Genomic DNA, 144,179 nt, shown 5'->3' with positions numbered 1-144,179 from the left:
TCTAAATATTAACCCACATGGAGGCATTTTAGCAGAAAATAAAAGCCTGGAAAGGATGACGTTTGGCCAGCCTAAATTCTTAGTCCTGCCTGAACACCTTGCAATATATGTAAGTATTTTCCAATACAAGACAGCTTCACATTTCACATCTGATGTGTAACAGTGATAGTAATAGCCCAGCTTTCAAACCCTGATAACCAGGGATGCATTCTTCTCCAGAGGACCAATGTATTTGGAGTACAGATGGTTATAAACATATATTTTACTAGCTGGATACCTGTGCTTCACTATGAAACTACGTGATCGGTCTTGATAAATCAACACTTACAGCTTGAAAATTAATGAGTAGTTACGATTGGCCTCTCCTCTCCCTTCTCTCCCTCAGGCTTGCCCCACAGAACCCTATCCTACCCTATCCTATCCCGCTTTTCTCCCTCAAGCTTGCCCCACAGAAGCCTCCTCTATCCTACCCCTGGTTGCTGCTGTGAAAGTAAAACTGAAAGTGAAACTCCTCTCCTCTGTTTATGTTTTGCATTTGGAACAGATTTCTTTTCAGGTGGGGGGGGGAGTAGAACTCCTTAGCATCAGAGCATGTTAATCATAACATAGGAAATTTAATGCTCTGATGGTCATTTCGAAAAATCCTTTCTTAGTGAGCACCTAGAAGCCAAGAGGAACATACATGGCAAATTTCAAATTTGTAGGCTTTACGGTTCTGGAGATTTCATGATTACGGCATGAGTAGTTTTTGCTTTTATATATATAGATGTACACAACTTATGCCATTGGACACCTGCAAAGGTCAGCAGCTATTTTGAAATAATAAGCTTCTAGTCCTCATGCTGATAAGGAATTTTTTAAAGTCTGATATTCTGAAAGCTAGTTTAACCAAACAAATGCCTGAAAATGTAACTGAGTGCAGCTTATGAATTTTTAACTAATTTTCTCATTTTAACAGGGGCTAAAGATGAAGGTTATTTAGCATCTTTCCATTAGGATTGTTAAGACAGCATAAGGTCCTGCCTCTTCAGTTTTCTTTTGGACTAAAAGAAATTCAGTGCTGTCAGGAAAAACGCTTGCTTGGTTTTAGTCTGGGTTTAAAGATGCTCTTGATTTGCAACACTTGAGAATTCTTTATCTAAAATATGAACATATGGAACAGATTACCTTATTCTAAATTCAATCCAATCTGACTACTTACCTGGCAAATTACTCTGGCTGTACTATGTGTAATAATCTCCCACCTGAGTTTTATTTTTTATTTTTTTTACTATTTTATTTGTGTTTAATTGGTTTTGTAGTATGTTTTTAATAGTAGTTTTTTTATCTGCCCAGAATCACTTTGTGTGAGGTAAGTGCCCATATAAATGTGACACAAAAATGAAAGTAAATAAATAAACAATATATTGAAAGGAAAGATGAAATTTAGTTTACTTCTGATATGATAGTTTTCTATAAGTGAAGAATTGTATTTTTGTATTGATGAGCATTGTAAACCATGACCCACTTGTATTTTGAAATAATTCAGAACTATTCAAAGGTGAACTTCCTACCCAATAGAAAATTGTAGAATTGACTAATAAGGCAAGGAAAAAACCATTACTAACAAATAAACAAATGTTTTTTTCAGATCCTGACCTTAACAGCTAATTGTAAAGCTACTATCAGAATTGGTAGGAAATGTTAAGAATGTTAGGTGCAACATGACGTTCATATAAGACAGAAAGAACTGGCTCACATTGCTAACGTAACTAGAGAAAAACACAATCTCTGCAATTCTTATGTAAACTACGGTAATAGTGTAGTGCATAGCTAATGAGTGCATTGATGATGTCACTTAGTCAGGTAATGAAATGTCTGCACACAAACAACTGTTCAGGGAGCATCAAGGACTCCACAGTTCAACCCTGAACTACGCATATTCTCTTCTATTGTAAATTAAGAGATACAATAAAATCACAATTTATCTGGAATATTTCTAATGCAAATTTTTTTGAGACAAATGAAATGTGCCCAAATAAAGACTGCACACAATCAAATGTACAGATGTGCAATTCCCATTCACCTTAATACCAATAATCTGGCAGTAACTTTATAGTAAGTAGAAAGCGAGAGCTTAATTAGCAGTTGATTTCCAAATCACACTGAACTTGTAGTTCGACTCTCATTACTGATCTTGCACAAATACATCTTAAAATACATATTTCATATATTTTGATTGGGAGCCTCCCAGTTGGTTGAAAGATGGGCGGTTATATACACGCTTTAAGATGAGCTTAAAATCTTAGGAGTAGCAAAAAAAAAGACAAGAAAGCCATTGAGAGACCATGACAATATCTTTGAAATAATTTCAGCTGAATTTCCAAAACTATTTAGTTGATATATAAAGCTCGCATAACAATATTTAAATGTGCATTTCTGCACAGAAGCAAGTTCCATATTCCTCTGTGCTTTATTATGTTTTAAGATTTTTTTAGTTCATTTTTGTGAGAGAAAATACAGTTCCTTTATTTGTAACCTATATATTTATAATCATGGGGGAATGCCTCTTGATTCTGCTGAGTTACTGGACTTCAGGTTTCTTTGCAATGGCAAGACCTCTCATCCTCTATGCCAAATTAAATCTGGAGCAAACAGGCTCAAACCTATTCCCTGATCTGCCTCATTGTACAAACTCAAAGTAGTCCAAATTTTCCCTCTCCTCTTTTCTACAGCATTTTTAATTGAGGTTTCCAAACCCAAGCTGTGAAAATGCTATAGACAACTTGTACTGATTCATATATGTATGAAACTGGCAACTGTCTAATTAAGCTGGAACAAAGCAAGACTAATCTCTAAAGTAAAATATGGAATTAAATAAAATCTCTGAAGTAAAATATAAAGTTAAATAATTTTGCCAAGAATAGCTTCAATACTTTTAAATAAAAATGTTCAAATAGATGTAATAAGTTTTTTTAGCAAAATTCCATACCAGTTTGTATGCATTCTTTTATCACCGATCAAACAGGAGCCCCAGTACTTTAAAGCTATCAATGAAGTAATTACACAGAAATTTACTTATTTATCAAATGTCCTATAAAGCTATCATATACTGAGTTTCATCTGGAAAATCATGGATATATTGCTGTAATGAGGTAATATGACATCTAAGTAGCTGCATTTTGAAAAGATATTGAAGGAGAATGCCCATCCATAAAAATATAGGAAAATAACTTCTAGCTAATTTGAATACCCACATTTCTAGGTTCTAATCACATTCACTCTAGAAGTTTATCAGGATTTCTGTCAATTATTTTGACTGGTCCTGAGAATTGGGGAGTGGTGATGGATTTAAGAGGAGCAAATGTGACTTTCTGCAGGAAATAGAAAAAAAAGAGGATTCACGTATTTTTGACCAATGACCCTAACATGAAATGTGTAAAAATGTTAGGGCCAGTAAAAAAGCAAGCCATTTGTAAGAACTTTGAAAGCCATACCATGATTACTAAGAACCAATATGGCTTTGTAAAAAATAAATCAGGTAATGCAAACGTTGTTTCCTTTTTTGGTTTAGTAATTATTGTAGTGGACAAGGCGAATACTGTGGACATAATCAATCTTGATTTCAGCAAAGCTTCTGACAAAGTTCTAAAGGCGTTCTCACTAATAAGTGCAGTTAAGTGAAGTAGGAATTAGTGAGATTCCGCAGGGATAAATTTTTGGGGCGGTATTATTCAACATTTATATTAGTTACTTGACTGATGGCACTGATGGACTGTTTGCCAATTTATGAATGACATAACATTAGAAAGTCTAGAATACTCAGGATGACAAAACAACATTGTAGCCTAATCTGGGCAGGCTAGAAGACTAGGCAGAGAGGAACAAGATGTTTCTTAAGAGGGAAATATGTCAGGTATTACATTTGGGGGTGAAAAAATTAGCAACTTATGTACATTCATGGCTTGAAAAGCCTACTTCTAAGACAGACTTTGATGAAGTTATTGACAAGCTAAATGTGACCTAATAGTGTCAGACAGCTGCTAGAAGGGCTAATGCAGGGAATTGGGAAGCATCAAAAGAACCACTGGAAATCATCATTTCTTTCCAGTTGGGATTGGTGAGACCACAGCTGGCATACAACTTCAGGTATCCCACTTACAGAATATTGACATGTGGGAAATGGTTCAAAAGAACGCCGAAAAAGATGACACAGATACTTCAGGATCTGGTCTCTGATGGCCAATTGAAGGACCTTGAATGTTCATTAAAATGCCAAAGGAGAAATGTTCGCTGTGTTAAAGTACATAAAAGGAAGGTCCAGGAAAGGTATCATGAACTGTTTTCTATGGCAACAGAAACAAGAAACAGAAATAACAGGTATGACTTGCAGCTACATAGATTTGATTTAAATATAAGGGAAAACTTCCTGACAGTTAAGATCTATACAACTATGGAATACTCTACTAAAGGGTTCATCTCTGGAAATGTTTAAGAAGAAGCCAGCACCTCTTATGAATGAGTTAAACAGTTTTTCTGTATGTTGCAGAAGGCTGGACTAGACTATTCTTATGGTCCCTTTAAACTCTATAATCCTATAAATTCTATGATATTGAAATAATCTCAATCAATGCATAGTTTCACTTCTGGCTTTAATCTATTAAAAATGATAACATAATAATAAATAATAAATACTTAAAATGCTGGCAAAACCATGAAAACTAGATTTGCATTTTTATATCCACTGATATGTTTTGTTTTGGTTTCCAAGCAAATATGCCATGGCTGTTTTGCATGTCAGAGAATTAATCCAAAGACTATGTGTAGTATCCAATAGCACATTTCTGTTGAAAAACTGCATTTATCAATAGGAAGAGGATTTCCCACTATTTAACTATGTTCAAATTCTATTTTAGCGAGACTCCAGTTCTATGGGGCAGTTTTTGAGGTTGCACGTGACATCGTATCAGTGGTGGTAGGAAAAGGAAGTTGCTAATGAATTCCTTCTAGAGTCCTAAAGGTAGTATATAAATACGGTCAGTAAAGACAAATCATATTAATGAAAGGATGATCTTAATAGCAAGGTACTACAAAAATAATTAAATCCATAATTGATATGATAATCCCAGAAATTATTTCAATGTATCTGCCTGCAATATTAAAATTCTATTGCCAGAATGTCACTAGAGCACCATCAACAATAGTTAATATTTTTATCCAGTTTTGACCAACAGTATTAGCAAATTCTGAGTGATCCCCAAAAGCTAAGCAGGGTCAAACTTGGTCGTACTTAAGACAGGAGACCACCAGGAAATTGCATTTCTAAAGTTTTGCCTGGAAAGTCATATAACATTCTGAAAAATCTATATGTGAACTGGGCTGCTTAAAGAGAACAGATTAAAGTCACAATGCCTTTAAATAGGAAAGGAGACAACATAAATAGTGAGATACTAAGGATTAGAATATCATTTGGTTCAATCTTTTAGTAATAGTTCAGAATAGGCTACTAGAATACTGATTGATTTTATCCTTTATTTAATTTAAATATGTAAAGTAAATGTTCTCCAAGGCATTCACAGTAACATAAATGATTACAATAGAATAGAATAGAATAGAATTTTATTGGCCAAGTGTGATTGGACACACAAGGAATTTGTCTTGGTGCATATGCTCTCAGTGTACATAAAAGAAAAGATACGTTCATCAAGGTACAACATTTACAACACAATTGATGATCAATATATCAATATAAATCATAAGGATTGCCAGCAACAAGTTATAGTCATACAGTCATAAGTGGAAAGAGATTGGTGATGGGAACTATGAAACGATTAATAGTAGTGCAGATTCAGTAAATAGTCTGACAGTGTTGAGAGTCCCATTTTAGGATTCCAACAGATCAGTAGCTTAAAGATCAAATATTGTGGCATATCCAGTCTATTCAACGCACTGTACCTGCTTTATTTTGCCCAATAAGCCAACCAGAAATCTCATATATATAAAATGCCTCATCAGTTTCCTATCTTTCCAATTTCAAGGTATCGAACAATTGTCAGAAAGTCAAATCAGTGCAGAGAAAATGGTTTGGTTCACATGAAAATGGTTTCACAAACTGTAACTCATATGATTATATCCCTTCTCTTTATATTAGCATGCAGGTTTACCTCTAACTTCCTATACTGTTTAGGCCAACCAACTTATTGATCAATACTACTTTATCAGAAAAAGCAACTAGAATAAGAAATTAAATATTTCCAAAGAAACCATCAACATGATTAAAGCTTTGTAATCCAACTACAGGTTCACTAGGAAACAGCAGCAATAGAATGAATGAGAAATTACTTTAATGAGATTTGTTATGCTTTCTGTATCACTGCAAAGTCACAAACAATCTATGTCTGATTTGCACCCAGGAAAAGAGGAGGAACTGGCAATGATGATAGTTTTGTCCACAGCTGCTATTGCAGTACAGAAAGCCCTACTCATTAATTGCTTTCATTAGCAGCTTGGTTTCTGTTTTCTAATCATTTCAGGGTTAGAAAATGTCCTTGCTTGCTCTGTATATAAAGAAACCCCCGAGAGAGATGATTTTGTAGATTTTAAATTGTGTTGCTGGCTGCAATGTTACAATATAAAACTGTAAAAGTATAAAATATCCTAAAATCACAGCTTTTATTATACACAATTAATATCGGTTTATTTGGGGGTTTTTTTGTATCAGCAGTATTTCCCAAATCATTATTTGGAATCTCATTTCATGAATTAAAAAAAAGGGATTGGGAAACATTTTTAACTCAACTAAAGGCTCTACTTCAATATACCGTCCATCACGTTACATCCATACTATATAAACTACTAGTTCCCAAGGTCACTTTTCCAAGTCTATGGGGTCTTTTTCTGCACAAAGCTATACAAAGGCTCCTGTGTATAGTGCGGAATGTCCATAAATTCTGGGATGTTTAATGAACATGGTCCTCAATAGATATTCTGAGACTAGAACTCTAAAAATTTCCAACCAGCATGGGCAACAGCTGCACTGGCTGGCGATTCTGGAGGACACCAGACAAGAGGTTATCATGGAATGTCTCATAATCCACCACTGCACTACAGTAGTTTATACAAGAACACGCAAGATCCAAATTTGCTCTTTTGCCCTGAAAGTCTCAGGAGTACCAGCATCTCCACTTTGTTTTTCAAAATGTTTGCAAGCCGTATTACAAAATAGCACCAGCTCTCCTTATCATAATGCAGAAGGCGGCAATGCCGCTGGAGAGCACACAAAACAATGCAGAGGAGCGGACGGGGGGGGGGGGTGTTTCCAACTCTCTATCGATGCTAAATCTCTCTCTCTCTCTCCAGCCCCCAAATTGCACCAAACTTGGTCATGGTTGCAGGAATGCACATGACTCATGGACGTACTGTGGATGGAGCTGCAACCGAGGCAGGTGGGCAGGACTCTGTGTTTGTGTGTCTGTGTGAGCGCGCGTGTGCCAAGAGCGCCTTGAAAGGGAGGGGGGTGGGAGGAGGGAGGGACGGGGGGAGAAAAGGGAAAGCAAACTGCAGTGCGTGGGACCAGACTCAAGGGAGGCGCAGCTGGGCTTGGACGGCGCATCCTCCTTATCGCCACCCATGCAAAGCAGTGGGCAGGCGCAGATAACTTCTGGGGGTGAGAGGGTCATCGGGAGCCATCGCCGCCGTAGCCCTCCGCCCGCCTGCCCGGAGAACGATCAAGGGAGGAGCTGCGGGTCGTCTTCCCTCCACCCACCCCCCCTCCGAAGCCCCGTTCTTTTAAGAGAGGAGGTTGGCGCTGCAAGGGGCATCGCCGCTCGCTGGGTCCAGGCGGGCATCCTCCTCCTCTCCTCCTCCTCTTCTCCTGCTGAGCAAATCTGCGCAGAGGGCATCACATGAGCCATCCCCTCCCTGACGCCCAGGGCCCGAAGGTCCGCTCCCAAGGGCAGAGCCTCCCCAACGCCATGACAGTGCCTTAGAAGAGAATTAAGCGCTCGGCATGGCCCCTCCACGCTGAGCTCGGGCCGCCTGACTGGCCGGCCGGCCGGCTGGCCGACTGACCGACCGCCGTCTCTTTGGCTCTCAGCGCCTTGCCGGCTTTGGCCGGGCAACCCGAGTTCATTCATAGCCAGTCCCCGGGCCGGGCTGGTGCACCCCGAGCGCTCCTGGCGAGCGCACGGCGCGCCAATAAAAAGTTCAGAGCACAACTTACCTAAAATGGCTCCTGCAGCAGCCAAAATACAAACAGCTATTATTTGGTGAAGTTTAGCCCAGACACCCTGCAAGGACAGCCTAGCCTGACACCGGCACGCCCCCACATCGCCGCCACTGGTTACCCGTAGACCCCCAGCTCCTGCCATTGGAGCGGCGGCCCGTCAGCCAAACGCAACCCGCTCCAAGCTTGGCTGCAGTGTGCTTATTGCCAGCTCCATTGTGCTCCTATTTGCATTGATGTGATCGCTGCCGGGATTGGCTGTGGTAGAAGCCGTGCAATTTCCTCCCCCCCCCTCACTCCCCAACACCTCCCCGACAATTCCTGGTGCTTCCCGGATCCGCAGTCCCGGCGCTTCTCTCCCCTTCCCTGTCTGCCTCTCTGGCACCTGAGACAACTGTGGATGCAACTTTCTCAAAGCTCGGAAGGGCAAGATAGCTTCCCCCCTCCCTCACCTCCACTCAAGAGGGGGTTTACTTACTTCAAATAGCATTAGAGAAGAAGGGAGGGAGAAGAAGGGGGGGGGAACCTCTCCCCCTTTTGCATTCCACGTCTTTGCTCGCTTTTCGTTTCCCGGATGTGAAATTTCCTGCATTTAAAACACCGTCTGGAGGTGGGACGTGCAACCTCCGAACTGGACGCTGCAGATCTTTCTTTGGTGCCTGGGAAGTAGGAATCCGGCGTGGTACTCCGAGGATGTCAAGTTGCCGTGGTTTAAAGAGCCGCTGATCACGACTGTCCTTACAAGCTGTTCATCCGCAGAGCTGCTCGCTCTCCTCCCCACCGCCACTAAAAATTATGTTGAGTAATTATGGCTGCAGTGGAAATGTATAAAATACATCGCGAAGCACCACTAAATCCTTTTTTTTCCTAACATAATTTAAGATCAGTTTTATCAGTGATCAACTAAACCCTGCAATTAAAATACTGTTTGAATCACTCTATAAAATATATTAATTCCTTGAAAATTTGAACTAGATTATATACCTTCTATCGATTTTTTTTCCTCCACACTCCAACTATGATTCTGGTATTACTCCTTGGGAAATACGTAAAATCAAATTGCTTGTGGCACTAGTTGAATAGATTTGTGTCAAACATCTGTATATAGAGAACTATACATATATATATGCTCCACTATATGCTAGAACCCAGTTTGCACTACATTTAATATATGCTGTTCAATGGAACAGTGATGTAGCATTACAAATCTGGGCAGATTTATAGGATAGAAGGACTCCATAAAAGTGTTTTTTTGTTGTTGGTTTTTGTTTTGCTAAACCAACTTCCTTCAACAGACACACTTTAAGCTTTCCAACCATTGTCTATTTTGTAAACAATTTTGAGACATGTCAATCGAACGTATCTCTGGAGTTTGTCAGGTTAGCAAAAGTTGACATACACATTAATTTACACAACAGACTGAATGATAAGCTACTGAGCTATACTGTTAACCTAGTGTGTTATGTGAATCAATGCCATGTAGCCAATGTATAATTTGATGAGTCATAAATCTGAGTGAGTGAGTGAGTAAATCATATTAAGTACAGTTATACATTGTGCAAATGCTGTCTGTACAGAGATGGTTATGACTTGGTGGTAAGGCTTGGTCTAATGACACCCATGCTGGCTGTGAATTCAAAGAATTGAAATTTTCAAAAATCTGGATTACATCACCCTGTGGGAGATTATATTAAACTAACTGTAACCCAACTCTTGTCACTACTACTAGGCTAGTTAGAGTGTAAGCTTTGGAAGCTGAAGCTTTGGTTTGAAGAGATGGGTAGGAGAAGTACAGTGGCTAATTGCTAGAGCAGAGAAGTGCATTTGAGAACCATTTGAGCCTTAACAGAGTGGAGAGTGGATTTTGGATATAGCTTTGCCAATTAATCAATTAAAGATGTTGGGGGAAAGCAGTATTCATCCCCCTTCCACACAAACCAAAGCATTCATCTATAGAGGATAACGATAGCAGGTAAGCTAAACCAGCAGGTAAAATATCAGCAGTAAAACAAGATCAATTAAATGATCAAGTTAGCCTTCTGTGAAGTTTTATTAAACTATCATTTTAATATACTAATATGTATTATCTGTATCTAATATGTATTATTTATATAATTATCAGTGGATGAAAGTTCTAAAATAATCCTGCATTGCATTCTTTGTGTTCTCCTAACTAAAATTCTTTATCATAATCCACTATACAAATGAAAGATATAGTAACATCTCAGAACAAGGTACAGTACTACGCTTGGCAAAAACATGACAGAAAATTCAAAACATTAAAAATGGAAGTTTTTCATTTACTTTAACAGTATTAACTTGTCTTATTCATTTTAATGAGATAAGATCAGTCCATGCTGATATTCTATTGCAATAATTATTTTTTCTTCTTTTACAGTTATCAAATAGTCACTTGCACCTGTAGGATTGGCATGGTCTGGATTCCTTTGAAATTCCTTTTTTAAATGATTGTAATTTATTTTTGGAAATAGTTTAACAATTCTTGCAGGCTATTCTTGTGAATATAAATTTTATTCAACTCTAGAGAGATGCTAATTTGATGCTGAAGAGGGAGAAGTTTTTAATCCCACCTACTGTTTAATGGCTAATGTTGATGTAGTCTCACTGTAGAAACTTAAGGCAAGGAAGTTGCAAAGAATAGAAAGAGGTTTTGTTACTTATTTTAACTTTTCTATGCTATAGGTACAGGTATAGGTTATTCCTGGCTAATCAGTCAATGCATACTTCTTTTCTTTGACAGTTTGTTTGACTTGAAGTAAATCTCTGCCTCCATTTCTGCAGTGCAGGTGTAATCTATCAATATCACTACAGGGATGTAATGCATAGTGAATACTGATAAGTTTTATTGTTTTTCACTCCAAACTGTTCAGTTCAGGTTGTATCCAGTTAATAATTCCATCAGTGTATCGTGTCATAGGTATGGCTCAGGTATTGATGGCTTTGATGATGTTTCCACCGTCCAATGTTGTCTTTAGCAATTTTCTTACTATTTGGATCTATTCTTAACTAATTACATTTTTAACTTGTCCATGCTTGATGTTATCTAACTGCAAAATGCCCAGATACTTGTAGGCTTCATGCCAATATCCCCTGGTGCTTTGGCCATTAGGCATTTCAATTCCACTACTATTCACTTCTCATTTATTGATACTGTAGTATATTCATGTAGGACTAATTTCATTGCTGTACCTGTCCTAAAATACTTACAGTATTTGTCACTGAATAGGATTTCAATTTCTGATTTTCCATAAGTTTTCAGATCATCTATATAAAGCAGATGTGTTATTTTATTAGCAGTTTTTACTGTTGGATAGCCACAATTTGTTGGCTTTAAAATAAATGAAAATTGGATTGTAGCAATGACAGATATAGGTAATCCTTGACTTGGACCAGTTGCTTAATAACCAAAATCATGATGGACTTATAAAAATTACTTACATCCTGTCCTCAAAGTTATGACTGACATACCACCTCTGGAATCATATGATCGCATTTCAGGCGCTTGGCAACCAGCTCACATTTATGACCGGTTGCAACATCCTGTAGTCATGTGATTGTGTTTTGTGAGCACAAAATGGCAAAAAATACCCATTGGATAAGATTTGGATTTGAACTTATGACCATGTGATTTGCTTAACAATCACAGTTACTTACTTAATAAACATTGAAAAAAATGGCAGTGACCTACAGTCAAAATTTTGGGCTCAATTGTTTTTGTAAGTTGAGTACTACATCTCATAAGGTTGATAATGACTAACCCTTGGAATATGCTTCTACTAATGTTGACAAGCACATATTTTTCATTTCACACTACCAATTCTGGTTCTATTGCTTTATTTTTTTGTAAACATTCTAATGTTTTTACCAAAATCAGATGTTTCCAAATATTTTGAAAGTCGTGGTTTTTTTTGTTTTTTGTTTTTTGTTTTTTTGCTAGGCTACATTTGCAAGGTAGACTATGAAGACATTCAAGAATATCCATTTGGGATGAGATACATCATAGCAGTCTATATACTTTATTTAATCCTAAATATCTTAGTCCAGCCCAGAAATTGGCTTCATCAAGATGAAGGGCCTAGGATATAGCAGACAGCAGATAGACACAAAGAGAATTGAGAGTTTTTTACCACTTAGGCATTATTGGGTTGCTTTGTTTTTGACTTGCAATAATTAATAAACATCATATGCCCCATGAAATTTCCACATTGTCTTCCCTCCCTATTTCTCTATGCAATTAATAGAAATTAATTAATTTCTCCTTGCCACTTTCTTCTAAAACAGATTCTCCCATTTCTTCCTATTTAATAGGTTACTGCCTGTATATTTAGGTTACTCTAACTCATCTGAATTTTAATTATTTTCTGTTCAAGTGAGAAATTACTGACCTTTTTTGTATAGGATATGCTTTTTATCTAATGTGTCAGGCTTTTTTTAAAACCATACCTGATTTGGTCTAGACCCAAAAGAGCCATGAAAGCATTGGATTCTGGCTAGGTTGAGTTTTATATACATACTTCCTATAAAGGTTGAATGGATACTTTACAAATCTCTGCAGATAGTCCTCAACTTATGACCGTTAGTTTAGTAACCATTTTAAGTTATGACGCCTTTGAAAAAATTGATTTATGATCAATTCTTCTACTTACAACTATTGTAGCATCCCTGTGTCAGATGATCACAATTTGAGCACTTATTAACTGGCATGTATTTGTGATGGTTGCAGTGTCCCAGGATCATGGGATTCCCATTTGCAACCTTCCCAGCTACTTTCTGACAAGCAAAGTCAATGGAAGAAGCTGCATTCACTTAATGACCAGGCGATTCTCTTAATGATCATGGCAAAATAATTGTAAAATGAGGTATGATCTCATCGTGACTCATTTAATGGCATTGCTTAGTGATGGACGTTCCCATCCCAACTGTGGTTGTAAGTCAAGGATTACCTATGAGTGCTTCCTATTGCCTCTATATTATTCTATACTCTTAATTCTATCATACATAGAATTAATGTATGAACTATCATACATAGAATAGAATGTATGAACTATCATACATTTACAATGCTCTCTATACTATATTCTGTTACTATTATTTCTATACTATTATAGAACAATGTTTTCCTCTTATGTAGCCTATTCTGTCTTTAATTCCTCTATTTCTTCTTCTTTTTTTCTTCTCCGTTAATGGCCAGCATATGAGGTACTTGCAACTTCCCACCTGTATTTTGCTTTGCCTCCCTCCCCAACCACCTTTGGACCACTGACGCTCTTTGAAGGGAAAAAAAACCCTTCTTTTATTTGGCTGATGGCAGCAGAGCTCCCATCTATCTCCTCTATTATCCTCTCACAGCTTTTTCAAGATTGTGGCTTTATTAGCAACTCTGCCATACTGGTTCTGGGGAGAAGGTCAGATACAAAAGGAGGAAGGCAGCACAGGTGCCTGCAATGTTTCTACCAGCCTCCTCTTCAAGATGGCAGTTGTGGAGTATAATGCAGTCTTCCCAAATGGGACTCTCTAAACCAGATGGATTATACCGACCATCTGTCACAATCAAAATGATTCCCAGCCCAATGATAGTCAACCGTACCTTGGTTTTAATTTACATGAAAGCTGGGACATGATCAGTGAAGTAAAGACAAGGATAGAGAAAGCTCGAACAACATTCTTCAAAATGAAAAAGGTCTTCTGCAGTCATGGCATAAGCTTAAGACTGAAAATCAGGCTTGTCAGATGTTACATCCTTTCTATCCTGCTCTACGGAGTAGAGAGTTGGTCTCTGACAGAAAACCACTTGAAGAAACTAGAAGCATTTGAAATGTGGATTTATAGATGGCTGTTACGTATAAACTGGGTTAACAAAATCACAAATGAGGAGGTGATAAGCCACCTGGGAAAGCAGAGGGAAATCATCAAAACCATTATAAAGCGAAAGTTAGAATATTTTGGACATGTGATGCGACTCCCAGAAAAATACAGCATCCTTCACTTAATCCTCCAAGGAAAGATTGAAGGCAAATTAGGTGCCAGGCAGAAGAACATCATGGCTTCAAAACCTAAGGGACTGGTTTGGATAAAACTCTGCAGCACTTTTTCATGCGGCTGTTGACAAAAATAGGATTGCCAACATGATCGCCAACCTCCGATGACAGACATGGCACAAGAAGAAGAAGAATGATAGCCACTAGCTATATTCGCAGAAAACCCAGGACTACAAATTTGTATTAAGTACATGCTATCCTAGTAGGTGTGTGAACTCATTTGGTTTGTTTAGTTAATGGCTCCATATGTTGTACCATTCCCAAGAATTGGGATAACTAAGGTATGTAAGTTAACCATAAGTATGTCATGTGAATATAGCCAAAGTGAATATAGTTGAAGGCAGTCTGGATTTGCTTGAAAATGTTCAGAATATTTATATGATTTGCATCCATTTCCTAGCATTTCCAGAAAACAATTTAAAATCTAAAATTGCTAGGTTCTACTATGAATTACACTTTGACTTGGTAGTCTGGACAAACATGGTTTTATTACGTTACCAGGGAATTGCTTGATCCTGTGATTCCTGAGGAAGTGGACAGGATCATCAAACCTGTTAATACTGGAACCATGTCCTTCCTGGAAGGTGATATGTGATTGGGTCCATGTAGTAGGAAATTCATACTTGAATGATGGAGTGGTTCTGCCTATCTTGCATGAGATGGTGGGTGCCTTCCCTTTCCTTAGGGTCCCAGACGAGTTTCATTCAGTCTCTGGGCATCCCTTTTTGGGCCAAGTTGTTAAGAAGATTGCAGCTGCAGAAGATCCTGGAAGAAACTGATTTCTAAACTCACTTCAGCCAGGTTTCAGACTGAGTTTTAATAAGGAAACAGTATTGATTTCATTATCTCATTCCTTCTATCTATCATGATCTCTGAATCAATTACATTACTCCTTTCTCCATGGCCGGTTCGTAAATAGATTAGTGTGGAAAGGTGAAGCCCCTAGTTTGTAGATTGTGTCTGGATTCAGTGCTGTTCTCCCTCCTATTTAACATCTACATAAAAGTACTGGATGATGTCATCCATCAATATGAAATTAGGTTTTACTAATATGGTGACGATATTCAACTGTTGATTGCTGGTTGAACAAGTAATCAACACTTAAGAAATGTAAGTTCGTAGAATCATATTTTAAATAAACCAACTTTAGTAGCACCTACTTTGGGGTATGGGAATGGACTGAAACAGGTGTGTGTGGATCTCTAAAAGCTAGTTTTACTGTATGACACAACCTAAAGTAATTTGCAGCCCCACATCATGCATTAGGATGGTTTGGCCAGATAGCAGACAACTATGCCAAAGGTTGCCCTGAAAAGCTATATTTGCACAAAATGCTTTCCCATGGTCAACTGAATCATGGTTTACTCAATAAATCAATTTTCTGGGTTTGCATAATACTGAAACATAAATGACTACATGGCTTGAGTTTACATAAGATGCTTGGCTGAAATATGGTTGGCTACTCAGTGCATCATATGACTAGAGCCAGACAGCTTGGAGCCTCAAAATAAATCTTAGACAATCACTGAAGTTATTCCTCTTTGGGATTTAACATTACACAAAAATCAAGGTAGCATCTTATATGATAAGCATGCATAAATGTATAACACAGGGCTTGGTAACACAGGACCAAACAGAGTTTGGTCTAAGATTTGGAATGATATTGCTTCAAATATTCAGTTAATCAGTTTAATTTATATATCTGTCCTGAAGAATGGTCTACTACTAGAATATTTGATTTGCAGAATTTATCCCTTAATAAAAAGTGACTGAAAATACAAATGTAAATTACATTTAGAGACCTGACAATTTGAGATACTGTATTCAGTATATGTTAGTGGAGTTCATTTTGTCATTCTAGCTGATGAATAATTGGGCATTGGCTATCCAGAAAACTACTTTGGTTCCTTTTGCTTTCACTTAAAGAAATCCATGCAATACTCAGTTGTTCTGGAGGATAATACAGATGTTAACTAATTCTGAGATACTAAGCGCACTGAAGAGGCATGACCCATTGAATACAATGACATAGTTCTCAATAAATGCATATGTGCTTGCAATTAAAAATAAAATTTGAAAGCAAGTAACTAATCCATTCTGTTGATAAATTACTTGATATATTCAACTTTGCTTCTAATTAATCAAGATAAATTGGTTAATTGGAGTTTCTGATCTCCATGTAGTTCAGGCATATTGTGATATATCGGCCAAAAATTCAAATTTCTTCTCCATAACTACTACTTTTTTTTGTGATTAAAAGAAAGAATAAAACAAATAAGAAACTCCCATACGTTAAAGATGTAAGAATCAACTATGTTTAATCCTTCATATATCCTAGTAAGCCAGAAGTTGATAACTAGAAGCTACAATCTACATTTCTGGACGAGACAGTGGATGGGGTTTGATTACACTGGTGGGGAGTTCCTTTCCCCCCCTCTTTGTGGGAAGGATATTGTTTGAGTTATAATAACCATTATTTTAGCTTATTTACAAATTTTTCATCCAGACCTGATGCATCAAGAGGCTCGTCTTGTACTGAGCTGCAGTTTAAGCATGGCTTAGTGGATAAAACACAACTATTAGATTCACATGCTGTACTATTTATATATTTATATATATATATATTTATTTAATTAATTTATATACCGCCCTTCTCCCGAAGGACTCAGGGCGGTTTACAGCCTAGTAAAAAACAAAGATCACAAAAATTAAAAAACATTATTAAAAAACTAATTTAATTAGGCTAAGGAAGACTAAAACTCTAAAAAAACCCTATTTAAAACTAAATTAAGTCAGCCCTGCACAATGAAACAAAAATGTCTTTAGCTCGCGGCAAAAGGTCCGGAGGTCGGGGAGTTGACGTATCCCCAGAGGCAGCTCGTTCCAGAGGGCAGGAGCCCCCACAGAGAAGGCCCTCCCCCTGGGGATCGCCAGTTGACATTGTCTGACTGACGGCACCCTGAGAAGACCCTCCCTATTGGAGCGCACGGGTCGATGGGAGGCAATTGGTAGCAGCCGGCGGTCCTGTAAATAACCCGGTCCTATGCCACGGAGCGCTTTAAAGGTGGTGACCAACACCTTGAATTGCACCCGGAAGACCACCGGAAGCCAGTGCAGCTTGCGCAAGAGAGGTGTTATTTATTTATTTATTTATTTATTGTTTAAATTTATATACCGCCCTATCTCCCAAAGGACTCAGGGCGGTTTACAGGCATTTAAAAAACAGGTAAATACAATCTAAAAACAGTTAAAAAACTTATTCTAAAAGCCTAAATTAAAAATATGAAAATAAAACCCAATTTAAAAACCGTAAATTAAAATCTAGCTCAGTCCTGCGCAATTAAATAAGTATGTTTTAAGCTCGCGGCGGAAGGTCCGAAGGTCCGGAAGCTGACGAAGTCCTGGGGGTAGTTCGTTCCAGAGGGTGGGAGCCCCCACAGAGAAGGCCCTTCCCCTGGGCGTCGCCAGACGACATTGCCTCGCTGACGGCACCCTGAGGAGTCCCTCTCTATGAGAGCGCACGGGTCGGTGAGAGGTATTCGGTAGCAGTAGGCGGTCCCGTAGATAACCCGGCCCTATGCCATGGAGCGCTTTAAAGGTTACATGGGAGCCTCGAGGTACTCCCTCTATTACCCGTGCAGCCGCATTCTGGACCAGTTGGAGCCTCCAGGTGCTCTTCAGGAGGAGCCCCATGTAAAGAGCATTACAGTAGTCCAGGCGGGAACTGACGAGGGCGTGAGTGACCGTGCATAGGGAATCCTGGTCTAAGAAGGGACGCAACTGGTGTATCAGGCGAACCTGATAAAAAGCTCCCCTGGCGACGGCCATCATATGCTCTTCTAAAGACAGCTGTACATCCAGGAGGACGCCTAAATTGCAAACCCTCTCCATGAGGGCCAATGACTCGCCCCCAACAGTCAGCGATGGAGTCCGCTGACTGAACTGGGATGCTGGCATCCACAGCCACTCAGTCTTGGAAGGGTTGAGTCGAAGCCTACTTTCCCCATCCAAACCCGCACGGCCTCCGGACACCGGGACATCACTTCAACGGTCTCGTTGCGGAGGTTAGGGGTGGAAACGTACAGCTGTGTATCATCAGCGTACAGATGACATCGTACCCCAAAACCACGGATGATCTCACCTAGTGGCTTCATATAGATGTTGAACAGGAGAGGCGAGAGAACCGACCCCTGTGGCACCCCGCACATGAGGCGCCTCACAGCCGATCTCTGCCCTCCTGCCAACACCGTCTGCAACTGGTCAGAAAGATAGGAGGAGAACCACCGATAAATGGTGCCCCCCACTCCTAACCCCTCCAGCCGTCGCAGCAAGATACCATGGTCGATGGTATCAAAAGCCGCTGAGAGATCTAATAGGACCAGGGCAGAGGAACAACCCCTGTCCCGAGCCCTCCAGAGATCATCAACCAACGCGACCAATGACGTCTCCGTGCTGTACCCAGGCCGGAAGCCGGACTGGAACGGGTCAAGATAGACAGTTTCATCCAGGTACTGGGGGAGCTGTCATGCCACCACACTCTCAACAATCTTTGCCACAAAACGAAGGTTGGAGACGGGATGATAATTCACTAAAGCAGCTGGATCCAGGGAGGGCTTCTTGAGGAGGGGCCTCACCACCGCCTCTTTCAAGGCGGCGGGAAAGACACCTTCCGTCAAGGAAGTGTTGACAATTCCCTGAAGCCAGCCTCGTGTAACCTCCTGGGTGGCCAGTACCAGTCAGGAGGGACACGGGTCTAATAAACATGTGGTCGCATTCAGCCTTCCCAGTATCCTGTCCATGTCCTCGGGAGCCACAGTATCGAACTCTTTCCAGATAACATCCTTAAGACCTACCTCCGTCATCCCGCCCGAATCTACCCAATCCGAGTCCAGACCATCCCGAATCTGAGTGATTTTATCATGCAGATATTGCCCAAAATCCTCAGCACACCCTTGCAGAGGGTCCTCCCGTGCTCCCTGATGAAGGAAGGAGCAGGTCACCCTAAACAGGGCGGCTGGGAATGAGAAATGAGAAATGGAGAAACAGGCTTTTTTAAGAGGGCCGGAAGCAGCCCCAGGCTCCCTGCCCCAAGCAGAAACTGAAGAGGCCACCTCTTAGGAATGCAGATTTGGTAATCCATTCAAGACAGGATATTTTGAAACAAAGGCAGAATGGTAGGATTAGAAGCAACCCAGAGCAGACCAAAGCCCCTTCATTGCACCATCCCAGAGAAGTCCAAACTTTACCTGGGAGGTCAGATAAACAATAAGCCAGAGGTTGACCAAATTAGACAAGCATCTAGGATTTGCATTTCCTCTTTTGCCTATAGAGCCAGGTATGACTCCTACATGACCCCATAGGAATCTGACAGTAGTCAATAGAATATTAAAGGACATGTTCTTGCACAGGAACAGGAAGCTCAGATACAAAGCCTGAAGAAGGTATAAAAAAACCCCACTCTCAACTGCATTTTGTCAGCTGCCCAGAATCATATGTGCTTAGTGGTTCTTCTTCATTAATAAACCTTGCTTTCCAATCAGCCTCCAGCCTCCATTTTATCTCCAGTGCCTTTCTCCCAGCTTGGAACTGAACCAGATGGATATTCCTTCCAACAACTGCATGTTTCACTGTTGTTCTCCTTAACTATCTTTCCATACTAATCTTGTCTGTCTTTGCATTAGAAAATTTGTCTTTAGGAATCTTTCGTTTCACTGAACTAATGTAACTGAACCTTCTGGAATGTTGGGCAAAAGAATTCTTCAAAATACCTCTGCATAATTATAAAAGTATTTTTCTTTAAAGCTTTTAGAGCTGCATAACAAGCAAAGGTCAGTGGAAGAATATTTTTGTACAATGAAAAAAGTTGAATTTCTGTAATGAGCAAAATGTTCTATCCAGATATAACTTTATATAAAGTAAATCATGAAGCTTCCAAATTTTTTCTCTGTTCCAATTATTTGCTAATATCATGCTTAATAAAATGAAGTTTTTTGTTACTTCAAGCAGTTTATCTTTGAAAGAATGTCAGCTTGATTAATTTAAAACATAGAGATGGAGTACTTTATTTATTACTCCTTTTCAGAGACAATCATCTTAAATTCAAGTAACTTTCCTTTTTGATAAATATGGCTCAATCCAATGCAGATTTACGTAGAAGCAAATTCTATTGAATTCCACTTTACCCAATTAGTCTATCTACTTTCATACAGTAGACTGTAATCCAAATTAAAAGAATAAATGAAAATTTTTAACAAAATATAATATCTTTTTGAGCAGACAAATAAATACTTTCTAAAAATTAATATAATTTTCAATTATAATTATAATTTTAATTTATTTTAATAAAAAAATCACAAATTTTTTCACAATATAAATCTGTTACTCTGGGAAGTTTCTTTTTTTAATGACCCACAAGCAAATCAGAAGCCGCCAAAGCAGGGCTGATGGTAATATGGCTGTCCCATGACTGCCTCTTAATATTGAGCTTCTGTATAGGTTGTATCTGTATAGGTTTATCACAGTTAACATTAATTTAATCAAGTATTTAATTGCTTGGAATGTTTCTACTTTCCATTGGATACAACGTTTGAGCTTACAACTGCACTGCAAAATTTAGGGTAATTTTTGTTTATGTTTAGTTTTGAGAAAAACACATTGGCTAAATTGCATTCACATGTAAGCCAACTAATTCCTCATTTGTCATGGGATAAAGCATTTCAGTGTTCTTTTCCCATTAGATTTCATTGTTTATCTTTTCTGGGTACAGTTTGAAGTTGTTACTGTTATTCTTTTGTTACATTATCCTATACATTTACATTTTTATAAAGTTTATTCAAGAAAGAGAAATAAAGTATATATAGGCAGGATTCATATGAAAATATTAATAATTTTAATTTTAAAGGTAAGGAAATACAAAAGCATTCTTGGAAGAAATGTATTCTTGTAGCCATTCTTTCAATTTTGGTTGGAAATAATAGGAAACGTGATGCAAAATAGCTGGACATCACAGTATTAGAGAAGATTGACAAACTTAAACAATAAAACTGTAAAAACAAACAAATGGTATGTTATTCTGTATAAGTTCTTTGTAAAAAAAAAGTGTAATTAAGCTTGAGGTCATTTAATGCAACATTTTGAACATTTATAACTACACTGATTTATGCAATTAGCTGTTTTTTAGACAGGGGTTTCTAGCTCTTGTAGTTGTCTTTGAAGTACAAAGCTGCATGTATATTGTGACATTTCTCAAGCAGCCAACAACAGCAGCTGCCTCGCAATCTTCCCTGCCAGACAGAAGAATTTGATGAAAAGTAGGAGGGAAGAGAAGGGAAAAAAAACTAACTCCCATTTTTATTCTCTGCTGATTTAAGAGTCCAGATGTTCCTTTGTTAGAAACAGACAGACACCTTTATATCCCAAGAATTCATTAAGCAATTTCTGCTAAAAAGGACAAAACCAAAATCACAAGGGTATCAATTAGTACTTGCTTGTTGCTGAATACAGGGCTAATATAGAGAAAGCAAACTTGTCTTGTTCACCTTCTGACTAGGTTTCAAAAGGGGACTTTTAGACTGAAAAATAGAACTGTAATTAGGTTTCTCACCTTGAATTAGATGGAGCCTCTTTTAGAGATTAGGATGAAAAAGCAGCATACACAGACACAGAATTTTCGGGTTATTTTTTTGGCAAGCCAGTAATATTACCTAGAGAAATGGAAGGAAAGAGGATAAAATCACTATGGGCAACAATATGTATGGCATCACTAAAGAGTCAGCTAGAAGGACATAGAATTAGAAAACCTTACACTTTTATACCTAGTGAGTATATTTTGCTGTTGAATTAAATAATTTGTGCTGAGGGTTTTTTATTAAAAAAATGTTAACTGGAACATAAAAGAAGGATGTAATGGGATGGGGTTGAGTATACATACCTGGAAGGTGGTAGAATAATCCCTTTAGACACCAAGGGTGTCTAAATTCTCCCCCACCCCCAATCTCTACTGTACCTTCCCACCACTCCTGGGGAGAACCTATTTGGTAAAGATGCCACTACTTGTATCCGGAGAAATATTCTCTGAGGCTGGAGAAGGCAATATGACAGCCTTTTCATCCGGTTTCCTTGTTTAGCTTAACCAAGAAGGAATAGTCTTAAATTTGCTTCTGGATGAGAGTTACCAATACATAATCTGCTCTCCTACACATATATGTGCACCCACCTAACAAAATCTGAATAGCTCAGATCAATCTATGATATATGAAATAAACAAAATGTATATTACATCTAGCTCCATTGGCTTATAACTCTTCCAATCCAAATTTCAAGTATATAGGTTTCTTTTTATATCTGGAATTTAGCCAATCCCAGGGAGAAATGCTTTCATTGCTTCTGAAAAAGCAAAATGAAATTAGCTTTCTGTTCTTTAAAGGATCACTTTTGATTTTGATTGAGGTTCATTTTCCTGGGCTTTGAGTTTCTTTATCCATTTGCCCGATTGACAATTCAAATTTGATTGACAATTCCAGTATAAATGTCCTTTAACTCTTTTGTGCACAAACTCCTTGGGATAGCCTTACTTGCTAATCACTAACAGGATACTACAAGTGTGACAAGTGACAGCATCACTTAGGAAAACCTCTTTTTTTCCTGTATACAACATGTACTTCTAGCTACAATGTTTTTATTTATATTCTTAAGTGTGCATAAATAATTCTCACATTTTGAATCAATTTAAATTTTAACCTTCAAAAATGTGGATTTTGTTCCAAGCTAATTTGATCTCTTCATGCCTGAACTTCACCAACATATTGTGTGGAAAAGACATTACAATTGCAGTTCAGTTGCCCACGGATACTTGTCCAAGACTGGTGAACAGAGGCCATTCTTTAGAGTGGATTAGCAAGGCTGTACTTTAACGAATATAAATCATAGATTAGTTCCATATTTCAGGCATGATAACAAGGAACCAATGTACAGCTTCAGACAGGTGTGCAATAAGTGTGCATCTACACATTGTTCAAAATGATGCTAATACTGGATTTTCTTATGCCATGTTTCTTTCTAAATAAAGAAGTTCCATCTATGTTTTTCCCCTTTCCTAGCTTGTGAGTGCCAAAAATGAAAGATGGTAATAGACTGTGCTAATTGTGTGGAAGTTAAAGACCAATACTTCTGGAGGGTATTAACCAGCCATGAAAAGTGACTGCCTTTTACAAAACAAACTGTTCAGTATATTTTTTTATTTAATAATTGGACTTTCTCCTGATGAAAAGCAAGAACAGAAACTGAGGAACTACTAACTAAATAGTCCGGAAATACAGAGTCAAGTCTTCAGAGGTTGTTGCATTACAATTCTTAATTACTTCTAGTTATTGGCCATTTTGCTGAGTCTAATGAATGTTGCATACCTGCAACCTTTGAAGAACCGCAGGTTCCTCAGTAACAAATCATTGAAACTGATCCTATCTGTGTTGCAATACTGAATCTCAGCACAGTTAAATATTAGAAAAAGTGCTAAATCATATCTCTTGTGGTATGACACACTTGGATATGGCTTGTTGTCATTCAGAAAGATGTTTCTGATAGGATGACTGCACATTTTGAGGCTCTTCCTCCAATAGAGAGTGTCGAAAACAGTATTTCTTAATAACAGGAGTTTTAAGATGTGCGGACTTCAACTCTCAGAATTCCTTGGCCACAAGTTATGTTGAAGTCCACACATCCCCAGGTTGCTAAACTTGAGAAACAGTGGTTTAAGAGATTTCAGCAGGTTGTCTGGAGTGTGTAATAAGACAAATTGCCTAAAAAGTAAGCCTATTTGGTTATAAGGGAATCTATGGCCTAGATTTGTAAGAAGTATTATCTCAGTTTTCCAAAACATCTGTTATAACAGTTCCGATAAATAACATTGATATTCTGATTCAAACTGGAAGTTGATTATCTGTGAATATCTGGAACGCATACCAGCCACAAGGTGTTGGTTATGATACAGACATGATTTCACTGTTGATGGAAAAAAAATACCTGGCAGTGAAACTGATTGAAGATGCTTGGAGCTGAATATGAGAAGCAGGTGCTGGAACAAGGAGACCTACTGTTTGGTCATTTGCATTTAATTGGCTGCCTAGATACTGTATCAACCTGGTGATGAGCCTGATTGGATAAACTACCATACTGGTTCAACCAGCAGGTGTTGAAGCGAAAACTTTCCTGATGGCCATCTGGATTATAAATTGTTTGCTGAACATAGTGGGTCATAAAATGTTGAGGTTTTAAAAAACCTGTTTTCAAAGATGCACGCTTTATAGGAAGTATTTCATTTCTACATTAGAATTGTTTGTCGTTGTAATTCATTGAGGTTACTTTTCTGTTATTAGAGAAAGACAAAAGAGAGGAAAAGCACTTGCTGATGGATATTCTGAGATACTTGAAAATATTAATTAAAAATGCATGTGTATTAGGGTTGGCATAATTATGTCAATCTTGAACATTAACTTATTTGTTTTTCCATTTTTCATTAAACCAACATACAAATTTCAGTGAATTGAAATGAAAATGTGAGATTTCTGAGCAACAGCTGAATTGGGCCAATTTTAAACAAATTCTAAGGTTCAACTGTATTGAGTGCTGTATATAAATACTGTGCAGTATTTTCCCACAGTATTCTAATTATACAGTGAGACAATGTAAGTACATTTTCTAAACTTTAAATAGCAGCCAACATTGCTAATCAGAGAATCGGTAGGGCCACTATTGCTGTGAAAACAATTGGAAGGAACCTTTATTGGAATGGGAAAGGGTCCATTTTATCACTATGGATACAAACTCTTCAAGCTTTGAATTAGTCCTGATTGAATACAGAGAAACAATGGGTTGGATTCCAGAATCCATAAATGAAGGAAAACAGCTCTGGACGTGTAAAATGACACATATATCCTTCTTGTGGTTCTGTTTCCTCTTGTACTAACCCAAATGAGAGACTGTTTTTGAACCGAATTTTATCTTTAATGTCCAAGGGCCTAATGTATACTGTATATAGATATAATCTTTCTGAAAGAAAGAAAAAGAAGACCTTTCATATTCAGGAGGAAATTTTTGGATCCAACTCACTGATTTTAAAATACATTACATATTTTTTAAATCAAGAAATCAAATTTCATTAAAAAGTTACAACCTACCAGAAAGTACAGTTGTTTGGAATAGGGGAGAAATAGGAGTAAAATCTACCTGGAATGTAATGGTGATCTCCTCAAAGGCTTGTCATGTTGTTATCAAATAATTAAAATAAATGGCAAGTTTATTCAGGCTTCTCTGAGGAGAGCTTTCTGTAGAGATGGTGCCATGACAATAGAGGTGTCTCTTAGTATTACAATCATGTGGCATTTTATATTGGAACAAATTATGTCCTTCGGTTGTTCTTCAGATCCTAGGCTGGCTTGCCCAATAATCAGGAAAGATATCAAATCAATGGCAGACTGATTTCTCTGATCGGTCATTGCAGTCCTATCATTGTTGGATTGGGGTTTTGTTTTTGTTTTGCTTTTTACCATTCTTTGAAAGTTGCTAGTAATACTGTATGCACACATGCCAAAGGGAGTGGGGGGAAGCAATGCATTTATCAGTTATTAAATGTGAGCCCCACTGGTGAAATCCAAATTTTTCTACTACTGGTTCTGTGGGCATGGCTTGGTGGGTGTGGTGTGGCTTGGTGTGCATGGCTTGGTGGGTGTGGAAGGGAAGGACAGGGAAGGATACTGTAAAATCTCCATTCCCACCCCACCCCAGGGGAAGGATACTGCGAAATCCCCATGCCTTACACAATGTAAGCCGCCCTGAGTCTTCGGAGAAGGGCGGGATATAAATGTATATTAAAAAAAAAAATCCCTCTCCACTCCTGGGGCTAGCCAGAGGTGATATTTGCCAGTTCTCCGAACTACTCAAAATTTCCACTACCAGTTCTCCGAACTGCTCAAAATTTCCACTACCGGTTCTCTGAAATGCTCAAAATTTCCGCTACCAGTTCTCCAGAACCTGTCTGAACCTGCTGGACTTCACTCCTGGTGAACCCCATCTTTTCTATAATGAGATCATCTGTTTGTTTTATCCTCACAACAAAACTGAGGGTTGTAATAAAAGAAAGTGACCAGCCAAAATCACTCCAAGAAATCAAGAGTCAAATGGGGATTTACAGTACATCGGAATCATTTTCACTATAAATCACCCCCAAATGGCAATCTTACCCTCAGGGTTTGATCACTATAACTTGTGAAATTTAAAATTCTAACATTTCTTTTAACAGCATGTGATTTCTGAATCTAAAGGATAGCTAGTAGACAAAGCAAGTTCCTTTTCCCCTTTCATTTTCTCAAAAATTTATTCACAAAAACTGTGGTGCTATCTACTGGCAATGCTCAATACTGCATTAAATAGAGATTTTGCACTCTGATTATGGTGTTGCCACCAGTATTGTCTCTCCATGTACTAGGAAAGATAGTACATCAGGACACTTCCACCTAGTGTAGAAAAATATTAGTTGGCTAAACCATATAATGATGCATTTTTCAGACTGACCAAATGGTCTAAATGGAGTGTTCCAGAAGACATTTCTATCAGATGCAAATCTTCCTTCATGTTTCACCACAATGCATTTGTTGTGACTGAAAGACCCACTGACTTCCTCTGAAAGAAGAGAGAGATGATGGGAACCACATTTCTTCCTGAATATTTCTGGGGAAACAAGTCAGTTTTAATAGTCCAAGAGATCCACATCTAAAACCTTTCTTTTAGCCCGTCTTCTCTATCAAATCTGTGAAGGTTTTTCTTTTCTTCCTTTTCTTTTATACTGCACAAATCAAGAAGAGGGCCGTGAAAATATTTACAGACCTCTCGCATCCTGGACATAAACTGTTTCAACTCCTACCCTCAAAACGACGCTATAGAGCACTGCACAACGGAACAACTAGACACAAGAACAGTTTTTTTCCCGAAGGCCATCACTCTGCTAAACAAATAATTCCATCAGCACTGTCAAACTATTTACTGAATCTGCACTACTATTAATCGTTTCATAGTTCCCATCACCAATCTCTTTCCATTTATGACTATATGATTGTAACTTTGTTGCTGGCAATCCTTATGATTTATACTGATATATTGACCATCAATTGTGTTGTAAATGTTGTACCTTGATGAACGTATCTTTTCTTTTATGTACACTGAGAGCATATGCACCAAGACAAATTCCTTGTGTGTCCAATCACACTTGGCCAATAAAAAATTCTATTCTATTCTATTCTATTCTGTTCTTTTTTTGTCTAGAACCAGCAGTCCAGGAAACGGGAATGTCCAGAGAAACCCAAAACCTGAAGTAATTATACTTTAATATAATTTATAATTTAATTGAAAAACATTGATTCATCGAATCTGATTGTTTTAAGAAATAGATCTATCCTGGAGAGGGGAGTGTTGGTTTTTTTTAAAAATCCCCCACATGAAAGGACCCTGATTGGCTAAAATGGTACCATCAGATCAGAATATAGAAGCATAAACATTAGGTTCCCTAAGACCCCTTAAATATAACTCAAATATACTGGGAAACTCACAGGAATGCCCGACCTCTTATATCTGTATATAAGAGAATAAGAAATGATAGGCATTGTGATGCGCTATTTCCTCATGCTATTTATAGAAGCAGTCATCACTAGTGTACCCATGTTGATTCATTGGAGCTCCAGCTATTTCATCATATCTGCCTCCAGCATGTGCTATTTTTATATCTTTTACTTTGTTTCTGCAGCCAGCTTACCTGATTATACCAAGAATAATTCTTACTAAGTAAACACCCAACACATGCACTTGTGCAGGTAACATCCTAGTGTCGTTCTGTCCACAATTTTCTCTTTTTGGTAACTTCCCCAAAGCAGAGCTTTCTAAATTGGATGCAGTATCTATGTGCTTTAGTGATAGCTTAGAGGAAACAGCACTTGGTGTCCTGGAGATAAGATCTTTCCTTCTGGATTTTTCTTTCAGCAAGTCCATCATTTTGTTTTTATAAATAATTGCAAGATCCAACAGAGCTCAGAAAATGCAGCCATTCATTTTAGACAGATCCCTTCAAAGTAATATAAATTACCTTCTTCCTTGGTTTAAGCACCTTCTTTTTGTTTTGGACTGGACCTGTCTAAATTACGATAAAAAAATGTAGCTACAAGGATCATGTCTAGAACTTAGTTTCTTAAAAATAGTGTTGTGGCACTGTAACATTCTTTTCTTTAATATTATTTTATTAATGTATTACCTTCTTTTGCAAAGCAATTGCCAAAATAATATTTTAAGAGGTTATTAAAAGTCAGTGAAAAGAATGTTTTGCTTTGAAAAGATAAGAACTGCTGAATGCTAAGCTGGGACGGATCCATCTATTCTGCCAATATGTTATTGCTGTCATCAAAATCATACTTTAAAAACATAGAACTAGTTGCATATTCAGTATACCTCTGGAGGTATTCTTCTGCAGTGTATACTTCAAACCAAAAAATGTACACTTCTCACAGAAAAACAAAGAGAGACACCAAGCCCTTGGGTGACATACAATGATGAAGTATGAGGGATCAAGTCACTGGGAATTCACACTTATTCATCAGTGTAGAACCAGTTTTAGATTGAAAACCCTACAGATTAGTAATATGATTTTTCATAACTTCATTGATATGTCTGGGTGGCTTTCTTGGCAACCATATACATAGAAGTGACTTTCTACTGCTTTCTTCAGATTGTTGTGTCAACTACCAGTTTAACCTCCAATCCTGATATTCTCTGGAACTTCCCAAGACCTAACCTGCTGAGCATCTACCTCTCTTGGTGTAGCTGTCTTCCAGCCTATGCTAGGTTCTTTTCTTGTACTCAAACAGGTGCTACGTACTATAATACTTGTCTTATCATTAAGTGTTAAACTGTACCCTATGACCATCATTTGTGTTGTAAATGTTGTACCTTGATGAAGGTATCTTTTCTTTTATGTACACTGAGAGCATATGCACCAAGACAAATTCCTTGTGTGTCCAATCACACTTGGCCAATAAAAATTCTATTCTATTCTATTCTATTCTTACATTGGGACAAAAAGACAGCCTTTGCAGGGAAAAAACAGAGATGTTCTTTCCAGTCCCCTAACCCTGGGCAATAACTCTAGCAATGAATACGAGTCTCAGCTGCTATTACTTTCAAGGGTGAACAACTGCAGCAAGGAATGTTCCACGGTTCTGCTCACTGAGATTCTCATGTATGTGTTGATTCATTGTGCTATATTGTTTTTGTATGACTTTTTTTGACTGAATTAAATGCTTTAACAACTTAGTATAACAACTGAGGATGCACTACAACAGATAGTATGCAAGTATTTTAAAGAAGCCAAGAAAGCCCTCAAAAACAATCTCCTTCACCATATTTTGGGGTACTAAAAGTATTAATTACAATTTTAAAGGAAGACCTTTCCATTCTTTACAACACAACAAATTGTAAGAAAAAGGACTCAGGACTCCAATTGTCTGTCAGCAGGATAAGTCTCCTCAAATTAACAGAAATATACCAATGAGTAGAGACTCTCTTTGAGGTAGAAAGGCAGCTTACAAAAATGAAATACAAATAAATAAAATAAATGAACTCAGCTGCTGGTTGAGGAGGCAGTGGCTAAGAAGGCTGCTGACTGCTCCATTTTTAAGTCCCCCTTCATCTACCAGTCCTGTGACGCAGGACAAAACTGCTATTAAGGTGCAGGGGCGAAATCCAGCAGCTCTGAGGTGTTTTCAGAACTGAATTTGCTGCCATTCAATTCCAGTTGCTGTATCAATGGTATTTGGAGGAAAGGGGATGTTGCTAAATATCATATAATACATAATATTGCAAGCTCTACCATTTTCTCTTTTTTTGTATTTTTTTTCTATTTTTCTATTTTATATATTTTTATTACATAGCAAGGTTTTGGAGAGGAAGTGCTTTAAATACCCGTAATATCATTTCTGAGGTAGGATAGTCAGAACTTATTTTTCCAGATGTAACCATACTATAGATCTGTAGAAAGTCATCTGGATTAGATCCATTTTATGTTCACTTGTTTTTCTTATTATTCTTAATATATTCTTATAATTCCTAATAATTCCTAACTTCAACATTCATTTAGGGCAAGCTTTTTATACCTAGAATCTGTATATAATAATCCTCTGGGGAAATGAGTGTTGAGATTGTGAAGACAGTGATGTAAAGGGAAACAAAAATATGTTTTTCCTGGGATTTTGGCTTTTCTTACCTTAAAAACATGGAAGAAAAATCAGTGATGCAATTATAAGGATTACCAAAAAAATATATAAAAAAAATGGTGGCCCATTCTTGAACTGCTGAGACAAAAAAAAATTGCCACTACTTTATGGCTAATTGGTAATCATTCAACGTCCATTTTACAATGAAAGGCCCATCATTTTTTGAAGCAGTCTTTCGCACTGTTAAACATTTTCTGCTTTCTGAAACCTGTCATTTCTGCAGCAGAAAATAAATGTTTTCTTCTGTGTTTGTGGCAGTTTTTCTAATATTTGAAAATGACAACATGACAATGTGTCTACAATTTGAGTTATTTTCTTATATTTGTATGTGGAGGTGTGCATACATTTACCCCACCCTATTTAGTTGTTTTTTCTTGTCTTCTGATTTTATTTTTTTTCTTTATGCATGCTATGACAAATAAAACTATTATTAAAAAAGGGAATGGGTATGGCATTTCAAACAAAATAAACAACAGCAAGGAATGCTTAATGATATAGGAGAGGTTTCTAAATATTATTTCCTTGTCAACGAAAACTGGGTTAAAATAAACAGGCTGTGAATGACTGAATTGGTATTATTTATATGGTATAATTGAACTACTACTTAATTATAAGGAATTAAATTACTGAGCAGGAACAAGTCCAGCTATTAAATATGAATTGAAGACATAGACAAAATTATTCTCACAGCAAACTAAATAGCTAACACCAGAGTGGCTTTGTTAAGGGATGCTATGTAATACAATTAGGTAGATCATTAATGTGGTTGAAAGACCACCCATTCAAATAAATAAATACCTTTAACAGAGTGCTTTGAGAACAAAGAAACTATTTCATGTATGAATGGATTTTTTTTAAAAAAAATAACCTTGCTGGTCAAATGTTACTAGGCAAATACAGAATTTATCAACCCCCTTTTATATTATACCATATCGTTTTAATTCAGCTGAAGATGTGAGCTCTAATCCGCAAAAGTTTATGCTCTAATAAATCTGATACTGTGTACTGCCTCCTTTTATGAAAAGCATGTTCATTTTTTGCTCACCTTTTTCCTCTGCCTTTCCATTCATGGTGCTTAGGGCAAAGGGTAATTTTGGGATGAAAAAGTTGTAAATCTGAGGCCCACTGAGAGAAAGGTAGACAGGCGTGACAATAGCATCTGGCATGCTTAGGCATTTGCTGGGATATCAGGTAGCTGCCTCTGCAAGACTCCATTTCAGTCCTTGACTAACTCCAGGATTGGAATTACAGGGCCTTATGGGAAATTAAAATGGCATCTCCAGCCGCAACTAGTATGCTCCTGTTATTTAAAGGACACAGCCAGCCAGCCACATCAGCATCCTCATACCAGTCAGTTTAGCAGATCATCCAAATCATCCAGTTGAATTAGCAGAAAATATGCTTGCTAAATTTCACTGGCGAAGCTGTCAAGCCCTCATTTCACATAGTTTTCTTTCCCCTTGCACTAAGCATCATCTCTTGGTGAGAGACCCCATGTTTCTGCAGAGTAATTTGCAAAAATGAGACCAGCAAAAGGAAATTCATTCATACCATCAACTCAATTGCAAGAAGCAGCTCAAACTATAACAAACTTTGCTCAAGGCCAGACCTATCTACACTTATTTATTTATTTATTTATTAGATTTTTATACCACCCTTCTCCCGAAGGACTCAGGGCGGTTTACAGCCAAGTAAAAACATAGACATAGACAAAAATTAAAAACACATTAAAAAACTAATTATAAAATGGCCAAATAGAATTGAAACTAAGATAAAACCATCCTAAAACCCCACTTCAAATAATCCGCTCCCGTGAACTATGTGCTGAACTCAAAACATGCCAAAACTGGGGAGAAACAGACTTATACATTGATTATCTTGCTGACTGTATTAAAAGTAAGTACAATGGTCCACACCCCAATAACCACCACCCCAACAACCAACACTTGGCATGCATGCCCCTAACTTCCTCAAAATCCACTGCCACAGAGCTTAAATGCAAGCTACTTAATTCAAGAAGCTTCATAAACAAAATACCAGAATTCCTCCTTCTACTAAATACGACTATATTCGACATTATATTTGTATGCAAGATGTAGCTGAATTCATTACTACCAGACTCCATTACCACAGTAAGAGACTATCACATTTACAGGTCCGACCATGAACTCTGCAGAGGGGGTGGTGTTGCTATCTTCTATAAAAAATCCCTAAATCTAAAAAATATTCAAGTTACACAGGAATTAGCTCTTCCTGAGACCATTGTATGCGACCTTTCCCTAAACACCACAATTCACTTCATACTCTATTACAGAGCCCTTGATTACGACCTTGTACATGCAGACAAACTAACATCACTACAAACATGGGCAGCCTCCTGCCCACACCTTCTTATCTTTCTTGGTGACCTAAATCTATCTCTTATTAATTGGACCCTAAACGAATGTACAACTCAACCCATATATGCAACCCTGTACAATGCTGTAACTAATCTGGGACTAGATCAACTAGTAACTAATAACACTAAACTCAACAACTGCCTTCATCTTCTGCAACAGTTTAAATTCAATTTATGGACTACAAATAAAAAAACCCTTTTCCAACAGTGACCATAGCATAATAGACTTTTATCTCAACTTACGTCCTCAAATAAGACAATCATAATGACGAAATCCCAAAGTATAATTTTAGAAAAGCCAACTATGATCTCATAACTGATGACATTTCATCTCTTGATTCTGCCTACATCACTGCCGAAGACCATTATAACATTTTTTCCCAAGAAGTCAAAAGAATCATCAAACTATATGTACCACTAATAACCCCCAAAACCAGGAAAAATAAATTACCCATAACAATAAGGAAGCTTCAGACAAAAAAAAACTCTTTGGCACAAAAACAAAACTGTCTGCATAGCTAACTTCAAAAGTCGCTACAAAACCGTATGCCGACAGATAAAAGCAGAATGCCTTGGTTATCACAGCAAACCTAATATGTGCTAAATCCACCTGGATCTTCTACAATTTTTTAAACAACAAACTTAAAAACTCAAGATTCATCCCACCACTAAAAGGACCAAACAGTAAAAACTGTAATGATGAAACCGTTAAGGCCAACCTTTTCAACACATTTTTCAGTTCAGTCTTTGTAAACAGCAATGGCTCATGCCCCTCATTTTCCAGTCGTACCACAACTACTCACAACAATCTACTACATGTCAATTTCACAAAAGATGCCATTGAAAAGGCACTACGCAACCTAAAACCATCTCTATTAATTGGCCCTGATGGATTATGTGCCTACTTCCTAAAGAAGCTCTCAACCACCATAGCAGAACCACTTAGCATAATCTATGAAATATCTTTCAGAACCAGCTCCTTACCTAATTTATGGTCACTAGCCACGGTCAACCCTATCTTCAAAAAGGGTGACCCCAGCCTAGTTGATAACTACAGACCAATCTCATTATGTTGTGTCACCTACAGTCATATCACATGGAATCAGTCATAAACCAATCTATTACCCTCCACTTAGAGATTAACAGCCTACTCTCTAACAAGCAATTTAGCTTTAGAAAAAATTGTCCCGCAATCTGCAACTATTACACTGCAAAAACATATGGACTTCAAAACCCGACCAGGGTAAATCAATAGATGCAATTTATATAGATTTCTGTAAAGTCTTCGATTCAGTGGTACACAATAAGCTACTTCTAAAACTAAAATCTTATGGCATTTCTGGATTCCTGCATAAGTGGATAGCTGCATTCCTATCAAACAGGCAGCAAGTAGTCAAAATAGGGAATGCCTTATCTAACCCTGCACCTGTTAACAGCGGTGTTCCCCAAGGCAGCATTTTAGGACCCACACTCTTTATACTTTATATAAATGACTTTTGCAATCATAGTATAAGTAACTGCATGCTTTTTGCGGATGATGTAAAACTATTCAACACCACTGAGAATGCTACTCTACAAAAAGACTTCGACTATGTGTCAGAACAGTCGAACAATTGGCAACTCCAAATCTCAACCAACAAATGCTCTGTCTTATACATTGGCAAAAAAAATCAGAACACAAAATACAAGCTGGACGGATACGACCTAACGGACGACCTTCACTCTGTCAAAGACTCATCTCAAATGATCTACGTGCCAGAGCTCACTGTAATAGCACTGCTAAAAAAGCATTAAGATTTGTTAATCTAATCTTGCATAGCTTCTTCTCCGGTAATATTGAACTGCAAACTAGGGCATACAAACCTTTTGCCAGACCAATTCATGAATACAGCTCATCTGTCCGGAATCCGCACTGCATATCAGACATTAATACAATCAAACGAGTCCAGAGATATTTCACAAGAAGAGTCCTCCATTCCTCTGCTTGAAACAAAATACCTTATGCCACCAGACTCGAAATTTTGGACTTAGACAATTTAGAACTTCACCGTCTTCAGTCTGACCTAAGCATAGTACATAAAATCGTCTACTACAATGTCTTACCAGCCAATGAATGCTTCAGCTTCAACCAAAACAATACAAGAGCACACAATAGCTACAAACCCATGGTAAACCGATCCAAACTAGACTGCAGAAAATACGACTTCAGTAACAGAGTTGTCAATGCCTGGATGCACTACCTGACTCTGTGGTTTCTTCCCCAACTCCCCAAAACTTAGACTGTCTACTGTAGACCTCACCCCATTCCTAAGAGGTCTGTAAGGGGCGTGCATAAGCGCACCAGCCTACTGTCCCTGTCCTAAAATTTTCTTTTATTTGTATCCTTTTTATGTATTTATAATTATGTTTACACTTGTATCTGTCATAAAATACAAGCTTGACAAAATAAAATAAATAAATAAATAGAATTAAAAATATGTGATGCAGCAGGGTAGGGTGAATGTGCTTGGGAAAGAAAATTTGTTTATCCAGGTAGGAATATCGATGGGGAAGGATAAAAAGATGAAGATGGTAAAGATAATTGAATCTTCTCATTGGCCCGCTCACTGGCTGCTGCAGTCTGCATGACTTGCGGATTGTGAATGGCCTTCAAAGGCTTCATTGTAGTAGTCCAATCTAGTGGCGATGAGGACATGTTTTAACATTGCCAGGGTCTCCTGCTTTAGGTAGAGGTCCAAATCATATTATGAGCAGGAAAAGTTTATTGTTCTTTTTGTAAGACATCCAGAGTCATGATAAATTAGTCTATACTATAATTAATACATTAATATATAAATAAATAACATTATCTTCTTCAGAGGAGATTGATTAAAAATTATAAAACTATCCCTGATTATAAAAACTATTTAGGCAGAAAAAGGAAATGGGAAACAAAGTCTGCATCTGACTTCAGAACATCTAAAAGTCTGAGGGGAACCATGAATGTAGCATCAGCTAATATGACTATGAACCTGTCCATCAATTAATGTTAGCACCCTGCCATGAAAGATTCATACTTAATTAAAATTTTGGATTTCTTCCTTCCTACACATCTTTGTATCTCTATTTGCAAGAAATTGTTCTTTGTAATTCACTAATAATAATCACATATCTTCTGAAACCTGCAAAGTACTACTTCAGTCTAGAAATACTGTATCTTTCATTTTGGAAAACAAGACCACAGATGCAGTGGAAATGTAGCCATGGGAAACTAGCTTTCTTGGAATAATTCTCGTTCTTAGTTTTGCTAAAGAACCGGTGATGTGCAGAGCGGGTAGGAGACGGCAGAATGAGCATTTCAGATTGAAAGCCCCATATGCAAGCAGCTTCTTGCAAGGAAGAGTTTATAGATTGTGGAAGCAGTTTTTTCTCCAAAGGTTTTTCTACTCCAGAATGATGAACTGGAGTAGAAAAACCTTTGGAGAAAAAACTGCTTCCACAATCTATAAACTCTTCCTTGCAAGAAGCTGCTTGCATATGGGGCTTTCAATCTGAAATGCTCATTCTGCCGTCTCCTACCCGCTCTGCACATCACCGGTTCTTTAGCAAAACTAAGAACGAGAATTATTCCAAGAAAGCTAGTTTCCCATGGCTACATTTCCATTGCATCTGTGGTCTTGCAAAATTCAACTCTGCATTTTAAATAGTGAGGATAACATTGAGGACTTCATTGGGAAGGGTATTGATGCAGAATAGATATTGGTGTGTCTGCAAGAAGATGGACTCTTTTGAATGGTATTCCTAATCCCTGTTACTAAAAAGAATCAGATCACAGAAATAATAATAAAGTAGTAAATAACAGCTATAACAGAGAAGATTAGCAGATACGAGGAACAAGTTGCACACTATAGGCAGAATGTTCCAGTTCAGTTGAATCAGCAGCAGAGAGCAAAGAACTGCTCCTGCAAAAAAACAGAAGAAACAATGGATCACCTTGTTGGTTACTGCAACAAGTTCATACAGATTGACCACAAATAATGGCATGACAAAGCAAGTATTGGAATACCTGCAAGAAGTTCCATTTGTCTGCAAGCAAGAACTGGTGGGACCACAACATAAAGAAAGTAATAGAAAATGAAGAAGCTTAAAGTGCTCTGGTACTTCAAAATTCAAACAGACAAGTGTCAGGTTCACAGCACTCCAGACTTCATGTTTATAGGTAAGAAAAACAAAAAGGTTTAGATAATGGATGTTTTAGTACCTGGAGACAGAAGTAGAGGAAAGAAAGAAGTAGAAAAAATGACTCTACTTACAAATATAAAGAATTACAAAAATTACAAATATAAAGACAAATAAAAGTAGAATGACTGTGGCAAAAGAAAGCAAAGATAGTACCAATAGTGATAGGGATCCTAATTCTCTATTATTATTGGTGATAGTGCTCCATTTGGATCTATGGAAACTATTTGACCATCATCAGCATTAACAAAATTACCATCTGTTAGATACTGACAGCCTGAAGGTTTTTTCTCAGGTCCGTTGTTTGAGCGGGAAGAATATTCAAACATGATTGGTTGAACTCCCTGACAGCTCCCTATATAAGGGCAGGCTGTCAGAGAGACAGGCTGCTGAATTGTACATAGTTATCAAATAAAGAGCTGTTGACTGAAGCCTGTTTCCAGTCTTTTCACTCACCTAACTTAACACTGGCGACGAAGGTGGGATATGTGAAGGAGAACTGAGGCAAAAAGAGCTGACAACAAAACATCCAGCCAGGTGGACGAGAAGGAACGGCGGCCGTTTTGCACACCAAATTCAAATAAGTGAAAAGCAGCAAGAATGTCTGCATTTCACCCGCCTATGCCCTTCGATCCAACAAAAGAACACTAGGACAGTTATATGACCTAATTCGAGTGCTTCATGGAAGCAAATGATCTTGGGTTATCAGACAACCGGAAAAGAGCACTATTTCTCAACCATTGTGGCCACAATTTGTTCAACACAGCAGAGTCCCTGTCCGAACCAACTCTGGTGCAATCTGTACCATGGCAAGTGCTTCAGAACATGCTGAAGACTCACTACTCTCTGGCCCCATCCAAGATAGTGCGACGCTACAAATTCCAGCACTGAATGCAGAAGGATGGTGAGTCCATCAACCAATATATTGCAGCACTTCAGCAAGCCACTGCCCACTGGGAGTTTAGAGACTTAAATGATATCCTTTTAGGTCAACTCATCTGCAGGGTACAAGACCTCTGCTTGCAATGAAGGCTTCTAGCCAAAACAAACCTCACTCTACAGGCTGCCTTAGATGAAGCAAGGGCTATTGAATCTAACAGGGTGGCTGAATCACTCCAAAAGCTCGCCACATCCCCAGTGGCAGTAAAACCTACAGCCACCGTGTACAAAGGACACTACCAGGACGAAAAATCCAAGGATAGTGAGGATGAGGTCTATCACACAGAAAGAAGGAGGCCCACGGAGCAAGAAAGCAAATGGCAATCATGTGCCAGCTGTGGGGCCCAGCACCCAAGAGCATCCTGCCGGGATGCCTTCTGCTGAAGATGTGAACAGAAGGGGCAATTAGCAAGGGTATGCAGGGCAACTCTGCCCATCACCCACAGAGCAACCCCAGAGGTCTCCCTGCCTGATACACCGAAGCCACACAAGCGGGAAGCATAGAAACGCAGCTCACACATAACAATGCAGGGGCACCTGAAACCAACCAGATAAGAATTGGCTAAGCGAGCACCCAGATCACAAAAGAAACTAAACATAACAGTACAGATTGAGGGGTACTCTTGTGAGATGGAGATTGACACCAGATCATTGGTGACCATCAGGGGTGGGTTCTAATTTTTTTTACTACCGGTTCTGTGGGCGTGGCTTATTTTGTGGGCATGGCTTGGCGATCATGTGACACTGGGCATGGTTTGGTGGTCATGTGACTGGATGAGAGTAGCTTGGGCATCATGTGACTGGGTGGGCGTGGCCAATAACAATAAATAATAAAAATAATAAAGTATACAAAATGATAAGAGATAACAAAAACCAAGTTTCACACTTTACACACACACAACACAACACAACACAACACAACTGACTCACACACAATGTAAAAGCAACTGCACTTCACCCAAAAGGGCCCCTGCAACAAGCAGGAACCTCACACAGCCACAAAAAGCTCAAAAATCAACTTTCACACTTTACACACACACAAAACACAACACAACACAACTGACTCACACACAATGTAAAAGCAGTTGCACTTCACCCAAAAGGGCCCCTGCAACAAGCAGGAACCTCACAAAGCCACAAAAAGCTCAAAAACCAAGTTTCACACTTTACACACACACGCAACACAACACAACAGACTCACACACACAAAACGCCACATACAGCTTTGTGAGATTCTGTGTGTTTGTGTAGTTAGAGTGAAACACTACAGAAACACACCAAATCTCAGAAAGCTGCACAAATATTTTGTTATTTTATTTAAATTTTTTAGATCTGGGTCTCCAACCTTATAACTTTAAAGTTTGTGGACTTCAACTCCCAGAGTTCCTCAGCCAGCAAAGCAATGGATTCCAGGCAGATTTGTGGACTTCAACTCCCAGAGTTCCTGGGGAACTCCAATCAATTACATTAGCTGCAACTGATTCTGCCTTCCAGACAATGTAACTGATTGGAGACGCTGAAGGAGAGCAAGCCTGAAAGGAGCTTGCTTAATTAAGTAAGTGAGGAGGGGGAATTGGGTAGGCCAGAGGAAAAAAGTTTTTAAAATGCTCCTCTGAGGATCCCTGCTCAGCCACATGATCATCAGAGGGTTTTTTTTCTTTTAAAAGCCCCATTTTGGCTGAAGAAAAGAGGCTTTTAAAAGTAAACAAACAAACAAACCTCTGATGATCGGAGAACCAGTTTAGGGGCGTGGCCAACCAGCCATTACCACCGGTTCTCCGAACGCCAGCAGAGTTTTACTACCGGCTCTACAGAACCGGAGCGAACCGGGGGAAACCCACCATTGGTGACCATCATATCCTGGCAAACCCTAAAGAAAGCGGTTCTGAGACTCCAGAAGCGGCAGCTGAAACACTAACAGCTAAAGCTCAGTGACTACCAAGGGAATATCATTCCGCTGTTGGGCTGTGGAACATTCAACATGAAATACAACAAATTCCATGGGAAGCTGTCATTAACTGTGGACGGTGGAGATCTCCCGACCCTGCTTGGTCTAGATTGGTTCGGTTCCCTCAGATTGGGGGTAACTGGCATTGTCATCACCAGTGCCAGCACAGATGATCTGATCTGAGAGTTCCAGGACATTTTCAGCTCAGAGCTTGGCAAGTATGTGGGCACCCCTATTTCTTTTAGTTTGGACCCTAACGTTGCACCTATAACATGAATCCATGGAGGGTTCCTTTGCAAAATAGACTTCAAATTAGACAAGTTAATTTGGCAAGGCATTCTTGAACTGGTTAATCACGGCAAGTGGGAGACCCCCATTGTGATCCTGTTAAAGGGGATGGGTCAGTGCGCATCTCTGCTGACTATAAGTGCATAATAAACAAAGCACATCAACAGAGTGCCTACCCAGTGCCAATCGTCCAACATTTATTACATTCTCTAGGGCCCGGAAATATATTTGCAAAACTCAACCTCATGCAGGCGTATCAGCAACTGCCTGCAGATAGTGCTACTACCAAGGCTCAAACCATTGTAACACATAGAGGGGTGTTCAGATGTCACCGTTTGCAGTTTGGGGTCAGCGTTGCTCCAGGAATTTTTCAAAGTATAATGGAGAGGCTGTTACAGAAAATTCCTGGGGTAGTGCAATACTTCGACGATGTGTTAATAACTGCTAGTGATGAACAGCAGCTATATTCCAGGATACGGGAAGTGCTGGCTACAATGGCTGGGGTCAAAAGGTTCCATGAATACTTGTTTGGGAAGGATTTTGAATTAGTGACAGACCACAAGCTGCTGTTGGGGCTATTGGCGAGAAATCGCCCCATGCCGACTGCATTGTCCCCCTGATTCACAAGAGGGACCATTTTCCTTTCGGCCTACAGCTACAAACTCCTCCACAGGTCCAGAAACACATTGGGGCATGCTGATGCTCTCAGCCGATGCCCACTGCCCAAACTGCTGGATGATCCCACCCCGGGCACCCCCGTTCTTCTCATTGACTGCCTTGATTCTGGACTTGTGACTTCTGCTGAAGTGTGAAGCATTTGGCTAAAAATGTCACATTCAAGACTGTTTTGAACTGGGTTTGGAGGGGATGGCCAAAAGACCCGGTTAGTGCAGAGTTTACACTATTTATTGCTAAACAGCATGAAATATCTGTTCAAGGGGGGGGTTAATGTGGGGGGATCGAGTAATCATATCCCCATGCTTATGGAAACTTATTCTGAGGGCATTACATGAAGGCCATCCGGGAATTGTCCGGATGAAAGCCCTAGCGAGAAGCTATGTATGGTGGCCCAAAATGGACCAAGAAATACAAGAATGGGTGGCTACTTGTAAACCATGCCAAGAGTCACAACCAGCACCCCCAAGGGCACCAGTACAGGAATGGAAACAACCCCGAGCCCCATTGTCAAGGGTCCACATCAATTTTGCAGGCCCCTTCCATAGCCAAACATGCATGCATACTCCAAATGGCTGGAGATCATCCTGATGGGCACAACCACTGCAGACGCAGTAATTAGAGTATTAAGGAAGTTGTTTGCAATGCATGGCCTACCCGATGTCATTGTGTCAGACAATGGTCCACAATTTATGGCCACCCAGTTTGAGGGATTCCTAGCAGACCAGGGAAAACAGCATGCCCTCATGGCGCCTTTTCATCTGGCCAGCAATGGGATGGCTGAAAGGATGGTGAGGTCTGCCAAGGAAGCCTTGGGCTGATTAGGACCTGGGGATTTGCAAGCCTGGATAGACAAATTCCTCCTGTACCAGGACATAGCACCCAGCGAGACAACAGGGAGAAACCTGGCCGAACTACTAATGGGTTGCCAGCTTCACCCAAACTATGCCCCAGAAACAGTAAAAGAACCAACCAGCCACACCAGATCCTTTAGCATTGGGGACCTGGTGTTCACAAAAAACTTTGCCGAAGGATCCCTATGGTTACCAGGGAAAATAGAAAAAGTAACAGGCCCCAGGTTGTACACTGTCAGATTAGATGACAGGCGCCAATGGAGGTGGCACATAGACCAACTATGCAGCCACCTCTACCCTAACACAGAAATCCAAGAACCAGACAATACTAAGAGAAAATATACTCCCTCCTTAGCAGACTCAAGCCCGATGGAGATGAAGTACAAACCTGAAGAACTGGGAATCCAGCGATATTCCGAGGCCCCACCTGAAAAGTTCCAGGAGTTTCCATGGGTGGACCAGGAGGCGGCAGCAGACACTGCTGCCGCCATACCTACTGAGCTGCGCAAGGACCTATAAACACCCCGCCTACTTGCGTGACTATGTATGCAGAGTGGATTGTTCCAACTAAGAGGGGAGGGGTGTTAGATACTGACAGCCTGGAGTTTTTCTCTCAGGTCCATTGTTTGAGTGGGAAGAATACTCAAACACAATTGGTTGAACTCAGTGGTAAAATCCAAATTTTTTTACTACTGGTTCTGTGGGTGTGGCTTGGTAGGTGTGGCTTGGTGGGCATGGCAAGGGAAGGATACTGCAAAATCTCCATTCCCACCCCACTCTAGGGCCAGCCAGAAGTGGTATTTGTCGGTTCTCCGAACTACTCAAAATTTCTGTTATTGGTTCTCTGAACTGCTCAAAATTTCGGCTACTGGTTCTCCAGAACCTGTCAGAACTGCTGGATTTCACCCCTGTTTGAACTCCCTGGCAGCTCCCTATATAAGGGCAGGCTATCAGAGAGGCAAGCTGCTGGATTGTACATAGTTATCAAATAAAGAACTGTTGTCTGAAGCCTGTTTCCACTCTTCACTCACCCAACTTAACACCACCAGTAAATTATTATTTGGGACGGTTTATATCCTGTGATGATACCTTTAACACCATCAAACAACAATATCTACCTATCCCCAGGTCCTTGGAAAGGACTCGGTAGGTGGATAAAAATGCCAAAGCCAGTCTAAAAATCTGGCTGATTGTTATGATGAACCTAATATAATTTGCCAAAATCAAAAATTAGATTAAATCAGTAAAAGATCCTAGAAGTACAAAGAGAAATATATAAATAGAAAAATGCAGTTAAATTGTATCTAGGCTATTTTAACAGCCCTTCTAAAAAAACAATTATTTACTATAGGTCTCATCAATAAAAAGGTTATATTAGATAATAATTCATGGTTATGAAAATATAGTATCCATGATTTTTGCCTGCTGGTTGAGACCAGATTCATGCAGTTAGAATTAACTTTTCTTTCTTCCAAATATTTATGAAAAAGGCATAAACCCATGTTTATTTCTACAGATCTTCAGCAAATTGTGCTGTCAAAATAAACAAAAACAGATAAATGCAGAGCAAACAGAGTAATAGAAAGAGTAAATATAATTTTTCTGTGCCATGACAAATGTATTAATTACTCTATCTTTCATCTTACAGAACTATCCAGCTGAGTTATATATTTTCAGTTTTGTAAAGCAAGTTAATTAGGATTAATCATCATTTATTAATGAATAAATAAGATTTTCAAAAGCCCTTGTTTTGTTTTAAAAGCAAAGAAAGATGTTTAACAAGAACATTCACTAATAAAAACCATATTTAAAACTATCATAATATTTCTTTATTTGCATAGAAAAAAAATAACGTAATAAAAGATAATTAGCAGCATGTGCACCAGCTCTACTACTCAATTTCCACAGTTTAGATAATTAATTATTGTAGTGAAATGCATCATTATGGCTAATTTTAGAATATCCAACAGCTGCGAGGTCATAGTGGTAAGAATCTGAATGTGTAATTGGGGAAAAAACATGAAAGCCAGTCATATAATTTTTATTAGATAATAATATTGAATCGGGCTCACATATATAGTAAGCACTTTAAATAAAATTAACTGCATGATTTAGCAATATTACCAAATAAATGTCAGCCATGAAAACGAAGTTTCTTTTCTGTGATACTCATGGCAATGGATGTCGGAAGCATTGTACCATCTTGACTTAAACACTGTAGGAATTTAGAACTATTCCTGGGGGTGGTATATGAGACAAATGTAATATTGGAAAAAGTAGTACTGTTTCCAATACATAATTCCCATTGAGTTCCAACATCTTCCGGAGACAAGTCCCTTCCTATTTTCAGTTTATGTGAGATTAACTTCTGTGAGGTTAGTATGTAATGCACACCTTAGAAGAAATCAGTGGCCATCATTTCATATTGTTCCCAAAAAAATTCCATAGGGAATCCAAGTTATTAAGATTTGAACTTGACTCAGAGAAGTCTTTATTTGAACTTTTATTCAAATGCTATAGTAAATGCATAGGGCTGTGATGGCGAACCTAAGGCACACATGCCAGAGGTGGCACACAAAGCCCTCTCTGTGGGCACGGGCACCATGTGCACCGGCCAGCGGGTCTTCTGGTTTCTGGGGCTCCGGCACACATATGTTCCAGTTTGGGCACTCGGTGCCAAAAAGGTTTGCCATCATTGACATAGGGCAATTCTCAGCTATTAAAAAACACACTTTGTTCCTTCTGCATCTCCCCAGTTTTCCCCCCCTGAAATCATTGAATGCTTCCTAACTTCATTGACATATTCCTTTTATAATTCAGGCTGTAGACACTGAATTGCAAACTTTTCTTCCAGTGATGGAAGAATAAGAATTTATCACTTTATACTGTACCTTGATGCTGAGACTCACGGTTACGGGCAATGAAACAAACAAGCTCTGCCTGTCAGACTTAACAAATACAATGAGCGTTGGCGAAATCGCTAGGGTTATAAATAGAATTATACCAATATGAATCAGATCAAAATCCATTTTATAATTTTTTTTCTAAAAATGGGCACTTAACATGCTTCTATTGCTTGTTCACTGTAGGTAGTCTGAGCTATGTTGCCTCCAAATTTCATTGATTTATTTCATTATGATTGTTGATAAAACAATTTTTTTAAAAGAAGAACTGTTATTTCTGTTTGTAACTTTAATAGATTATTTTGAAAAACCACTATGAGAGGATAAATTTGTCACTTGTTAATAGGTTCTATCATTATTACAGAATAATCTATGGATGTTTTCTTGCAGAATTGACCATGTGGGAGATATTTGCTTATCTACCATTTATGAATGCAATTTTCTAGACAACCTGATATCCTTTCCCCCTGGTTATTGTTTACATAGCCAAAAGAAAATAAAAACTCATTTCTTTTTGCATTTGTTCCAAGAAAAAAAACATCTTTCTAATTTATTCGCCAGTCTGGTGTCATGTGATGGTGTTGGACTTCAATTCCTATAAACATCCAATTAATATGCTAACAATGAGATTGTGGGAGTTCAATTTATTCCATTTGTTTCAAGTCATCCAAATGATTTGTTTCTGCATTATCATAAAAATATTTGTTTCTTAGATATGCCTTTGAGTTAGTTGCAATTTCAACTTGTCTAAGATATTATATATTATATTTGAAGAGAAATCATCCATTGAGTTTTATAAAGTATTCAAATATGAAATGTAAGTTAATATCAAATCACCAGGACCGGATGGATTACATCCCAGGGTTCTGAAGGAACTGGCAGACGAAATCTCAGAACCACTGAACTATATCTTTCAAAGATCCTGGAGCACAGGGGAACTGCCAGAGGACTGGAAAAGAGCTGATGTAGTTCCTATCTTCAAAAAAGGGGAAAAAAACAGATCCAGGAAACTACAGACCTATCAGCCTAATCTCAATACCAGGGAAGATTCTGGAAAAGATAATCAAACAATGAATCACCGAACACCTAGAAGCAAACAAAGTAATAACCAAAAGCCAACATGGGTTTGTCACAAACAGATCATGCCAGACTAATCTTATTGCATTCTTTGACAAAATGACAAAATTAGTGGACCAGAAGAATGCTGTCGATATAATTTATTTGGACTTCAGTAAAGCATTTGATAAAGTAGATCATAACCTACTACTAGATAAAGTAGAAAAATGTGGGTTAGACAGCACCACCACCAGATGGATTCGTAGCTGGCTGACCAACCACACTCAACGTGTAGTCCTCAACGGAACTACATCCACATGGAGGGAAGTATGCAGTGGAGTACCCCAAGGCTCTGTTTTAGGCCCAGTACTCTTCAACATCTTCATCAATGACTTGGACGAGGGGATAGATGGGGAACTCATCAAATTTGCAGATGACACCAAGCTGGCAGGAATAGCCAACACTCCAGAAGATAGGCTCAAGATACAGAAAGATCTTGACAGACTTGAACATTGGGCACTATCTAACAAAATGAAATTCAACAGTGAAAAAAGTAAGGTTCTACATTTAGGCCAAAAAAAACAAAATGCACAGGTACTGGATATGTGGTACCTTGCTCAATAGTAGTACCTGTGAGAGGGATCTTGGAGTCCTAGTGGACAACCATTTAGATATGAGCCAGAAGTGTGCAGCAGCTGCCAAAAAAGCCAACACAGTTCTGGGCTGCATAAACAGAAGGATAAAATCAAGATCACGTGAAGTGTTAATACCACTTTATAATTTATTTATTTATTTATTTATTTTGTCACAACAATATACATGAGCATCACACAAAATGATTATATAGTATATAAACATATATATGAGGAAATATAAGGAAGTATAAGCATATATATATAAGAAAAAAAACAATAGGACAGGAACAGTAGGCACGTTTGTGCTCTTATGCATGTCCCTTATAGTCCTTTTAGGAATGGGGTGAGGTCAATAGTAGAAAGTTTTTGGTTAAAGCTTTTGGGATTATGAGAAGAGACCACAGAGTCAGGTAATGTGTTCCAAGCACTGATAATTATGTTACAGAAGTCATATTTTCTGCAATCTAGATTGAAGCGGTTAACATTAAGTTTAAATCTATTGGTTGCTCTTGTATTATTGCAATTGAAGCTGAAGTAGTCTTTAACAGGAAGGACATTACAATAGATGATTCTATGAGTTAAACTTATGTCTTGTCGAAGGCGACGGAGTTCTAAGTTTTCTAAACCTAGGATTTCAAGTCTGGTGGCATAAGGTATTTTGTTGTTTTCAGAGGAATGGAGAACTCTTCTTGTAAAATATTTCTGGACACGTTCGATTGTATTGATGTCAAAATGTGGTATGGGTTCCAAACAGGCAAGCTGTATTCAAGAATAGTGCCTTGGTAAGGCCACACTTGGAATATTGCATTCAGTTTTGATCGCCACGATGTAAAAAAAATGTTGAGACTCTAGAAAGAGTGCAGAGAAGAGCAAAAAGATGATTAGGGGACTGGAGGCTAAAACATATGAAGAACAATTGCAAGAACTCGGTATGCCTAGTTTAATGAAAAGAAGGACTAGGGGAGACATGATAGCAGTGTTCCAATATCTCAGGGGCTGCCACAAAGAAGAATGGGTCAACTATTCTCCAAAACACCTGAGGGCAGGACAAGAAGAAATGGGTGCAAACTAATCAAGGAGAAAAGCAACTTAGAACTAAGGAGAAATTTCCCGACAGTTAGAACAATTAATCAGTGGAACAATTTGCCTGCAGAAGTTGTAAATGCTCCAACACTGGAAATTTTTAAGAAAATGTTGGATAACCATTTGTCTGAAATGATGTAGGGTTTCCTGCCTGGGCAGGGGGTTAGACTAGAAGACCTCCAAGGTCCCTTCCAACTGTTGTTATTATTATTATTATTATTATACATTTGACATGTGGAAGCAAAAATAGAAAAAGCAATAGATCCAGGTGTTTAAAAATGTGAAATATACTTTGTATCATTTAAAAATGAAATTAAATAATCAGAAATTGTTATGTTGGATCTATTGGACCCTTGAAAAAATGTTTAAAAAGGAATGACCATAATTTTCCTTGTGGTAATATAAGAAATTTGACAGTTCTTTAACTCACTTGATTCTGTTCTGTTATAGCTTTGCTTTTGTTTCAAATCAATACTTACATTAATTTAATTTTTGGAAAGAAAAATTATCGTTATGATGTTGAACGTGATGTTGAACTGTATTTCTGAAACGTAGAATTTGTCATGAAAAGCTTTGGCTCTATTGAGCCTGGGGCATGGTAAAGAGGATAATTCTATATAATTGGACAGAAAGTCATTATACAGATTTTAAGAAATGAATCCAGGATATGAGTTTGTTGTTTAATTTTTAAAGGCTTCTGTGTTCTAAAAATGATGAGATGACACAGAATTGTCTAGATTTAATTATTAACCTAACAGTTAAATTAAGCTTACATTGCTATGCACAATTATTATCTAGATCTTGATTTCTGATAATTGGGGTGAGGGTGCAGTTTAGTTCATTGTAATTACCACAATATATTTAGAAGTGGTTTGTTTTTTTTAGTATAGCTATTATTTAACGTAGGCTCTTTTATATTTCACCATTTTCACAAGCAAGGCTAATTTTTAAAAAATGGCAGTGATCAATAGAATATACCATCAAATTCCATTGATGCAAAAGTTCTGTACATGTTGCCAGTCCAAGATTGAACATCTGCCGAATTTGTTCTTTCGTTTCTTTGATATACATTTGAGTAACAAAAGATCCTCATATACTGGGCTTTTGTCATCTAGATTTTGATGAAGCCAAGTGGGCAAGGATGAGCAAAGCCTTCAGAAGAGCTGTTTGGAAATGAGCAGTTCAGACAAAGCATCTCTTTTCAAATAAACTAGTGGGAGATTTTTTTCCAGGTTGTGTGGCAGCTCTGGATACTCCTCCTGGCGGTCCCCACATATCTATGCACAGCTGCTCTGTGGTGAAGAATGTAGAGACAGCCAAGAGCAGAGCCACATGAGTCTGGGAAAAGATGCAGCTGCTTTGGGGATCTGAAAAGTGATCTTTCATATGGGTGTTCTGAAGCCATTTTTAAAGGATTTGGACAGTAAATGGAGTAGTCTATATTTACAGTAGCTATTGGTATGTTTGTTTGGATGCAAAAGCTGAGTCAGTAATCCATGTGTTGTTACACTGCCTATTGTATCACTCGTGGCATCTGATAAACCTGATTATTAGAATTGTGAGGTCTTCCTGATCAAGAGAGTATTATCTTCTTCCTGCAACAACTAATTTTGACAACCACTATAAAAGTTGCCAACTTTGTAGCAATAACCATGACTGGCCGTTAATATCTTGTTCTCATTATTAATTTCAGGTTTGGTTTTTCTGTATGTTGAATTCTGGACTGGTGTTTTCTTGTGGGCTGGAACTGTAAATAAATGATTTGCTTTGCTTTGCTTAGCTAGTAGAGTTTCGGTCACATTCTTGTGGCTACCCTCATGACTTTTTTTGCACTACCCCACTGCAGCTGTCACTCTTAAGGTCCTTAGTTCATGCCAATTTATCCTAATCTTCACTTAATAGAGTGAATCAATTCAATGATTACTCTGAGTGTATTTTATTTTAGCTTGTGTAAATCACATTTAATAAACCTAAATTTGATTATGGGGCCCTCATCACAATGGGAGCTGTTACATTATGATGTAACAAAATGGATGTTCAGGGACAGCATTAATGTAGAAAACACATGGAATTCCTATACTCTCAGATATGATGTAGTGAAGGTTGTTACAAATAATTCTCATTTAGCAACTGCCTCATTTAGTTTGCAGTTAGAAAGGTAATGAAAGAGTAACTTTACAACAAATCCTTGTATTTATGACCTTCAGAGGTCTGTAAAGCAAAGCAAAGCTGAAGTAAAATCATAAGCACAGTTGCAATTTCACTTAGTGACTGCTTTGCATATAAGCCCTTTCTCATGGGTGCTACATTAAGTGGGAGTGATAAGAACTTAAGATTGAAAGAGGGCAGTCATTCAGAATGATGCTATCTGCTTTATCATGCAGTTATGTTTATTGTTTTATAAAATATTAATACAAAGAAGAATAAAATCCCAAAGTAGGTTTTTTCTTACATTACTAGTTCTATTTGTTCATAGTTTCATACTGGGTACCTTGCATCCTTTTAAGAAAATAGGGTGCATCCATTACTAATAAATGCATAAATACATTTATCTCATGATAGGATGCCATTTAGAGAATTTGTCAAAGATTTTCTTCTTTTTCTTTCTTCTTCCTTAGGCAAATAAACCTGCTCCCTGAGGGTTCATCTTACATTAGTCATGCTGACTTTGATTTCTAAAAACTATATTTCTGGTCCATAAAACAGTTCTTTTTTTGCATTACATTGATATGCAAATATTAAAGAGCTACTTTGATCTAGTGGTTAAGGCTCCAGATTAGGGGGGGAAAGCCAGTTCTAATTCTGACATTAATTTCAAATTGTGAAAATTTTAGGATTCTCTAAGCTTAGTTGGTTATTTGCAGATATTTCATTACCTGATATCATCAGTGCTAGTGAGTGTAGGGTTTCCTTCATGTTTATATAGGACTTGCCCTGTCAGTATTGATGGGAATGTGGCTTTTCCCTTACTTCCATAAGCAGTGGTGGGATTCAAATAATTTAACAACTGGTTTTCTGCCCTAATGATTTCTTCCAACAACCAGTTCATTAAACTGCTCAGAAGATTAACAACTGGTTCTCCCGAAGTGGTGCGAACTGGCTGAATCCCACCACTATCCATAGGGTATTATTATGTTATGCTTGATTGTTTACCACATATTAATATCTGAGTGTTAGTTGCTGAAGAGGATGTATTCTGGTCTCTTTGTTTCTTTTGTAGCTTTTTTATTGTCTCTTTTGAATGATGTATAAATGTGGTTTATCTCTATGTGTCTGTTGATGGCTAATTTGTCTGAATGCCAAGTTTACAGGTTTTAACTTGGGCTAGGCTGCTCACAGTGTCTCAATTGAAGCTATGGTTGAGTCTGTCCATCTGTGGTAAGATAAAGGAATTTTCATCCTCTCTCCTGGTTACTAGTTGGTGTTCATGGATGGGCTCTGCTAGTCCGCTATCTGTCTGTCCTACATAGTGAGTATTATACTACTTACACTGTATGTTGTTGATTATTCCTGTTTTTTCCACTTGTGTTGTGGAGTCTTTTAGTTCTAAAATTCTGTTTCAAAAGAATTGCCTGATATTTTTTTAATCGACTATTATCACAACCTTGCAAAATAGAAACAATGTTTTTAAAACCTTAGCCTGATATTTCAACCTGGCTACGAAATATTGTAACAGGAAGACTGCTCTGGTTCCAAACAGCGCGAAAGCCTCACGCCTGACTCCACTAGATAAGCCTTCAAGGCAAAAGTCTTGCCATTCCAATCCTGTTTCCATTCAACAAGAAATAATACAGACCATAATGTTGAGGATGGTCTCTTTTTTAAAGAATAAATCAGCAACTCAGCTGCAAAAAAAAAAAAAAAAGGATTTCCTTCTACAGTATCATCAGTATTTTTTTAAAAGCAGAGCAGCAACACAAACACAAACAAGCAAGAGAAGTTCAGAGATCTTTTTATCTGATTAAGGTTGCTAAGCGACAGCTTTCTCGGGTCTCTATGTGTTCCTGTCACATGATTTCTATTGCCATGGAAACGACTCCCTTGATATCCATGTGCTCAGCATGTGTATTCCACTTTGCCGCTGGCTCTCTGAGAGGGAAAAAAAAGGCAGTGATGCGGCATGCAGTGAACGCAAAAACAAAACAAAACAAAAAAATCAGGAGAATAGGGAACAGAATTGTTTCTTTAAAAACCGGCTATCTTCGTATTCATATTAGCTCTAAATTAGAAAGGAGAAGTGCTGGCCACTGATTCTGGCTGGTTTCTGCAAACTTGGACCATGATGATATGGGATCCAAGAAGAAGACTGCGATGTTTAGAGTTAATGTTTCTTCTGCGCTACAAAGTTATACATACGTTTCCCCCTGCAGCAAAAGGAGAAAGGCTACTGATCATGTTTTTATATTTACTACCAGTCATATCAGATTTAGATACCTAAATTACAAGTATTTTTGCAATAGAATCCATATTTGTGGCATTATAGCATATTTTTGGGGGTATAACTTGATCAGATGGAAAATTAATACAGAGTTTTCTTCATTTTCAATATTTTGGCTGATTAATATCTGAAACCATTAGTAAATTATCATGTCACTTTTACAAATATGCAGTAATTAGATTCTGCAAGATTTTTACTGATGGCAATGGCTTACGCTATGATCAGGTGTTTATTCCAGACACAGCGGAGAATACCACAGCTGTCACAAGCTGACATAATTCCACGGGGACAAACAACATATGTGAAGGGGATTAGATGCAGAACTACAAAAAGCAAGCCACTTGAGCCTTCTATGAACTAAATTTCTATTACAGAAAGCAAGCAGCCTTTGGTTCCTAAAGACACATAGAGAATTGGTAGAACTCCAACTCTTGGCACTTAGATTAATGTTACTTTGTGCATCACTGGATACAAGCAAAAGAAAAACTGGGAGTTGGCTACAGGGAAGGAATTCTTACCCCTTGATTTGTCAAGATGAACTGCATGCTTCCTACAGCACTGCAGAGCTCTCTTCTCAGTGTCTTTCTCTGTGCAAATTAATTTGGGGAAAAATTGGCTCCAGACGAAAAAGTCTGTCCCCAGTGATCCTTTCATGTGCTATTAACTAATCTGATTTCTAAACATTCCTAAAATGTAATTGTGTGTGTCTCTTTACACAGCAGAATAGCTATTTAAATTATCTGCAGTTGGAATGGTAGTCAGAAAAAGATAAATATTACCTATAGCCACTGGCAGTCAGAGGAATGTGGAGTTGCACATTACATTTGCAACATGAGATGCAAGCCAAACTGAGTTAAATCCATGGAAGAGGAGAGGAAACTAAAGCCGACTCCTGTCTTTTAAGAAGCTAATCTAGAAACTTAACATTGAATTTGCACTCAACAAAACATTAGTGAGATAAACAGCATCCTTTCTCAAGTCAAGCAGGACAGGCAAATCTGCAAGATTTAAATGGGAAAAAAAAGTCTTGTGGAATGTTTGATTTTTGACATAATGTAAGAGAGATTGAATAAAACCTGGTAGTAAAGAGATATTCTGCTTTGCTGCAGAATCATAATCTGTGTAGAAAATCCTAGGGTATAAAGCACATTACATATAGCTTAATTGGAAAAGTATAGTATATATGACAAAAGAATTGAAGGAAGCATTCATACCCTGCAAGAACTATAGTCTGTTATCAATATTTAATATCTATATGTAAAGCTTCTAGGTTTGGGAACAAAAAGGCATACTAAAATTGGAGATTCACAGAGCGGAGTCTTTTCTTTGATTGCTTGCTCTCATGTTCCCAGATTATCTTCTTGGTTGTTCTTCCTTTCATTGGCTTCAAAACAGTATAATTTCAAGTTAGTCCACACACAGTACAAAATGTATGATGGCTCAGAAACAAAGGAACAGAGGAAGGAACACAACAGCCACATGCCACGCAGCAGAGGCAAGATACACCTAGTAGCTAAAGCCTACCTCCTACTTGTAGCTTTTCTGGTCATGAGTTGGTAAATGGTTATGGCTGAGTTAATTAAACATTAACTCTGAATCTGGCTGAGATGATGTCATGTTGTTTTCTAACAATGAACATAAATAATTTAGAAGAGTGGGAGCTTAGTACCTAAGCTTTGCATATTAGAACTTTGTACGTCTGGAATCAGCCACACAACTACACAACATTTTTAAAAAGCAGCTTGAGAAAGTACACTTAAAAGGTTGGATTTATTTTCTATTAGATGGATATGCACAATAATTTCTGTCAGGCTTGGGCCAGACTCGGAAAGAAATCCAAGGCGTGGGTCACACAGATGAATGGTGAAACTATGTAAGTAATAGCAGCAGATTTAATTTCAGTGCTTTCCATTACGATCATTCTAGACCAGAGATGTCAAACTCAAGGCCTGCGGGTTGGGGTTCTTAAATCTGGCCTATAGGGCCGGCCTGAAAATATCAAAGGACCAGCCCGCAGGGCCTCTGTCAGCCAAAATGGGCCACGGGGGGAGGCTGTGAGGCCCCGCGTAGCCCATTTGCAGCCTCCCTGGCCTCCAGCAGCACTTTGCTGGCCAAAAACGGACCTCATGATGCCTCTGCATTTTGGTTGGCAGAGTGCTGCTGGAGGCTGGGGAGGCTGAAAATGGAGTGAACAGGGGTCGAGTGGAGCCTCTGCATGCCCTGTTTTGGCTGGCAAAGTGCTGCAGGAGGCTGTTCAGGCCAAACATGGGCCACACGGAGGCCTTGCAGGACCTCCGTACACCCTGTTTTGGCCAGCAGGGTGCTGCAGAAGGCATCCATCTCATCTCCTCCCCCCCACTGGCCTGCAGAGAACTACAATGCTGATCCAGATCTCAAAGAAATCCAGTTTGACACCCCTGTTCTAGACTATAAAGCAAGCCTACTGAATCCTATATCTTTGGATCTCCCTAGAGAGATGTACCCTATGCCTCAGTGTGGAAGATGTTTTGGCCAGGTTGAGCTAGTTTGCTAATTGTGTCCTTTTCTGGAATGTGTGGCTTGGCAGTATTTATCCATGCCTTCCTCACATCACAGACTGACTGCTGCAGTTTACTTTTTTTGTAACCCTGCCTCTGAAAACTATGTTTAAAGATTATCTGAAAGAAGCCGTATCAAATCCAGCCTGCTTACTAGTGGAAAAGTGTCACTGTTATTGTAAGTACAACTGCAAAACGTTGCTTTTAGATTAATAAAGTCATTTCTATCTTAAAGGCTACGTATTCATAAGGTTACCTGCTTCATGAAGAACCAACCTACTCAGAAAATTCACTCCTGCAAGGAGATCAAAGGAGAATTTAGATTGATTGATTGATTAATTGATTGTACCTTATATCTTCTCTGCCTTGTTCTGGAGTTCAGCTGGCTTTCATTCCTCTTTACAGTTTTAAAGGATGACCAAATCAGAGATCTTCCATGGGGCAGATTGATATCTATGTCGGAAACCTGTTGAACTACTAACCCAGTGTTTGGAGGTCTGGATTAGGAAGGAACAGACTTCAGCCTGAGTGGCTGTTGCCACTGTAGTCCTGAGCCCCCCGCAAAGTCAGAAATATCTCATTTTTGGTCTTGAACAGAGTTATGCTTCCCCCATTTGAGAAGAGCAGATACATGTAGTCCTCAACTTATGACCACAATTGTGCCCAAAATTTGTTGCTGAGACATTAGTTAAGTGAGTTTTATAACCTTTCTTGCCAGTTATTAAGTGAATCATTGCAATTGTTAACACAGTTAAGTGCATCTAACTTTCTCATTGACTTTGCTTGCCAGAAGGTTGCAAGAGGGGATCACAAGACCCTGGGACACTGTGACCATCATTAAATAGGAGTCAGTTGCCAAGCAACTGAATTTTGAACATGTGATCATGGACCTGCAACGGTCGTGTGAAAAATGGTCATAAATCACTTTTTTCAGTGATGTTGTAACTTTGAATGGTCACTAAATGAATGGACTACTTATAGCAGCTGTTTCCAAGAGGGCCTCTACATAGGTACGTCATATATGCCAGTTTGGTTCCAGGCCTGGGGTTAATTTAATGGACGAGAGGGTTGATGATTAGGGGACTGGAGGCTAAAACATATGAAGAATGATTGCAGGAACTGGGTATGTCTAGTTTAATGAAAAGAAGGACTAGGGGAGACATGATAGCAGTGTTCCAATATCTCAGGGCTGCCACAGAGAAGGGGGAGTTGGGCTGTTCTCCAAAGCACCTGAGGGTAGAACAAGAAGCAATGGGTGGAAATTGATCAAGGAAAGAAGCAACTTAGAACTAAGGAGAAATTTCCTGACAGTTAGAACAATGAATAAGTGGAACGACTTGCCTGCAGAAGTTGTGAATGCTCCAACACTGGAAATTTTTAAAATGTTGGATAGCCATCTGTCTGAGATGGTGTAGGGTTTCCTACCTGGGCAGGGGGTTGGACTAGAAGACCTCCAAGGTCCCTTCCAACTCGGTTGTTGTTATATTGTTATATTGTTGTAGTGCTTTTTAATGTTTTTAATCTGGACTGTCTTAAATTTGTAATTGTTTTATTCTAGTATTATATTTTTAAACTTCCCAGAGTCCAATAGAATGGATGGTTATAATAAATGTAATAGGATTTAACATGTCATGGTCTATATGTAGAGATAGTTCTTGCTGAATGACCAGGGGTTTTGTTTGAAGTTACAACAGCCATGATGGAATGGGTATTTTATGGCCTGTAAAACCACCTCTGGCTGCCATAAATAGGTTAGCTTTACAACCAGTTGTGACATTCTGCTGTCATGTAACCAGAATGTGTTTTTCTAGTTTCTGGCATTTTTGGAAAGGTTTCATTTAAATGAATGGGTTTGCTTAACTACCATGGCGCTCACTTAATGGCCCCAGCGTTTGCTTAAAAACTGCCACAAAAAAGACTGGAAATTTATTTTCATTACACGGCCGCAATTATGACCAGAATTCCAAACTCTATTATGGTCATAAGTTGAGGACTACCTGTAAATCTCCTCAGACAAGGAAGATGCTTGAAATCAAGAAAGAATCAAATCTAAGGCTGCAATGCTGCACTTCTAGATTGCGGTAACCTGCAATGTCTTAAAAGCAATGCAATTCTACACCATTTCTGTGGGAAAGATAATTTTTCCCCACAGGAAAGAGAGCACATAAACTAAAGACCGCCAGTTGGATACATAAGAATATCTTTAAAATTTATTTGACTAATTGTGTTACATTCAGTATCTGATGTGTTTCTTCTGGACAAGGAGTTGGCATAAATACAAACAAGCCTTTGTGCCTTCTCTAAACAAGAGATAAAATACTAGAGACAGAGGAGCACAGCTTCACATCTTTGTATTTACAGTCTACCTTTACAACTTAGTGCTAGGATTATTTACAGAAAATACAGTAAGAACAAAAAAAAATCATGTCTTGGCAACATATAGAACTTTATACATAATTGTACATGATTTTAAGCATATGGTATCTAGGCCATCTCTTTCAAAGCACTCGTCAAAGATACCCTCTTATGATTGTGAACTCACAGTTATTTTTGTTCCCTGTTCATCTTAAATTGTAGTCCTATAACCCTCCTGTGCCAAATATTCAGCTGCATGACAATTGCATGCTTCCTGACTAGGAAGCCACTTCACATATGGGACAGGCCAATTCTCAAGACATTCCTATCTGTTCACGACCCATCGAAGCAAATAAGGTACTGAGGATTGGAAACAAGTGTTTCCTACAGCTGTGTCCCAGCTGCTCTGCATATAGATTAGCTACTTACTTCAAACATGATTCCCTTCCGTTCCCTCCTCTTACTATATATATATGCATGCTGTACATTAATAAATGCTTGAAAATCTGCTGAAGAAAAAGGGCTTTATATTTCTTAAGTGACAACTTTTTTTGTTGAAGGTACTAAAACAGACACCTTTTATATGGAAGTGCTGTGAAGATTGCATTTTTTTCTTGCTCAGTTTATACCAATAATAATGTATTGAAAGGATGGTAAGCATGAGATCTTATGACAGAAATAGACAAGATAAATATGTGTAGCCCTAATATTGTATCTCATAAAGAGACTGGAATGAAAGTATACAAAATGAAATGATAATAGGAAACAAGCAGCGTTAATGGTAGGAAAAGCCATCTGCTTTATAAATTTACATTCTTTTTAATTACCTTGTGTAATCCTATTCAAAATAAAATTTGGAAATGCAACGGCCACCCTAAATTTATTTATATTAGACAACTTTCTTCAAATGCCCTCCAGAAGTATTGGATTCCCAGAATGGAATGCCCAGCAACATCTGGAAGTACCTACTATCAGCTTGAGGAAGGTTAATGTAGCATGTCTGAAGTCTCAGTTGATCCCAAAATTAAATTTTCAAATGCAACTATTATGGAGAGGTCTAGACAAAACATTTTATTGCAATCAATCAACAGTTCTGCACAGAAAATAGAAAGTTACCAGTGCATTTGGAAGCCTTCTCAACTATACATGGAAAACAGACAACCAGCATCTGTACAAGAGGACCACATCATGTGCATCATCTGGGAGAATGCAGTGAAAGTAAGCCCTTATACATTTCTTTTAAACACTCAGTGCTATTTGATGAGATTTCTGGTGCATATGCTGCCTTATTACTTGGATCAGCAGTATCATATAAAGGCCTCAACACCAAGATCTTTTGTTTAATGATAAAACAGATTTAAATAGGAGGATTTACGCATATAGATTCAGGGCAGTTTGCCTACTTGAGAGTTTTCTGAAATCCAAATGAAAATAATAAAATCAAATCAAGCCAGGGGATAAATTCAAACATACAGAAGAAAAAGAAACTTTTTTTGGGGGGGAGGGGAGAAAGCAAAATGTTTATTGTGGTTTCATAGATGATTCTAACAGACTAACATTTATTTTACTGAGCTACAGATCTTTACATTTGAATGGAAAGTTTAAGGCAACTTATTTTAAATCTCACCCTGTTTTTAATTAGTTTAAAAGTCATTTTAATTTTTTTTCCTTTCACCTGTTTAAGTCAAGATTTGAGAGGTCATTAGTAATCATATTAACTAATGGGTTTGTCCAGAATACGTATATGATTCAAGCAATTCTAGCTACGTCAGCAATTGATGTGTGTATGCAGACACTCCAATTGTTCAACGCTTGTTATAGTTTTTGTGGTAGTCATGCATTGTTCATGCCATTTAATCTAGGAACTAAATGTGACTGGTCAATTTATAGAGCTAAACAGTATCTAAGCAAGTCTACAATTAAGTTTAGTGCTCATGCACTGGATTAATATTGGCAAGTCTTCAGTATCAAATATACTATATAAAAGCCTATATATTGCAGGATCCTCACTAGCCTTGCTATTTGCTGTTCCAGTCTTGCCTTAGAACCACTTGCAATTAATTATATTGTTTGTCCTTATTTTCCAATAGGTCCTCTTGAACCTAACAAAATAACAATAATCACCCTGCTAATTCAATGCAGCCATTTTGCCCATTACTTAATCTTGTCTAAAACTATTATTTAGGGTTATTTTTTGCTTCAAAAATGCCACAATTTGTAACATTAAAGAACAGATTATCCCTCTTAAAAGAATATTGGGAAGTGAACAATTCTCATTACCAACAGTGTGTAGTACCAGTCGCAAAGTAGGTATTACACACACAAATAGACAGTCATCATAGCTAGAAACGTTTTCAACTTCTCTTTTTGCAAATTGGTCCACATTTGAATACTGTTCTGTCTTTGGCCTAACTTTACTATAAAGAAAATAAAAGAGGAAATAAAAGACTCTCACTACTATTTTTGTCCCAAAATGCTTTTCCTTGGAAATTTAGTAGTTCAAAAATAACTTATGCAGTCAAACTGGATGAGCACAGCTTTGCTGCATCCCTCTCCAGAAAGTATCTCTTTACATATCAATATTTAGAATGATATGGATCTAAAAAGGAACCTTCATATGTAACTCCTTTATACATATGTTTCCTTTTAAGTCTATGCCATGCACCCTGGTAAAATTGGATATAAAAAAGGAAAGGCACAACTTATGAAGTGTTTTGCAAAAGTTTTAGCTGTTGCCAGCAAGAGTAAGAGAATTAATATTCATATTTTATGATGCCTACTTTGCTATAGGAAATGAATTTACCATAATTAATTTTAGAATGAAAACTGCTTAACAATATTAACACAAAAAGATTCACTTGCTAGAGATGATTACTGGCCATTTGTTCATCAAAGTAAATTAGCAGATTATCATGCTTAAAACCAAAATACTGCATGAGCTCCACATTAGTTTCCAAGGCATATTACAATTCCTTATTTAGATTTATTCTCTAAATCAGGTTTGTTCAATAACAGAGAAACATTTACTAGACTATTAATCACCTTGATATATAAATGACCAGTCCTAAATATTCTGGGATTATTATGAAGTTAATCCAGTGACTTTGTGGCAAAGTGTTTAATTTTGAGTTTTCTGGTTCTATATAATTAACCAAAAATATTCTGATTTATACTCTATTATGATGATTGGGGAAAAAAGAAACAAAACAAAAAGATCAAAGCACCAAATTATGTTGGAAAATCAGGAAGTGAATTCTTGCTGGCCTAAATATCTCCTGATATATTTATTAAAAGCTACATTCCATTGAACCAATCGGAATTATTTTTAAATCCAGGTTCATAGAATCTTTTTGATTGCTTACCCATGCTCCCAAAAAGATTTGTCCCTGAAGTATTCTGAATACTCGCTGGGAAAAATATTTCTATTTACAACTCGTGTAGGTTAATTTTTAGATATGTCAACAAAAGTTATCTAAAAGTATTTCTATCCTGCCCTATGTCTACCTCACTCATTTATCATCTTTAGAACTATGCAAAGATTTTCAAGGCTTATAGACATTACTAGAACTTCATTCTGACAAATTGTAGGTCCTGTTAATATCTAGTAGTAGAGAACACAGCAGTCAATGGAAGTGAAGGAGATACTCTTTCAACCATCATGCGACATGTATTCTGTACAAAAATAGGTGCTATGATGTTATTAGCCCAGGGGTGGGGGAGTACGTTGGCAAGAATGCTCAGTGTCTGGCAGAACCATCTCTTCTAATGTCAAATTCTAGATGCTATCCTTGCCACGAGGAATAAAAAATAAGTTTTGTTAAGAGTTGTAACTCTTCTGAAATATATAGGTAGTCCAATTATTTCAACAATTTTATGACTTTGTGTTAAATGTTTGGTTTTTTTTACTTTTCTTGTCATTAGATAGGAAATGCCTGCCAAGTCCTGCATTCAATTGAAATGAGTGAAAGTGTAATTGTGAAATCTTTAATTTAGGTTTCAAGTACTAGTTTTTATGTGTGAGTGTATGTATGTTTACACATATAACATATATCCAACTGAACCAAATTCCATAACAAAGGCTTTGCTTGTGTCTCAAACATTGTAATGGACAGCTTAGATGTCACCAATACAAACACCAAAGCATATATTCCAAAACTAACCATTGAGCAAAATGTGCCATTTGTACTCCAAAGAGTAGTTTTGCTTCTCCCTTCTCTTAAGCCAAAGGTTCAAAGGTTTGGTTTTTTTTTCCCTGGACAGACCAGCAGAAGACATAGACAATAACAATTTACACAGATAAAACATTTAACAATCAGTCCATGGCTTTGAAAGTAGAGGACAAGACCAAATATAATGTTCTGGTTAGATGTTAAATGAAATCATTTATCCGACTTGCTTGTAAAAGGAAAAGCAAACTGAGCAGACAAATGCACAAATAGTTTATCTAAAATAATTTGCCCTTGAATCTAATCTGCTAGAGAAACCAATATGAAACCATGTATTAACTCTATACTCAGAATCTGGCTTCTTCTTTTTTTTTGCGCAAACATGGGAAATCATGAGAAGTGTAGTTAACCTTCTGTTTGCTATACATCCGATATATTGTCTATTAATAAATAATACTTCATTATCAAAGCTTCTCCCTCTGTAGCATTGAAGGTGTGGCGATGTGCTCAGGAGGACTGCAGACTGGAGCCAAAAGCAAGTCCTCTTTATTTTCTTGCAGTAGAAGCAGAAGTCATGCTGAGAATGTGGTTTGTTTACACAAGAGGTCCATGAATGGGAAGATTTTATTTCATTGTTGCAGATACCAAGCTGCAATTTAATTGTTCAAAAAGGGTCCTGGTTTAAGGATTACAGTTTTTCAGTCCAACCTCTTGAAAAAGAGAGGTATAAAACTCTGGTTCCAGCTGTTTGTTCCTGTATTTATTGACAATATCAGCTATTTTCTGTTTTCGACGGACATGAGGGGGATTGTATGAGTCACTTTCCAATCTTTTTCTTCGACAAATATTTATTACTGTCTGTCTCACTAAGAATCCTTAAATAAAAAAGGAACAAAGTTAATACAATTTATTACACTCAGGAAATATATATATTGCCTCTCATTTTTATTCTAGCAATTTGAATGTATAGCCAAAATATCAACAATAAATAATACCGATAGACACCATTTTGTTTGCTAGATACAATATTATGTGCAGGAGATGCAGTACATAACTGTTTCTTCCTATTACAGAATTAGAAATTTCAATGTCTAATTACTTTATTCTCAATATAGACTTAGGAAAGTTTAAAGGGGCTGAAAATAAGGGACCTGTTGCCCTTTTAATATTGTTGTCTGTCATCATCCAGCAATCGTAGCTAGAATGACAAGAAGTAAATCCAACCCTGGATTCTGTTTCCATACCAGCCAATTCTGCCACAGTAGATTGTATTATTATGATTTAATATTTATTTAACAGACCCATATATTGATGGGATTATGCTCCATACTTGGCTGATTTTTTTTAACATTAGGAATCTCCAATACTGCAAAAACCTAAGAAGTAATGGGGATTAGGAGGAGCAGGATGGGAAGGATGAAGGATCTGAATCCTCACTGCTCCCAATCCTGATTATATTTAGATTGCTTTGCACGTCTGACTTGAGGTTGTACTCTGGACTGACAGACAGTTGAGTTTATTGGAATATTCTTAGAAGTATCTCACCACCTTTTCTCACTTTTAGGAACGTTATTAGTATATATATCTGTAAGCAATAGATCTGAAAAATATTAGTATAAGTCCAACTTGGTTGCCTTTTATCACTTTTTTCCACATCCCCTTGATAAATATTTCCCTAATACTGTGTGAAAGGAAATTTAATGGTGTTATGAAAGCATACCACCAATATACAAGCAATCCCCAATAAACAATGAAAACCTGGCTTTGTCCCTGGAATATTCCCTGAAAAAGAGGCTTGAGCACAAGGAGAAGGAAGAATTGATGGATTTATTTTTTTAAAATCGGAAGTAGCCTAGTGCTAATGTAACAGAAATCTTTAGTAATAATACACTGTATTCAAAACTGGTAAATTAATAACCAAATATTAATAGAAGACGTACCTAAAGCTCTTCTGCTAACTATCATGCCATCCACTAGAGGGATAACCATATTGAATTTTCCAGTAGCTCCTTGTACTTTTACCCTGAATAATCCAGTGTTGAGGGGATGGATGAAAATCACTGGCACTTCTTTTTCAGGAGTAGCAGACCTTAAAAATTACAGAAGTAGCTAAAACCAATGAACATTTAAATCTATAAAAAAAGCAATTGTGTTTTGATGGCCAATTTTGAAGGATTCAGTTTTTAAATAATAAAAAGTAAAACATTATAACAAAGATGTCAGGTATACCATGACATTTATTTTTCCAAGCTCAGCAGGAGACAGTATGTAGACAATATTCTAAAATGATGCCAGTGATATAGCAAATGGATTGGCTGGCTTAATACACACAAATATCAATAGGAAAGTTGGAGTTAACAGAAGCAAGCTGCAAATCTAAGAACCAGAACCCATGTGTGGCCAAGGCATAAAAACTTAAAGTCATTAGGAAGAAATATTAACTGCAACAACTTTAAATGTCATTAGGGAATAGTATTTTGCTCACACCATGAAAAATATAAGTAAACATACTTCCATCCATCCATACTTGACTTATCCCTGTTTATCACAATTTACAGGTTGGAACTTAGATGTGGTAATGCCTAGCTCACAGGTTGCAGATGAACAGATGCTAGCTATGTCCACAGAGAAACAGTGTAGAGAAATTAAATCATACCTCAGCGAAGTACTGCTATTTGTTGTAGTTTCTACTCCAGTGCTAGTCTCTGAAACCAAGTCAGAGAGAGGGAAATTCTCTGCAAGACAAGGATAATATAAGTTTAAATAACAACAAATACATTTTCAAATCCATAAAGTTTCAAGAGAACACAAATATAACTGGAAACTAAATCAAATTTGTAATTGCAAATAGTGGTAGCTAATTAATTCTAATTTCAGAAAAAATAAAGAGGACTGGACCTGATGACAATTTGGATGGGAAATTAGCAGAAAGCCCTAAGGCAAAGAAGGAAGGAAGGAAGGAAGGAAGGAAGGAAGGAAGGAAGGAAGGAAGGAAGGAAGGAAGGAAGATTTGACTTTCATATTTATAATAAAATCCCAAGATTCATGTACCTATGTCATCATAGCGTTCAACCCAAACCACGTACACCTTGGTTTCAGGTCCCATGGGAGGAATAGCCCGACCTTGTGGAAACTTCTTTGATTTGGAAGTTGGACTGAGCTATTGCAAGTATAAAACAAAAACAAATGTTCACCTATTGATCAAAATTAGCAGCATGTATTCAGTTATAAGACTCTGAAGGAAATTAACATATTTCAGCAACAAATAACTTATGAATCAATTTACTAGCAACAAATAGCTTCTCTGTGAAACTAAGTACTTCCCAAGACTAATTAATATCATACCCAATTGGCTATAAAATATTGCACAACGTATTTTCTCATGATAAAGTATATTGGGAAAAGATGAGGCCTTAGTGCCGTTATTATGATAAAACTGTATGGCAAAGCAAACCAGTGGAGAGTTGTATCTATTAAATTCGGTGGGAAGCTGTGGGGGTTTGGATGGGGAACAACAAACTTCAGTTGAACCCTGGCAAGATTAAGTGGCTTTAGTTTTGGGGCTTTCTGGTTCTAAGATGTAATTATCTTTAGAGCTAAATTGGATTGCATTGTTGCAAACAGATCCTGTGCACAATCTGGGGGACTTCCTGGACTCATAACTCTTTCCCGAGGAGCAGATGACAGTAGTAATTAGGAGGGCCTTTGCATAGCTTTGTATCATGTGCCAGTAGTGCCAGTTCCTGAATCAAGGGACCTTACTCAGTCACTCATGCCCTGGGTCATGTCCCATGGACTATTGCAATGTGCTCGGCATAGGGCTGCTCTTGAAGAATACCCAGAAATCAGAAAATTTGTCCGGGGGCAAAATGCAGCAGCTCAGGCAGTTATGTTTGTTTCTGATAAAGCGCACATGTGCTTTACCTCTGCCGCGTGAGTTACATTGGCTATCAGTTTCTCTCTGGCTCCAATTTAAGGTGCAGGTATTGACCATTAAAGTATTACATGGAATCAAGTTATTTGAGGGACCACCTTTTCATGATTTCATCACAGAATTCCCCAACCTTTCTGGCTTTGTGGACCAGTGGCAGCGGGGGGGGGGGAGGGGGGGGAGGGAATGGTTCTACACGAGTGGCGGGCAAGCGTATGCATGCACAGCTCCCATTGCACAGGCAAAGGGCAAGTCACTTGTACAAATGGAGCATGCACATGTTCACCTACTGCTTGTAGAAGTCGGGATGCATGCACGCGCTCACCCACAACTTCTGCAGCTCAGTTCCAAACAGCTCAAGGCCCAGTTGTGGCCTGGGGGGTGGGTTTCCCTGTCTCACCAGTTCCAATAGAATGGGTGCAATATGGGTTCTATCATCTAGGACGCTCCATTTGGCAAGCCCTAAGCAGTGGGCCTTTTCTGCTATGGCACCTCATTGTGGTATCTTCTCCCACCGAAATAAAGTCAGTCTCATTACTCCTGAGCTTTTGAAGGTCTTTCAAGTCCTGGATATGACAGCAAGCTTGGGTGAATTTGTGAGATTGCTCTGATATTATTAACATCTCTCCATTATTTTCTTTTCTTGTTTTAATTCTTTTATAGTTGTTAAGATTCTTTTAATAATTATTATATAATAGTTTAAAGTAATGACTGTTTAATTTATTAGTGTATTATTGGATTGTTGTATGCCACCCAAAGATACTTCTCCAGCTAGAAACCAGGAGATGGTTGATTCTAGTACTGCCTGAGATATAAAAACTTTGGGCCAGATACTCTTTCTCACCCACATCATCAGGCTCTAGCAACAAGCTGGTCAGTCAATTCCTAAAGCAACCAACTGATCATCATTTGGTTGATATGGGGAGAAAAAGGACCATGCACCTGTGAGAAAAAAACACTAGGAAAAAGAAATACATAAAAGCTATAACTTATATTTAAAGTTCACACAGAATAAACTTGCCCTCTGTGAAGTACTGAGATTGTCTGTATGATTGGGAAAAAGCTCAAGTGTCAATGCTTGCTGCTTTAGTATCCCAGGTAGGAGATCCATGTTAGAATCACTTTCTTGGTCCGAGACATTGCTTTCCAACGAATCTGCTGAAACCCAAAAGAAAGAAGTTTCTTAAAACAAGAAGGCCTTTCAAATCCGAATCCATTCTGAATGCTAACAGTGCTTTTCCAGATGGCTCATTCATTTTAAGTGCAGAAAGAATCCACAATGCAATTTCGGAGCCCTACAATTTCCCTAGTCTGCAAATAATATCTGATTCAGTTATAACTGTGCAAATAAAATGTGAATAGAAAAGAATGAGAAACTTTTAGTGATCCAGTTCAGTTTGTCTCAATTTTGACTGGAAAAAGCTTGACAGAATTTTAGGTGGAAGACTTTCCTGTAACTATTTGGAAACATTCCTGCATATATGCTAACACTATGTTTTCCTTAAAAGAAACTTTGCATGCTACTGACGTCACAGGACTTTAAAATAAAGTAGCTGAACATTTCTAATCCATAATTGAGAATATTTTATGAATTCCCTTAAAATACATTTAACACTTTGCACAAGAAGTGGGTACATATTAAAATCTTAATGACAAAAGGGTGGGAAAGGAAATGGATGCCGAACACAGGAAAATGTATCAAGATGACAAAACCACTATGGCTTTCTGCCACAGGGAGGAACAAAATAAATCCTGTTCCAAGAGTGACAACGTAAAATGGATTTACCACATATTTTTCTTATGTGTCAAGTTCTTCTGCAATGCAGGATACAGTTCTAATCAAATGCTGAAATATTTCTCGATCACTTATAGCAGGTGTCAACCTTGCGTTGTCATGGCAGCATCATGTGACATATCGGGACTTTTTCCCCCTTCACTAAACTGGTCGTGGATGTGGCCAGCATCTGACGCATCTGGCCCATGGGCCGGGAATTTGACAATCCTGACTTATAGGATCAAAGACATATGCAGTACACTTACTTAAGGACTCCATAGGCGAAGGAACAACAAAAGCTATTTCTGTAAGAGCATCTGCGTAATATAATGCTTTTCTTTGCCCATTAAAAATACTTGCTCCCATGTCTTCTGAACAGATTACTTCATCTGAGAAGAGGAAAAAATAAAAATCAAGTTCTATTTTGCGCTTTATTAAAAGAGCAACCATATTTTTCGGAGTATAAGACGCACCGGAGTATAAGATGCTCCTTAGTTTTTGGGGAGGAAAATAAAAAAGCTAATTGGCAGGTTGATTGGCCTCCCCGAACACCCCCAATCAGCTGTTCCCAGAGGTGAATTTTAGCAACAGGTTCCTTGGTGGTGAGATCTGTGCCTTGCTTTTTTTTTTTTTTTTTGCTTTTTTTTTCTGCCTTTGAAACTCCATTTCAGAAATTTTTTTTATTCTGCCTCTGAAAGCCTCCAAAACAGAACTTCTGAAAAAAAGTCTCTGAAGCTCTAATTGGGAGCTTCTTTTCTGAAGCTCTATTTATTTATTTCAATATGTTACACTGTCCTGAGCCTAAGAAAACACCTCACCTTGCTCTGATCCCTCCTCATCGCAGAAGCTATTAATGGACCAGCTAGTTGAAACATGTCCTGTCCATCCAGGGTGCTTGCCCACATCAACAGACCATCCAAGAGATAGCAAGAACTCTAGAAAGTGTGGTTGAACATTTCTGGAAGACTCTACGTTCTTCAAAATCTGTGGAAGAATAGATCATATAGCACACACACACACAAACAAACAAAACATATAGAGGTGATTTCTTACTAACATTGTTGTGGAAATCAGCACTTTCTTTTGCATTTTTAAGATACTGCCTTGAAGTATCGAATAATTTAGTTGGTACAATAAACAAATAAGATTAGCTGTACACTATATGCGTACTTTGTATCACCCAGGGAGGTAGACTGGAATGATCTATGCCATCTATTCAAACAGAAATAACACAAAATGTTTAGAGCAGATATAATTATGCCCCTGGAAGCCCCTTGATATGCCCAATTTCAGCACTGATATCAGTTAATTAAACCAAATTTATCATATTCTGGTTTGATATGATTTCCAAAGGTGCTTGAGTATGTTTCTCAGGACACCAAAGGAAATATTGGCTTAATGAAACCACTGAAGATAGGAATATTATGGGTTATGCAGAGACAACAAGGCTTATTTTGGCTCATAAACAACAACTTGCTCAACCAGGACTGTCATTTCTGAATATTATCAATGTCTTACTTAATACAGAATTCAGCTTTTTCAAGGAGTTTTTTGTTCCTTACTGTAGTTAAGAAGTGTCAAAAGAGTTCTAAAACACCATTTGCAATGTCCCACGTAACCTCTTTCCCTGAATAAGTAAAATCAGGGTAGGCTAAGAAAGAAAGTTTAAAAATTGTGAATGAAATAAAAATAAAATAAGAGCTATGTATAATTTTTACAGTTTGCAAAATAAATTTAATCAAATTGTTGTGGCATAAAATTCTGAATGATTTTATTTGCACTGGATTCCAAATTATTGTTGCACCCTACAAAACATTCTTGTACCATCTGGTAACAAACTACAAGGAATCAGCATATTACTTACTTCTTGGCTTGATTTTTGGCCTGCCTTCATGTAGAAAATGAAAACAGTATCAAAAGGACGACATGGCAGCAAGTCCAGGTAACCAATGTCATCAAAAAACCCGGGCACAGAAGAATCAAGTGCAATCAGGTGAGGAGGTAGTCTGCTATTAGCAGGTTCCTAACCAAAAAAGTAGTACAAATGTTAATGCCAAATAATATCTAAAAATGTTTATGATGAAGTAGGATAAACTATTTTAACTTATTAATGAATAACTGCTATGTTGGTGTATGAAAAGAAAATCCAAAAGCCTCAACTGTGTAATAACCTTATTAACTTCAACCAAAATGGCACAAAAAAAATTACTGTTAAGTTCTCAGCAACCTTTTATTAGCAATATTTTACAAAACAAGCAGGGAATCAGGAGAAAAAGTTGCAGATCAAGAATAAATAACCTACATCAAAAGATTATTTGTTCCTATTTTGGAGTTCCCAGAGACACCTACTGTAAAATTCTGCTAATCACTAATTTCAGCAATATGTTCTTTTGTAAAAATAAATCCTAAAAGTGTTTCAATCTTCTAACAGGTTTAACACATTATTTTGTTTAATCTATCAACTCCCTCCAAAGAACAAAACATTACAGGTTTTCCCATCTGCTCATCACATTACTATCATGATCTTTCCAACTTTTAAAGTCCAACATTTTTTTTATGTCTGCCTGCTTCAAGTTGTCCTATTAAAAAAGGAGTAATAAAAATCAATTGCATTAACATAATAGGTAGTGTTATCTCCCACACAGACAATATAGAGCAAGACTTTATTGTGCATTATGAAGTATGGCATACTCTTCTTCTCAGTAGTAGTTTTCACAGTGTGAGTCTTACACCTACAGATATTTTTTTTTAAATCATGCACATGAACAGTTAAAGAGTTTTACTATTCTATTCCACTTTATAAAGTTCTACCTATTTTGAGCCTAAAGTCATTGGAATCAATGCTACCTAATGGCTTTATTCTAATGATTGTGCTTGAAGCAAACTAGATAATAATCAAGTTTTCAGTCACCTTCAATGCTTCTAGAGATAGAAAGCCAAAGTGAGAAAGGAAGAGACGGGCTGTTTGGAATTCCCGTGCAGGAGGAGGGGGTTTACAATCTGTGATTGGATCAGGGAAGTTTTTCTTCCTCCATTCTTCTTCCATTTTTTGATCTATAGATTTCTCGTAAAGAACTTGCTGATCCATTCCACTTCTCAGCTTCTCATGACGTTCTTCCAGCTGAAACATATTTAGCAATGGTTATCAGACATCCAAAATTGCCAAAAGTAGGATCAAGATGTACTGCAGAATTGCTCATGATTCAAAGAGCAATGAAACCAAGTGCCTAAAAAAGCTGCTGCAATGTGCTATAGCTTTCTACCTAATAAAATGCTGACTACTGATGCTCATCAGTTGCCATGTACAAAAATTCACCTGCTACTCAGCCCCTACATGCAGTTAAATAAATGCCTAAAGGAAAGAACAATTACAACCAATGTTAACAGACTCAATATATATCTGATTTCACATTTTCACAAGATACAGAAAGAACAAGAAGAGGATATTCCTTTCCAATCTGGCAATAGCTTCCTGAAAAATGATGACTGGCTTACTTTATATGTCTAGTAAGCAGAAAAAGTTTTAATAGATGCAGAGATGCACAAACACATTATTTTGACCTAGAAAAACTGATATGAATGCAGGAAAGAGAGTAAAAGAATTTGTGAAGAATTTAACAAGTTTTTTTGTGCAACATGAAACAAATCAGGAAACTGTAAATTTCTTACTTCCTCAGTAACTATCTCATGCAAGTCTGGAATGCTCAGGTCTGCTTTCACGAATGGAATTTTGTCTACTTCCTCAGGAAATGGCCGATGTTTCACACTATATTTTAATCCAACATCATTTTTAGGTGCAGGACGGGGTTCTGGGACAAACAGCTGTTGAAAAGAAAACAATCAATCTTAACATTTACTTTAAAAGTTTTAATATTTTGTTATTGAAGCAGATAGAAATAAATTTGGGGCTGGCAGCACTAGTAATTCATTAGAACAGTAACATTGAAATAATTATTTATTATGCCTTCCCAACTATTTTTTTTTACCTGAAATGAGAGAGACCACTTTAATTTAGTAGTCTACTGAATTTAGCTGTAATCTACACAAGGTGAAACATTACAGCCTAATAGTCAGTTTTGCTTTTAACTTTTTGTGTGCATATCAATAGTCATGCTTGAAGTTAACTGCATTTGTACAACTGTGTTGCCATGTTTTCTTAGATTGCATTGGGTATACAGGTAGATTTTATAATCTATATGCCAGAATACAACCCCAGATAACAAAGCTGTAGTTAGTGAAAACTGAACCTCCAGAGAGTTAAGATTCTGAAGAGAACCAGTTTCAAGGTCAACAGTTTGTGTGAATATTTGCCACTTCTCTTGGTAGAATTCTCTGATGTGTGTTTGCCAATTTTCACTATGGAGGAAACAACATGCTAAAAATCTGTGACTATATTAAGTCAAATTTATGCAGACTCTTAGAATCAGGAGAAATTGGAAAATCATGTTGATGTGGATGTAGCAAAATGTAGTAAAATGATGGTTGAGTAAAAACTGTACGAAAAGCCACAAATATGAAAAATTTTCTACTACAAATATGAGCAAGACTGGAGAAAGTAAGATTCATCTGTATCTTTGTATATAGACATAAGTTCACATGGAGGCAAACATTATTTCTAAATAATATAACAATAATTTAAACAATATTGTGTCAGCTATTATTTCTGGTACATAATTTTGATTTGCGATAGTAGCGAGTATCTGCAGCTCGGATGTAGGATGAGAGTGGAAGTTCACTCTCCACATGCTTGGAGAACAAACCTCCAGCCTCATAATTTTGATTTATTAGAGTATGATTAGTTCAGAGAAAAAACAGATTACCAGAACAAATACTGAATCTTCTGGAATAATGATAAACAAGGACACCATAATTATTTTAGGATTATTAGTAAATAAATAAGTTTGTGATATTTTCTTTTAAATTGTTTATAAACTGATATATTATTAAAGAAAACAGTACTTATGCTGAAGAGATTCCAATGCATATTTATATCTACTGTTAGATTAGTAAGGGACAGACCATAACTACTACCCTATTATGAAATGTTGCAACTGTTAAATGGAAGGCGTGAACCACACATATTCCATATATGGATGAACATGATTCATTATCCCCTCATTTTCAAAATTAGGATGGTAACAGAAATAATCCCTAATTCAATTATCAGTTAGTTTAATTTTAAAAATAAATCTAAAAATAAAAAATAAAACCAATGGCTCTCTACAATGAATAGGAGAGGAAATAATGCATGGTGCACATGGTTAGTTTGGAAGTGAAGCTGAAAGGGGCATTAAAACCAGTAATTCATTGCACCAAGGGTAGCATAACATGAGCACTTTACTGAACATTTTTCAGCGCTCCTTGGCTTTTTATAAGAAAGCAAATTAGTTCCATCCAGAACTCTGACAAAAACCTTTTGATTTGATTTGGCTCCTCTTGGCAAAAGGCAAAGTTGTTGTGCCCACGCATGCCTTCCAGACATCCCACGAATTAGAATGGTGACTGAAGGAAAAAAGTCATCTGGGGAAGAGAAACACCAGCATGAATAATCTCTTAAAATAATAATGCTGAAAAAGATTAAATTGGGCACGTATAAACCAATTAAAGGACGAAAAAGTTTAGTAACACAACTGGCAGAGCTAGAAATTCAATAGACAGATTTGAAGATAAAAGCATAAGCTTGTTCCATGTGCAGGAGCTACATACAATTACTGGGGGAAAAAAACCTAATAGACTCTCCCATTATGTCTGTAAATAAACTTGGATAGTCTTAATTTATCAGAGGAATGAAAGCAAGAGGAAAGAATAAAAGCAAATGGGTTACAGCATACACAGTATTGAGTGACTCAAAACAAAAACATTTCTCTGATGTGCTATATTTACAGATAAGCTGCAAGACTTATTAAAATAGAAGTAGACTTAATTTGTATTTAACTGGCTTTTGTTCAAATTCCTATACTGCAACTCAGTTTTATCATGTGTTCTAGAGGTTCCAAAGTCACAAAAAATGAGCCTTAAGAATCCAGCCGAAATTTCCTAATAATGTAAGAGCCTGCTGGATTAGAGCAAGGGTCAGGCTTATCCAGCATTCTGCCTGAATGGTACCTAAATGTCTATGGAAAACCCATAAACCAGACATAAATGGCACAGGGTTTTCTACTCATTTTCTACTTTAATACCAAGTAATTGGTATTAAAAGATTCACTGACACTAATAATAATGATTACAGTTTTATTCTCTTCATTGTCATAGCATAATTCAGTTTGCAATCTACTTTGTAATATGTCTCTTTGAAATGCCTTTTCATAAGATTACCTAAAAGCCAATCTAAAAAGAAAATTTTGTTTTTTTACAGTCTATTCTAATAAAACCTTGCTACAAAAATAAGCTAGTAAATGAAGAGTACCAGAAATAAAAAAGGCAAACTCCTAGTCAGTTTTGAAACAAACCAGGATGAACCATCCTGAAACTGAATTATCATCATCTTTCATTGATGCTACATCTCACATATACTATGGCAGAATTTCACAATATTCTGCAGTTCAGCACAATATTCTATAATGCAGAAGACCAGTTTAATTAACTGCAAACACACATACACAAGGATGCCTGAAAAGATACACACAATACGTTTACTCACTTTGTTCATTCCCCAAAGGCTGCTCTAACATTGCAAGGATGACGCTGTTATCCAGGACAAAGTAGCGGAAGCTGTACTTGTTTATAGAAGGCAGACGAGCATATTTAATTAAGGTGATCTCATTTACCAAGCTACAAGGAGAAGCAGGACCACTGGGTGAAGGGAAAGCTCCAAGAACTTGCATGATGCTGTAAACCGAAAGAATAATTTAGTCAAGACATTTAGTAGAAAAACTATTAGAATGTTAAAGCAGCATAAATTGTATCTATGACATTTTTACTGATGTCTTGCTGTCACAAAGCATCAAACAACCTATAATTTTAAGTAGTATAATCAAGAAAAGGATATTTAGAGGAAAATGCTGAAACTGAAAGTATATTCTTTGAACCAAATAAATATTTCCAAGTTTCTTCAGTTTTAAGTAAAACACTGTTTTGAGCAAATTCATTGTAGAAACGTTAATCAAGCCAAGAAAAATATTATTCTGTGGTTAACAGGATTACTTTCAATAATCTTTCATACCAGGTGAGGGTAGCTTCAGCTGCATCCTTCACTCTCATGGAAGCAGGATTTGGCTCTTTATCTCCTTTGTACTTAGCTTCTTGTTCACTACTTCTGGATTTACTTCCTGAGATGCCCAGTTCCACAATCTCCAATACTTCTTTTAAACAATCCTAAAAAAGGAATGCTGTACCACTCAGCTATTTAACAAATAACACTTTAATAAAGAAGTAAAATAACTAAGTTAACTAAGACCTTAAACAACTCTATAAATATTCAGGGGAAAATGAGAGGATGAATGTAGAGTAAAATGAATAAACTGAGCAAAAACAATAAGCTAATAAGTTTCTCAATAGAACAAGGAGCCAAAAGAAGCCATCTTTGGATTAGTCCAAAAAAAAACTGAAAGCAGGACCTATATTTAGATTTGTGGTATGTACTGTGCAGGGCTCCTGTTACATTCCTGTAAACTCTGAAAGAGTCTCAGAAGGATTCTGAATAAGTAGATAATCCATATGTGTGAATCACAGAAATCATAATGGAGACCTTTTACATTGTTTCAATTTGATATAGGTTAGGTTTTTCACTATTCAATTTCTTAGGTACTTTGTACTATTAGTTTATTAGGGCAGCCACTGTATATTAAAAGCTTGCTTTCCTGGCATTGATATCACTTGGATATTTTCAAGAAAGTTTGAAATTTAACAGACCTTTTAGGAGCTAGAGGAGTCCAAAACAACCTACCACCTATGGAATCTATAATGATAAAAATTCTAAGATGTTTTTTGTTATAATTAAAACTCACTAGTACTGGGTTAAAACAGTGGTGGAATTCAATTTTGTTTTTACTACCGGTTCTGTAGCGTGGCTTGGTGGACATGGCAGGGGAAGGATACTGCAAAAACTCCATTTCCACCCTACTCCAGGGGAAGGATGCTGCAAAATCCCCATTTCCTCCCCACTCCTGGGAGAATGATATTGCAAAATCTACATTCCCACCCCAAAATTTCTACTACCGGTTATCCAGAACCTGTCAGAACCTGCTGAATAGCACTCCTGGTTTAAAATGATATATATAGTCATTTTGATAGCTAATTTTTGGAGGGGGAGGATATATGATGCATACATATGTCCATCCTAATGTCTTTTGTGATTAAAAACATTTAAGAAAAAACATGCAAATTACCAGAGTTTAAGTAACTGCTTTTACTTTACCCCATCCACTGTGGTTTAATTGAGGCAAATGTCATGATTTGTTGTGGACTGCATATTTTGAAAAGAAACTAAAAGATAATTCCTGGGGCAATTGTTGAAGGGTGAAATGTGGTTTTCCAATGAAAACTTTACACTCCTACTTGTATTGCTTTTACAAACAAAACATGCAGACACACTGTAGAAAGATGTATAGGTATTCCTCAACTTATGACTACAATTGCACTCAAAATTTATGTTGCTAAACAAGACATTTGTTAAGTGAGTTTTGCCCCATTTTTACAACATTTCTTGTCAGTTGTTAAGTGAATCTGGCTTTCCTATCGACTTTGCTTGTGAGAAGGTTACAAAAGGTGATTACATGACCGTGGGACACTGCAACAGTCATAAATATGAAACAGTTGCCAAGCAACTGAATTTTGCTCATGTGACCAAAGGGATGCTGCAATAGTTGTAAATGTGAAAAATGGTCCTCAATCACCTTTTTCAGTGCTGTTGCAACTTCAAACAGTCAATAAAGAAATGGTTATAAGTTGAGGACTTCTAGTTATTGCCACAAATAACTATTTATACACTAGAGTTAAAAGACGAACTGCGGTAGATGCAAGCATTTCGTATTGACTCATCAGTAACTACGTTACAATAACAGGATTAAAAGACAATTACATCGGCAGAACTGATAGGTGCTTGGCTTTCAGAATAAAGCGGCTCTTCGGACCGCCGCTCACCACCGCAGGGAGACGGAGCCAATGCGTTGGTTCCGTCCCAGGCGCCTGATGGACCCGGAGAGGTTCCGGACGGAGCTTGGGCCGTTCCCTGAGGATCTTACCCACGGCACGACTGAAGAACTGGTTGCGGCCTGGGAACGGGCCGCGGCTGGGGCTTTGGACCGTGTCGTGCCTTTGCGGCCTCTGACCCGGCGTAGATCTCAATTGGCTCCCTGGTTTTCCGAGGAGCTGAGAGAGATGAAACGCCAGAGAAGACGCCTAGAGAGTACTTGGAGGTCTAGCTGTTCCGAGGCTGATCGGACACTAGTGAGGTCCTTTACTAGGACCTACCTAGTGGCAATGAGGGAGGCGAAGCGTTCCTACGTTTCCACCCTCATTGCATCGGCAGATAACCGCCCGGCCGCCCTGTTTCGGGTGACCCGTTCCCTCCTCCATCAAGAGGGACGGGATGACCCTTTACAGGGACGAGCTGAGGAGTTTAATGGTTATCTATACGATAAAATCGTTCAGCTCCGGGATAGTCTGGACCAAGATTGCGAGGATCCAGCTGAGATGACAGAGACACGTCTTGTTGAGGTTATTTGGGATGAGTTTGATTCTGTGGCTCCCGAGGACATGGACAGGTTGCTGGGGAGGTTACATGCAACTACATGTTTACTGGACCCGTGCCCTTCCTGGTTAGTGCTGGCTGCTCAGGAAGTGACACGAGGCTGGCTCAGGGATTATAAATGCTTCTTTGATGGAAGGGTTTTCCCGCCGCCTTGAAGAGGCGGTGGTGAGACCTCTCCTCAAGAAGCCTTCCTGGACCCAGCTATTTTGGGTAATTATCGTCCAGTCTCCAACCTTCGCTTTGTGGCGAAGGTTGTAGAAATGGTTGCATGGCAGCTCCCCGGCACCTGGAGGAAACTGTCTATCTAGACCCGTTCCAGTCCGGCTTCCGACCCGGTTATAGCACGGAGCGGCTTTGGTCGCGTTGGTGGATGACCTCTGGAGGGCCAGGGACAGGGTTGTTCCTCTGCCTTGGTCCTATTAGATCTCTCAGCGGCTTGATACCATCGACCATGGTATCCTGCTGCGCGGTTGGAGGGATTGGGAGTGGGGGCACCGTTTATCGGTGGTTCTCCTCCTATCTCTCTGACCGATGCATGAGCAGTGTTGACAGGGGCAGAGGTGGTCCTCGAGGCGCCTCACTTGTGGGGTGCCTCAGGGGTCGATTCTCTCGCCTACCCTGTTCAACATCTATATGAAGCCGCTGGGTGAGGTCATCAGTGGTTTCGGGGTGAGTTATCATCTGTACGCTGATGATACTTAGCTGTACTTTTCCACCCCAACGAAGCGGTCGAAGTGCTGTCCCGGTGCCTGGAAGCTGTACGGGTCTGGATGGGGAGAAACAGACTCAAGCTCAATCCCTCCAAGACGGAGTGGCTGTGGATGCCGGCATCCCGGTACAGTCAGGTGCATCCGCAGCTGACTGTTGGGGGCGAGTTAGTGGCCCCAAAGGAGGTGGTTCGCAACTTGGGCGTCCTCCTGGATGGACGGCTGTCTTTTGATGAACACCTGGCGGCCGTCGCCAGGAGGGCCTTTTACCAAGTTCGCTTGGTTCGCCAGTTGCGTCCCTTCCTTGACCGGGATGCCTTATGCACGGTCACTCACGCTCTGGTTACGTCTAGGCTGGATTATTGCAATGCTCTCTACATGGGGCTGCCCTTGAGGTGCACCGGAGGCTGCAGTTAGTCCAGAATGCGGCTCTTGGTAGTAATGTGGAGCCGCTCGTGGCTCCACGTATAATGTGAAAAAGAAGAAAAAAAAACCTCGAGAGAAAGGATATAGAGTATAAGCCGAGGACGTTTTCAGCACAAAAAATGCTGAAACTGAAAGTATATATACTCGAATATAAGCCGATCCAGTATAAGCCGAGGTCCCAATTTACCCCAAAAACTGGGGTAAACTGGGGACTCAGTATAAGCCGAGGGAGGGAAAATGAGGCAGCCACCGGTCAGGAAAGCCTCCTCCTCAGCCGAGAAGGCTGGCGGCTCCCCGCCCGCCTCTCACTGCACCGCAGGGCTTCCCGCGCTAATGCAAAAGCCCGCCAAGTTTGCACCATCCGGTATAATGTGAAAAAAAGAAGAAAAAAAAAAACCTCGAGTATAAGCCGTATATACTCGAGTATAAGCCGAGGGGACGTTTTTCAGCACAAAAAACATGCTGAAAAACTCGGCTTATACTCGAGTATATACGGTATATTCTTTGAACCAAATAAATATTTCCAAGTTTCTTCAGTTTTAAGTAAAACACTGTTTTGAGCAAATTCATTGTAGAAATGTTAATCAAGCCAAGAAAAATATTATTCTGTGGTTAACAGGATTACTTTCAATAATCTTTCATACCAGGTGAGGGTAGCTTCAGCTGCATCCTTCACTCTCATGGAAGCAGGATTTGGCTCTTTATCTCCTTTGTACTTAACTTCTTGTTCACTACTTCTGGATTTACTTCCTGAGATGCCCAGTTCCACAATCTCCAATACTTCTTTTAAACAATCCTAAAAAAGGAATGCTGTACCACTCAGCTATTTAACAAATAACACTTTAATAAAGAAGTAAAATAACTAAGTTAACTAAGACCTTAAACAACTCTATAAATATTCAGGGGAAAATGAGAGGATGAATGTAGAGTAAAATGAATAAACTGAGCAAAAACAATAAGCTAATAAGTTTCTCAATAGAACAAGGAACCAAAAGAAGCCATCTTTGGATTAGTCCAAAAAAAACTGAAAGCAGGACCTATATTTAGATTTGTGGTATGTACTGTGCAGGGCTCCTGTTACATTCCTGTAAACTCTGAAAGAGTCTCAGAAGGATTCTGAATAAGTAGATAATCCATATGTGTGAATCACAGAAATCATAATGGAGACCTTTTACATTGTTTCAATTTGATATAGGTTAGGTTTTTCACTATTCAATTTCTTAGGTACTTTGTACTATTAGTTTATTAGGGCAGCCACTGTATATTAAAAGCTTGCTTTCCTGGCATTGATATCACTTGGATATTTTCAAGAAAGTTTGAAATTTAACAGACCTTTTAGGAGCTAGAGGAGTCCAAAACAACCTACCACCTATGGAATCTATAATGATAAAAATTCTAAGATGTTTTTTGTTATAATTAAAACTCACTAGTACTGGGTTAAAACAGTGGTGGAATTCAATTTTGTTTTTACTACCGGTTCTGTAGCGTGGCTTGGTGGACATGGCAGGGGAAGGATACTGCAAAAACTCCATTTCCACCCTACTCCAGGGGAAGGATGCTGCAAAATCCCCATTTCCTCCCCACTCCTGGGAGAACGATATTGCAAAATCTACATTCCCACCCCAAAATTTCTACTACCGGTTATCCAGAACCTGTCAGAACCTGCTGAATAGCACTCCTGGTTTAAAATGATATATATAGTCATTTTGATAGCTAATTTTTGGAGGGGGAGGATATATGATGCATACATATGTCCATCCTAATGTCTTTTGTGATTAAAAACATTTAAGAAAAAACATGCAAATTACCAGAGTTTAAGTAACTGCTTTTACTTTACCCCATCCACTGTGGTTTAATTGAGGCAAATGTCATGATTTGTTGTGGACTGCGTATTTTGAAAAGAAACTAAAAGATAATTCCTGGGGCAATTGTTGAAGGGTGAAATGTGGTTTTCCAATGAAAACTTTACACTCCTACTTGTATTGCTTTTACAAACAAAACATGCAGACACACTGTAGAAAGATGTACAGGTATTCCTCAACTTATGACTACAATTGCACTCAAAATTTATGTTGCTAAACAAGACATTTGTTAAGTGAGTTTTGCCCCATTTTTACAACATTTCTTGTCAGTTGTTAAGTGAATCTGGCTTTCCTATCGACTTTGCTTGTGAGAAGGTTACAAAAGGTGATTACATGACCGCACCCGACAATCAGCTGACCGGCTCACACATACAGACCAGTTTTCAGCACTGCTGGTGTGCGTGAAGGGATTGCGCTCCAGAAAAGCTGAACTTCCAGGTTCTGGCGCGCATGCGTGCCCGATAATCAGCTAGCTGGCATGCATGCGTTCAACAGTTTCTGGCATTGCCGCACATGCAAAGGACAGCTGATCGTCATGCGTGCATGTGCACCAGAAACCCAGAAGACAAACAGGCAAGGCCGTGTGTCCCGGGTGTCATGGTTTAGCGTGCCACTTTGGACATGCATGCCATAGGTTCGCCATCACAAAAGGTGATTACATGAAACAGTTGCCAAGCAACTGAATTTTGCTCATGTGACCAAAGGGATGCTGCAATAGTTGTAAATGTGAAAAATGGTCCTCAATCACCTTTTTCAGTGCTGTTGCAACTTCAAACAGTCAATAAAGAAATGGTTATAAGTTGAGGACTTCTAGTTATTGCCACAAATAACTATTTATACACTAGAGTTAAAAGACGAACTGCGGTAGATGCAAGCATTTCGTATTGACTCATCAGTAACTACGTTACAATAACAGGGTTAAAAGACAATTACATCGGCAGAACTGATAGGTGCTTGGCTTTCAGAATAAAGGAGCATCTTCCGAAATGGGTCCAGACAGCACTGAGTAATCCAACAACAACAGCAGCAAATCATAACCATAAAATGCCATCTTCAGTCATTGCACAGCATTTACTAGCTACGGGCCACCAGGTGGATCCAAACTCTGCGTTTAAAAAGTTTTAATGTGCCATAGTAACTCTTGTTTTCTGTGTTTTGCGAAGCAGTTGCCATTAACCAATTGAAGCCTCCCTTGTGCGTGCAGAAACAGCTGTATGTCAATCTACGCCTCCTGTGGGCGTAAGGCTTGTCATTGGTTGCTTTCCTGCACACATTATAGGCTTAATTAATGCTCTTGCTAGATCTTATAGTTGAGGCTGATTTCAATTGTGTTATTGCAATGTAAGTACTGATAGAGTCAATACAAAATGCTTGCATCTACCACTGTTCATCTTTTAACTGTATTGTTTAAAATTTTAAAAGGAACTAATTGTTAGAAATAACTGCTTATAAGAGTGGTATTTTCACTCACCTTTTCATCAAGGATGTCTGGATGTTCAGTGAGCCATACACAGAGACACTGAAACGCTGCTACTATCATGGAATGGAGATCTCTAGAATGGAGAGGAGCTGGACGACTACACTGATACACAATGTAGCAGCACACAGAGCTAATTGCTCTCTTCCTATCAGAAGAGTCAACGCCAACCTTCATCTGTCATGAGAAGTACAAAAAAGTTGCTTAGCTTTAGGAAATCACTCTCTACGTTAAATCTAAATTAAAACCCCATAAACGTGCAAGTGAATTCAATATACCAAACTATAGGATGTAATGCAAAAGGCCCATGGATACTGGATTTTTATTTTCTTTTAAATGCTTTTGACTTAAAGAGCTTTGTTTTTAACTAATTTTATTTCATTTAATTGCTATTCAATTCAGTGTTTTTTGTGATCCTACTATGGAACAAGTTACATTGCCAGCTCTGCTAGACATTCCCAAAGGAGGAAAGACATTTTGGTAAAGAAGTAAAGGGAAGATAAACCCAAATCCTCCAGTCTAACCCAAATAATTCTCTGAAGATTCCCTAATGCTCACCTTTGCCAGGCCGGAGAGTAGCTCTAATGCAGCTAGTGAAATGCTCATTTCCTGTCTCCACTGTGCGTTGAGCCTCTGTGTTACCAAATGAATGCTGCGGATCAGGAGTCCAGCTGCAGTATCTGTATGAAGAGCTAGGATATAAACCCCAATACCACACACCACAGGGAGGGAAAACAACTAAGCATTAGTGACAATTAGCAAAGCAGTCCATCAGACAGAAGCTAAAGCAGCCACAATACACACAGAAAACAAAGTACACACTCCTCTGGGAAGTAAAACATTCAACAGGAAGTAACTTATACTCTGAATGTTAATTAAGGTAGCTAAATACTAATCTAAAACATTGGTCAATGTTGCCAATGATAAATTTGGCTAACCTAAATTTTTTGTGTGTTCTCAGGCCTTGCTATCGTATTTTTGTGATAAATTTTGAAATACCATTTTTAGCAGGAACTAAAACTTGAGCAAAATAAATGTAACATTATTATGTAGCTAACAATACCCTATGTTTAATGTTCTGTTATTTAAATATTATCTTTTTCCAGAAATGGAAAATTTGAGCATAGTTCAGAATGACAAGTTAAAAAAACTCACCTTTCCCCAACCAACCTTTTCTGTTGCAAAGTCTAGGTTTTAGTTGGTAATATTATTGTATTGATAAAAACAAAGAACTTTTCCATGCCTAAGGCTTACTACTTTCATAATTCAATATTTTAGAAGTCTATTACCTTACTGAAAGCACAAACTACTCCTAAAGCACAAAATAATATGGAACTAGATCTCTTTTCACAAAATATAACAGAAATACTGGCTTCTCCTCGTTTACCAGGAATGAGCATTTTGGAAGCCGTCATAGGGTTAATACATGGCAAAGCACACCAAGTGGCTTAATACCTCTTAGAATCTATTTTTGATATTTTTTGCCAGGTTTTTTTTTGCCTTTACAAATATATTTGTTGCACTCACATACATTATAAATCAATTCACGGTCACTAATGGACTTTTGTCTCTGTACTTTGAACTCACATTAATCAAAAACTCAATAACATATGGGCATTTTGCATCAGCTTTAATACCATCATTGAGATTGATCCTTTTAGACAAAAAAGATGGAGCACAGGCCAAACAATTCAGATTAGAATGGTCTTTAGATATACTGGACTTTCTACAATTCCCAAATAATATGCTGAAGGTTAAGTTAGGAAATGATGCACCTAAAAATGTTGCTAATGCAGTCCTTAGGTTAGAGGCTGATCTTGCCAAAGTAAAAATTAGAATGTGGATAGCAGCAATAAAGTACACTTAATTAGAGTCCATCCAGTTTGACCCACCTAATGCAGAGTAATAATTTTTATTCCAATTGGAAGAAAGTCTTTAACTGGAAAAATCACATTGTGTGGCCTATTCCTAATTAATTTATGTATATTAAACAAGGATCAGGCTAAGGAATTGATTACACAACACTTCCTGGATCTAGTATTGAAGTTTAATCTTCTGCCCTACTTTGATAGGAGAGTCATTACATCTTATCTTTCTACATTGGTCTATCCCACGTATATAATTGGGTTTTCACAAGGGTATGTTTCAATGCCCTTCCCTCTACATTCCTAGAAGGGAAATACTATAATATTCCTTTAATTTGCCAGCTTAGCCTTTGTGGAATGGAGAAACTATTACAGGTACACTATAACATTGCCATTTTTATTTGAGTTTACATTTTAAAAAATGGTGATTTCTTTTCTAACAATGACTCCAGGGCAGTCAGAGGATTACTTAGCTTTTGTACTAACTGACAAAAAATGTCCAGGTCACCTATAATACCAGTAAGTTTTACCACTTAACTTAAAGAAGCTTCCTAGAGCGCACTTCCAGTCACATAAATCTGGCTTGTTTATTTTTGTATATTTTGTATATTTTTTCTGTACGTTTCTTTGTTAAAGCTAGGTTTTGATCATAACAGAGTTCTACTGATTAAGTTGGGAAGTAAAATTCTGCAACCTCATGTCCAATCAATAACATCTATTATGTAGTGGCAAAGTGAGACTCATTTAAGTACATTACATAAGCCCTCACTCAAAAATCACTAATTAAACAAGACTGGTTAATGCTATAATAAGCTGAAAAGTTAATTTCACTTAACTTAGCTACCCTGAGGCTATAAAATGTGTTCTTTACTCTGGAAATACATCATGACTACTAATTTCAGGGAGGAAAGGCAAGAGACAAGAAGCAGAGTCTATAGGGAAGACTTCTAAATGATTATTCTTGTACATGTCGCATTATTACGGCTTTATGCTGTTTTTTATTATTATTCTCAGAATCATTTTAGTCACTGGTGTGAGCCATCTTAAACAAGATAAAAAGTTGCCTCAAGCATGACAAGAACACTACATATGTATGAAAAAAATTACAAATTTTAAGTTCAAAAGTGTTTCACGATCTTTTAGGTATTACAAGTTTTGCTATTATATGGTTTTTGTAAAAAAAATCTTTCACTTTGATCCCTGGGCATTAATCTGAATCAAAGTTCTCTACAGAATGAAATGTTCTAATAAAAAAACCCTACTACTGGCATAGTTAACATTATGTGACTCCTCTGATATCTTGGCAGAGACCTGGTTCTGCTTTTCCTAACAGTTCCATTACGTTTCCTTCATTATAGAGCAAAGCATATTTAAAAGCAGCTGAGACTGAAATATAATTTAAAACTTATGCTCAAGAGATATTTATATTTTGAGACAATTCCAGATTGAAAATTGCATATATATTGGTTTTCGTCATTGGAAAAAAATAACTTTATTTTACACTACCGAGTTATTGAAAGAAGGGTTGCCTAAAAATTGCTAAATGTAGCACGTATACTAATAGCATCATTGTTAGGTGAAACAGGTGGCCATCAAGAAAACCCAGCATGGCCAATAGATGCTTTATGCCATTTTTTGCCTGAAAACAACATAAAACTTTGCAAATCACGGTCACATGATCATAGGATACTGCAACTAGCTGTAAATGGGAGCCTGCTACCAACCGCCTGAAATGCAATTATGGGACCGTGTGTGTGTGCAGTTGTAACTTCAAGGGTATGTCAGAAGTAGCTTTTTAAGTATATGTTGTAACTTCAAAGAGTTATTAAGCTCTGAGAATTACCTGTAATGGAAAGAATATTATTCCATATAGTTAAGATTTCATAATGACTTTATATGTAATTTTTTTATTCTCCTTTTTCTCTTCAGTTATTTTTCTCTTTTATATTCATATGTTAAAGTAATGAAAAAATAATTTTAAAAAGTATACAGGACTTCAAAGATCAATCAGATAACATACTACATTCCTCCATAAAAACACAGAACACTAGTCTACCTCAGTGAAATTATTAATTGTCTGATAAGTCATGTAGTAAGAACAACTTATCTGATGCTTTACCTAAAAGTGATGGTTTTATATTGTCATTAGTGGTAGAAAGGGATTCAGATGGATAATTAGATATGCAAAGAGTTGCCTTTCTGGTGAATTTATTACAAGTGCCTTCTGGGTTCTTAGGAAGGATGACTGGGATCTCTAACTTTATCAAAGAAACTGATCTTCAACTGGTATTGGTTTATCAGATTCAGAAATCTGTAAGCTCAGATAACAATTGCTTCTTAATACATATGAAAACAAGCTTTTCTAGTCAAAAGAGTCATTCCGGCTTTCAGTTGCCACAGCAAAGTATACCAGTATGTTCTAAATGAGACAAATATGTACTACTCTGCCAGGTCCTGAAGTGAATTCTACAATGAAAAGAGTTAGGTAGAATAATGATCTTCAAATGTAGTAGAAACACATATAACACACATATTTGTGCACATACAATGTTTTATATACATCTGATTAATATTGATTAATGAATCTTGGGTTTTTCCAACTAATTCAAGAACACAGTATACATTTAGCGCAATAAATACAAACAGAGGGGGTCAAAAAACTGAAACCAAAGCAAAGATTTGGGAACTGCAACATCTAGTAAAGTTATTTACATTCCCCCCAATTACATCGACATTAGCATGGTGGCACAGTGGTTAGAGTGCAGTATTGCAGGCTACTTCTGCTGCCAGCTGCCTGCAATTTGGCAGTTTAAATCTCAACAGGCTCAAGTTGACTCAGCCTTCTATTCTTCTGAGGTGGGTAAAATGAGAACCCAAACTGTTGGGGGCAATATGCTGAATCTGTAAACCGCTTAGAGAGGGCTATAAAGCACTGTAAAGCGGTATTTAAGTGCTATTGCTATTAGACTATTCCAACACAATACATGGGGCCACAAAAACCAGACTGAATATTATACACATTTAGTAGCATTCTGAAGGCTGTAAATATTGATCAGAATGAAAACATCTTTTCAAAATGAAAAAGTAACAATACTGAAAGAGTGGGTGAGTGGGAAGCAGCAACAACGAAATAGATAGGAAAACTATTCTAAAACTAAAACTCTCCAAAACCACCTGTTGTTGTGGGGAAAAATAGGAGGCGGAATCCCTTGAGTTATACAAAATAAAGGCAGAATATAAATTTGCAAAAGCGCAGATTTATGTTCTTTGCAAAAAAGCAAAAACACCAATTGTTACCCAATAACTTACCCCCTCTGTCCCTTATAATGACAATTATTTGTTTATTAGCATCATTTATATCTATATCTACCCTTTTCCAAGACTCAGGATGCTTACAGAGTCATAAACTAAAATATATATTCTAAAACATTATCTGTATAAACACGAAACAAAATAAACTAAACCAGATCTGTTGAAAAGCAATCATTACCTCCTCCATCACCCAAATACTTGCTGGAACAGAACAGAACTGCTGAATTTTGCTAGTTCACCAAAAATATATGTTTTATCCTTTTTCCCCCAATTAAAAAGTGTAAATCATTTAAAACCTTGCAGATGCCACTTTAAATAAAGTGGAATTCGTAGGCTAGGTTTTTTGCAAGTATTAAGGTAGCCAATCTTACCATAATCTCTCAGCAGAGCTTGTGCGGGTCTCTCACTGTCAGGAGTTGTTGGCTCTGTGCTTCCTCCACTTGCCGTGCTAATCCCACTGTTAGTGCGACTGTGACTTTTCAGGACAAGATTCTCACCACCATTCTGTTAATTCAGAAATCAGGCTTTGACGAGAAGGCTATTCTCAGAAAATGTTTGTGCTTATTGGATAATTTGCTTTGACTCACCAAAGCATCTCTTCTTAAAAATGAGAAAAATCTTACCGTTTCCATCTGGCAACCAATAGCTTCTAAAAGTGCTGAATCTTGCACAATGTTCAGCATTGCACCTGTAGAAGAAGATTTAAGATATGACAATATTTTTTCTGTTAACTTCTCTGTCTGTGTGACCTTATTTCTAATGATATTTGTTTTCACTGCCATTTTGTGAAAATCTATGCAACAAATAATTCCAGGACTTTTTTGCATGGGAAGGCTTTGCTCCCAATTTTTGAAAATTAGACATTTCTTTTCAGATTCACATTTACCACTTTCAGATTTCAGGTCAATTCTACTATATCCATAGGTTTTTTTGGGTGGGGGCGATTATCCATCATTATTTTTCCTTTGTGCACTGTTCACTGAATGCAAAGAGGAGCAGGATGGAGTTAGACCGGAGCCAGTTTTGCCCATTTTTTAAGCAATCACATATAGTGAAAGCTTTATAGTTTGCAGCTAGGGCAAACTATTTCACAGCTAGTATTTGAAAGATTCTCCTCTTTTTTGTGTGTTTCTAGAAACACTGCCCTTTATTGCCTATTAAGCATATGGTAAAAAAGTGTATTTTGAGGGAGGGGATTGTTTAAATAAATAAATAAATAAATAAATAAATAAATAAATAAATAAATAAATAAATGTGTTATAAAACAACTGAATGTCAAAAATTCTTAAGTTTTTTTAAAATGTTTTTTTCTGAATGCTATCAAAGGAAAGTATACTTTGAGTCATTTGTTCAGAAATTACATCTTCTTCAAATGAGTCCCCAAAATATTATTCATCTGTATGTGCAAATCTATAGAACAGCCTGTGCTCTCTGCTTACCACCACAGTAATATGTATCAATCAGGTATAAACTCATTTTTTTTCTTTCTACCTGAACATCATTTCATTTTTAATTTCCTTAATCAATAAGATCAAATTAAAGTTATCAGAACATTACAAATATTGTAAAAACACATTCACAAATTTTGAAGAACAGTTATTTATCACTCTGGCTCCTAATACTGGATACCAAGGAAACAAAAAAGTTAACTGTTTATAATCTTCAGTAACTGGAATCTGCTCTTATGATCGCTCAGGTAACATGCACAAAGCTTTTTCCAAAAGCACACATCTCATGGATCAAATAGAAAAGCAACCTAATATCATCTGTGTGTTGTTGGGGTCTGTTTCTGTCTGCAAGGCTCCAATCAATATGTTCACAAGCCTCAGTTTCAAAGAAAGAAAGGTGACTGGTTTATCATAGGATGAACTTTCATCATTGCTGAATTTTCCTTCCAGAACGATCTGAAAAACATATTTGAATATAGTATTTATTCCCTTTCATGTGTTTAGCAACTATCTAATAAAAAAGGATGCTATTTTACTTTCCCAATATATTATACTCCTACTCTGAACTAAAGAATGCAAGAAAGAAATACTGCTCAGCAGAGCTATTAAATGAACTATAAACTGTAAAACTGATACTAACCAACAATTTTAAAAAATGTAATTAAAGTTCCAGTTATATTCAGAAACTTGTATTTATAGAACTGTGAATCGTAAGTAAGAAACTCCAAAAGAATGGAGTGGTAAGAATACCCCAAAAGGAGATGTCCATAATCTTTCTGTATAGTAAAGATGAGTCTTACTTAACTATCACACTGTATTACCAGCTCAAGATGCAAAATATGTATATGATCCTGTATATTTGAAATTACATTATAGTATACCAATGTCCAAAGTCCTAAAGTCTTAAAGACGTATTACTTGATACAAGAATAAAGCCACATATTTTCATTCATGTTGTGAATTTATTTCTTTTCTATGTAATAATGGCATTTTAGCACTTGGAAGTATCCTATACTAATTGCTAGTTTGGCTATATTTAGACTATTTTTTTTTTAAATCACTGAAAATCCCTAAAATCCATTACCTCTGATTTGATTGTTCCAAAATGATGAGGAAGAGGCAACAAGGACAGTAAAATATTGATAGAGGCCCTTCTTAGTTCTGTGGGATTCACATATGTTTTAAATTTTGAGAGCTCCCTGGATAAAAACAACAACAACAAAATGATAAGTTTTTTGAAACCTACCACTTCCATTTCAAAACAAAAATATCCTATTTAAATGTGTAAGTGTAACATTTAATGTTTGCTCAAGATTCACCAAAATGTCATGATTTGCTGGTAGAAGACCCCAATGCATTCATTTTAATGGAAAAATTGTAGGCAGAAAAGATTGGAATTTTTATTCAGCGTGAATACAGGTGATTTCATCTCATTTATACCTGATGTTAAGGACAAGATATTCAACTCTGTTGAAATACTCAGTGTTCTACCTCAGAAGATGTCAATATTTTAGATGGATGGACTGCACAAGACCTTTTGGAGAACTGAGCATCTTAGTCAAATATAAGTTAGTACTTTGTAAGGAGAAGGTCCTGCTTTCAATCCACAGCATCTCTAGATAGGACAGGAAAAATCCCTATCTGATAGTTGCCATAAGTTGGTGTTCATAGCACTGGGATAGATGAAGCAACACTAATGCTATGTTTCTCTATTTGATGTAAAGGTAACTTTACTCTCAAAATGATCAGATTTATAACATAGATAAAGGAGCCATATAAGACAATCCTTTCTTTAACAAGTCTGCTTTAAAATCAATGCAACTATATGTTTGACAGTTGTAGCTAATATAATAATGAAAGCTACATGTTGAAATACATGCTTCTCAAAAATGAGTTATTTACTTGGCCTATCAATAGTAAAAATCAATAATAATTAAAACAGATAAAAAAATATTATCTAGTGCTCCCAACTCTATCGATTTCTCTTATTCGTTTTTAATGGGACCAAAATGCATAACATAAAATAGCATATCTTTTAATAAATATTCATATAACATGTATGCTACAAGACATTCAGACATAACAAACTATATCAATAATCTTTCCCTTCCATTTTGCCCTTTGCCCTTTGCTCTGTATTTCTGGGTTAATACAAGTAGTCCTCGACTTAAGACCATAATTGAGCCCAAAATTTCTGTTGCTAAGCGGGACATTTGTTAAGTGAATTTTGCCCCATTTTACTACCTTTATCAGAATTGTTAAGTGAACCATTGCAGTTGCTAAGTTAATATCACTTAGTATGTTAAGTGAGTCTGGCTTTCCCATTGACTTTGCTTGTCAAAAGGATGCAAAAGGAGATCATATGAACCTGAGACAATGCAGCCATCATAAATATGAGTCAGTTGCCAAGGATCCGAATTTCATTCACATGATGGAGGGGATGCTGCAACAATCATAAGTGTGAAAAATGATCATAAGTCACTTTCCTCAGTGTAACTTTGAACGGTCGCTAAATGAACTGTTGGACCTGTATTCTTTAGAATACAGAACAGCCTTCCTCAACCAGATACTTTCCAGATCTGCTGAGGTTACAGTTTGTAGAATTCCTTGACAACATAGTAACCCCGCTTATGTGGTTCTGAAAATATTCAGCAGTTTATAATATAAATGTAATCAATTTACCTGTCAGGTAAGATAGTTTCAAGTGCTGAAATGAAGTAAGGAACCAAAACATCAATCCCCTTCAGGTCACAGCAGAACAAGGCAGGGGAGTTTAAGATAACACTAGCCAAAACTGGGTGGCAAACAGAATCAGCTATCTGCAGTCCCTGAATTAAAAGCATGTAAAACCTGGCAGAAAAAGAAAAACATAAACAGTTTAGGAAAGAAGTATTAGCAAATCAAGATAATTTTAGATGGTCAACAGCAAAGAGAAATTTGGCATTTATATTGAGGCATCATGAGCATCTAAAGCATCTGCTACATTTTTCTGTTTCAAATGAAATGTTGAAAATTATCATGCATGGTTCAGCCTTGCAGATGCTGAATTAAAGTATCAGTTATTTATTGCATTTATTTATTTCCCCTTCCATTCAATCGTGTGCTATTCTCAATGACTTGCCTGCAGTTTCTTTGGCAAGATTTTTCAGAAATGGTTTGCCATTCCCTCCTTCTCGCCCAAGGCCACCTGGATGGCTTCATGCCTAAGGCAGGGCAAGAACTCATGGACTCCAGGTTTCTAGCCTGGGGCCTCAGCCACTACACTGAACTGTTTCTTATATTTATATACCACTTTTATTTGTATCCCATCTTTATTCTGAGAGCTCAAGACAGTTTATATCTCCCTATCTACATAATAACTATGAGATGTTGGACTGAGAATAACTGACCAAATCATCCAGTAAACTCCCTAGTAGAGAGGGGATTTGCACCTCGGATTTAAACAGATTAACAGAATTGGAAGGGACCTTATAGGTCAGGGGTCTCCAACCTTTGCTTTTGCTGGCTGAGGGACTCTGGAAGTCTACAAGTCTTAAAGAGACCAAGGTTGGAGACCCCTGTTATAAGTCATCTAGTCCAACCTCCTGCTCAAGCAGGAGACCCTATACCATTTCTGACAAATGGCAGTCCAATCTTTTCTTGAAAGTCTCAAGTGATGAAGCTTCTGAAGGCAAGCTGTTCCATTGGTTGATTGTTCTCACTGTCGGAACGTTCCTCCTCATTTCTAGGTTGAATCTCTCCTTGGTCAGTTTCCATCCATTATTCCTTGTCTGGCCTTTGTCTGCCTTGGAAAATAGCTTGACCCCCCTCCTCTCTCTGGCAGTCCCCCAAATATTGGAACACTGCTATCATGTCTCCCTTGGTCCTTCTCTTCACTAGACTAGCCATGCCGAGTTTCTGTAACTGTTCTTCATACATTTTAATCTCCAGTCCCCTAATCATCCTGGTTGCTCTCCTCTGCACTTTTTCTAGAGTCTCAACATCTTTTTTAGTGTGTTGACCAAAACTGGATGAAGTACTCTAGGTGTGGTCTTACTAGGGCTTTATAGAGTGGTATTAGTACCTCACTTGATCTTTATTGTATCCTCTGTTAATGCAATTTAGAATTGCATTGGCTTTGTAGCTGCCGCTGCACACTGCTGGCTCATATTTAGCTGATTGTCTACTAAGACTCCAAGATCCCTTTCATAGTCACTGCTATTAAGTCTGGTTTTTCCCAGTTTATAAGTGTGCTTTTGGTTTTTCTTACCTAAGTGTAAGACTTTACTTTTCTCTACACTGAATTTCATTTTGTTAGATAGGGTCCAGTGTTCAAATCTGTCAAGATCCTTCTGGATCTTGAGCCTATCTTCTAGAGCCGTGTTGGCGAACCTGTGGCACGTGTAGCCATATCAGTGGGCAACACAGCTCAGCTCCGGCCAGCTGATTTTCGGGCCTGCTGGACCCACCAGAAGTAGGGAAACAGGTTGTTTCCTGCCTCTGGAGGGCCTGGGGTGGGGGGGAAGGCCCGTTTTTCTTTCTCACCTGGCTCTCTATGCATCTAGGGAGGGAGAAAACAGCCTTTCCCAGGCCCTCTGGAGTGAATTTTTTGCTGTCCCCAGCCTCCAGACACTCCTAGAAAGGCTCTGGAGGCTGGGGGCAGCAAAAAACGTAACTTCCTGTCCAACCGGAAGTTGGGAAGCGGGCCATTTTGGGCCTGCGGAGGGTCTCAAGGGGGTGTGGAAGGCTGTTTTCGCCTTCCCCAGATGCATAGAGAGGATCTGGAGCCACGTGAGAAAGAAAAACGGGCCTACCGGGCCATTGTGTGCCAGGAGAGTGCGGGGAGGTGGATTGCATGCGCAGGGCACATAGAATTATGGGTGTTGGCACGCACGTGCACAAACCCCCCCCCCCAATCCTGGCACACAATACCCATCACTGTTCTAGAGTGTTAGCTATTCCTGCCAGCTTAGTATCATCTGCAAATTTGGTGATACTAAAATTTTCCCTTCTATTCCCCCATCTAAGTCATTTATGAAGATATTGAAGAGTACTGGGCCTAAGACGGAACCTTGTGGCACTCCACTGCTTACTTCTCTCCATGTAGACTTAGACCAATTAAGGACTACACGCTGAATACGGTTTGTCAGCCAGTTGCGAATCCATCTGGTGGTGAATCTATCTATCCCACAAGTAGGTTGTGATCTACTTTGTTGAATGCCTTGCTGAAGTCGAAGTATATTATGTCGACAGTATTTCGCTGGTCTACCAATTTAGTCACTATGTTGAAGAATGAAATAAGATTGGTTTGGCATGATTTGTTTTTAACAAACCCGTGCTGACTGCTAGTTATTACTTTACTCATTTCTAGGAGTTGGCAGATCTGTTTTTTTATTATCTTTTCCAGTATCTTCCCGGGTATTGATGTTAGGCTGATTGGTCTGTAGTTTCCTGGGTCTGTTTTTTTTCTTTTTTCCTTTTTTGAAGGTGGGAACCACATTAGCTCTTTTCCAGTCCTCTGGTAGTTCCCCAGTGTTCCAGGATTTTTGAAAGATGTGGTCCAATGGTTCTGAGATGGCATCTGCTAGCTCCTTTAAAACTCTGGGATGTAAGGATCAGGTCCTGGTGATTTGTATTCTTCAAGATCAGACAGGTGTTCTATATTTTTTGGCTTATTTTAACTTTTAATTCCAGTCTGTTTTTTACAGTTATGTTTCTGGTAGGTTGGGCTATAGTTTCTTTTTGTGTGAAGACCGATGCAAAGAATGAGTTAAGCAGCTCTGCTTTTTCTCTATTGCCTGTTACTTCCTTGCCATCTTCTCTCTTTAGTGGACCGACTTCCCTTGATTTTTTTTCTTGTTATTTATGTGTTGGAAGAAACTTTTTTTATTATCTTTGACTTTCGTTGCAAGTCTTTGTTCATTCCGAGCCTTTGCTTTCCTGACTTTGTCTTTGCAGATTCTGGCTGTCTACTGATATCCTGCCTTAGTTATGCGTCTTTCCATTTTTTGTATTTGTCCTTTTTGTCTTTTAATTTGTCAGAGAGATCTTTGTGTGCTGGTTTCTTCTTGGATTTCTTGTTTTTCTTTCTCAGCAGTATTGCACTGGTCTGGGCTTTTATGATCGTATTTTTCAGTTTCCCAAGATTTTTGAGTTGTTTTCCCCTTTAGGATTTTCATCCAAGGAATTTTTTCCAAGTTCTCTCTGAGTTTATTAAGATCAGCTCTTTTAAAATCTAAGACTCTGGTATCATTTTGTTCTTCTATCATTTTTTTCTTCTAGCTAAAAACCTAACCACCAGGGCTACCCTACAGTTACTATGCTGGGATGGCAACGAAATCTTTCAAACACAATGAGTAAATTACAATTTAAACCCAAAGAAGTATGTCTATTTAGCACATCATGACCCACTTTTAGAACACTAAAAATAAAAGGTAAGCATAAGTTCATCTGATTTGAAGTCATTTACTAATCACCAACATGAAGAAGTAATTTAAAATACTATATTTTCTTTATACAAAAAGATTCAGGGACTGACTACTTATACTTCTGTCCTTCCCTGTAAAAAATAAGACTCTCCACATTAAGCTATATGCATAATTACATAACACAAATAAAAAAAGCACCATTACAATTGGTACCCTATGAATGAGAGCTTTTCCTCTCTCCTAGAAGTTACATATATTATGTTACCTGTTTCTCAACTATAATAATCAATGATGCCAATTGCATAAACATGACAGTAGTCACAATATGCCACCATGCATTACAAAAGGACAATGGGAAAAATGAGTATTCATTTGCTTTTCATAGTCACAACCATTTCATCTGAAACATGCAATCTGGATTAACAGTTTCACATTTCATATAAACATTCTTTCTTATAAATGTTATTAGAAGGTGCCTTGAAGCACCTTTTTCAGTTGTTCTGCCAAACAACTGTAGAATTGCTATTTGCCTTGAAGCACCTTTTTCAGTAATGGCAAAAAGTTATTTGCAAGTTTGTATGGCAGGATAAAAAAACAAGATTTAAATATAAATTGTTTCAAGATGCTAAAGAAAGAGGTGGGCTAGGATTATCTGATTTAAAACTGTATTTTGCTGCCTATTGTATGGACTGGATGACTTTGAGAAGTGGGAGGTTATTAGAGTTGGAACAACATGATTTGACATTTGGGTGGCACAGCTATTTCTGGTATGACAAAGTTAAGGTTAATATAGATTTAAAAAATCATTTTATTAGGTGAGCCATATAAGGGTTTGGAAGCGGTTTAAAGCAAGATTATCCCAAAACTCACACAAGAAGGGGTTTTTTTAAGACAAAGGATAGTTACACAAACCTAGTTGACCTATGCTGGTTTATTCTTCAAGGAAAACCAAAATTAAAAACAAGGGGAAAATTGGAAACAGGAGGTCACACTTGTCAATGGTTTGCTCACACTCAATTGACAGAAAGATTTAAATTGGGCAAGAATTATGATCTTATGAGTAAACTGATTTTGAATTGGGTTTGTGTTCTAATGATGAGCATGTTATTGATAAGATGCATAAACCTTTATTGAAATTGAATATGGAAGATGTTAAAGATTGTATGATTAAGTGAGTAAAAAAAAATCTGGATACAATATAATGCTTATTCAATGGGAGAGTATGAGAATTAAAGATTTGAAATTTACATTGAATTATAGTATGAAATAATTTTTATAAAATGATGTACTTTTGGTGCTTAACATCTGATAAGTTGTAAAATATGTATAAGGTAGTATCAAATATATGTTGGAAATATAATCAATGCGAAGATACTTTTTATTATTTTTGGTGGACATATAAAAAAACTAAGAAATATTGGGATCAGATATGTATTTTAATTCAGAGAACTCTTAAAATGAATTTACAAATGAAACCAGAGTTTTCCTTTCAGGCCTTGATGGATAAATTAATTGAAAGAAATCTTGTTTCTGTATATGACAACAGTAAGGAGATTTCTCTATGCAAAAGTGGAAGGACTTACAAATTCCTACAATAAAAGAATGAAGAGTGGACTTAATGGAAATGGCTGAGATGGCAAAATGGATTGTTTTGATCAAAGAACAGACTTCTCTAGCACTGTTTTTTACTTAGAAAGCAATTACGGACATTTTGCTTGAAACTAAAAGAAATGAAACTTTAATTTTAGAGTTTGACAATTGGATTTATGATTAAATAAATAGTATTGTTAATTTTAGAGCAAGAGATTAATATAATTTACATTTGTATCTGTATCGAAGAAAATTGGAAGTAATTCTTTTTCTAATACTTTTCTGCACTATTTTTGTTCTCGAGCTTTCCTTTTTCTAATCCTTTCTTTTCCTTACATTGCATCTTTTGTTGAAGTCTAATGAAGTTTTATGGGAAAAAGAGAGAAGAATTGCTACTTTCCTTATTATTGTTATTATTACACCCTCTTCAGATTAACTTTTTCCTAAAGTGGTGTGGGAAGCATATGATGAGGAAAACTGTATTTTATTTGCTTAAAAAAGGTGGAATCCAAGATATTGTGCTTTTATGTACCCAAATTGATAGAATGCGCTTTAATTTAAAATTACTTAATTTACAATCCAATCTCTGAAGTGCCCAAACATTAAGAAGCTGGAAAAACCCCTTCATATGTAGCAAAGGTAAAGAACAGAATATTTGAACAATTCAACATGTAAATCGGTACCGAGATAAGTAGGCTGGCAGTATATCTTCTCCGGTTTTCTTGCTACAAAATATTCTACAGAGTGTTCCACATGCCTCTGCTCTGCCAGATTCATAGTTGTCAGAAAATTCCCCTGCATCAAACATAGGATTGGAAGCCACAGTCTCTGCAGACATTTGTGAGCCTTTCCTGCGAAACTCCATATTTGCTTGAGTTGCTATAGCTAAAACAAAAACAAGAAGCACAGAGTTTCATTACATTTGAAAGCATATCCAATAGGCTCATGGGATCCTGGACACAAAGATCATGTCAAATTTAGTAATCATAAAAAACATTAGTTTACTGCATTTATGTTAATGCCTCTGTTTATAAAGCATTTAGGGACTATGACTTTTGTAAGAAAATTATTTCCTTTTCACCTTCACACACAAGTAAATCATCTCCTCCTTCAGCAATCCATGCTACCTAAGCGCAGAAGCCTCTGCTCCATTCACATTCTCAGCCAGATGCATCAACAAAAGCCCTGAAACTTGTTTTACAGCAATGTCATTAATTTTTTTTACCCACTATATAAATCCTTTATATCCTCAAAAACGTGACTTGACCTTTTAACTATCCAGCAAGCTCCCAGGTTCCCAATTACTTCTCCTTTACCCTTTGCCACTATTGTGAGTCTTTACTGAAACTAGAAATAAGGATGCAGGCAGATGTCAAATTCCAAATCATGTCTATGGAAAATATTGCTTCAAAAAAGCCAAGAGATATATTTCTATGGCACCGAGAAAATGCTCAGAAGGAAATGCCTTCCATACACGTGTCAATGTTTTTCTCCTACAGTTGTTTTGTCTTCATCAAGCCTGCTTTCCAGAAGTAATGAGTCGCTTTTATGAGATACACAAGGGATGGTATGGCAAAAGTGACCTGAGATGGGAATTCCTGCATGCTTATGAAACTTTTGGTGGCATGGATTGAGGAAAAAAATTCAATACAGTTTAAAATACATCAGGAAGCTACAAGGAATTCACTCTTCTCTTTCTGTCGCTAAATTTTTTCCAACAGGCACCGAGCATATTTTATTCACAAACCTCTACTGTCATTAATGCTCTCTTGAAACATGTAACTGTTCAATTTCTTCCAGCTGTCAGCCAGAATGTCCCCTATCCAATTCCTTTTTTCCAGATATGTTAGGTGAATTCTAGCAAATATGAACAGTTTAAGATCATGCAGATGGATGCTCACAAAAAAGAATAACTCCAGTACTAAAAAAAAAAAAGCAACTGTTAGTCCAATTCTACCTTATTTAGGGGAATGGAGAAAGATATTTTACAGCATAATCCTATGCTGGCTTCCTCAAAAGTCTCACTGAATTCAAAACTCAGAGTTGCTTCTGAGAAAGCTACATAGGATGCAGCCGATGTCAACTATAGTCTTACAAACAGAAGCTCTGCCCATGCACTGAATGTTTATTACTAACAGATTGGTGATTTAGAAGGAATAGGTTAAAATAAATTTTATTGTCTTTTTTTAAATGAAGATAATTTCTTCACTAATTTTATTTTGGCATAAGGTAATTAAATCCAAATCTTTATGTGTCTTCCCATGAGCCATTTTTTGTCCTGAATAAGCTCTCCAGCATATAATGTTATATTGGGGGGAGGGGGAGGAAAAAACTACATGCAGAATGCATACAAATCAAAACACCAGATCTGTGTAAAAGAAGCTTTATGGGAAAAAAAACATGGTTAGTGCAAATTCCTATAATTCATGACACGAACACAGACTAAAGTACGGAAAATGATGGGACTGATGTCAGGCAGATTTGCTTTTGCCAACAATCTTCCCCGTTTAAAAAAGCACACACAGCTACTTGTCTTTCCCGTGTAAAGAGCAACAGCTACAAGGAATGACAATGATACAAATTTAAAAAATGGGATTATGAAAAAAAAAGAAAGGAAAAAAACATGACTGCAATTAAAGAGAAGCTACTAGTTCCTACTTACAAGATTTATAAGAAAGAAGAATTTGGATAAAAGATGCTGCAAGATAATAGAAATAAAATGGAAATAAATCAAAGGACAGCAATAGTTATAAAATACTTTAAAATGATGAAACTATAATTACAAGTTAAGTAGTGTTTAGGGTTTTGAAACATATTAAAAGCTTATGATCTAGCAGGCTTGTTAAACACATAGGAAATTAGCATTACGGTTCAAAATTATGATTTCATGCAGAATTTTGAAAGATTTAAAATACTGTCATGGGTTTCATGTATTGTACATTTAGTTTTACAGAATTATTCAGAAAGCAATTTGCTTTTATTCATATATCAGCAAATGAAGATCTACACTATAAAGAGATCATAAAGAGATGGGAAGAAAGAAAATTTACTATCTGTTTATCTCACATCAGATCAATTTGTTTATTTGCAGTTTCCATTAGGATGGCAAAATGCTTTAGTAATCACTCAAACCCTTTCTTCAGAGGAAAAAAAAACAATAGAAGAAACTTTTATTCAAGGTTACCAAATTACAAATCATCTGGGAAACAAACAGACCAGGAAGGGGTTAATAAGAAATCCTTTTTAATGTAAAAGATAATTAAGCATCTTATTTCACTCTGAGGATCACACTGGAATTAATTAATTTGTAACTATGAAGATTTGTGTGGGAATAGAAATATATTGTTTTAAATTAAAGCTAAAACAAATTCAATCATTACTTATGTGCTGTAAAGTACTTTTGCATAAAGTAGTTCCTGCATAAATCAAAGCAAAATTAATTATGCCATCATATCCACTGATAAAACAAAAATGTCTCCAATTTTAGAAAAGCTACTTCCCATATGGTTTATTACTTCCCCAGCAATCACTCATTTTAGATAAAATGTGAGGCAACACATCTAATTTCTCTGTGTTGTACCAAGGGCTGCTTGAAGCCCTGAATAACAACTTAATTGAGAAGAATTGAGGCAAGAAAATAGAACTTTTCAAGCTATCTCTTCAAGGGTTCTGCAATCTGTAGCTGCTATCAACAAGCATGCCTTTTGCACATTTGTTATCTTACTTTAAGGGCACTTTTTAAGTAACCCTTTATCCACTTTTATGTTGACATTTTTGGTACAGCAATATATATTTGTGTATGCGTGTGCGTGTGCGTGTTCAGATTCAAGATTATCTAAAAATAAGAATTTTGCAGCAACCTATTTGCATTTCTAGTATAGAATGGAGGATTTGACCGGCAAGTCTTGAAGCAGAGAATGTTCCTTCCACAAAGTACATGTTTGTGCAAAGGACTACTTTCAATAGTGCTTCAAAGTAATGAAATAATGTACTGTAATTCCAATACTGCTATTCAAATTACCTTTTAAAACAAGCAACTAAACATAGAAACAATCTTTCACCAAGTCAAAAGATTAAAATAACATAACGTTTCTATTTTAAGAGAAACAGGAATAGAAAAACATAGTAAAATCCTTGTAGCAAGCAAGGCTTAAAAACAAAAGGATAGAACAGGGAAAAATGGTTCGAAATTAGAGTGAAAAATTCATGTGAATCTTTATTAGTTTATACTGCATAACATGTAGTTAAGCCTACACAAACAGGCACATGACACTTGAATGTTGAGAAGTTACAGAAAGGAGAGGCATTCCTTCATTTCTCTACAGTACTCCTTGAGTGGCCAGCAATTCCCCTTGTCTAACAACAGTTAATTATTCACTCAGTTATTGCAACTCTTCTGAATTTGCCTATCACTTCACAAAGCAAACAGATCTCACTATCCACTTAGTCCAGTTTTGTGTATTTGAATTTAGCAGTAGCTCTGTAGAGCTTTAAACCCTTTAAACAAGGGTTTCATTCATCTAAAACACATACAGATAACCCACTCCCATGTCTTGGAGGGCTTTAAAGATTAAAACCAGCACTTTGAGGTAGACCCAGAAGCAAACTGGCAACCAATGCAGCTTACAGAAGAGAGATGTAACATACACTGTTAAAAGGAGCAAACTGTACCAACTGAAGTTTCTGGATATTCTTCAAGGGCAGCCCCATGTACAGCACATTGCAGTAGTCAAATCTGGACTTGATTAGGGCATGAGTGATTATAAGCAGGACCTGCCTCATCATCATCAGGAGCAAGAAGACAGTGATGAAAGTCAACTGGGATGGTGTACTGCAGGGAGGCAGGAATCTTGAAGTGCAGGGTAGCAAGGGACTGGGATGGCTGTGACTCCTTGCTGAGTTGCAAAATTCTGGGGCTGTTTGCCATTCCACAAAGGCAAGGCAAGGTGAAGAACAGCCAAAAGGAAAGAGATTGGGGTTGGTGTGGGGGGAGATAGGGAAGTGGGTTGGAGGCAATTTCTTATTATGGCTCAGGGCAGGAACAGACCAAGCCTGGAACAGCTTTGATTGGGATGGGTACTCAGGTAACAACCAGTAAAATTCACTCAAGGACAGTATTGCTGGGATTACAGTGACTAATCAATTGGTCCCCAATGGAAGAGAATATATGTAGTTCAGAGTTGAACTGTGAAGTCCTTGGTGCTCTCTAAGCTTCGTTGCTTGCTGGGCAATATCTTCAGTATAGAAGGGAACAGGGTTTGCTTTGTGTTTATATACAGTAGTTTGCCTGTGTCAGATCTCCCAGGTAAATCAGACAAGAGATACAATTAGATGACCTAATTTTATTTTATTGTAAATAACAGAATCCTGCAAGTCTGAAAGTAGAAACTTCCTGCCACCACTTTTAATTCCTTAATTCATTAGGGCGAGTCCTTCCTAAAAAATTTTCTCTAACCGTTAAGTCACTGGGAGCTCCTGCCTCTCTTGTCTGATTATTTCCTAGACAGCATCTCTACACCCTGCCAGTGGGAATATTGTTAACTTCTTGGTATTTTCTGGATTATGCTATTGTTTATTGCTTGTTTATTGCTAAAAGGAACCAAAAAGAGCAGAAGACTTCTTCGCCAGCAATCAATATCCAGATAAGCAATGATATATACCATGATTAACACCAAACAATTAAGCACTCAACAATAATCAAGGAACTATCACCTTAGACAAACAATCATATGTACATGTAGACTTCGTGGCCAAGGCAGGAATAGAACTAATGATCTCTTGGTTTTTAGGAGGGAGGGATACTAAAGGTGGGGAGACTAAAATAGATATAATGAAAGCCTTGGGATAAAATGATACAGAATGGCAATATGAGGTACAGAATTCTGTATGATAAAGTTGCATCCAAAAATGAAAAGCAGCTACAGAATCTCAATGGTTGCTTTAAGGATTGAAACTCTATGAGGAGTGATAAAGCATACATGGAAACAACATAGTCCAAAAGGACAAGCAAGAAAACCTTAGATTAGAACAGGAAAGAAAGATGGCAAGAAATGAGCACAATAATTGGGGTGATCAGTGAGTGCCTGAACCATTAGAAATTCTGAAAAAAGCCCTAATAATCTTGAGAGAAGTGAGAATGGAATTCTGATCAATCTTAGAAATGAAAGATTCCACATTGTTCTTCCAATGAATGTGCCAAGTATTAGAAAACCTATACTCCAAAAGACATGAAAAGGGGGGCAGAAAACAATGGTATCAACAGTGCTGCCCATTTTGAGGGGCAAGTTACTTCAAGACAATATATATATTTCCTGAATATATATTTTTCCTGAAATATATTTCCTGAAAAAAAATTAGATAAATAAAAATATGTCTGGGGTTGTCTGATTGATAGGACAATTTGGTAGCTATAGGCAGTTTTCAAATTTTGCATATTGCAGGGCAACAAGCCCTTTGTGTATAGATCTTATATTCTCCATAGCACATTATTTTTAAAAGCTTTTAAAAAATTTAGTGGTCTTTAATTCTTGTTCCTGTTACCTATATCAAAATACAGAAAAATTACCTCCCAATTGAGCTAAACTTCTATTGATTTACTAACACATACATGCAGTTTTACTGTCTTGATATTGAAATTATTTGTTATTGTCTTTTTCTAAAACATTTTTTTCAACTTCCCAGTCTAGCCTTTAGCCCTGGACTTCTTAGGTAGCTTAAATAGTAACCAGCCCCAAACCAGTTTTGCTTTCTAGATCAGTCAAAGTCAGCTACATATTGCACAATGCAAATTAGACTAAGTACTAGAATACCAAAATACGCAACAATACGAAACATGAAAAAACAAAGAAATCTTTTTCACTTACAAATTTTTAGCATCTTAGCATTGTATGTTTAAATATCAATAAATGCTACTTAAATTTACTATTGTTACAGTAAAGGCTTGAGAATTTTATAGTGAGGGTGGAGTCAGTGGCTATATTTTCCACAGAATATAGAATCACAAGCTACTAAAATATTATGCAATCTGATTCTGAGTTATATCAACATGATGTATTCTTACTGAGATAGGAAAAAATTATCAGCCAAAAGCTTCATTCTATTACTGTCTGGAACATTATTATACATTATTTCTGCTATGTCCAATTTTATATGTAAATTTAAAAAATAACTATGAGACAGTCAGATAAAATAAACTAAAGATCAAAGATTGAAAACTACAGGTTTACAGAACCCTTGAAGCTAAAGAATTTAACTAATCATTGAAATGCACAGATTTCATGACAGAAATTCTGAAAGAAACCCAAAGAGCAATTCTAGGAGAAGAAAAACCCCAGCAATAATGAAATAACACATCTTATTATAGTGCTTTCCTTCCCGTACTACTAATTGACTGCTTGAAATAATTCAGTTAGGAAATTTGGTTTTGAAGTAGTGCTTTTTAAAGGCATAGATGTAAACAATTCCCTTCATGTCACTTTCTCTTAGCCAATATGTTGCAGAAGACATCTTTATTAGTGTCAGTGAAAATAAGTAACCTAACTACAAAATTTGACTTTTAACTGTTACAGTCCCTTAAATTCAAGATGCTATTTATATTAAATTAATGTAATATTTCACACTGACATAAGTTAATCATATATTTTTTTCAGATTTTAATTTTGGTTAGCCAAACATGTTAATGCCAACAAAGAAGATGAGGTGTACAAAATGGGTGAAAATATTTACCAGTCATACTGCTGTCCCTGTTTATTCCATTATGAAGCTTACAATGAACAAAGGCTGCATCAAACAGCCATGATCCAAAGAGGTTCAAGATACTGTTAACTTTTGGCCTGTGAGGAGCAGGTAATGGTCGAGGTTCAGAACTAGTCTGGTTTGGGCTAGACAGCGGAGAAGTAGAAGATGGCTGGTGTTTGGAAGCATGAGCAGTGTTAGCCTATTTGAATGAAAAAAAAAAACAGAAAAGCATTTGTTTAGAACTCTAATATACTTATAATATAATAATATCAATTATTATCTGTATTATAAGAAATGTCAATGCAACATAGCTGTTGTTAAGGATAAAGACTTACTGTGCTGTTTTTCATTGTTGGCTTATTCACAGTTACAGCACGATGTCTTCGATTATGAGGTGGGGTTGTATTAACAGCTGCAGTTTGGGGCATGCTCAATCTATTTACTGGTGTAGGTGGAGCACTATCAGCGCGGGGCCTTGAAATACCTGAAAAGTGTAACATCAATTTGAACCTGAAGTTCTTCCTAAAACCAGTGGTATCTTTTTAGAAATTTAGAAAATTAGTTTTTTTAAGGCTAGAAAGATGCGAAAGTTTTAAAATTATATATATTAATTAAAACATAACCAGATTTGAATGTATACCAGGAAAACAGAAAAAAAACTATAGAAATGAAGAAGAAAAAAGTTATTTCTTAACCAAATGTTTAATAGTTCGTCTTCAAAATTTAAAGAGCATGGTCTGTCTCTAACATAAATAATAAAGTATTAAAGTTAAATGCACAGCTTTCTTATATCTAGTTGAACATTTTTCAGAGTGATAAGCTACAGAAAACCAGTAGGGGTAAACTGATTAGGCATTTATGGGGAAAAAATCCTTATGTGACAAGACGCACAAGGAAACAATTCTACATAAGCGTATGCAGTGATATGATGCTCTACTTTCAAAAAATTTGTAGCATGCTTTTGCAAACATTTCACTTATGTCTATATTATGATATTAAGAAGCGTTTTTTCCCTATCAAATAATTAACTCTAACTTGAGGGAGTCAGCCTTACAATACTGGTCAGAACAGAAAAAGATGTAATGGTTTAGAAGCATTCATAAGGGGCACTTCATTATAGACCAACCAAGCATCCGCTTTTTGATGTGTTAAATCAGTGATGTACTTTGAAAGGCTGAGAAGGAGCACCAGTTGCTTCAAAGAGTTTTCTCAGTTTTTCCGCATGGGTATCTTGAACAGGTAATATTTCTACTGGAACTACTAGCAGAGTTGAGACTATGGCTGGTTTAAATGCTTCAGTGAGCGTTTTGCCCCTTTTGAATACTTTGGACAGCCCTAGAAGTTGCAGGAAAAAAAAGAAATGTACAAGAGATCAGTGCTGAGTTACCAGGCCACCACAAACAATTAGTCATTATTCAAGAAATAATGAATAGCTTTCTTTTGTTTTTTCCCCTATCCTGCTCTTTTTTCTTCCTTCTCTTTTACATGCAGTTACCCCTTTGTTGTATTCCATTTCCATGTTTGCTTTGCAAGAAATAATTCTGTAAGAAATAGTTAACAGAGCTCTCTATTTTACAAGAAATTAATTTCAATTGTATTTATTAATACAACTAATAATATATTTTTGTCTTACTCTGTGTATATTTGGGATTGTGGCTTTGTGGAGGTATATAAACAAATATACACATACCCACACATACATACTAGTGTGCCATAAGCACACAATTACTGGGAATGCTTTTATTCTGATTCCTAAACCCATTCTTTAACAGAAAGTTGTATTCTCACAAGTAGGAAAAAAACCTGAAATTTTTGCCCTTCTTTTCAGTAATGCCATTGGAAGCTACATCTTGGCTTCAGCTACCAACTCCAGCTGAAACCATTTTTGGAGAAGTTCTATTTTTATCTCATGCAGATATTATCGTTTCATTCCTCCTCTACAACACTGTCCTTATACTACAAAATTAATTAATCAATTAATTAAAAATAATCCCTTTGAGAATCATCTTGTTGCAGAACTTCGGCAGCTGGATTTCAAGTTATTTTGGGGACCACAAATGCTATGCCAGGAACTGCATGGAGCCATTTTCCCCAATTGCTCACTCTAAATATACAGCTACAAAATATCAATGTAACTTAAGGCTTGAAAATGCAGTGCTTAAATTTATTTTTAAAACACCACAGAATTCAACTTTACTGTAGCAAATATTAAAAAGTTTTATTCTTCCCGTTTTAGAAGCAATATATTGTTTTGTAGCAAAGTTCTCCTCCATCAAAATACAAATTGCTCATGAACATTTCCCAAACCATTTTAAGGGGATCTCATTTATGTTCATAAACTTCAGAAATCAATCTTGCTACAATTTACTCCCAATTTAGTGAGCCTAAGGAATAACAATAGGAAAGCTCCTCAGTTTTTCTCATAAAATTATGTCCTTTATTTTTTTTTTCGGCTTTAGCTATGGAGTTGGAGGATTTAAAAAAAAATGAACAGGAAAAGATGCCCTCAACAACTTTCTGAAACTTTGATAAGACTTCTTTTGATGGCTGAGGAATCTGGTTGCCTCAAAGTGAATATGAGCAGTCAAATTACATGGAAGTCTAATCTATAAGTATAGAAAAGCTATTTCCAACAAAATTAAACTCCATGGTTCTCTAGATGTAGGGTATAGTACAGAGGTCCCCAAACTTTGTCAGTTCATGGCACCCTAAATAGCTCTATAATTTTTTCATGGTCAACCAAAGCCAAAACTGTGAACTATTTTGAGCTGGTAGTTCACAATATCATAGCACAGTGATGAAATCCATTTTTTTTAGTACCAGTTCTGTGGGCGTGGCTTGGTGGGCGTGGTGTGGCTTGGTGAGTGTGGCAGGGGAAGGATACTGCAAAATCTCCATTCCCACTCCACTCCAGGGGAAGGATGTTGCAAAATCTCCATTCCCACCCCATTCTGGAGCCAGTCAGAAATGGTATTTGCCAGTTCCCTGAACTACCCAAAATTTCCACTACCGGTTCTCCAGAACTTGTCAGAACCTGCTGGATTTCACCCCTGTCATAGCACCTCTGTAAGTTTGTTGTGCAGCCCAGGGAAACCAAAGGTACACAACCCCCAACCTACTAACATCCAAAACTAGGTATGCACGCCCCTTACCTCTTCAACACCAATCACTTCAGATATCAAATGCAAATTGATAAATGCAAGAAGCATAGTCAACAAATTACCTGAATTTATCCTCTTAAACAGTGGCACATTTGATATCATTTTTGTTTGTGAAACATGGCTGAACTCATCACTTCCTGACTCCATTATCTCAAACAAAGAATATCAAGTCTATCGATCAGATCGTGAAAACCGAAGAGGTGGCGGAGTGGCTATCTTTTACAAAAAGTCACTGAATCTAAAAAATATCCAAGTAGCACATAAACTCTCTCTTCCTGAAACTATAGTATCTATCCCTTGACACTACTCTTCGATTCTTACTATGCTACAGAGCCCCTGACTATGACATTACCCATGCAAATATGCTAACCTCAATGCTAACATGGGCTACCTCTTGCCCATATCCTCTCATCTTCCTGGGTGACCTAAATCTACCTCTCATTAACTGGACAACTAATGAATGTTCAACTGACCCAATCCATACTACACTATACAACACTGTTATAAACCTAGGTCTTGAACAACTTGTAACTAACAATACAAGACTCAACAACTGCCTTGACCTCATCTTCTGCAACAATTCAAACTCAATTTACGGACTACAAATTAAAGAACCTTTTTCCAACAGTGACCACTGCATGATAGATTTTCGTCTCAATATACGTCCATACTTAAATCGTCATAACAACAGTACTCCCAACTACAACTTCAAAAAAGCCAATTACGACCTTATAAACAATGATCTTTCATTTCTGGACTGGCAAAATCTGTTTGCAACCTGCATAACCGCTGAAGACCACTATAGACCACTATTGATTTCCTACTTGAAATCAATAGAATCATTAAACTATATGTACCACAAATGACTACCATGACCAAGAAAAACAAACTACCCATATCAATAAAAAAACTTCAATCAAAAAAAAAAATCCCTCTGGAAAAGAAACAAAAAAGGCTATGTTACAAATTTCAAAAACCGCTACAGAAACATATGCAACCAAATAAGAACTGAATGCACAAATTACCACACCAAGCAAGAAGAGAACCTTCTGCGCACAAATTCCAATCGTGCCTTTTATAATTTTGTCAACAATAAACTTAAAGACTCAAGATCCATCCCACCACTAAAAGATTCTAACAACAAAGAATGCAATGACGAAACAGTCAAAGCAAACCTCTTCAACATTTTCTTTGGCTCAGTTTTTGTTAACTCCGATAACACATATCCGACATTCCACAAACGAACCAGCAATGACTATGATGATTTAACTCATATAGATTTCACAGAAGACAATGTTGGAAAAGCTCTTCACAACCTAAAACCATCGCTTTCTATTGGACCCGATAGACTATGTGCATACTTCTTAAAAAACTTTCCATTAATATAGCAGAACCCCTAAGTATTATCTTTGATAAAGCTTTCACTACCAGTTCTCTTCCCAAACTTTCACTAGCCACAGTCATCCCTATCTTCAAAAAAGGAGACCCCAGCTTAGTCGAAAACTACAGACCGATCTCCCTTTGCTGCGTCACCTGCAAAGTCATGGAATCTATCATCAACCAATCCATTACCTCACACTTAGAAACTAACAACTTACTCTCCAACAAACAATTTGGTTTCAGGAAAAAATTATCATGTAACTTACAACTTTTCCACTGCAAAAACATATCGACTTCAAATCTCGATCAAGGCAAATCAATAGATGCAATCTACATAGACTTCTGCAAAGCTTTTGACTCAGTAGTACACGATAAACTTCTCCTAAAACTAACATCCTATGGCATCTCAGGACCCCTCCACAAATGGATATCTGCTTTTCTGTCTAACAGACAACAAGTGGTCAAAATTGGCAATGCTTTATCGAATCCTGTTCCTGTCAAGAGTGGCCTTCCTCAAGGCAGCGTCCTTGGACCAACACTCTTTATACTATACATTAATGATCTCTGTGACCACATCTCAAGTAATTGTGTTCTCTTTGCTGATGATGTCAAACTATTTAACACCACAGACAATACTTCTATCATTCAAAACGACCTTGATCATCTATCCGCTTGGTCTAAAAATTGGCAGCACCAAATTTCAACCAGCAAATGCTCAGTCTTACATATAGGAAAAAAGAACCCAAAAACTAAATACATACTAGATGGACATTACCTTACAGACGACCCCCATCCCGTCAAAGACCTTGGAGTTTTCATGTCAAATGATCTAAGTGCCAAAGCCCACTGCAACTACATAGCAAAAAAAGCTCTAAGAGTTGTAAGCCTAATTTTGCGTAGCTTCTTTTCCACACTACTAACCAGAGCATATAAAACATTTGCTAGACCAATTCTAGAATACAGCTCGCCAGTTTGGAACCCTCACCACATCTCTGACATCAATACAATTGAACGTGTCCAGAAATATTTTACAAGAAGAGTTCTCCATTCCTCTGAAAACAATAAAATACCCTATCCCACCAGACTTGAAATCCTAGGCTTAGAAAACTTGGAACTCCGTCGCCTTCGACAAGACCTAAGCTTAACTCACAGAATCATCTATTGTAATTTCCTTCCTGTTAAAGACTACTTCAGCTTTAATTGCAATAATACTAGAGCAACTAATAGATTTAAACTTAATGTCAACCGCTTTAATCTAGATTGCAGAAAATATGACTTCTGTAACAGAATCATCAGTGCTTGGAATACTTTACCTGACTCTGTGGTCTCTTCCCATAATCCTAAAAGTTTTATCCAAAAACTTTCTACTATTGACCTCACCCCATTCCTAAGAGGACCATAAGGGGCGTGCATAAGCACACAAACGTGCCTACCGTTCCTGTCCTACTGTTTTTCTTTTCTTCTTCCTATATATATGCTTATACCTCCTTATATTTACCCATATATGTGTTTATTTACTATATAATCTTTTTGTATGATACCTACATATATTGTTGTGACAAAATAAAATAAATAAAAATAAATATAAATAAATAAATAAATAATGTATTTCTTCAGTGTCAATGTGTTCTTGACGACTTCATTTCTGAAGCTCACTATTTTGCTGTCATTTTGAAATCTCAAATGCAAGACAGAATTCTTCATTCACAATTAAAAATATTAAGGGAGGTCTTTAATCCACAGATGAAAGGACAATTTACAAGTGAGTGATTAACAGATTAGAAGCAGTATTCTGTTATTAAACAATTATTCAAACGTTTGGGCTTTTATGAGTTTTAAATTAACAAATAATTCTAAGTGATTTTAATGCAAATTCTGCATTTGACTCATGATTAAGTGTAGCTCTCTCACGTTGCAATAAATTTTAAATAGCATTCTGCAAAAAAAGTCCATATAATTTAATTATATTCTTTTATAGTTTATTATAATTTATTGTAGGATGTGACAGGAAAGTATTTCATAAATATTAAAATGGAATGACTATAGCTGATCTGCTTATTTTCAAACTGTTAACCTATTCATATACATCATGTTTTTTCCCCACTAATAGGCGTAACAGCCTTGCTGGGTTAGCTAGACCAGGAATCTATACACATCAGCCAAGCAGATGTCAACAGGAAACTCATAAATTAGGCATGAGTGCAATATAATCATCCTGCTCATGCTCCCTGCCAGCTCCTATTCAATAGTATTGAATATTTAATTATATATTCAACCTCTAACATTGCAGTTATGAATACACTGACATCATAACTACCAATTATTTGAATACCTTAGTCTCTGTGTATTTATCTTCTTTTAAATATAATTAAGATTGTTATATTTGCATCAGCAAATTCTGTAACAGCAAATTCCAGAGCGCATTGTGAAGTAATCTAATTTTGTTTGTCCTAAAATTCCCACTTATCTTTTTCATTCAACCAGTAGTTCCCAGTTATAACCCATCAATAATTTTATCAGAGAGTGCAGATCCCATCATGATGGAAAGACTTCTTAAAAATATATTTGAAGTTATTCTATTATAATACTTATAATTTTTGGTAAGTTTTAAGTTTTCACTCCATACTCCACCTCACTAGTCCTAGGTATCAACAGCTGAAATTCATTGCAATAGATGATTTCATATGTTGGTATTATCACATTTTTTCATCTCAAAGAATAATTTTATATATTTCCATTACACTTGTTTTTGAAGCTACAGTGTATTTTTCCCCTCCAAGGAAACTTCTTTGATTAGGCAAATTATGTTTTTGTACTTTTTTTTGTTACACAGTATCACAGTGTAAACACTAGAAATATACATCATAGCACCAGCTTTAAACTACTTCAAAGTACTTTACTAGTAGCAAATTTTAGTTATCCTAACTATCCTAATATGCATCTTCTTTTTCTGTTTTTTTAAATAGCAGCCACACACTGAATTCATATCAAAATCCAAGACTTTCACATTCAGTTCCCATTACCTCAATCGCTATTAGCAATCACCTAAAAGTTAAGAATTTTGTCTAAAGTGAATCATTCTGTATTTATCTGTGTGGAACTTCAGTTGCTATTTAAATACTCATTTCTGCCACCTGTCTCAAGTTTGGCAATATACACTGCACTTTTGAAATTATTAAAGCATTCTGTTTAATGCCCCATAAAAAGAATCCTTCCCCTTTATTCAAACAATCCCTTTGTGAATTTTTCAAAAAAATTAATTTATGAGATATTTTTCTTATTTCTCAATATTTAGAAAATTTAAACATGTCTTAATAGGTTCCTGCATAGAAGTATGTTAATGTTATTAGAATAGGATAATAGAAAAATTACACAAAGAACTAAATGCACAGCTATGGAATTGTTACCATTATAGCTGTTTCTTTATAGTAGGGGTAGACCAATGTCATTAATAAGATCGAATTAAGATTCCATTTAACTTTTGCATTTATAAAATGGTTACAATTATACAATTTTGGAAATCACATTAATTTTGTTGCAGTGTGAGAGAGAAACTTATTAACATGACTTAAAGATCTTAAGGAATGGTAGTTGTGCTATTTAACTTAGTGTCCCTGAAAATAAGACCCTGTCTTATATTTTTTTGAACCCTGAAATAAGCACTTGGCCTTATTGCTATGTGCTCAGAAGCCCGACTGGGCTTATTATCAGGGGATGTCTTATTTTGGAGGAAACAGGGTATATACACAGTATTTCTGGAAATACATAATCCACAGCAGTGAAAAGAAGCCCAATTTTATAGCAAAAAGGAAATCTGTATAGCAACTTTAAAAATTAAACAAAATACTATATTTTAAGTATTTTTATTACAATGTTAATATATCAATTTATATTAAGAAACTATAATGACAGAATACTGCATCTTTCCAAAATTTGATTCAAACCCCAACCACTGTTAAAATCACCGCCCGTCTGCTGAGATTCTTGTCACCCAAGAGAGTGCAACAAGTTTTAATACCATATCTGGGTAATCTTTCGCACCCACTGGCTGTAAATGCAGCAACTCCTAAAGAAGAGAGAGAGTATATTTCTGATACATTATGTGCCATAATGGAAACATTTCCAAAAAAAGCAGTTCCTGAGGAAAATGTCATTTTATATTCAATTTTTACTGAAAGTTATGGTTTCATACAAAAACAGGCAATCGTTTTAGTTAACAGCAAAGCCAAAATCCTGAAAATTCTTCAAAGCAAATTATTCATGTAGCAACCAAGAAATATTTCAAGGCATTTTGCTAAATATATTAATAATTTATGTTCAATATCTATTACCAAGACTACAAAAACTTGACCAGAAAAATACTTGGCTGGTTTCCTGAAAGACAATTGGATCATCCAAGGATTTGCTACATTTCTAACTTAATACTTTAACACCTTAAATTTTGTCCCTGGAAAGTATATGTAGGACAGACAGATGGGAGTCAGAGGTGGAAGTTGAAGCTCTTAAGAAGACTAACACTTGCCAATTATTTGAAATAAAATATATTTCAAATGTGCAGATAAGGTCATTGACACGTATGCAATTCTAGTCCTGCAGCACACAACTGTACTGTTAAATAAATGAATATGAATTGTTAAAATCCATTAATCTATACCACAAAAAGAAGAAAGCAACATCTTATCAATTAAAATACTTTACCTAGAAATGCGTCCACTAAGCAACTAATCCCACGCATAGCACGAAAAAATATTTGAGGCAGATGTTTAAGGCAGGGATACTGATTCAATTCCTGAGCCATTCCACTCACATTTAGGAACTGTTCCTGAAATTTGGGGGTAGAACTTATTATCGCTGGATTACTCAAATCCACAGGATTGCTACAAAGAAAAAGAATATTATTTAATCACTGGCCTGATGAAGGAAAATTTCTAGAATACATTGACTATTTTTACTCTTTTAAAAGATTCTTTTAAAGAAATTAAAAGATTGAATCATTCTTGAAAGTTTGGAAACGTACATCATTCCTTAAATTTTTAATGCCAATGGACAAATTTATCATAAAGCTTGCTATCTCTAAAGTGCTGCATGAAAAATTGATTTCTGTTTTTTAAATATGTTCTGAAGATGAAATGTTTAAAACTTAATAGACCAAGAAGTAATAAACAACTTATCCAATACTTTGCTGCCAAGGTGTTTGTGGGTTTAGGTTTAAAATATTATTAATTATGGTCATCTAGGGCAGGAGTCTCCAACCTTGGCAACTGTAAGACTTGTGGACTTCAACTCCCAGAGTTCCTCAGCCAGCTTGGCTGGCTGAGGAACTCTGGGAGTTGAAGTCCACAAGTCTTAAAGTTGTCAAGGTTGGAGACCCCTGATCTAGGGGAACATAACGCTTGTATGCTGATGCAAATGCAACAGTGTTATAAGAAAATGGTACAGCTATAGTGGAGGAATTATTAATTTTCTGTGTTTAGAACAGTATTTCTCAACCTTGGCCACTTGAAGATGTGTAGACTTTGACTCCCAGAATTCCTTAGCTAACCATGGTTTTTAACCCATGCTGGCTGGGTAATTCTGGGAATTGAAGTCCATACATCTTCAAGTGGCCAAAATTGAAAAACACCAGTATAGAGCTATGTGAAAGGAACACAATTAGCAAAACATTGAAAAGGTATGAAGAATTTCAGAAAAACTATTTTTTAAAGTAGTCAGAAAAAATGTTTTCAATCAGAACTATACAAAAGCTGTTTTGAGGACTACTCCAAAATCCAAATGCTTAGATTAAGTTAGATGTTTCCACGGGTTAATTTATTTCCAGAATGAAAGATATTCAGTGACTGGATTAACAAGATAGGATTTTTATTTTATTTTTATTATTGGTTTGAATATCTGGACCTGAACTACTACAGAGCCATTTCACAAAAAGGTCGATGTATTTCAATAAGTGATTACCCAAAAATACCCCTCATACATAGATAACTTGCTAATAACATTACATGATTTCTCTTCTGTATAATACCTCAGCATATGTAAAAAGCGAAACCAAGTCTGGGCAACACATTCGTTATCCATTTCAGGAGGTATCAAGTTTGCATCTTCATCAGGAATTTTAAAAGGTGGAAATGAAGGTCCATATGTAAAACGCAACAATCTACGAACAAAAACAGGCCTTTTAATAATGGTTTTAGAGTTCTAACTGATTTCAGTCATATATTAGTATTCATATTTCAATAGAGGCATTTGCTGAACAAAATCCTTATAAATATCATGTAAACATCCAAGCTGTAATCAACCTAATTATATTTTAACACTTAAAAAATTCATGAAGTACTTCTTTTAGACCAGGGCTGTCAAACTCCCGGCTGTCAAACCACCAGCCAGATGCATCACACGCTGACCATGCCCACGCCCGGTTTAGTGAACGGGGGGAAAGTCCCAATATGTCATGTGATGCTGCTGTGACATTGTGAGTTTGACACCCCTGTTTTAGACCCAGCAAAATTGCAGTTAACAGTTTATTTGTACTCCAATAAAATAAATATAAACAAGGAATTAACTAGTTATATAGCGACATGAAACATCCTTGCTCAAATGGTCATATTCATACAATGCAGAGTTACTCTTAATATTGCAGTGATTATGAAAAACAAAGAGCTTTCAATAATAATATATATAGCCTCTCCTTATGTATAAAAACTCTTTTAAGATTCATCCATGGATTTTTTGCAAAGATTTTGTGGTATAATAGTTGACAAAGGCAAAAGAATATGCCTAGCTCCCATTCAGAATCCTAGCAATAGATTTTGCTTTTAGAATAACAACAATGAAAAGGATGTATTACATAATTATTTTGCACGACTCTTCATAACATGACAATTTTTTATTTCAAAAAAAAAAAAAAAAAAAAAGCAAAATAACAAATAATGGGAACTCTGATCTGCATTCTGCTATGTGACCACCCAGACCCCAGTGAAATTAAATTTATTTATTTATTTATTTATTTTATTTACATTTGTATCCCGCCCTTCTCCGAAGACTCAGGGCGGCTTACAGTGTATAAGGCAAATTTAAGAACAAATTCAAAAGCTTACACGTAGTAAATGTAATATTTCAGATGTGGTAAAAGTCAGTTTGAATAGAAAGAGCAATGCCCAAGGTGATCTCCTGAAATATTAATATCAATTGCATCATTTAGTAATGCCAAATTTAATAATGAAAAAAGAGATAGCCTACCTAGCAGTGAGTGCACAGATGACTTTACTCCACTGCTCTACCACTGCAGAATGATGCCTCCAATTTGCTACCATCTCTTTGGCAGTTTTCCAATAAGGTGGTGTGGGAAAACACCGAGAACAGGCTAGCAACCAGACTTCAAACAATACACCAATCAGTTTTTCAGCCAGATTTTCAGCAATACCACCTAACAAAGCAAAGAATATTTCAAAAATCTTCCTTGGAAGGAATCCTCTATTATTTTTATATTAAGGGATAATTGTGATCCATCTAGGTATAACTGTTTGCATTGCATACGCAACTGTGATATAGCTTTATGATCATGTATCAGAATAATCAGCTTCATTCAGAACTATTTAGCAAATTTCATGTACATATTAAATTCCTGGAAAATGTTATTTCCAACAACTCTTCTAATATATAGAAATAAAAATACTGAAACTTTTAGAATAGGTTGATTTGGATGTTATTGGACGTATTAAAATTCTATTAAATTTGTAGAATATAATTAATACTATGAAAATGAATACATTCTCTCTTCTGAATTATGTCTTGTGAGATATTTCAATGCTAATTCCAAATAAATATTTTTGTAAAAACAAGTTATTCAGAAAACAGCTTTTCAAGAATTTAATTAGCTAAATTGAGATTAACATTTGTGGATGATAATAATAATAGCCTTTATTGTCATTGTACATCATGTATACAACGAAATTGGTTGACTGTTTTAATTTACTGGACTTGCAAAAATATAACTGGGCTAATATTTTATCAGCCAAATATGCACAATATAAAAATATTATGAATATAATACATGGGCTTTATTATTTATCTCCAATAAGATTAGGACAAGTTCTTGGAATAACATATAGAAGAAACAATGTTTTATTTCTAGGATTGTGGGTATTTCTAGGATTGTGGGTATGAGAAATCTTTGGGGTCTATTGCAACATAGATTAGATTTTGATCTGAGGCTCACAAATACTGCAAGTCCTTAAAAACATTATATTGGTATCAATGAATTGGAGATAAAAATCGATTCATCAAAAAAATGTACTTTCAGTTTACCGAATATTAGAGATCAAGTCTAATATTTCAGCATCATTTTAAGATTATGATCAGAGATGGGCTTCACATAATATAACAACTGGTTTGCCGCAGCACTAAAAATATGAGCATGCACGTGCGCACGCTCGCCTTCCGAACATGCGCGCAGCCTTCTGCGCATGCACTTTACTCACACGCGTGCTTTCATGCATGACACAGCTTAAAAAATGCAGCTAAATAGGACGGCATAGCGTCAGGAAGAGAGTAACAACTACTGGTTTGAACTGGCTGAATCCCACCCGATTGTGATGCTTTAAAATGTTAAAACAATAAAAAAGCAGGATGTTTTTAATGATATAATCTCTAGCTAAAAGTTTATTGAGAAGTAATAAATAAGAAAAGCTATGTCTAACCTTGTACTGTTGGAGGTGCCAATAGAGTATCATTAATCTGCAGTAGAAACAATAATAAAACTTCCCATGTTTCTCTAGCCATAATGGTTGATTCATGAGCCAATTTCTGTACAGCTTTCAAAACTTGCAAACACAATTTAATCTGACTGGAACCTTGGTCCTGCCTATAAGGAAGAAAACATACCTTAACAACACAAACTGCAAAATGTATTTGCAAAGACTGAAATTGGAAAACAATAGCAAGTATTTCAAAACGTCACTAACAGCAAAAAAAGGGTACATAGCCCTTCAGTTTTGTAATTGAGGAAAAACAGATTCACTTAACAAATTATTTCTTAAATGAGAGTGGGAGTTCTGTTGAATTGATTTCTATTCTTGCATTTACAAAGATTCTCTATTCTAACATTTCCTGACATTAAACTTGATTAATGAAACTCCATATGAGTCTTGTTCCCTAGTTGTAATATACCGTCAAGGGCCTGACAGCAGGATTAAGAGAGGTTAGTCATAAAAAGAATTTTCAAAGCATTTAAAGTCAGTAATAAGTAGAATAATTTGAAATCTCCGAGTTACCTCGTTGAATTCAAAATACCTACTAATTCTTCTAAAAATTTACCATTTTCTGAGATCCTGCTTAAGGAAGAAGAGCTTGAAACATGTGGGGCATTATATTTTTAGCTTACATATTTTACTTCAACTGCTGGCAATTAGTTGCAGAGTTAAGATGGTTAAAAATTTACAAATAACATTTTAAAGAATAAAAATTTTACTGACTCAAAAACATAAATACCAATTAAAACACTTTCCTAAAACAAAAGTTACCAAGATTTTTCTAGTAATCTAAAACAAGTATTAGCTATAGTTTTAAGATAAATAATGGCTGATAGCATGGACTATTATTTTGTCTCGATTAATTATTATAAAGACATATAATTATTTGCTCTATACTACTTACCTAGGTACAAAGAGGTTCTGTAAGTGCTTGAGAATGCTCTGAACATAAAGATTTGGTTCTTTAATAACAGGTGGAGGAATTGTATCTTTAGGTATAACCAGGGCCATAATCCAATCTGTATATACATCAACACAGTATTTCACTGTGTCACCATCCAAAGGGAGAGTTAGCCCATAGCAAACCACCTCCATTGTCCATTTTACCTAAGAAAATAGAAATAGAGCAGTATTAATACCAGCAGTGGCAAAAATATAAGCAATCAAGTTTGAAAAACAAAATCCAGTTCTTCATCAGCTATATTCAAAATACTTGGGTCTAGAAATATTATGTATAGCAGAGGACTACAAACTATATTGTTTGTATGTTTCACTGAATCCATAGTGAATAGAACTTAACATGCCTACACATGGTACAAAGTTAAACATGGCATGTGTTTGCAGATTTGAATGTATGCTTACTATTTACATCCATGTATTTACAGATTCAAGATAATGGTGAATATGTGATGTGCAGACCTTTGAAAAGCCTTCTGATTGATTTAGTGCTTTTTTGTTCTTTTATTTCTATTTTACTGTAAAGTTGTTAGGAACCAAAAGGTGATTGATTCACTAGGTCTACAATTAATAAAAACACTCTTTAACACTCTTGTTTTCAACAATCACAGACTTTTCTAAGCAGACGTCTGAATATTTGAAAGAAGATAATTTCACTGTTAGAAAGGAGTGGAAGACTATAATAATATCTCTAAAAATGGTTCCAGCTAGAAATTTCAGAAACATTGCACATGAAACACAGCTACATGAAACAGTTGAAGTGAAGGAAGCCCTGGAAGGCCAGAAAAATATCTGCTAGGACAGTTGAAAAATAGGACAGAGCTGCAAAACAGAACCCATGGATCTCCTAAAAGGTTTAGATGATGCTGGTGTAATTGTCCGCAAATCCTCAGTACAAAATTGTTTACACAATGCATGGGAGAACTGTCAGAGAGAAATCTTTTCTGAACTCATTACAAAAATCAATTGTTTCAAGTATGCAAAAGAAAACCTTGATAAGCTTCAATTTTTGGGGGGAACAAAGTGCTCTGGACTGATGAAACAAAACCTGAACTTTACAGACACAACTACACAAGATGTTAATGAAGAAGTCGTCCAGGTACAGTTGTCTGGAAGTTGAGTAATGGAAATTGGACTTATTTTGTTGATTTGAAACATTTTGCTGTTTATGGAAGTAGCTTCTTCAGGCTGAGAAAATTGACTAGGTGGGGTCATATATGTCCCCTGGGAAGGTTTCATTTCTCATGTAATCTGAATGGGCTCTTTAGGTGAGTAGTGTATAAGTATACACATCAGTTTCACAATGTAATTCCTTTAGACAAGTCTTCTGAACGCGAGGAAAGGGGAATTGCAAAAAAGGGGGGAAATTCTCCAAAATTGAACAAATTCCATATCACTGTTAATTAAATATCTTGATGAAGGTATCTTTTCTTTTATGTACGCTGAGAGCATATGCACCAAGACAAATTCCTTGTGTGTCCAATCACACTCGGCCAATAAAAAATTCTATTCTAATTCTAATTCTAATCTATTATAATTTAAACTGAAATCACCAATAATCATAGCAATTGCTGCATGACATGTGAGGTATATGATTTGAGCATAGAGTACCTGAGTCAGTATGTACATAGTGAAACTGAAATTCTGACTATGGCAAACTGTAGTCAGAATTTACTAAAATTGTTTGAATGTCACAGTGTGGTTTGTCCACTTAGCAGTTTGAAAACATGCAAGCGTGAGTAGATTAATAGGCATCACTTTGATGGGAAGATAATAGTGTTCTGTGTGCCTCTGGCATGTAGCCATGCTGGCTATATGATCAGGAAAAATATTTTTCAGCAATGCTGGGTCCCTCAGCCAAGAAATGAAGATGATGCCCTAGAGTCGGATACAACTGGACAGGAAAACCTTAACTTTTTTTAGTTTGGTTTGTAGCTTTAGGTACGAACCAGATCAGTAAGCTTTTTCATTAAAGCACAGTTAGAATTAAAACTGGCTTGGCATAATATGTAAATTTAAGCATTGAATTTTCTTGATGCACTTTAATAATAAGTGACAATTTATTAAAGCCACACTATAATTATTTTATGAAGTAAGAAGTATTTTTCTTCTTCTGAATTATTATTTCCCAGCCTGTTATATTGAATTAAATTGAAGATATGCTAAATTGGCATTTCTCATATGTCAGCAGCAGCTAAATCATCAATTTTCCACAAATAGTAGTGTCAAAATTTTTAATAAACATTTACTACTCTCTGGAGTTGTTATCTCAGTTACTGAAATAGACTTGAAGCTGTATGCTTTTCAAAGCAAACAACAATTATAAGCAATCTTTTCCTCCCACCTACTTTTCTTAATACAAGTATCTGGAATACAGGTGACTTCTTAGTAGCGGGATAGTGGTGGAAAATTATGATTGCTGCAAGATAGAGATAAACTCTTTTATCCTGTTGAGACTGAAGCCGGGGTGAACTAAAAAAAAAAAGATGGGTGGATGGATGGATGCATTTAAGACAAGATATGTATAGTGCCTACATACCACAGAGTAAAGGGAAGTAAAACAATTGAAATGCTGGCACTGATTATTATATTAAATTAATGTAGATGTAACAAGAATAGGCTTGATATTTTGTTATCCCCCTGGAAGTCCTAGCACAGCAGCACAAAAGTGCAGCCATTTCTGGAAGCCCCAGCAGCACCGTACAAAGCTGTATCCACCTGAGTCCAGTGAGTGGTATGAAGCCCCAACTCAGCTGCCATTGCCTCTTTGGCCTTTACTATTTTTTTGCTCTTGTTGCTGACAAGGCAGATCTAGCCAGGCCCTTCATGAGGCGGCTGCTGGACATGTGAGACTTCTTCCTCAGGTCTCATGATGAAACTGTCACATGCAAACTTGGCTAGCAGCTGCCTCACAAAGGGCCAGGCAAAAATGGTGAAAGTCAGCTGAGGGCAGTGGAACACCGGGCTATGAAGGGCAGGGGGCCAAAAAGGCAGGCATGGTGGGAGATGGGCATGTGGGCAGAGTTAAAGAATCCCTGCAGTCAAAAATGATGGTGACTAGCACTGATGATGTTACCTAGTTAGGGTAATGAAATGTCTGCAAGAAAACAAGCAAGCTCAGAGAGCACCAAGGACCCCTCATTTCAACCTTGAGCTACAAATATTCTCCTTTATTGATGATGGACTGCTATGTAGATCAATTTGGATTATGAGAGCATTGCAACAGCTGTAAGTTTGCGGTCTTGGGAGTAAGAACTATTTGTTCGGCACCGGTGTAAGTTCAGATGATTGCTGAATGAATATTCATAATTTGAGGACTACCTGTAATATGTTATTGGACACAGATCTTGTCAAGTTAATAGAACAAGAGATTTAGTTACAAATCTACATCAAATTAGGGGCAATATCTATTTTCAAATGACAGTTTGCTGCTGCTATAATTCATTGTGGAATGCATTCAATTAGAATGTACAAAAATGTCTGTTTCTCAGCACTGTTATTTTTAAATTAGAGAAATAACCTTATTGACACACATACATAAAGTGGAATTTAAAAATTGGGCAGATGGATACTTACTTCTTTGTCAGTTTTTAGTAAACTTTCATTTCCAGCCGTTGATGACAAATTCAAAATTTGGCCAAGAGGACGGACAACAGCATTTGCCACCTCCCTTCCCACATTTTCAGGATAACTGTGAAGTACGCTGGTGTGACCTTTATCATTTTGAATTACAAGATGTAGAGACCTCCACTCTGAGTACATAATGCCTTTATACTGCAGAATAGACTGTACCTGAAATGAAACAATACAGAATTAATGTTATTTATTTATTTATTTATTTATTGATCACATTTGTATACCGCCCTATCTCCCGAGGGACTCAGGGCGGTTAACAGGCATATAAAAAGGACATATAAATACAGATTAAAACACAAATAAAAAACTTATTCTAACCAGCCTGATTACCAAAACCAATTAAAATCAATATAAAATTTAAAATTTCAAAATTTAAAAATCTAAAAAACCTAGTCCAGTCCTGCGCACCTAAATAAGTGTGTTTTAAGCTCACGACGGAAGGTTCTAAGGTCCGAGAGTTGGCGAAGTCCTGGGGGGAGCTCGTTCCAGAGGGCGGGAGCCCCCACAGAGAAGGCCCTTCCTGGGCGCCGCCAGACGGCACTGCCTAGCTGACGGCACCCTGAGGAGTCCCTCTGTGAGAGCGCACGGTCGGTGAGAGGTATTCGTAGCAGAAGGCGGTCCCAGAATAGCCCGGCCCTATGCCATGGAGCGCTTTAAAGGTGGTCACCAACACCTTGAAGCGCACCCGGAAGGCCACAGGTAGCCAGTGCAGTCTGCGCAGGATAGGTGTCACCCGGGAGCCACGAGGGGCTCCTTCTATCACCCGCGCAGCCGCATTCTGGACTAACTGCAGTCTCCGGATGCCCTTCAAGGGGAGCCCCATGTAGAGAGCATTGCAGTAATCCAGGCGAGACGTCACGAGGGCGTGAGTGACCGTGCATAGGGCATCCCGGTCCAGAAAGGGGCGCAACTGGCGTACCAGGCGAACCTGGTAAAAAGCTCTCCTGGAGACGGCCGCCAAATGATCTTCAAAGGACAGCCGTTCATCCAGGAGGACGCCCAAGTTACGCACCCTCTCCGTCGGGGCCAATGACTTATATACGATTGTGAACAAAAAGGATTGGTGCAACCCATAAAATTACTCAAAAAAGAATTGGAACTGATACTGTAATCTACTAAAATGTGTTTGTTTGACTATTCAGTTGATTTTTTAAAATCCATTCTCCCCATTTATTTTATTATTAAAGCAGCAGCAAACTTGTGAGACTAAAGAATATCCTTTTAGATATAAATCATTTAACAAACACTATGGTCATTAAGCAAATCAATTTTACTCAATGGACTTTTGCCAGAAACTAGAAGTAAACACTGGAAACCAGCACAAAACACCAAAAATTAAAGGGCCGTGGTAGCTCAGGCTGGTAAGAAGCCTGTTATTAGAACACAGCAGCCTGCAATTACTGCAGGTTCAAGCCCGGCCCAAGGTTGACTCAGCCTTCCATCCTTTATAAGGTAGGTAAAATGAGGACTCAGATTGTTGTGGGGGCAATAAGTTGACTTTGTAAATATACAAATAGAATGAGACTATTGCCTTATACACTGTAAGCCGCCCTGAGTCTTCGGAGAAGGGCGGGATATAAATGTAAATTTAAAAAAAATTGCAACCACATGACCACAGGACCCTGCAATGGCTGCAAGCCAATTCTCAAGCACTCAAAATGCAGTATGTGACCATGGGGTCACATGCGCATACAGTTACCAGAAATTAGAAAATGGGTTCTAAAATAGCTCTGAGGAGGTCTGTCATAATTTCGAATGGTTGCTAAGTGATCAGTCATTAAGCAAGGATTACTTCTATTTGTCACTATTTTACCTTCTCAATTTTAAACCCAGTTCTATTCATTACTGGTAATTTTGTTTGAACTTGTATTTTCATATTTTTTAACACTTTAAACTTGCTTTTCCATGTTGCTCCAAATATTCCAAAATATTCAGCCCAGTTCTAATGTTCTTCACTCTTCTTTTTTGGTAAAAACCCACAATGGTCCTTGAAAATAAATTCTTCAATCTACCAACTAGAAGTGCTGTGAATAACTTAATCAGTACCGATATTAGCCCATAGCCCTTGTTAAAGTCAAAACTTCCCTCTTTAGGTATTAAAGCTTCTTTCCACGTCCTGACATTTTTCCAGCCTATAGGATAGAATTCATCATATTTTCTAGAAGTTGTAAAAGTTCATTCTCAAAATATTTATAATAAAGGCAAGATAATCTATCTGGTTCAGGCACTTTTTCTAGTTTAATCTTTCTTTTATAGCTTCAGAGATTTCCCTCATAGTTATAGGTCCATTCATAACTTGTCTTTCTCTGTAATCCTTTTTAGATACCGTGTTTCCCCAAAAATAAGTCCCTGTCTTATATTTTTTTGAACTGAAATAAGCGCTTGGCCTTATTGCCATGCATTCAAAAGCCCAATTGGGCTTATTATCAGGGGATGTCTTATTTTGGGGGAAACAGGGTATTCATCCATTTTTTTCTACACAAATGTCAAGTCATACAAATTAAGGTAATATTGATGAAATTCTTTTTCAGATAGCCACATTATCTGTTAATACTCTATCTCCCTCTTGAGGTTTCAATTTTATTTTCTTTAGTTTATATGCCAACCATTTGCCTGGTTTATATGGAATTTCAAAGTTTCTTTGCTTTACATAATTCATTATTACCATTTCTTTTACTCTTAACATATTTTTTCAAAATTTTAAAGCACACAAACAGCCCTTTTAGATTATTTATGCCCACACATAATACCTTATTATTTTTGAGACAAAAAATTATAAAATGAAGGGGAAAGACACACAGACATGTTCTGTGATTTTTAATTCTAAATATGGATACAATGGATGAAAAATTTATAAAAGTTATTCAAATACAGTATTTGTGGAAACTGAGGTCTGCAGAGAATATATTACAGGAATATTAATCCTAAAAGAGTACTTGCATTCAAAACCTGGTGCAGGTAAAGCATAATAAGGTTTATGCTATGATCAGCAAAAGGAATATAACCCAATAAGTTTATTACAGCAGGAGTAATGCCTGCATTTTATTATTCAGGATTCAGGTGAAAATATCCACTGAAGACATGTAATCCATTTACAAATAGACTTAAACATTTATGCAAATACAGTAGAACATATGTGTGTGTGTGGAGAGAGAGAGACAGAGATAGAGACAGGAGTGGGTGGGATTACAAGAGAAAAATGTTATAAACTGGGTACCAAATGCCTGGACTGTGATGTGACCACAGGGAAACCACAGCCAATGTTAAGTATAAGGACCTGTCATAACTACCATTTGTTCAGCATCGTATTTGAACAGCTGCTGAATGAGTGGTCATTAAACAAGTACCACCTGTATCAGATACACATAAACACTCAATTATTTTTTATTTTTTTAATGGTTAAAAGTACTATGGATATTATATTCATGCAGAAAAGCCTTCCAAGGAAACTCTTATCTGTAAAATATTCTGCAATTTTAAAACATTAACCCTCTCTGGGACTGCAAACCGCATGGCCTATAAGCAGACTTTGTTCATATATATGAAGTTATAAACTATAGTTTACAAACCACAATTAAATTGACACATGATACTGATCCACAATGTAGTTTGTTTGGTTTTAATTTAGTATATTTTAATTCCTGCCTCAGCCTGACCCAGTTGTTCTTCCTCATTACAGCAAATATGACAAATCTTGAGTTTTGAACAGATGTCACAGTCTGAAAAGATGGTGTGATACTGATGAAAAAAAGAATATGTGGCCTAGTTTATTCAGTGAGCTAAAAACATTGCAAGCTATCCCTTGTGATTTATTCAATAAACTATGTTTAAGCATGATCTGTAAACGGAGCTTATACTTTACCTTCCATGTATTACATTTCTATCAGTATATGTATACACCCTCATAGATGACAATTCCCCAATTTCAAGCAGATCAAGAAAGACATATATATTGGGATATATTGTAAATTAAGCATAGTTTTGCTTAATATATGTCAGGATTATATTTCCAATTTAACCATGAAAATGCAAACTAATATACTACACAAATAATGTATTATGTATATATTTTATGGAACTGCCCTCTTTGGTAAATTCTAAGACATGCATATGGAACAAAATGTAAGTGTAGAATTTCATAAAAAATATGAAAAAAGGAAGCATGAAACTAAACATATATTTTTAAAATCTTATTTAAAAAATCTTATTATGAAGTCCAATCTGCTGTTTTGTTTTTTTTAAAAAAACAAACCACTGGATATATATCCTGTTTCCCCCAAAATAAAACATCCCCTGATAATAAGCACAATCGGGCTTTTGAGTGCATGGCAATAAGGCCAAGCACTTATTTCAGGGTTCAAAAAAATATAAGACAGGGTACATACATACACACACACAAACATATATGAATATAGACATAGACATAGATATACATATACTTGTAAGTATTTTAATTCAGGAAAAAGTTATTTTGTTCAGTATGAACATGTAGCTTACTAGAGATGATCAAACAGCCTACAATAGATACCATTAAGCTTATTAATTCAAATTTTTCCTCTGGAACGAATTTTATATGAGAGAATGTCCAGCTCAATACAAAAGGCAAAGTCAGCATAGTGTTCCCTCACAAAGAACAAACAATTGAAATTATGTAAGTAACAATGATATGCAAACGAAGAAAGGTTGTACTAAACAGGAAACTGATATATTCAAAAGGATTTCCTTCTCTCCTATTGACTTCCTAAACAATCCATTTTTATTTCCTGGAGAAGAAAATGGAATACAATTTGTGCCACAACTTAAAAGATCAAAAAGCAATTACACATCTGTGATGTGTGAAACCATCCCAGCTATGCTTTCTGACAACTTAATCTTCGTGAATCAACACTTTGCCTTAGTAATTCAAATCCAGATCATGGCACCAACAAAGATACCTCTTGTTGGTGCAGTCCTTGGTCACCTTATAAAATATCTGAGTTTTAATATAGTATTGTATATCTATCATTATTGTCATAAGGTCCTTTTGCATTACTTTCTAATTCCTGACTCTGCAGAGCTTAAGACAATGTGAAATAGTCATAATTATAATCTCAAATCAGCAGTTTTGGAGTTTTAAAATCACTGAATCCTTATTAACACACCTTCTAAAACTAGTTTATCACTCCCACCCTTGGTTTAGCTTTCTCTTCCTATACAATTCCATTTATATAAATTCATTCTGCTTGCTACACTTTAAAACTTTGCAAAATGAATTCAAAGATTTCAAATCTTTGTTTTGTTTTCTGAAATGACTGTGTGCTATATCTTTCTGTAGCCTATTTACCATTACTATGTAGTAGTATATTAAATTAAATTATATACTTTAAGGGAAAAAACACAAAGATTTGTGATTTGGTTCCTACAATGTTAAGTTATAATGTGTTTTGCTTCCATGTTTCAGTATTTTGTAGAAACCAAACCACTAAGATTTTTTCATCAACTAAATTTTATCTGGGTTAACACTGTTCCTAACACAGACCAGTGATTCATAAAGAATATTCAGATGTGAATTTAAACCAAGTGGCTGCTAATTGAGGCTATGGTGCAGCACCAGACAATAGAAAATGCTATGGCAGCTGATCAACAATTTTTCTGATTTGTGCCGCTTATGCACTGGTTGGCCAGCCATTCCTTGTTTGTTTTTAAACACACTGCACCAAGCTAAACTGTGGTGTAGTTTGTTGAGTTTCAGTTTAGCATAATATATGATCACCTAAACTATTGCAGGTTTTTGAGCAAAACATGGTTTACAGCTTAATGATCATAATGGTGATTTATTTATTACTATTCAAGCAAACTATAGCTTTGTCTATCGCATAAATTAAGTAACTTGATCTTCTGAAAGTTAAAGAAACTTGTAAGAAATTAAAAGGGCATTTTATATTCCACCAAAAAGTGCACCTCACTCATTTCTCACCTGTAATCACAAAAAGGTAGATCATGCTACTAAAAGTTAATTCATGATGGTGTCCTCACACCTCTATCCAGTTTCTATTGCAATCCTGCTCCATTCTGCTGAAACTAAAATTATCGTGAAATGTCAAGGCTTAGAACTGGAGTGGCAATTCAGTTGGAGGAAGTGGTGGAGGAGCGGCCGGTGGTGCATGCAGTTTTTAGAAGCAATAGGACTCACTCTTGTCAGCTAATGTCTATTGGAAAGACTCCAGTCACCTGCTGTCCTCTGATTTCTGTGTGAATGGAGAGGGAATGGCCAGTGGCATAAAAGAGGCTGCTGGCCACAACACACCAGAAGCACCAGAAGCACCGCCCAGAGTTTGTGGAGTTTATACTTACAGTAGTCTTTACCTACCTGAAAAGTGCTTCTAAATTTTGCAGCAAATACTGGTTTAAATAGCAGAAACGTAAGCTCTCCACAAATACTAGATAACCTCACTGTTTTCTACTTTCATTATCATAACTGAAGCAGCAAGGAGTTGTACCCACTAACACAAACACTGAAAACTTGGAATTTCATACCATAAACACTGGATTAAAAAACAAACCAGCCTGGAATGTGTCCTCTTTTGCAAAGATGAAATATCATTGATAATCATCAAATAAGCCAGATATTTATTATATAACCTACCCAATAACCAGAGTTCTTTAGGCCATATATTGTACCAAAAAACTAAAAACATAATACACAATTATTGGTTTAAAAAAACTACCCAAGGAACAAAATTGGAACACTCAAGGAACAAAGGTGCTTTTTCAGGAGGCAACTGGACTTTCTTAGTTTTTTCTTTGAAGACATTTCACTCCTCATCCAATAAGCTTCTTCAGCTCTGATAGGATAGTGGGTAATGGAAGGATAAAAATTGAAGGATTTATCCTTCCATTCCCCACTATTCTGTCAGAGCTGAAGAAACTTTATGGATGAGGAGCGAAATGTCTTCAAAGAAAAAACAAGTAAGTCCAGTTGCCTCCTGAAAAAAACATCTTGGGACAACCATGACCTGGATGACTGAGAATTTCTACAGACACAAGGAACAAAAATGAAACAAAGTAAAAACGAGCCCCAAATAAAACTGGGAAAAAATAGAATGCTAAATGGTCTTTAAACTTGAGACAATTAATATGATTTCACTTCATGTCAAGAAGACAATACCATTGCAACACAGAAGAATCTATATATAGATATTTAGCTTTCGTTATTGATTTAGTTTACAAAAAGTCAGTTTCTAAACATAACATTAAACTTTGGCCACACAACATAATACTGATCAAGCTTTCCATTACGTCAGTAAAGGTCTAGTTCATAAGCAGAAAATAAATACATGTCATCCATGTAAAGTTTTAAATGGGGAAGGCACGGTATTCCCATTTTAAAAGAGTAATTTAAAAACTCATGCTCATAGTTCTTCATGTGATAAATTCCAAATGTTTGGCATATAATTCAAAATCACATTAATATCTTTAATCATATTACTGTTCCTAATCCAGTTTTTTCTTCTTCCATTCAATCATGTTCAATTCTCAAAGACTGTCTGGACAAGTCACTGAAGTTTTCTTGGCAAGGTTTTTCAGAAGTGTTTGCCATAACACTCTTCCTATGGCTGAAAGAAAGTGACTTGCCCAAGGTCACCCAGCCGGCTTTGTACCTAGGGTGGGACAGGAACTGGATATTTAAATGAATCTAAACTTCAAGTAAAACAGTATTTATAAATTTCCATTGATATATCTGAGTTTAAAGGATAAATAAGACTTACTCTAGTTAATTTGGTAATCTGATAAAGTAACCAACCATTTACTATATGATTTATAATGTTCATAATTAAAAAAACATGTACTCAACTCTAACCACTTTTATGCCCAATATATTCTATCAATACCTAATTATACAAGAAGATAATTGGTATTCGTGAAGATTCCAAGAAGTATCTTGATGAGAAAATAATTCTTTTTGTACTGATCTTGGCCAAATAATCAAAATATCACATTTTAGCCCAATTAATAAAGAAGAAGGAAATCTATGTTTGGCTAAGATATCATCCGATTTTTTTTTACTGTAATATGTGAAAGGCTTTGTTTGCATCCAACAAGACCTGATTATTTCAACTTTCTCAAAAAATAACAACCCATTGCCAATATATCAAAGGTTTGTTGCTCTTTTTCAAAACCAGGCTGTTCAGAATCAACAATGAAATGTAATTGTGTCTGTAATCTATGTGACAAGATTCACTGCCAAAAATTTGCATTAACATTTAAAAAGGAAATTGAACAATAGTTTGCCTGGACAGCAGAATGTTTGCTGGCCTTCAAAATTACAGCTATATAACCTTCATAAATGGAAATTTAGAAAAAACAAGACAACTAAGAGGTTAGTCAGCTGGTGGAATTACAGAAGGATATGAAGATTAAGGATAAGACTTGGTTACTGAAAAAATACAAGGGTCTGACACCATCTGGCGCTCTAGAGATTGCTAAACAAAGATTCATAGCAGCACTGGCTACCAGGCTAAGGAGACATAGTAAAGAAGCAGAGGCCAAGAAGATAAATGGAAGGAGGGAGTACTTCCATCACAGAGAAGTCTAAATCAAAAAATTGCACAGCCCCAAGCTAGATGGGGAGGGAAAGAAGTTCAGGGTGCCACACCCTACATTCTCCTAGAATATATCTACTGATTAGAAGGTTACAGCTTTAGTATGGCAAAATTTACCCACTAGGTAGAAGAAAATAAAGATAGGACTCAACTGCATTTTGTTGTGTCTTTTTTCTTTTAAAATGTGGTTAGCCCACACTGCACACAATACACAGTTTTCTACAAGGGAACAGGTACCTATGGTCATCCAAATGTTGCTGCACCACTAGCATCGTTCATCTTATGTTGGATGGAGCTGTGGGAGTTATTTACCAGTAATATTTGGTGAGCCACAGATCTTAATTCCTGGTATATATTTCCCGAAAAATCAATCATTTCCCCATGATAAAAGGGAGCATACATACAGCCACAACCCAAGAGGGTGGGGGAAGGATCATTTCATAGATTTTGTGCTGTCAAGTTGTTTTTGGCTACTAGCGACCATACAGCTTTTTTCCTTCTCCATCTCATAAATGGAAGACCAATATGACATATACCTTGCTTCTTACTGCTTTTTATTTTAATGATAGCGAACAAAATTTCAGTACTGCCAAATCCACAAACTGCACAGATGCTTTTATCAATAAAGATTCTCAAATATTTAAATTCCCAAGCTCAAAAGAAAATATTGCAGGTTGAACTACAATAAATGATGGCTCTGTGCACTATAAAAGTCCAGTTTTAATGTTAAATTAGCTCTGGAAAAAACATCTTATCTCAACCCAGTATTATGAGCCCTGGAACAGTCAACCCTCAGCCAATCTTCATCAAAGCCTGGCTGCAAAGTCAATAGGACAGGAACAGGAAAAAATTGCAAATCACCTGGAAATCTTTGAAAGATTAAATATAAATATATTTAACAATCTAAAAAGAAACATACAACTTATTCAAGGTTTATTAAATTCTGGATATTTTCAAATGGTATTAAGTTTACAACTACACTGTTTATCTTAGGATGATTCATATATGCAAAGAAGCTCCTTTTATCTGCATACTTTCTTTTTTCTTTGCAAGTTAGTCATGAAATGAAATGGTATTATGGTGTTCAATTATATGTTCTGTATATATTTCCATATGACACGTTTTATACAATCTTCAATAAGCTTGTTAATTTTGGGGTTCACATATGCACAACAGAAATCCATACAATTACATTATTTAACACAGAAATACAGTTGTATGTTCTTAAACTGTGGTTGCCTACAAGTTTTCAGCAAAGTAGGCTGCACTTCAGAAAATACTAAATTACAGCGAGAAAGCTAGTAAACAAATCTAGCTACAAAGATTTTAAGAATCAGTGTAAGACAAGCATGACATCAGTGACTATGCAAGATGTTCATTATACAAATCTAGGGCCTTTTTTTGTTAAGTATAAAATATCCATCTATGATAGATATGCTTAGAAGACACACTTTCTAAGTAATAGGTGCAGCAAACAAAAGCCCCAAGATTCTAAATCAGGAAATAATGATAAATACTTCTGGAGGTTTTTAAAAAGGTATAAAGAATATGTTAGATATCATCCTTTTGAATTAAGGGAGTTTTGAGGCTTTACAGAGTACAAATATTGGCATATGATCAATACCTGGATAGAATACATGATGTTCACCGAGGACAAGAATGCAGCACTCTCACTGAAATAGTTTAAAGCAACTTAGTAGGGAAAATCAGGAATTCAATAAACTTCCTGTTTACCCTTAGACATGATATAAAATAATAAGAAATAGCAAAAGGAGACTTCTTAAGGTCAAGTTTGACTTGTGATGCTATAGGAACATGTTCATGTAGTTTTCTTTGCAACAGAATAAAAGGGGATTGCCATTACCATCTTTAAGGATGATCTTTTTTTAATCGACCAATCTACTCTATAGCCCTGGAATTTCCTGGTGGCCTCTTATCCAAGTACTAATTAAGTCCAATACTGCTTGGTTTTTTTGAGATCAGCTAAGATCAACTAGGTGCTGCCACCTGCTGTGGGCAAAATAATGAAAGCCTTTTCATATAAATTCTATGGCTAGCTTCAGAAGGACTTAAATTTTTACAAGATTTGAGGGAAAGTAACACAAATAGCTCTAATGATAAACTAAAGCTGTTCCAGTAAGTTAAGTAGTGCACTGACGATAGGGCATGTTTCCCACCCACCCCCTTATCATTTCCTTTTATCATTTACACAGTATTTTGCAGAATTTCTCATACTCTGTATTTAATATAATCCTAAACTAAAACAGTATAATAAATTTCCTTTTTATAAACTTTGGAGAAATATTAAAATAGCAACTAATATATTCAGTGCAGGGAGTAAATGTGAACATCATTCTTAATGGTATTTCAATTAGCCAATGCATTGTGTTGGAGAGAAATATCCTTTTTAAAAAACTCAGCAACAACTCCACCTATAAACGAGTCCCTTGGACTGCAAGGCGAACAAACAAGTCAGTTCTAGAGGAGATCAACCCTGACTGCTCTTTAGAAGGCCAGATCCTGAAGACGAAACTGAAATACTTTGGCCACCTAATGAGAAGGAAGGACTCACTGGAGAAGAGCTAATGCTGGGAACGATTGAGGGCAAAAGAAGAACGGGACGACAGAGAACGAGGTGGCTGGATGGAGCCACTGAAGCAGTAGGCGTGAGCTTAAATAGACTCCAGAGGATGGTAGAGGACAGGAAGGCCTGGAGGAACGTTGTCCATGGGGTCGCGATGGGTCGGACACGACTTCGCAACTAACAACAAATAAACGAGGGAAAGGAGAAAGACATGCCCGATTAAAACCCGTTTACCCAAAATACAGGAAACTGGTGTCCTCCGGATATTTTGAACAACAACTCCCACAATCCTTTGCTATTCGCTAGGCTAACTGGGGCTGATGGGAGATGAAGTCCAAAACATCTGGAGGGCATTTGATTGTCTTTCTCATCTGACGTACATGCCTGAGCCGAGCATCGAGACCACACAGTTTGATCCTCATCGGTCAGCTCCTGCTCTACAGGTTGCTTGCTCCGAGTAGCAGCAAACCAACCCGAGTTTACTCAGATCGCTGAGGTGGGAATGCTTCGGAATGGAAAGCGCTCGGCCCAGACATGGCCTAGCCCCAGCTTCCCGCGCCCTAAGTTTGTGAGAAGACCGGCTCATTTCCCGCAAGGAGCACTTTTCCCGAGCAGCGGCCCCACCCCGGGCACGCCAGGAGTCGCCGCTTCCCCATCTCATGCACCTCCCGCAGCCTCAGCGCCACGAAGCGGCAACCCCGGAGAGGGTGTGGGGTGGAAAGAGGAGGGACGCCTGAGAGCCTTTCGCCAGGATTAATCTTCCAGGAAAAGGCATCCGGCGCCAAGGCCTCCAATTCCAGAAGGAAAGGAAAGGCCAGAATGCGGCGCAGAGGTCAGAGCCCGCCGATGCAGGGCCCGGCAAAGCCAAAGGCGGCCCGCGCGGCTTCTGGGTGTAGTCAGCGGGCAAAGCCCCCGGTGGCGCTTACCTGCATCGAGATGACCGGCTGACATGTCTGGTGTAAAAGGCAGCCGCTCCGCCCTCAAGCGCCCGGCTCCATAGCGCCCGCCGGGAGTGAGGGAAGAAACAAATCGAACGCTCCGCTCAGGTCTCTCTGGACACTTCCGGCCGTCTTAAAAAACTCACGCCCGAAAAACCGACATTCATCCCGTACAACACGCACGCGCCTTGACAACATTCCCTGCCGTGCGAAAGAAGTTCTTTCTACCCTCAACGCTCGCTCCCAACCGGAAGTACGTAAGAGCGTGACATTTCCCTTAGAAGCGGCGGGTGGGGAGGGGGGAGGAGGAGGAGGGAGAGGAAAGGAGGAGGAGGGGATTTTTGAAAGTTTTGCGCTGTACGCAAACGCCGTTCCGCTTGTCCCGGCCCTCTTCCTTATCCTCAGGGTGTCGCATTTAAAGGAGCCGCGTTTGTTTTGATGGCTCGTGGTGCCGCGCCTCGCGCTTTCCGCAGTCGCTGCCGTTAGATTCCCGACCGTGGAATCGTGTCTCATCCCAAGCGGGGTTCCAACGCTGACGGTGGATAAGGGAGACCTGCTGCCCAAAGCATCGGGAGAGGGAGAGGTTGGGGAAAAGGGACTGCGTTACAACCGACGGCGCGACTCCGCTGTCGCTCTTGCCGTAGTTTACTGCAGTGTTTGTTGTTCAACCCCAGCAGTGACGGTTCAAGCCTCCTCCATCGTGTTAACAAGAGGCTATTTTATCCGCTTTACAGGCAGGAAGGTAACCTGGGCTTGTTTCCCTATAGTGAGGAACTGGAGGATGGCACCTCAAGCAGCTGATTTATTTATTTATTTATTTTTATTATATTTTATTTTAGGAAATTTATATTGTCACCTATTTGCACATGGCGACTCAAGGCGGCTTACTAGAGCAGGGGTCTCCAACCTTGGCAACTTTAAGCCTGGAGGACTTCCCAGCCAGCTTTGCTGGGGAATTCTGGGAATTGAAGTCCTCCAGGCTTAAAGTTGCCAAGGTTGGAGACCCCTGTACTGGAGTATAGAAACCTCGTATATAAAACAATAAAACTAATAAAAGAATAATCATATAATAAAATAACCCTGACAACAACACAATACACAAGCCATTTAATGGGCTCCATCCCACTCTGGGTTCCCCAGGCCCACTGGCAGAACCAGGTCTTCAGCGCCTTCCGGAAGAGTGTTAGCATGGAGGCCACCTTAATCTCTGGGGGAATGAAGTTCCAGAGAAAGGGAGCCACCATGGAGAAGGCTATTCTTCTGGGTCCCACCAAGTGTATCTTGGTGGGATGGGACCTGCAACATTCCTTGCCTCCCTGCTCTGGTGAGTCGGGTAGATGTGACTGGCAAGACGCAGTCCCTCAGATAACCTGTTGTCAAACCATGAAGGGCTTTAAAGGTGACAACCAGCACCTTGAATTGCACCCGGAAGCAAGTCGGCAACCAATGCACCTTCTGCAGGAGACCTGATACATGTGCACACCAAGGTCTGCACAAAACTTTGCAGGCCACTGCATTTTGCACCAACAGGAGCTTCTGGATGCTCTTCAAGGGCAGCCCCATGTAGAGCACATTGCAATAGTCAAGATGGGAAGTGACTAGACATGAGTGACAATGCTAACTAGCATTGACTGATTTGATCTCCATGTGCTTAGGCAAAAAATGTTAACAAGTGATTCTTCCAATTTGGGCCAGAAACCAAGAGACTGCGAATTCTAATCTTGTCTTAGCCATGAAAGCCAGCTGGATGACTTTGGGGCAATCACTCTCTTTCAGCCATGATGTCAGACAACAAGCCAGTCAATTCCTGTTACAACCAAATAGATCAACACTTGATCCTTAAAAAAAATGGACTTGAATGAAAATGCTAGGGAAAAAAAACTTCTTCAGATGCTCAAAATGTCTGGCATATTGAAACTGTTGAAATCAGTAAATTAGACTTCAAGCTCATATATCAGATGGAAATAAGACACTAAATTTTAGCAATAGCTTAGCTGCCTTTGTTGAGTCCTCTTTTCCACTAGGACAGTGTTTTCTGCCTCAGCAACTTTAAGATATGTGGACTTTAATTCCCAGGCTAAATTTCTCCATGCTGGCAGAGGAATTCTGGAAGTCCCCACATTTTAAAGTTGATGAGGTTGAGAAACATTGGATTAGTGATTACAAAGTGAAATACTAGGTTAGATAGTATTCCAGGGCTACACCAATAAATTGGATTTCCTTGGGGAAATGTGAAAAATTTGACACAAAATCTTATAAAATGTTGTTCCGTGTTGTTCTAGCATGATATTATTTTCATTGTACAGAAATATAACTATTTGTAAAAAAAATGAAAATATATTGAAGTACCTACCCAAGATAAAATAAGTACTTTCGTGGAATATTGAACATCTTATGCATGTTTTGCTGAAAATGAAAAGAGCTAAGATAATGTTTTTAGACTGCACAATTGGAACAATATTAAATAAGGAGTTGAATGGATTATTGTTATGTTGAAGAGAGAGGGACAATAATTTTGATTGTAATTGCTATAATGAAGTCAGAAGTCATTCTTTTAATTATCTTTGTTTGCTTCTTTTCCTTTAACTTTTGTTTCCTGCACTTTTTCTTTCTTCTTCTTTCTTTTTATATTTCTTATTTTTCTTTTATTCAAGTAATTCACAGTGCAACAGTGGAAAACCTCTTTACAGCCAGGACCCAATAGCACTGGAGAAACAATCTCTGAAGGTACTTCCTATCCACCCACCAAATCTGGGCATAGAGCTCCAATGATCTGCCCTTTGGGATTGCATTGTCCTTATGTGTTACAGCATCATTACATAATGCTTTAGTGCACCATGATACTGATCCTGGCTCATGAAGGCAAACTCCAGAGACCATTGTCAAAAAAGCACCCATGCTTGTGCTACAGTTTTGCTGAGCCATGTGAGACTGATAGCCATCCAGTGTTACCCTGTGGTAAGATGTGCAGCCAACAAATTTAATAAATAAAAAAAATAATAAACATCCTAGGGAAGCTCCATAAAAAGGGGATCTGTCTAGGAATTGCAGTCTTCTTCTGCATGTTAGCTTCAGCACCCATGGCTACATATGTTAAGGGGCAAAATATTTGTAGATAAAGCCAGATTCCACATTCTTACCACCTTGGAAGCTTAGTTAAACAAATCATGGATTGCACAAATCATGGATTGAATAGTTCATTCAATCAGTTATGGTTTCTTTGAATTTGTCATCAGCACTAACTGGAAAGTTGCATTTCAAAGTAGTATCTCTTTTTAGATAAGGGCACTCTATAGTCTCCTGGATGATCGTGTTACTTTCAAATATTAAAAGTAAACTCTGTGTGTCTGAGTATATGTGATTAACACTGATTCTACAAATCAGAGAGGGACATATTAGTCTTGTAAGTCTTCCTCTTAATTCCTGGTTCATACTGTTTTATTCTCAAGGATTAATGGTAAACCTTCACTGTCTTATTTTCCAATAAGCCCTTGATGACCTCTCTCTTTTCATGTGTCTAAGATCAGTACTAATAAATCAGTACTATTTTTATTTGTAATAAATAAGTACGCACCAGATCTGTATAAGCAAGTATTTTACTTCCCATTTTTCTTGACCATTTCTTGGATATAGTCTAATTCTGCAGCGAATTTTCCCTTTCATTTTTGCATTAACCAGTTTACAATTTTTTGACAGGAAATTACAAGTCTTCATCAGTTAAAACATTGTCAGTCTGGAAATTACAAATTTGTGCCAGCTAAATCAAGTAAAAGTTGGTTTAGTTTCACAAATCTTAGGCTAGTTGTTTCCTATTACAGCAATATTTTGATAGAAAATCATAAATCTTTTATGACTATAATTTATTAAAAAATACTACTCTATCAGTGTTTGTAGCATAAAATCTGAAGATTGGGATACTTCAATAGCTTATATGTGGTGTTTGTTAGGTTTATACTCTACTTTTCCTATTGGATTACTTAGAATTACTACAAGCCTCTGCAAGATTTTAACCAATGTTTTCATACAAAATCAGAAGCCAGTATTTGTAAGCAAAAAATCTTTTTGACCTAAACCTATTTTTGCAGTATTAAATTCATCAGTACAAAATATATGGCTTTTCTCTCTCCCTTTTTCTAGCAAACATACAAATTAGTCATTCAAACCAGTGATGTCATTTTCTGGCCATTTTTAGTAGGCAGAAAGGGCAAGGAAACATTGTTCCCAGAACCTAACGTTATAAAGCACTGCCCATTTCTCCAAATTTGGATCATTGCCAACCCTTGATGCTATTAAATTCCTGGATATATGAGATAGTTTTTCCTTCCAACCCATTTATTTTTTTAAAAATTATACACATTTTAAAGAATATAATAAGCTATATTTCTTTATTGTGGCCTGTCTACCATCAAAGTCAACCAAAGTGGTGAAGTCAGCATTGCCTAATTTAATACCCTCCAGATATGTTGGAATGGCAGTTTAAAGAATTCCAGGCTGTGTAACATAACAACATAACATAACATAACATAACATAACATAACATAACATAACATAACATAACATAACATAACATAACATAACATAACATAACAACAGAGTTGGAAGGGACCTTGGAGGCCTTCTAGTCCAACCTCCTGCTCAGGCAGGAAACTCTACACCATTTCAGACAAATGGCTATCCAACATTTTTTTTAAAATTTCCAGTGTTGGAGCATTTACAACTTCTGCAGGCAAGTTGTTCCACTTATTAATTGTTCTGTCAGGAAATTTCTTAGTTCTAAGTTGCTTCTCTCCTTGATTAGTTTCCACCCATTGCTTCTTGTTCTACCCTCAGGTGCTTTGGAGAATAGTTTGACTCCCTCTTCTTTGTGGCAACCCCTGAGATATTGGAACACTGCTATCATGTCTCCCCTAGTCCTTCTTTTCATTAAACTAGATATACCGTGTTCCTGCAACCATTCTTCATATGTTTAGCCTTCAGTCCCCTAATCATCTTTGTTGCTCTTCTCTGCACTCTTTCTAGAGTCTCAAGATCTTTTTTACATCATAGCGACCAAAACTGAATGCAATATTCCAAGTGTGGCCTTACCAAGGCATTATAAAAGGGTATTAACACTTCATGTGATCTTGATTCTATCCCTCTGTTTATGCAGCCCAGAACTGTGTTGGCTTTTTTGGCAGCTGCTGCATACTGCTGGCTCATATCTAAATGTAACTGTTCAAAGCATTTGGGGGAAGCTAAGATAGAAAAGCTGTGTTAGCTCAAAGAAAACATCTTAAGATTCCAGGGAAACAGGAGTGTATTGGTATACTCCTGTGAGTCAAGCTCAGTGTCAACTCTTGGTGACACATTCTTTCCTGTGGTAACAATATGGAAGTGGTTTACTATTGCCTTCTTCTGACATGTTGTGGGTAGTGAATAATTCCTAATTAGAAAGATGTGGAGATGGGGTGTTAAACTAATTTGGATACCCATATTAAGGCCTCTGAAGACCAACATATGGAAAAAATGATCCATTTTGTTTATAAGGTAGACTACATTATAAGGTAGTCCTCGACTTACAACAGTTCATTTAGTGATAATTCAAAGTTACAACGGCACTGAGAAAAGTGACTTATGACTGTTTTTCAGACTTATGATTGTGGCAGCATCCCCACAGTCACATGATCAAAATTCAGGTGCTTGCCAACTGATTCATATTTATGACGGTTGCAGTATCCCGGGATCATGTGATCACCTTTTGTGACCTTCTGACAAGTTAATTCAACAATGAAGTCAGATTCACTTAACAACCATGTTACTAAAGTAACAAATGCAGTGATTCACATAACAAATGTGGCAAGAAAGGTCTTAAAATGGGGCAAAATTCATTTAACAAATGTCTCACTTAGCAACAGAAATTTTGGGCTCAATTATGGTCATGAGTTGAGGACTACCTATAGAGAGAAAGGGTGCATGTATTTTATAAATGTGGGACTTGATTATGCCTAGTGACTCCTGATTTACACTAAGATAGAACTTGTACCTCACCTACTATCTTTCTTGTGCTGTGATTTTATAATTTATATCATACTATTTAGTTCAGAAGTGGATTAGTTAATAATTAAGAATACTGAAGTCTGAGAAAATAAAAGCTGTGATTATGTGCCATCATGTTGTTTTGACTCCTAGCAGCCATACAGATTTTCTTCATGAAAAATATCTATAGAATCCTATACAATCTAAAATCTCTATCAAACTTTGATGGAAAAATACCGTATTCAAATTTGGGCAGGTTATAGCTCTATGTTAGAACAGTTCCAGGCACTAGATGGCACTGGGTACTTGATCACAGAATTATGCTAGATTCCAAGTTTTAAAAAAAATTCTGGGAAAAAGTAATGATAAATTTAAACAAGATCATGAAAGAATAAGGATATTTCTGTGACAGAATAACTAAGCAATAGACTTTTAAGTGGTAGTGTTTGAAAATGCAAGCTAGCTATTAAGGAACAATTATAGAATGAATATATAGAACTATAGAATGAAGGGAAACACTTTCAAATTTAGAGACAAATACTGAAAATACCATGGACTAGAAAAAAAATCATTTGCTTGGAGGAAATTAAAATTGATTGCTTCCTTGATGTATAGAGTAAGCAGATATATAATATCTGGATATATAATAAAAGAAGTTTAGAAAGTAGTAGTAGTATTTACGTATTTGGTCAATGACTAGCAAAAGATTGGCCTAAAATAAGATTGGCAAGTTTGAAAGAAGTAAAAGAACAGATTAAGCATAGGAAAGGTCAGAGAGTTTACTAGATTATCCTTTAAAGTAGGGGTCTCCAACCTTGGCAACTTTACGCCTGGAGGACTTCAACTCCCAGGATTCCCCAGCCAGTTTTGCTGGCTGGGGAATCCTGGGAGTTGAAGTCCTCCAGGCTTAAAGTTGCCAAAGTTGGAGACCCCTCCTTTAAACAATTGAAAATTCTCCTGGGAAATTGGTTGATGAAAGCATTAGTTTGTTTAGATACCAGAGATTGGTCCAACTTAATGGCTGCATGGAAATTTGCTTAAAATATAGAAGTAGAACAACATATTAGAAGTGCTGAATTTGTAATAAATGTATAATGTTAATTTTGCAAAAGAAAAATGGCATTGTATTTCAAATTACCACCCTCTCCATGCTTTCTCAAGTGCTAGACTATTTTCGCTTTTTTCTGAATCTATCTTTTTGAGGGAAATTTATACTGGAAATTCACTTTCCCCCACATTTATCTACACATCTATAGATTATGTGGGAGAAAACAAGTGAACACTTAGCACTGCTATTCTCTCAAAGATCATTAATTTCCAAAACAGGCAGTGGGCTGAAATCCACTCTGTCATTAGCCACAATAAAACCACACAAACTACATATTTATTCCCAGCTGACATTTAAACCTACATGTAATTGGAAATGATTTCAGTCATCAAAAGCTTTTGAAGCATAGTACTTGGGAAGGATTCGTCAAACTTTTTCAGGTCACTCTAACCATTACTTTAAAAAAAAGCCATCTTCCTACCACTTAGACACAGAGTGATGACATATCATGAGCAACATGCCCTTGGGGAGAAACTTCTGAATGTCAACTGACAAACCCCATTCTTTCTGCTGTATCTTAGAAAAATTGCTATGGACACCACCAACTTTCTTTCGATTAAACCTTTTTCCCTGTATTTTACAGAACCTCATTATTTTCTTGCAGAACTCCAGAGTTCCCTGAAATTGAAATAATCTGAGAACCCGTTCCCTGAGGGAACGGAAAATGCTTACCCACTTCATCCAGAGGACTACCTGTAAGAAGAGGAGGGGAAATACTGTGTCCCCCTTTCCTGTAAAGCAACAACAGACATATTTTTCTTTTTTAGTGATTAAATTAGGGAATGTTCTAATTTTATCCTTTGATCTAGCAATCAATGTTATTTGAAGATAGTTCAAACCTGAGCAAGAGTAGGAAAAAGAGATGGAAAAAGGAAAAGAGGTTGACTGGATAGATGTATCCATGACCCCTTGTTTTAGTTATATTTCACCTATCTACATTGTGACTGTCCCACTAATTACTATTTGAATCCTTTAGGAAAGTTTAGCTTTTATTTGCATACACAGCAATAAGTCTGAAGAAATAAAAATAGTTCCAGAAGTCAGACTGGGAAAATGTTTTAATAGAGATTTTTCACATAATTCATTTTTTGTATTACATGCTCCAATGCACATCAGAAATAGAAATAATATGCAGTCAATGGAATAAACAAACTAGAACTGGTATGTCTTCTTTTATCAAAATATATATTGAGAAAGCAATTTACCCACTGAGCCACAGCGGCACAGTGGTTAGAATGCAGTACTGCAGGCTACTTCTGCTAACTGCTGGCTGCCTGCAATTTGGCAGATCGAATCTCACCAGGCTCAAGGTTGACTCAGCTTTCCATCTTTCCGAGGTCAGTAAAATGAGGACTCAGATTGTTGGGGGTAATCTGCTGACTCTGTAAACTGCTTAGAGGGCTGTAAAAGCACTGTGAAGCGGTATATAAGTCTAAGAGCTATTGCTTTTGCTAAAGAGAGGTAATTAGTTTGAATTAACTAAATCTAAATAGAGATGTAAGATACAATCCTTCCATAACTGAATTATAACATCTTCATGCTAAAACTCTTTTTAATTTTTTTTATTGAAATATGACAAATGTCACTTTTGTTATTTGTAGGTTGAATGACAAGTATAGTAATGCTTACAATGTTACAGACTGCCAGCAGATGGCAATACTGATGCACTAAAAGCTCTGGTGTGTTCCTTAGCATCTTTCACTTTAGTTGGGCAGAAACTATTGTGGAAAAAGATTATATTTGTTATAGTAGTGAATATCTGTAGCTCAGGTATAGGATGAGGGTAAAGGTTCGTTCTCCTAGCCTGAACGGAACATTCAGAAACCAACCCACAAGCTTCGAGAACGAACCTTTTACCTTCATCCTACACCTGAGCACAGATATTCGCTACTATAGCAAAGCTACAAGGGCTTAAACTTGCTCATTGCTGGGAGACGATCATCAACCTACGAATAGCTACACTTCCTCCTATATGAAGATGATACCTAGTCTGATAATTAAACATTTGAAAACCAACCCACAAACTCAGAGAATGAACCTTTAGTCTCAAATATTGTATTATTTGTGAAATGGAAGTCTGCAGAAAAGTGTGTGCAATGTGCTTTAAGTATTGTGCCATGATTGAATTTTGACTGCCAAAAGAGTCCCTCCAGTTGAAATTCGCTGCTGAATTATGTGGTTTATCTAATGACTACGTTGATGTTAAGTACTGTGCATTGCTAGGTCAAAAAATAGAAAGATGATGGACCTAGAAGAGCTTGTTTGTATGAACAACAGTGAAGTGAACAACCTGTGACAGTAACTGACAAGTTTCACATGGGAAAGGTTGATGAACAGATTAACTAACAGATCACTTAAAGAGAAACTACTGTCAAGCTTGGCATTTCACAGGAAATACAAATTATGTTATTGATATTCAATATTGAAAGATTTGTACAAAATGAGTTTGTTGCATGCCAACAGCAGACGTATATAGCAAATGGTATTAATTACAGGGAGAAAAAAATACAGATAACAAAGTAATTCATTTCAAGAATTATCGTCTTTTTTCATTTATTATATCATTTAATGTTATAGAGATGGAGGGTTATTTTTAACTGAACCCTAATAAATTTGACTCTGTTTAGCATTTTGGAATCACTCAAGGTGAGCCAGGTATAATAGACTGTAAATAATTTTAAAGTATATTTATTTATTCAAATAGATTTGTACATATTTACATAGATTTAAAGAACATTCAATTCTGGGTCATTTATGTATCAAAGCCAGAAAAATAAAAGAACATGTGCATCCAGAAAAACCATACAAAACAGATTATATGTCTCTTTGGGGAATATTATGTCAGGATGCAGGATTCATGTCCAAGAAGAAGCTACACTAATTCTGATCAAAAAAGCATGATCAATGCCAACTCTGTACTGTGTTGTGGCCTGAAACCCAACAAGAATGGGTCCAGATCATCTATTTTCTTCAAGATACTCTGGAACTGCTGCATCACAACTTTTTTAACAATCTTCCCTAAAAAAGAAGGGAAGGGAATTCTGAACAATTGTTCAGAATTATAGCTTCTTAAAGAGGGAACACGCTACTGTGTCCTTCAGAGTCACAAGGAGCACCCCATTTCTCAAAGAAGCTAATGGATCCAAGCACAAGTCACCTCCCAAGCAGTTTTAACCACCCAGGAAGGGCCTAGCAGCTAGCTCTTACAGTTTCCCAGCTCGCAATCTGAAAGACCTGCCCATTGATCATTATAAAAATTTTAAAAAACAGCAAGTATAAAAGTATTCCTTATTCTACTTTACAAGTGATATTTTAATTAGTTTTGCCAGTTTTAGTAGTAATCAATAACATACATAGTATGAATAGTTTTTATAATTGTTTCCCATTATCTATACATTATCTTTCTCTTTTCCAATAGGCAATTAGATTCATTACATTGGATTAGCCACTGGGTTTCAATAATATACATAGCAGTTGGCCATATTTGAGAAAGCTTGTTTTCAGGAAGGCTGAAATTGATATTTAAAAATTCATAATTACTTAAATTTAGTTTAACTACAGAAAATAAATCAATTATAAAACTTGTACAAAATTAATTCAGTTCTAATCTTATTTTCTTTATATTCTGGTAGATGCTAAGACAAAGCCTGTATGGAGAATATGTCTGACCTGGGGATGTGGTGCAGTGGTGGGTTTCAATTTTTTTTACTACCGGTTCTGTGGGTGTGGCTTGGTGGGCGTGGCATGGCTTGGGGGTGGCTTGGTGGGGGTGGCAGTCCAGGGGA

General features: G+C 37.1%; 1 protein-coding gene and 2 long non-coding RNA genes across 6 annotated transcripts in view; 1 reads left to right on the top strand and 2 right to left on the bottom strand.

The window, feature by feature from the left end:
• Positions 1-8,415, bottom strand: part of LOC131194358 (uncharacterized) — a 9,987-nt gene extending 1,572 nt beyond the window's left edge. Inside the window, exon 1 of the long non-coding RNA XR_009154149.1 lies at positions 8,201-8,415. This is a non-coding gene — a long non-coding RNA (uncharacterized LOC131194358). The remainder of the gene's footprint in view (positions 1-8,200) is intronic.
• A 49,526-nt stretch (positions 8,416-57,941) lies between these two features.
• On the bottom strand, positions 57,942-133,497 carry RALGAPB (Ral GTPase activating protein non-catalytic subunit beta). 3 transcript variants are annotated; one of them, XM_058175511.1, is made up of 30 exons: positions 133,260-133,497; positions 121,108-121,323; positions 117,479-117,681; positions 116,524-116,687; positions 115,064-115,250; positions 113,850-113,981; positions 112,529-112,707; positions 103,625-103,773; positions 103,278-103,488; positions 96,236-96,437; positions 90,238-90,405; positions 88,640-88,754; positions 87,864-88,011; positions 86,731-86,795; positions 86,479-86,611; positions 81,489-81,622; positions 80,925-81,107; positions 73,930-74,081; positions 73,408-73,595; positions 72,181-72,287; positions 70,437-70,589; positions 69,679-69,888; positions 68,632-68,790; positions 67,586-67,751; positions 67,034-67,156; positions 66,015-66,151; positions 64,114-64,222; positions 63,719-63,797; positions 63,003-63,151; positions 57,942-61,937 (listed from the first exon to the last, which is right to left on the bottom strand). In XM_058175511.1, exons 1-30 carry the CDS (start codon positions 133,263-133,265, stop codon positions 61,744-61,746), a joined length of 4,521 nt encoding a protein of 1,506 aa, XP_058031494.1. In that variant the 5' UTR covers positions 133,266-133,497; the 3' UTR covers positions 57,942-61,743. The 3 variants fall into 3 exon arrangements, with proteins under 3 accessions (XP_058031494.1, XP_058031495.1, XP_058031496.1); XM_058175512.1 differs by having other exon boundaries at positions 66,015-66,148; XM_058175513.1 differs by having other exon boundaries at positions 81,489-81,610.
• Positions 133,404-141,237, top strand: LOC131194470 (uncharacterized). 2 transcript variants are annotated; one of them, XR_009154190.1, is made up of 3 exons: positions 133,404-133,524; positions 135,926-135,998; positions 140,999-141,237. It is a non-coding gene; the product is annotated as an uncharacterized LOC131194470 (long non-coding RNA). The 2 variants fall into 2 exon arrangements; XR_009154189.1 differs by lacking the exon at positions 133,404-133,524 and adding an exon at positions 133,693-134,013.
• Positions 141,238-144,179: the final 2,942 nt, after the last annotated feature.

Source organism: Ahaetulla prasina, chromosome 3, assembly GCF_028640845.1.
Source record: "Ahaetulla prasina isolate Xishuangbanna chromosome 3, ASM2864084v1, whole genome shotgun sequence".
Taxonomy (NCBI): domain Eukaryota; kingdom Metazoa; phylum Chordata; class Lepidosauria; order Squamata; family Colubridae; genus Ahaetulla; species Ahaetulla prasina.
The sequence above is the reverse complement of the archived record's forward strand: the minus strand, read 5'-3'. Positions and strand labels throughout refer to the sequence as shown.

What these genes read in the sequence shown, in the direction of transcription:
- RALGAPB (XM_058175511.1), bottom strand. An exon ending in CGCTTTTTACATATGCTGAG is followed by an intron (nt 112,708 to 113,849) that starts GTATTATACAGA and finishes TTTTCTTTGTAG; the next exon opens with CAATCCTGTGGATTTGAGTA. An exon ending in CAACAATGAAAAACAGCACA is followed by an intron (nt 103,489 to 103,624) that starts GTAAGTCTTTAT and finishes TCATTCAAATAG; the next exon opens with GCTAACACTGCTCATGCTTC.